Source organism: Zootoca vivipara, chromosome 2, assembly GCF_965207765.1.
Source record: "Zootoca vivipara chromosome 2, rZooViv2.hap1.1, whole genome shotgun sequence".
Classification (NCBI taxonomy): Eukaryota; Metazoa; Chordata; class Lepidosauria; order Squamata; family Lacertidae; genus Zootoca; species Zootoca vivipara.
The window spans coordinates 601,668-745,277 of NC_142584.1; the positions used below are offsets into that span (position 1 = coordinate 601,668).

General features: G+C 46.7%; 2 protein-coding genes across 3 annotated transcripts; both read left to right on the forward strand.

Moving 5' to 3' along the window:
- The first annotated feature begins 4,104 nt into the window (after window positions 1-4,104).
- Window positions 4,105-42,523, forward strand: COLGALT1 (collagen beta(1-O)galactosyltransferase 1). 2 transcript variants are annotated; one of them, XR_009557235.2, is made up of 12 exons: window positions 4,105-4,400; window positions 10,810-10,920; window positions 11,956-12,073; window positions 17,650-17,784; window positions 18,906-19,110; window positions 20,817-20,936; window positions 30,005-30,081; window positions 30,791-30,897; window positions 31,648-31,780; window positions 36,549-36,676; window positions 37,234-38,410; window positions 39,321-42,523. XR_009557235.2 is itself a non-coding variant. In XM_060272187.2 (12 exons), exons 1-12 carry the CDS (start codon window positions 4,174-4,176, stop codon window positions 39,586-39,588), a joined length of 1,836 nt encoding a protein of 611 aa, XP_060128170.1. In that variant the 5' UTR covers window positions 4,105-4,173; the 3' UTR covers window positions 39,589-42,523. The 2 variants fall into 2 exon arrangements, 1 of the variants encoding a protein (XP_060128170.1); XM_060272187.2 differs by having other exon boundaries at window positions 37,234-37,440.
- A 12,634-nt stretch (window positions 42,524-55,157) lies between these two features.
- On the forward strand, window positions 55,158-73,318 carry LOC118081444 (gametocyte-specific factor 1-like). Its single transcript, XM_088662780.1, has 9 exons — window positions 55,158-55,369; window positions 56,517-56,587; window positions 59,048-59,144; window positions 60,150-60,250; window positions 62,865-62,991; window positions 63,740-63,823; window positions 64,097-64,160; window positions 67,580-67,674; window positions 71,786-73,318. The coding sequence occupies exons 2-9, from the start codon at window positions 56,576-56,578 to the stop codon at window positions 71,797-71,799; spliced, it is 594 nt and encodes a 197-aa protein (XP_088518906.1). The 5' UTR covers window positions 55,158-55,369; window positions 56,517-56,575; the 3' UTR covers window positions 71,800-73,318.
- The last annotated feature ends 70,292 nt before the right edge of the window (window positions 73,319-143,610 follow it).

The window sequence follows — 143,610 nt, forward strand, 5'->3', positions numbered from 1 at the left end:
GAGATTGTAAGTGGCAATTGTAAGTGATGCGAGCGGTTGTGTGCTGCGTTCTGGCGGGTGAGCGATTTTCAGCATCCCCCCCCCCAAAAAAAACAATCAAGCGGCCAATCACCGCTTACAATCTCGGGCTCACGCCGAAAAACCATTTGCGCCCCGCCCCCCAGCACTACCTGTGTATAAGATGAGCCTAAATTTTGAGCCTCATTTTTGGGTCAAAAAAGCTCATTTTATACACGGAAAAATACGGTAGTTGCTTAGATGTGATTTTTGACTTGCACATTGCCTTGCCTAATTCATTTTAAATGCAAACCAGGCCCTCTCTTCATTTCTGAAGCTGTTGTCTAACCTTCCTAGATCATCTGCAGGTGCGTATGTGCAGGTGTGTGCATGTGGGGGGTGGGAGGGAGTTGTGTTTCCACCAGGTACTGTTTGGCGCATCTTCAGAGGTTAACAGAAAAGCACAACCAGGTGACTGCTGCTTCCAGGGCCCTTCCCTGCGAGAGGAGGCTGAGCAACCCAGTGGCCTGCACAGGAGGGGGGAGGTCAATTCTGAAGCGCAGGAGCTCATCATGTTAGCCTCCCAGTGACACCCCCAAGGAAACGGGGGGGGGGGGAAGGCAGGCAGCTTTTTTGCTCCATTATGTACATCTCCCAGGGAGCAGCAGTCTTTGTAGTTACAGGTAGGTAGCCATGTTGGTCTGAGTCGAAGCAAAATAAAAACATTCCTTCAGTAGCACCTTAAAGACCAACTAAGTTTTTATTTTGGTATGAGCTTTTGTGTGCATGCACACTTCTTCAGATACACTAGAAACAGAAGAGCCAGACCCTTATGTATATACAGAGGGTGGTGGGGGTGGGTGGGAATGGGTGATGGGCTGATAGGAGTGGTAAACCTGTTGATGGCTGTTAACGACTGCTGATGACTGCAATTGGTCCTGGGGGGGGGGCCTCTTTCCTTTGGCCGTTGCTCCACCCCCGAAAGGCTGACCATTGTCCTAGCTGGGAGGGGGTGGGACGATGGCCATCCTACCCAGGTGGGAGGCACCGGAGCAGGTGAGCCCACCCAGTGTAGCAAACCCCGCCCACTGCTGGGAAGGGAGGGCAGAAAATATCAATAGAAACCAATAATAACAACAAAAATAAGCAGTTTATTATACCCAACTTAAAATAACTGTCAACCCCAACCCCATTTAACCAACCCCAACCAGTAAAAAAACAAAACAGAAGAACCAAAATTAGAACCATTTAAAACATTGTAAAAGATACATCCAAGATGGTGTCGAGAAGGGCAGCCATGGTTTTTGCTCTGTAACGTACCTGGCTTTTTTACATGCTTATGAATGTTTTTAAGGTGCTGTTTCACTGTTTTATTGGGGTTGACAGGGTATAGGGAATTGGGGGATTCACATAGATAACTCCAGGGGTGAATAGGTCATGGATCAAGACACCCTGGGGACACTCACAGGGATTAACCACTCAGAATCCCACCCCACCACAAACCCCCTACACAACCCCCTACCACCAAGACCCTCCCCAACCAATACCAATACCAAGACCCCCAAGGAACCTCCCCTCTCCTCAACCCTCCCCTCCACCCCCAATACCAGGACCACCCAAGGAAACACACCTCCCCTGTGTGGGGGAATTGGGGGATTCACGGGGATAAACCGGGGGGGGGGGGACAATACCTCATAGAGCGTGTCAAATTGGAGACACTCGCAGGGATTAGCCACTGCAACGCGTGGCAGGGTCAGTTAGTTATATGTAAAAATAGCCCATGGTTTTTTCCTGGTGGAATACACCAGAACACAGTTCTGGGGTGATTTTTTTGGTCAATCTACTCAGTTTCTCTGGTGGCACATCTATCTCTCCAAGCTGCCACACTGCAGGAGTTGGAGTCCAGCAGATCTGAAGGGCCATAGGTTCTGCATCCCTGATCTACACCAGCAGCCCTTCCACCTGGCTGCAGCCGTGGCACCAAGGGAGTCACCTGTTGGACTGGGGAGAGAACTCAGAACAAGCACTTTGCTGCCAGTGCTGTTGAGAAAGAGCAGAACCAAGAGCCAAGGAGGTTGGAGACTAGCCCAGGTTTATTAGCCCTGAATGCTGTGCACTTATCTGGGAGCAAGTCTTACTGAACTCTGTGGGACTGCTGCATGGGCATGCGCATAGGATTGGGCTGCACAGCAGCACTCCTATGCAGACTTACTTGGGAGTAAGCCCCACTGAATTCTTATTCTTAATGGGTTATTAAATCCAGTGATCGCCTTTCAAGGCTATGTACAAACATCAACTGAAATCAAACCACACAAACTATACCATCAAACCAATAATGGCAATAATGATTGAACTATCACTAGTGATAGAACAGTGACATCACACTCAAAAGCTACTTAAAACTGAGTAGCACTTACTTCTAAGTAAACACACAAAGGAGTCGGCTGCAAGGTGGCAAGCCGCCCCCCTTCCACACTTTAGTTTAGAGGGACAAACAGCACTCACTATTTGCTGGGACAAACAGTAGCAAACGTCCAGCTGTTGTGTGTGTTTAAACACACCTGGATCACCACTATGGGGCTTGAATTAAGCAGGCTTTTAGTTGGGTCTAGCAAAGAGACTGTTGTGTTCAAACATCCCTCCCTGGGAGAATATTGATGTGTGCTTGGATCAGTCTTGTTCTGATGCAACTCCAGATGTTCTAATGCAGCTGGCTGTGACTATTTCCTACAGAACTTACTATGTGCAGATGCATTTGCAGCATCCCTGGCTGCAAGGAGGGTGTGTGTGTGCTGGTGGGGAGGTTATCTTGAGTCACAAAGTTACAGCTGCACTTCCTGCCAGTCCACTAAATAATTCCAAGAAACAAACGTAGATCTTGTGAGTGTCCAGCTGGCAAACCTGGACAGGCCAGATGCCGGAGGACACCCAAAATGGCTGATAGGAGGCCGCTGTGTCAACATTTTTTCATAGTGTTGGTGGGAGCCTTGCAGGTCATTCCATCAATCCAGAGCTAGAGAGAGACACCTGCCACCTCTCTAGGTTGATTGTCCAGTTGCTCCTTTCTCCCAATGCTCAACTGAAATACTGCATCTACCGCTACTCCTGTCACCTCAGCCCATTAGATCCCGTCCTGCCCTCTGGGATAGCAGAGAACAAGTCTTTGCCTTGAACTGTGCAGTGGACGTGGTGGAGTGTGGGAGGGACCACAGGGCGGCTGCCCCAGGCACAAAATTATTGGGGGTGCAAAGTTTCAATGCTTGGTGCTGTCTCAATACAGCTGTGCACTTCTGTCACAGGGATCCATTGAAAATGGTGTCTCCATGCAAACCAGGAAGTGAACTCTCCTGACAATGGAACAACTCTTCTTATCTCTGCAGCTGCAATCTCCTGGATGATGCCCTTAGTTGAATGAGCATATGCACTCCATCCGTTTCCCTCCCTCCACATGGCCCTGGGCACTGGCAACCCACGCTAATGTCACTGCTTCTGTGTGGCCACCCTGCAGAGTTGAAGAGCAGCGTTGCATCCCCAGTGCCAGTCCCGTGACCCTGTTCTCCTGGGACTTTCTCACCTGACTATCTTTGCTGCTCTCAGCTTCCTTGCATGCTATACTTCTTAATATGCAGCACCCAGAAGTGCCTTACTGATTTCATCTGCGTTTTAATTAATTTTAAGTGTATTCATTCCTTTGTGGGGTTTTTTTTTGGGGTGGCGTTGTTTAAGCTGTTTTTATTTGCATTTTAATTTTATGGACTGTTTTAGAGAGTTGCTTAAGTGGTTTATAAATCTGTCTCTATAAATATACAGGCCCCGCCTCTGCTATGTAATCCGCATTTACCCTTGCAGAGGAAGATCCAGTATTCAAAAAACCCCAAACCCGTTGCCCCCAACCGCCTCTGCCCGCCTAAGCAAAGCAGCCCCCTTCTGCGAAGCTTTGGCTGGCCCTGGAAGCGCCTCTGCGGCCGGAGGATGCCTTCGCAGCTCGCCCGCCCGCCCGCCCGCCCGCCCGCCCGCCCGCCTCAAAGGAGCGGGGCACGCAGCCAGCGCGCCTCCCCGCCGGCCTGGCGTTTGTGCAGTGGGGGGGACGGGGACGGGGACGGGGACGGGCCTGCTTCCTGCCGGGAAGGCGGCGCTTGGTGCTCCGCGTGGGCGGGCGGGCGAGCGAGCGAGGCAATGGCGGCGCGGCGGCGGGGTGTGTGGCTGGCGCTGGCGGCGCTGCTGGCGTGGAGCGGCGGGCGGGCGGGCGGCTACTTCCCGGAGGAGCGCTGGGTGCCCGAGTCTCCGGCGCGGCCGCCGCGCGTCCTGCTGGCCCTGCTGGCGCGCAACGCGGCGCACTCGCTGCCCGCCGCGCTCGGCTGCCTGGAGAGGCTGCGCCACCCGAAGGACCGCCTGGCGCTTTGGTGAGTGAGTGTGAGAGTGAGAGTGAGTGTGAGTGGCCCGCCGGCCGGCCGGCCGGGGATCGCAGCAGCAAAAAGGAGCCGGGGCGGCCCATTCCCAGGATCCGCTTCCTCTCGCCCAAGCGGCCGCCGCCCTCGCCGCGCAACTTGCTCGCAAGGAGGCAGCTCCGAGCAGCGGCACCCGGATGGCTGTGCGGCTGCCACGCACATGTTTCGCCCGGAATCCTAGAAGTCTAGAGGGCGGAGGGACACCGAGGGTCATCTAGTCCAGCCCCCTTCCATGCAGGAAACTCAGCTCAAGCATCCACGCTCCCTCCACTCCCCACTTTCAACAGAGTGAGACCCCCCCCCTTTTCTTTAAAGTTCCCAGTAAATATGGGTAGAGCTGCGTTGCTGCGACGATTGAATCCTTACTCGGGGAAGAAAACAGCCACCTCCAGCCACCATCCAGTATGTCTCTGTGCATCCTGTGCATTGGGCGGGCTTTGTCTTTATTTCCTGCAACGACACTGCTGGATCTCTCCAGTGCCCCATGTAGTCCTGAATCCAGTGGAAGCAGAACTCGGTGCAAGAGCAGCTCCCCGAAAGTGGCTTGAGGCTGCAGAACTTCGCCAGAACCACCCTGTAAAGATGAGAAAGCTGCCTTGAGAATGAGCACATGGGAATTACTAGTCTTCAAAAAACAGAGCAAAAACGCTTTGAGCCCAGAGTACCCAGCTTGAGGAAGAAGGGGAGAGGAAACGTCAGTCAGTACAGGACAGTTTACAAAGGTTGCCTGTTTGCCAAGAGGTGTACATGAGCGGCTTGGGTTGAAGTTGTTTTGCAGCCAATTCCATCCGCAGGCCAAGCTATACTCAAAAGTGAATTTTCATTTTATTTTCAATATTTATCAAAATATTTCTTTGGATTTAATAAGCAGCTTTTAAAAAATGTGAATTATATCAGCTGTAGTGGCTGATAATTGATCCCTCCCTTGAACCTGAATAAAATCCCTCTTCTGAAGCTGTCAGTCACTTTGCCACCGAAATGGCCCCCACCCAAACAGATATACCACAGTAAGGAAGAGCAGGGTTAATTTCCCCCTTCCTTACCTGATTTAATACTTTTTAAAACACACCCAGCAAGATAGATACATTTAATATCATATCTTATTTTTTGTGGTTTTTTAATTAAAGGTTTTCTTGGTTTACAAAGATATGTGCAATGTCTCTAACAGGCACAGACAGACACCGACACCACGCCGAAAACCACCCCACACCCCGCCGTTGCCTCCCCCCTGCGATTTACCCCGGGGCTGGTGTCGGTGTATCCCAGTCCCACTGTCCCACAGAAGGCCGAAAACCATTTTGGGATTCAGGAAGGGTCAGAAGAAGATCCCTCCCTGCACCCCCTCCTCCCCCCACCCCTCGGCTCATCCCTGTGAGTCCCCCGCACCTCCCTGCCCGCCCCCTGGCTGATCCCGACGATTCCCCCAGTGCCGGTGTCATGTATCCTGGCCTATATGTCAGATATTTGGCATTTGGGGGGGAGGCAACGGCAGGGTGTGGGGTGGTTTTTGGCGCAGTGTCGGCGTGGGGCGGCCTCTGTGTGCCTGTTGGACACGGGGGGTAGGTGCATCGGGGTTTGTGGAGGAATGGGCTTTGTGGAAGTTATAGTATGTTAGTTGGTGACGTCAGCTTCTATTTCCCAGCATTCGCTTTCGTCTGGGTTTTTAGTTCTGGAACACGGGGTTCATTACCTGGCCCTGGTGTGACACCTGCCTACGCAAAGTGCATCCAAACACTCGCATATTGGTATGTAACATTGTCTCCAAATTTGAACGCAATCGGTCCAGGAGTTTCGGAGAAAAGTCCGGACACACAAACATGCCCTTTTTACATTTATATATATACCTTGTTTCCCCCTTTTTAAGACACCGTCTTATAACTTTTTTCCCTCAAAAAAACACAGGGTGGCTTACTTTCGGTGGGATGTTCGGTGGGAATTTTTTTATTACCGGTACGGTTTTTACGGCTCAGGGCGCTGCTGGGCTCTCTGGAGTGCTCGGCGCTGCAGCAGCCACCGGTTCCGGGTGGCGGGGCAGCAGGCGTCCTTGGCCGGGCCAGGCAAGGAAGAAGCAGTGAGCCCAGCGGTGGCGGCAAGCACGGAAGCGGCAGGGACAGCGGTGGACGAGAAGGCGGAGCGTGGGGATGCAGCCAGGAAGGCGGGAGCGCAATCAGCTGTTAAGCGGAGCTCTTGGAGTGCCGCTCCATAGCTGATCGCGCTCCTGGAGTGCCGGCCGCATGGAGTGACTCTGTGAGTGGAGGTGTCTGTGGGGGTTGGTTTCTGCGGCGCGGAAGTATGGCTTATTTTCGGGGTATGTCTTATATTTCTCAACTGCTTAAAAACCCTGCCATGGCTTACTTTATGACCGTATTAAAAAAGGGGAAACAGGGTATATAGATAGTTAGTATTTTTTTTCTGCCCCCCCCCCCCCCGGTTCCATATGAATCTCGCCATATCTCTTTTCCATTCCTGAAAACACTTCATCCCTCCCAGTATTGGAATTGTTTGAAATAAAAATATCATTTTGGGAAGTATATTCATCTTAACTACCAAGATTCTGCCCCATAGAGAGACTTGTAATCTTGTCCAGTTTTCCATATTTTCCTTAATCTCTTTCCATACTTTGGTGTAGTTATCTTCATAAAGTTTAATACCCTTTGTTGATATCCAGATCCCTAGATATTTTATCTTGCTTTTACTTTCTAATCCTGTCAGCTGTTGTATTTCTCCCCCCCTCCGTATTTAGAATTTTAGTTAATATCTTAGTTTTTTGGTAGGCCCGCCCCTTTCCCATATGCTTTTATTACTTCTGGCGCTGCTGGGATACTTTCTTTTGGGTCTTGTGTTGTTATTGTCAAGTCATCTGCGAATGCTCTAACTTTATATGATTCTCCCCCCCCCCAATTGTGATTCCTTTTATCTTTTCCTCAAAACTTCCAAAGCTAATATAAATAACAGGGGTGAAAGGGGGCAACCTTGTCTTTTCCCCTTTGTAATTAGAAATTCTTCAGTCAGGTTTCTATTTATAATTAACCTTGCTTTTTGTTGTTGGTATATCGCTTCTGTTGCCTTTCCCATTTGCCCTTCTAGTCCCAATATTTCTAGTAGTTTTTTCACAAAATGCTAGGAGATGTTATCAAATGCTTTTTCTGCATCCAGCAGCAAAAGTCCTGCTTTTTAAATCAGTTTTAAATTCTAAATATTCCAAAATATCTACAATATTCCTGGTGTAACGATATTTGTCTCTCTAGCAGGGGCGTCGCTACAGTGGGCGGGCCGCCCCGGGCACCATCCTGGAGGGGGTGACAGACACTCACCGGGCCCCGCGACCGGCGACTCGGACGATCCCAAAACCTTGCTCGGTGTGAGGCAGCGGCTGGCTTGTGCTTGCTCTCTCGCTCTGCCGCTGCCAGCTCGCGCTTTCCTTTTTGCGGCTGGGGTGGGGCTGCGTGAGGAGGGGCATCAATACCAACCTCAAGTGTGACCTCCGCACGTGGCTCCGCCCAGGGCCCACCCCAGCTGGAAAAAAGGAAAGTGCAAGCTGGCAGCGGCAGAGTGAGAGAGCAAGCACAAGCCAGCCGCCGCCGCATGTCCAGCAAGGTTTTTGCAGGGCGGCGGGCCGGGCTCAGCTTGCTCCCTCCCTCGGCCAACACACGCTCTCCCTGGATGCTGGCCCGCCCCTCGACTCCGTCCAGGGAGAGTGCACGTCAGCCGAGGGAGCAAGCCGCTTGCTCCCTTGTCCGACGCGCTCTCTCCCTGCTGCGGCGCCACTCTCCCTGGGTGGAGTTGAGGGGCGGGCCAGCGAGGGGCGTCACAAGCGTCGCCTCGCTGGCCCGCCCCTCAACTCCACCCAGGGAGAGCTGCAGCAGGAAGGGAGAGCATGCGTCGGCCGAGGGAGCAAGCCGGTCCCGGCAGCCAACTGGCACTAACATCGCTAGGCGCTGCAGGGCTTGGCTTGCTCAGCCAACGTGTGCTCTCCCTTCCTGCTGCGCCGCGTGCCAGGGCGGAGTCGAGGGGTGGCCCAGCGAGGCAGCGTCACGCCCGCACGTCATGACGTCACGACGCTGCGGACCACCGCCCCGCTCCCGGGGGTGCCTCCGCGTTTGCCACCCTGGGTGACGGAGTGGCTAGCAACGCCCCTGCTCTCTAGCTTGATTGGGGTCTATTGTTTCTTTTAATATCTCTTTTAATCTTTTTTCAATTATTCCAGCAAAAGTTTGTAGTCTCAGTTTAGTAAAGATATTGGTCTGTAGTTTGGCATTAGTTTGAGATCCCCGTCTGCTCTGGGTATTAGTGTAACATATGCTTCAGATGTGCTGCTTTGGTTTGCCAGAAGCGGCTTTGTCATGCTGGCCACATGACCTGGAAGCTGTATGCTGGCTCCCTCGGCCAATAACATGAGATGAGCGCCACAACCCCAGAGTCGGTCACGACTGGACCTAATGGTCAGAGGTCCCTTTACCTTTATGCTTCAGTCCAGGAATCTGGTGTTTTTCTTTTTCAAAAATTTGGTTCATTATTTCCTGTAGTGGGAGAAGGCTAGCTACAGTCAACAAATTAATCTGTAGGAAAAGTTGTGATCCTAAACATACATGGCCTGAAGAACTGTGACATTGTCTCCACACTGACTAGGGCTGACAGGAGTTTCTAAAATACCAGATCCTGTGGGCTTAGGATGGCTCTTCCTGGCTCGGAATGAGGAGTGCTGTCAGATTTTTTAAAAATAAAGTGGGCACTCACTGCTGGTGGGTAGGAGCTGGAGCTGGGCAGGACATCCTTCTTTCTCTTGCTTCCCCCCCGCCCCCGGGCATGGAGCCAAGTGCAGTTATTGGGCCAAAGGATTCCCAGTTTCCATGGCGTGAGAATGGCACAGTGGGAGGCAGAGTCTTCTGGAGAAAGCGTGGGAACTCTAGAGCCATTTCTGGAAACTTGCCCTTGTGTGGGCCTTTTCTTCTCTGAAGGGAATTGCTTTCCTAAGCCAGCGCTTGCATGATGGAGGAAGGGCTCTTGATGGTGCTGCCCGTCCCTGTGTGGTGCCGCATGCTGTGACTCGAGCATCTGCTTTGGACGCTGCAGCACCAACTCTCTGAGATCCTCCTACCCACAGGTTGCAACCACAGCCAAGGGGGCATTTTTCCATCCCCGCCGCATTAAGCAGTTGGTCCCCTACCTTTCTCAGCCTGACCTGGCCACAGTGATCCATGCGATGGTCACCTCTAGGCTTGATTATTGTAATTCGCTCTATGTGGGGCTGCCCTTGAAACTGACCCAGAAACTCCAGCGGGTGCAGAATGCCACGGCAAGACTCCTTACAGGGTCCTCACCGCGGGATCACATTCATCCAGTGCTTTACCAGCTGCACTGGCTCCCGGTGGAGTACAGGGTCAGGTTTAAGGTGCTGGTTTTGACCTTTAAAGCCTTATGCGGCTTAAGACCCTCGTACCTGCGGGACCGCCTCTCCCGGTATGACCCACAGAGGACATTAAGGTCCACTGGAGATCCCGAGTTACAAGGGGGTTAGACTGGCCTCGACCAGGACCAGGGCCTTCTCAGGACTAGCCCCGACCTGGTGGAATGCTCTCTCTCTCAGGAGACTAGGGCCCAGCGGGAGTTGTCATCTTTTCGTAGGGCCTGCAAGACGGAGCTGTTCCGCTTGGCCTTTGGACTGACTCAGTCTGACCCCGGTGTTACCCTCCCCTAAGGTTTTATCCTACAGATATTTAAATGAGGTTCCACTTGTAGATTCCCATTTTAAAATTGAATTTTAACATTGTATTTAATCTGTATTTTAATTGAATTGTTTCTTTTATGCTTGTTTTGATATTTTTGTTGTTAGCCGCCCTGAGCCCGGTCTTGACTGGGAAGGGCGGGGTATAAATAAAATTATTATTATTATTATTATTATTATTATTATTATTATTATTATTATTACCCTGAGTGAAGCAGACCCCAACTTGTGTGTTTTGAGTTTTGACATTTGTCAAAAGTATTTCTCCTAACCTTCCAAAATTAGTCAGCTCTGTTCCTGAAGCGTGAGTTTTTCTTTCACTGTTTTATGTTCTGTTTCTGTACTTCACTTTCTATAGCTTGTTTTTTCTTTAGCTGAACTATAATTTTGTAAATTTTTTATCATCAAGTGGGGTTGGTTTTTCTTGGAGACTGTAAGCTGTGCTCTGGAAGAAATTACTCAAAGTGTGTGGTATACATTTTCAAATGAAGTTTGTGCCCAGTTAGAAACCTGTGCAGATGCTAAAATCCTGGTGTCCTACATTTTGGGTAACCTTGGCAAGTGGCTGTTTGCAAGCCTGGAAGTGGGAGGTGGGGAAGGAAGGAAGCTTCCAAATTCATTGCCTTGCGTGTCTTCTAGGGTGGCAACTGATCATAATGTGGACAACACAACAGCTGTGCTTCGGGAATGGCTGATGAATGTACAGAACATGTATCACTCGGTGGAGTGGCGGCCCATGGAGGAGGCCAGGTGAGCAAGCCAGAATTGTGGGGAAGGGGCTTCAGTATTTGGGGGGAGAGGTGAAGAGAAAGGAAAAGAAAACAGAAGCTTGATTTGAAGAGGGATCCAATTCCCAAGGAGAGAGTGAGAACACAAAGACTGCTCTGTGGCTGAGTTCCACAAACTTGGTTGTTGTTTTTTGCCTTATGTTTTCCAGACATAGCCTTGTTGATGGGCAGCTTGTAGAAAAGAGTGGGTGGGTTGCATAAGCGAGTCAACTAGGGTAGCCCCACCCCCACCCCATTCCCATGGAAGTCTCTGTGCACCTTGGACACTGCACACTCTGGCCACGGATGAATGGCCCAAAGAAGGCTTCTGGTGAAGGATACCCTGGGGCCAGGCTGTGTTTACTCTGCATTTAAAAATAAAATGAATTCAAATTCTATGCAAGGAAAAGGCAGCTTCTGCTTCCAGTATAAATTATGCAATTGAACAGAGTTGTGTAGTTTCCTCTTGTTTTACACAATTTGAACTAAATTTATTTAACTAGTTGGGAGGAAAGGCAAGATTCTTTGCAGTGCCAAGGCACTGGAAATCTTTACAGTGTAATCCAGTCTATGTCTACTCAGAAGTAAGTCCTACCAGATTCCATGGCACTTGCTCCCAGGTAAGTGTGTAAAGGACCTTAGCAGCCTCTCCTGCTTCTGAGATTTCAGCACTTACTCTCCCTGGTTTCCAAGCTTATCTGTGTCATAAGGATAAGAGCCAACTGATGAAAGTCACAAAATCCCTTGGGGCAGCAAAGTGCTTCCACTAGTGCAATGGCACTCCCCCATCTGTTCTGGGGGACTCTCCCAACCCTCCAGAGCAGATTTGGAGAGGGCATGGGGATGCATAAGAATGGGAGAGGGAGAAGTTCTGTAGAAAACCTTGTGCTGGCTGAAATACTTTGTTGGGTAGCCCCCATCCCTTGGCATTTAGCCCTGGTAGCATCTAGATTCCTCTGTTGGGGAAGAAGGTGATTTCTTCCTGTGACATCATCCTGAGCCTCGCTGTCCCTGGCAGGTCCTATCTGGACGAGGAAGGTCCCAAGCACTGGTCCAATTCCCGTTATGAACATGTCATGAAGCTTCGTCAGGCAGCGCTGCAGTCTGCCCGGGACATGTGGGCTGACTACATCCTGGTAAGGAGAGGCTTGGGGGGAAGCCGGGCTGCATTTCTAAGATCTGATGACTGACTTCCAGGGACCTTGATTCAGGGCATCACTGTAGCTGTGTGGCAGCCCAACAGTCTGCACATCCAGGAGGGGTTTCAGGGCATGGTGGAGAGATAATTGGGAGACAAGTGTGGGCTGTGCAGTTTTAATTCCCATGGCTGGGAAACAAGCCTGACTTTTCGAGGGATACTTCAACCGTGTAAACAACTGTACCATTTAATGGTTACAGTGTGACTTCAGGTCATAAAACACCTTTGCTGTGATAATCCCTCTTCACCCCACCCCAGGCAAAGCGGAAATCTAAGGATGATAATTCTGATTTGTTACATCCCCTACCTCCTGAGGAAATTTGGTAGAAGTGAGCAGACTTGTTTCCAAGCTTTCAATACATTCTGAACCAGGGCCTCCCCATTTGACCTGTGAAGTAGTTTTGGCCAAGCCACAACTGTCATTGCCCAGAGAAGGGAAGAGGCCCCTAGGGCAGAGGTTGCTACCATGGTGCCTGTGGGTGCCAAGGTGCCCTCGCGGCATTTCCCCTGTTCCTACCATGCCTCTGAGCCTCCCAGCCGTTGTCTGCCCCCTGCGTCATGAAGTGATGAGGGGTCAGGGCTGCTGTTCCGCTTCCCACAACCAAGGACCACCAAGGCTCAATGGTGGTTTTTCAAGCTTTATTGCTATATACATATGTACAGTTCAGAGTTCAGAAAGACATGACTGCCTATTCCGAGTCAGAATCCGGAACTGGCGCGCGTCTCAACCGTCGCCAGCAAAGAAACCTCGGCCCCCCTCGCTTCCGCCTTTGCTCCTGGCGCTTTCCCCTTCTGCAGACCCTTCCCCTGAACTACTGAGTAGCCTCCTCGCTCCCCCACCTTCCGATACCTCCCCAGCTGCAGGACCTTTGGGCGCCACTTTGTCCTCGCTCGTGCTGGTAGCATCCCTGAGCCCCTCCACCTCATTGAGAGCCCTTGCACCACCTTCCTGTTCACCCTCCTGCTCGACTGGTCCGCTTAGTTCCTGTCCCTGGGCAAAGTCGCTCCCCTCCCAGGGTCCCCTGACATGAGGTTACCCATCTCTCCTCAGAAAAGTACATAGAACTGAAAGCGGAAGTTGGTGGAGCAACACTTTCCCCCATTTCCCCTGAGGGCCTCCCAAACCTCTGGGTAATTAATTCTGTTGCATCTGACTTTTATCCAGATCCATTGGGAAAGTGAAGCATTGGTGTTTGCACTTCAGGGGGGGGGGGACAGTTGCTGTGACCACTGGCCGAAAAGCTTGAACTCTCCATAGGGACTCTCCATAGGGAAAGGTGGCTGCCCCCCCCCCCCGCCCTGCGGTGGGGAAAGACCTCTTCTCAAAACCAAATGTGGTATTTGGTCGGATCAGAACCCTCAATTTCTTGCAATTAGATTTTGGTTGAGGACAAAAGTAACAGAAGAAGAGAGCTCACAGCAGGCCCTTCATTTCTGGGGTGAGACTGGCTTTGCCACAGCAGTGCCTTGTCCATTGATCTTATCCAGCTCTTTTCTGCCACTTTGCTGTTTCTTCAAATACTGCCAGATCTGGCATGCCCTGTCTTGCCTCACCTGGTTCTTCTAGTACAAAGTGATGCCCGCTGCGTCCCCCCTGACCTCCTCAGCCCGGCATTCCTGTGTGGGCTGCTCTTTCCCTTGGTGCTTTTCACTCCCAGGCAAGCACAGCTGGGGTGGGATTTGGGGATGGAGTGGTTGAAGTCCAGCTGTTCTGTGTCTCTGTGCTTCTCGCTAGGGCTGGAGGGAGCTGCGCTGCTCATGAAAAGCAGAGGCACCTGTTTGTTTGTGGAGACGTCATCAGGTTCCTTTTAATCCTAGCAGTACCTTGGCTCTTAGGAGATAAGCCCACAATGGAATGGAGCTCAGTTCCTGGAAGCAGCCCCCAGCTCTGGTTCAGTGCACAGTTCCTCAAAGGGTTTCTATGGAAGGAGTGTCCTTGCATGCTTAAGCTGGCTTTTCTTGTAGCTGTCCTACAAGCCAAGCATACCTCCTTTTGTTTCACAGATGAAAAAAGGGACACACTCTGCCATTTGTTTTTACAGCAATCTGAGTGGTGTCCTCCTTGTGTTACATGTGCAGAAAAGGGCCTCCTCCACTTTCTGTCTTTTAATGGCCTCACAATATGCTGTCCTGTGCTGTTTTAGAAGCTAAGGTGCTGCTGGTGCTTTTAGTTAAAAGGAAAAGCAAACAGGTGTCTTGCACTGCAGACCAAAATAAATATTGCCAGCTGGAAAATGTCAGGCTGTGCATTCCACGGAGCCTTAGTGTCTGTGTGCTTGCATGTTCCCATCTCTGCCTCCTGCTTAGAGACCGGAATGACTAGTAGCTTGAATGGTAGTTATCCCCAAAGTTGCCCTTGCAAGACAAGAATTTACCAGGAACAGGTACCAGAATATCAAAGCCTTGGTCCCTAGTAAATAGTGACCATGAGAAGGTACATATCATGCCCCTTAGAAAAACAGCTGCCACCCATGTTTGTGGCCCTCTTCCTTCTGAGAAGGTATAGGGACTTCATGGAAAGCATGGCCTCCATGGGGCTGTCCCTGAATAAGTTTGGCCCAACTCATAGCCGCGGACATGCCTTGGACCTGGTGTTTACCTCTATGGATGTTGGTGATCTGACACTAAGTAAAAGCGAAACCAACGAAGTGCCATGGTCAGATCACTACCTGATGCAACTGGACTTCTCCGCAACCCTTCCCCTCTGCAGGGAGGTGGGACCGATTCGGATGGTCCGCCCACTTAACCCACTTAAATGGATCCAAATGGCTCATAGCTGCCAAGTTTTCCCTTTTCTCGCGAGGAAGCCTATTCAACATAAGGGAAAATCCCTTTAAAAAAGGGATAACTTGGCAGCTATGAAATGGCTTCCAGAGAGTGGTAGGGGATGTTTTATCCCATGTTGATGGCCTTTCAGCTGATTCCCTGGTGGCCCGCTGGAATGGAGTTAACCAGGGCTATTGACTGTCTGGCTCCGAAGCGCCCTCTCCGATTGCATGGAGCCCAGACAGCCCCATTGTTTCCCTGGAGCTGAGGGTGATGAAACAATCGCTGAGAGGGCTAGAGCGCCGGAAAACTCACGGCAGAAAACTCATTCTGAATCAGACCGGACACGGGTTAGAGCTCAACATCGAGCCTACCAAGTGGCAATGGCGACGGCGAAGAGGACCTTCTTCACTGTTTCTATTGCATCTGCAGAAAACAGCAGCAGGAGACTTTTTCAGGTGGTTTGCAGTCTATCAGAACCACCTTCATCATTGGGGCCTCCTGCAATGCTTTTGCAAAGTTTTTTTGCAGATGAGGTCGCTCAGATTCGGGAAGAGGTAGACTCCACCGTGGGAGCAGGGCCAGGGTGGGAGAGTGCTAGAGCCCTGTCTAGTTATGTTATATGGGATCAATTCTAATCTGTTACCTCCAAGGATGTGGACAGGCTGCTTGGACGAGTGAAACCGACCACCTGTCTCCTTGATCCTTGCCCATCCTGGCTAATAAAAGCGAGCCGGGAAGGGCTGGGCTCCGTGGGGTGGTGAATGCTTCCCTCTACGAGGGAGCCTTCCCAGACCTGCTGAAAGAGGCAGTCATTAAACCGCTTCTTAAAAAAACATCTTTAGACCTTGCCAATATGGCCAACTACCGCCCAGTCTCAAATTTACCATTCTTGGGCAAGGTGATTGAGCAGGAGGTTGCTGAACAACTCCAAGCACGCCTGGATCCATTTGGATCCCTTCCAGTCGGGATTCAGGCCTCATCATGGGACTGAAACTGCCTTGGTCGCGCTGGTCGATGATCTCCGGCAAGCTAGGAACAAAGGTGAGAGCTGTTTCCTAGTTCTGCTGGATCTCTCAGCGGCCTTTGATACAATTGACCATAACATCCTTCTGGACCGTCTAGAGGGGCTGGGAGCTGGGGCCACTGTTATACAGTGGTTCCGCTCCTTTCTCCAGGGTTGTGTCCAGAATGTGGTGTTGGGGGATGAGTGTTCAGACCCCTGGGCTCTCACTTGTGGGGTGCCTCGGGGTTCTGTTCGCTCCCCCATGCTTTTTAATATCTATATGAAGCCGCTGGGAGAGATCATCAGGGGGTTTGGGCTGGGTGTTCATCAGTATGCAGATAACACCCAGCTCTACCTCTCTTTTAAATCAGAACCAGTGAAGGCGGTGAAGGTCCTGTATGAGTGCCTGGAGGCGGTTGGAGGATGGAGGACGGCTAACATTGAGGCACAGGTTAATTCTGTGTCCAGGGCGGCTGTCTACCAGCTCCATCTGGTACGCAGGCTGAGTCCCTACCGGCCCGCGGACTGTCTTGCCAGAGTGGTGCATGCTCTGGTTATCTCCCGCTTGGACTACTGCAATGCACTCTACGTAGGGCTACCTTTGAAGGTGACCCGGAAACTGCAATTAATCCAGAATGCAGCAGCTAGACTAGTGACTGGGAGTGGCCACCGGGACCACATAACACTGGTCCTGAGAGATCTACACTGGCTCCCAGTACGTTTCTGAGCACAATTCAAAGTGTTGGTACTGACCTTTAAAGCCCTAAACGGCCTCGGTCCCGTATACCTGAAGGAGCATCTCCACCCCATCATTCAGCCCGGACACTGAGATCCGGCCCCGAGGGCCTTCTGGCAGTTCCCTCATTGCGAGAAGTGAGGTTACAGGGAACCAGACAGAGGGCCTTCTCGGTAGTGGCACCCGCCCTGTGGAACGCCCTCCCAGCAGATGTCAAGGCAATAAGCAACTATTTTACTTTTAGAAGACAACTGAAGGCGGCCCTGTTTAGGGAAGTTTTTAATGTTTGATGCTGTACTGTGTTTAATATTCGGTTGGAAACCGCCCAGAATGGCTGGGGAAGCCCAGCCAGATGGGTGGGGTATAAATAATAAATTATTATTAGTAGTATTAGTATTATCGTTAAACAATTGGCAGAGCCCTTAAAGGTGGGATTTCCCTGAGGAGCGTCTGCCTGTGTGACTTTAGGCTTTAGGGATTATGGATGGCATTAGGATTCCCACGATGCAAGGCATAACACACTTGGTCTACAGTTTGGTTGGAAGCCGCCCAGAGTGGCTGGGGCAACTCAGCCAGATGGGCGGGGTATAAATAATAAATTGTTGTTGTTGTTGTTGTTGGAAATAAGAAAGGGGGGGGCAACATGTCTATCTTTTGCCAAGAAGATGGCTGACTCCTGACCATCCTTATTTTTCCCTTTCACTGACATCACAGCTGTTGCCTCTCATTTTTAGACCTGTCCTGGCTTTCTAGCAATTGGATCTCGAGGCTGCATCTGCTGGACCAAAATCTCCCTGGTCCAGATTTGGCCCAGCAGCTGCCAGTTTAAAAATGTTGGCCTATCATAAGCATAGGTTAGAAGTTGAGGTCCTAAGACAGGGGCACAGTAATTTGTTAGCTAAGGTTTCATGCTCACCAGCAACCTTGGACCTTGGGGGTTCACAACATTTAAACTGGAATGTAGAACTGACTTTTCTCCTCTTTTTCTTGCTGCATAATTCTGCAGTTTGTGGATGCAGACAATCTCCTGACGAATCCTGACACGCTGGGCCTTTTGATAGCTGAGAACAAGACTGTGGTGGCTCCAATGCTGGACTCACGGGCAGCCTATTCAAACTTTTGGTGTGGGATGACCTCTCAGGTAGGTGGATCCCAGCCTCTGGTTTAACTCTGTTCTTGCCATGTGTGCTTGAGACCACAGCCAAAGACTCTGGGGCATGAAGGACTTGGTACAGTATATCCATGGCTACGCATGTTGTCAGCTGACATGACCTTCTGTCCTTCAACAAATTCAACACAGAGAAATATCTACCAGGCATATTCTCTGCAACTTCCTCGCCTCCTAGTCAATACAGTTCTCACTTTTTCATCATCAGAGTGAATCTCCCTTTGTGTGTGGATCAAGGATGGTGAGCATCTGCACTCATTCATTTAAAAAATGTTTATTTTAGAAAAGGATATGTTCTGTAAATTAAGAATCAAGCACCTAGAGCCATAAAAAGATAAAGAGGTATTTAAACACAAGTTAAAATTAAATCCATGCTTGCACATTTCCTTGAAATATTCTGTGCTATAGATATGCAAGATAATGAGGTTATGCATTTTGTTGCAACAGCTGTGACATGAACCAAGAAAGCAAGTTCTGACTTTACCCTATTGGAAAAGTGTAAACATCAATTGATTTCAAAACAATGCACGTCTGGTGTGTTTTTGGAAACAGTGGCTTCTTTTTACAGTTACAGGTAGGTAGCCGTGTTGGTCTGAGTCGAAGCAAAATAGAAAAAAATTCCTTCAGTAGCACCTTAAAGACCAACTAAGTTTTTATTTTGGTATGAGCTTTCGGTATCTGAAGAAGTGTGCATGCACACGGAAGCTCATACCAAAATAAAAACTTAGTTGGTCTTTAAGGTGCTACTGAAGGAATTTTTTTCTATTTTGCTTCTTTTTACAGTACATGGTAAAAGAGGACCAATATTTTCTGAATTAATTTGGCTATCTTTTTTCTTTAGATCTAATACAATGTGTTTTATCTAACATAATGAGTTTGTTTAGCTATTGAGGCAAGTCTTTTAAAAACCGTGCAGCTAGAGCTTTTAAGAGTTGCCATCTTGTATGAGACCGGTTTTTTATGCTTCGTATAATTCAGCACAAAGACTCATTTTGCACATGATGCTGAAGTGTTGCAAGTTTCCTTGGCTGGGCTCTATTCCTGCTTCTCTTTGCAGGAAATATCATGTGGAATTCCCCTTCTGCTTCTCCTAGGGCTATTACAAGCGCACCCCTGCTTACATCCCCATCAGGAAGCGAGACCGCCAGGGCTGCTTTGCTGTTCCCATGGTGCACTCCACCTTTCTCATCAACCTGCAGAAAGAGGCCACTCGGAGCCTTGTCTTCTACCCACCCCATCCGGATTACACCTGGGCCTTCGATGACATCATCGTCTTTGCCTTTGCCTGCAGGCAGGCAGGTGAGTCAAAGCCCTGTCCGCTCACAGAGAAGGGTGCCGCCTTGGTTTGTGTGTGTTGGCCTCACAGAGGCATCTGTTTGTGAGGATCAACAAAATTAATTGAGATTTTTTTTGTTTGTTGAGCTGCCTTGCAGACAATTCTTCAGCATAGCTGCATGCTTTCCCCTCTTTATCTTGAAAAATAGGAATGCAGGAAGCTGCCTTATGGCAAGTCATACTGTGATTTCAGCATTGCAGGAGGTTGGAGCCGATGGTCCTTGTGGTCCCTCCCAACATTGTGCCTCTATGATTCTATGAAATCATATTGGCCTGTCTAATTCAGCATTATCAACAGTGACTAGCTACAGCTCTCTGAGGTTTCAGGCAAAAGTCCTTCGTAGCCCTGCCTGGAAACACCCAGGATTGGACCTCAGGGTTTTTGCTTGCAAGACACGTCCTCCACCATTGAGCCACAGTATTTCTTCAGCCCCCAACTTGTTGCCTGCTAGAAACTTTCCGTTCTCATCACATACAACTGCTGCTCTTTGAAGCTAGGAGAAGGAGATTGGAAAGCCCCATGCTGCTCCCTGCCATTAGGAAATAGCACCCCTGTGGAAATTATTACTCCAGAGGTGGGGAACATCTGGCCAGGGGGTCAGTCTTACCTTCCCTGGGGATGCAGTTTGGCCCATGAGGCCATTTCCCCCCAACCAAGCAAGGGACAAGGGTGTGGAGTTCAAGGGATGTCTCTCCCAGGCACCTGATGTTTCCAAAAGGCACATTTCCCCCTCCGCTTCCCATTGCCTGCACATGGGACTCAAAACAGGGGGGGGGGGGTTGTGCTGGACTCCAGTTCCCTTCATCCTGGACTGTTGGCTGTCATGATGGAATGGATGGGAATTGTACTCCCATGACATCCGAAGGGCCACAGCTTCCCCATCTCTGCTTTAAATATTGCTGCACCTGGGAAGAGAAGCAGATCTACTTTGCCGCCTACCTGCTTTCTTGGGGCCAGTTCAGTTCAGCTGAGGCAAGTGCCTTCTAAACAGAAACGCAAATCCATGAATTCAAGGAGGCATTCTTGGGATTTTGCAGGCACAACCAGTTGTACCCTGATCTTTGCTCCTCAATGTAACTAGGGCTATATGTTTTCCATGCTAGCAACAACAAAAAGCAAAAAATAAATGTGGATTTCTGCAATCTTGAGGAAAAATCATAAATTGATCTTATTTTGAATACTTTGTTCTTCTGTGTTTTAATATTTTGAATTTTTTGTTCTGGGTTTGTTGGTCATGGGAGAGGCATGGGTGCTGAAGCTCTGCCCCAACCACAGAAAATTTCGTCCAGGCACCTCTTTTGCTATTGAGAATTAACATAAGGGCTAGAAGCTTTGAAAAAGAAGAAAAGCTTCCTGAGAGTCCTGGGCAGCTGACTTTAGCACCCCTTCCCACATTTTGAGCTCCTGTAGAATTGCAAGCAGCCCAAATAGTGCAGATTTCTTGGGCTGGTTCTCCACCTAGTTTTAAATCTTTGAATGGTACTGGAGCATTTTGTGGGCTGCCAAGTGCACCATCAGAATTTATTTTAATCACTTCATGCATATGGAGGTGAAACAATGGCCATGACTCCTTGACTTGGAAAGGACATGGAGAGGGGTCTGTTGCTGCTGCCCAATGACATCTTGATTTTGTGTCTTCCCTTTGGTGGTTCCTCCCCACTTTGTTTAGAAGTTCAGATGTACGTGTGCAACAAAGAGGTGTATGGCTTCCTTCCCGTGCCTCTGCGATCCCACAGCACCCTACGTGACGAGGTGGAGAGTTTCATGCACGTGCAGTTGGAGGTGATGGGTGAGTTCTGTGTGACTCTTGGCCAAAAGTTAGCCAGGCCTCTGCAAGTTGCTGTTTTAAACCAAAGAGGAAATTTGTATAAACAGACACCAGATTTTACCTTGTGTAAGGGTTAGAAGGAGGGTTAGAAAACTACCCTGGGGGTGGGGGTTTTGCATATTGTTGAATACATCATGATAAGAGGGTTGCTTTTAAAAAGCAAAGACCAGGACACCCCAAAAGTTGTTGAGCTTTTTCTTTTTAGGAAACCACTGGAATTGTTGAGCTTAAGAATTCTTTCAGCTTCACTGGAGTCTTTCCAGTGATTCAGTGGCAAAGTATACAAAGAACATAAATAAAGCACTGGAAAGCTCTTCTTTCTTCCTCACACTCACCCCCCCCCACCTGTGGGGGAAAAAGAGGGGGAAGAGTTTTCGTTTTCTGGTGGTGTTTATGTTGTTGGTTCCCCCAAATAGCTTTCCTCCATATTAAAAAGGAAGGGTTTTTTTGTTTTTAAGGAGACTATCTTTTTGCTTGCTTGCCCTCCCTCCCTGCCTTTGATAAAAAGAGAGAGATTGGTGGGGTGAGGGCTTTGGGGGGCCCCTCTGTGAGGGGTGTGTGTGTGGAGGGGAGAAGATTTAGCTGGCTGCCTTTTGCTGAAATGGGAGGTTGGGTACTATGTGAGCATGATGGGACGGGTGTTTGTTGGTAAGCAGTGCAAGCAAATGTGTGTCTACTCACAAACAAGTCCTACTGAATTCAATGAGGGTTACTCCCAGGAAAGGAAAAGTAAGTTTAGTTGAATTCAGTGGGGCTTATGCCCACAAAGATTCCACTTAGACCTCTGAGTGGGGAAGCAGATGCAACTTGACCAGTAAATCACAAACTACTCTTAAATTGGTTGAAAATATATTAAATATATGATATGAAATTTTATTTCATATTTTTTATTAAATCTACTTCTTCCTTGCATTTTAAGGCCCTCTACCAACCTCAACAATGCCCTCGGCTGCTGCGGGGGAAGTGAGGTGCACCCTCCACTGTTCTGGGGGCCCCCAGCAAGGCCCTCTGCCGTCACAGATGTATTTTGTAATCTATTGAGATATTGTGATGTTGAAAACCAGATATCGCCCTTCTTGGGGGAGAGTGAGGATGGCTTACTTTTGGCAGAGCTTTTGACATCTTCACTGGTGGTTTGCTATAGGAAGGGCTCTGCATGCTTCTGCGCTATTAAGTAATCAGTTAATCAATTAATTTTGGCACCTGGGCAATCCCTGGTTGTGGGCTGATAAAGGCAAAGTTATATGACCCAGATACATGTATGCACTTTGAGCAAAGTGGCATGCTTTTTCCTGTTTTGCAATTCTACCCTGGACAATCATGGAGAGACTGAAGGGCTGGACAGGACCCTCAGCTCCTAAGCCATGTGGCTATTTGGTTTGGTCATCCACTCTGTTGTGCCCATTTCTAAGAGTAGAGGGATGTTTATGTAGATGCATAATGGAACCTGGGAGCAATATCATCCAGATGTGAGGAGTACAAGACCAGTTTGCAGTTGAAGAGCCTGGCATCCTCTTCTTCCTTACATCTGGTAACTAAGCAGACCCTCCGGGTTCAGAGACAGGGGCTGCTGGGGGAAGTGGGGCACTGGCAGTGGCTTTCTAGAGGTGTCTGTCTGGCAATTGCTGGGTGCAGGTCGCTGGGAATCCTGGACTTGATGGGCCTCAGTGCCATACACAAGAGATCTTCTGAAGCTCTCTTCTGATGCAGAATCACCTCAAAAAGGATGTTGCAGAGGTGGAAAAGGTTCAGAAAATTGCTGCCAACATGATCCAGGGGATGGAGTGACTCCCTGAGGAAGAAAGGTTGCACTGTTGGGGATGTTTTACAGCAGGGGTCCTCAAACTATGGTCCAAGGGCCAGATCCAGCCCGCCAGAATGCAGCAAAGCATTCTGACTTAACACAACAAAAGCATTCAGCTACAACTCCATGGCCAGCCTAATCATACTCTCTGTGGCTGCATTGCATGCTGTGATTTGTAGTTTCTAAGGCAGAGGGGTGTCTCTCTCTCCTCCTGCATTTCAAGCGTTCTGTGGAGCTTTGCTCCTGACCCCTCCGCCTTCCTGTAGTTGCCCGCTCCCCCTCTAAGGCAGAGGCGCCAGCCGGGCTATGGTACCGTGGACCCTCTGGCTCTGGACTCTCCGTTCCACCCACCTTGTTGTAGGCGCAGCCACGCCGCTTAGTCCTCGGAGCCCCCTTGGCCCACAGGCACCTCCTGCGGAGAGGCGGGGGCCATGTTGTGCCTGAGTCGCCATGGCAGCCCATGGGCTGGAGGTGGAAGCCCCAGGCGAAGCCGGAGAGAATGGGCAGCCTCTCCCGACAAGCAGCCAGTTCTTGCGACAGACTGGTGAGCAGCAGGGAGGAGGAGGAGGAGGAGGAGGAGAAAGAGGCACAGAGACCTGCCTTATACCCAGCCAGACCATTGCTCAGCACTCCAGGGTTTCATGCAGGAGGCTCTCCCAGCGCCACCTGGGAATGCCAGGGGTTGAATTTGGGACTGCCACTGAGTAGTAGTTGTTGTTGTTGCTGTTGTTGTTGGTTTTATTAAATTTATATACCGCCCTATACTCGGAGGTCTTAGGGCAGTTCACATAACAAAATCTAAATCTAAAACCACAAAGACCTCAAGGCCCTCTGCCTTGCAAAATAAAAACAACAGCCCAATAACACCCCCCCCAAAAGAACCACATTTAAAAAGGGCATAGGATGTCAATCAAATAAATCAAAAGCCTGGCTAAAATGAAACGTTTTTGCCTGGCGCCTAAAGGTGTATAATGAAGGCGCCCTTTTTTTCAAACTATAGTCCAGCCCCCAACAGTGTCTGAGGGACAGTGAACTGGCCACCTGTTTAAAAAGTTTGAGGACGCCTGTTTTAGAGAAAAGGTGAGTAACATGGAATTTAATAAACTTATGCACTGTGTGGGGAAAGTAAAGAGAGAATGTTAGAAGATTTAGGGCAACTAAAAGAAAGTCCTTTCCACAACACACTGTCAACTTGCTACTCCCAGAGGCAGCCATATCACTGACTTGCATGGCTTTGAAAGAGCATTAGGCCCATTCATGGAGATGGAGATGGAGTAGGAGGAGAGGGCTGTCGATGGCTCCTAGCCAGGATGGCCATTCTGGAGGCAGCAAGGCTGGAGGGGAGAGATCTTGAGCTCCTGTTCTGCTTCCTGGTTTCCCTCAATGGGCATCTGGCTGGCTGCTGTGAGACGGGCCATTGGCTTGATCCAGCTGGCTCTCTGGACTTCCTTCTGCTGCCTTGGGCAAAGCTTGACTTCTCAGCCTCTGTTCCCTGGCTGTCAAAGGGGAAATGTATTTGGCCTACCTCCCAGGGGTGTCTGTGAAGACAGCACATAAAGGTACAAAAGCAAGTTAAGGTTGAGGTTCTATAGCTGGGAGTAAACCTCACTAAATAATAATATATTATTATTATTTATTTCTTAATTAATTAATTAATTAATTAAATTTATATTCTGCCCTTCATCTGAGCATCACAGGGCAGTTTACAGTATAAAAACAGAAAAATAACAGTATAACAAACTAAACAACCCCACCCCAGGCATAAAGTTTGAAAGGCCATAAATTGTTTAATCTGCCTAAAACCTGGTTATAGATGAACAGTTCACCTGTTGCCTAAAGATATGCAATGAATGAGCCAGGCAAACCTCCCAGGGGGGGGGCAGCCTTCCTCAAATGGGGAGTGTCAGAGGGTCGTTGTGGCTACTCTAGAGTAACTCCGCTTGAGTCCAGTTTGTGCATAGTATTTACAGTGCAGAGATAGCTTAAAACATGACCTCTCAGTCCGAACCAGAATCCGGCAATGGCGTACGTCTGTTCCTACGCCAGCAAAGTAGTCGGGGCACCCCAAAACGCCTCCCTCTTGACCTGCGTCGCGGTGCTCTCCTTAACTCTTGTGCCAGAAGGAGCGATGCCCTCTCAGCCTCCTCCTGGTCAGGGCGGTGGAAGGGCTCTCCAGCATCCTGGAGCCCTTGCCTACATCTCTCCTCCCCTGAGCTTTCCCATCGTTCTGCCCACTGGCTGCTCTCTCCCTCCAAGGCTCTCCCTTCCCCCCTGGCTGCTTCAGAGCCACTGCTGCTCCCTATGCTTGGCGAGGTGGACGTTAGGATGATGGGGGTTGGCTCCCTGTAGGGACTCACCCTTACAGGGAGCCACTGCAGAAAAGACCCTGTTCTTATGTGGCCACCATCCTCTCACAGAGGAGCACACGAAGAAGGGCCTCCAATGATAATCAGCAGGGCTTCCTTTTGCATAGGCATGCATAGGACCATGCTGCAAAAAGTGCCACTGAAATTGCAGGACTGCCCTGGCTCATGCTTTCTGCTTCTCCAGTTCAAGCCAGCCTGACCAGCCCCGCGTGGCCTGTGTGAAGCCTCTCAGAGCAGCCTCTGCCATCAATGGCGCTTGTGTGTAGCAGTTGCCCCTCCTTTGGGTTCTGGAGGTGTTTGCTGGACGCCGTCCCATGTGGATGATGCACAGTCACTCTTTGTACAGGGCTGCAGCTACATAAAGATCCTTTCACTAAATTCGACTGCCCTTAAAGGCAGAATGGTCACCTCTTTGAGAAGGTGACTGAGGTGGAAGGTAGGAGAGCTCCGTGTGCAACCCCCTTTTCATTAATAACTGCTTGTTTTTGCAAACCGAAAGGGCCATTCTGTGTGCTGACCTTCCCTTGGGAGATTTCTTCAAAGGCAAATTGCCTGTAAGTAGCAGATTGCTTGTGGGCTCAAAGAGCCCATTCAAGGGTGCTGCTTTTGAGGTGGACTGTGCCGCCTCAGAATGTACATGACTTGGCTGCCATGCCAAAAACCTTTCTGCATGTGGAAGGGTAGTGTGTTGGGGAGAATCATAGAATCATAGAGTTGGAAGAGACCACAAGGGCCATCCAGTCCAACCCCCTGCCAAGCAGGAAACACCATCAAAGCATTCCTGACATATGGCTGTCAAGCCTCCACTTAAAGCCCTCCAAAGAAGGAGACTCCACCATACTCCCTGGCAGCAAGTTCCACTGTCGAACAGCTCTTACTGTCAGGAAGTTCTTCCTAATGTTTAGGTGGAATCTTCTTTCTTGTAGTTTGAATCCATTGCTCCGTGTCCGCTTCTCTGGAGCAGCAGAAAACAACCTTTCTCCCTCCTCTATATCAGTGTTTCTCAACCAGTGTGCCTCCAGATGTTTTGGGACTACAACTCCCATCATTCCTGACCACTGGTCTTGCTAGCTAGGGATGATGGGAGTTGTAGTCCCAAAACATCTGGAGGCACACTGGTTGAGAAACACTGCTCTATATGACATCCTTTTATATATTTGAACATGGCTATCATAACCTTCTCTTCTCCAGGCTAAACATACCCAGCTCCCTAAGCCGTTCCTCATAAGGCATAGTTTCCAGGCCTTTGACCATTTTGGTTGCCCTCTTCTGGACACCTTCCAGCTTGTCAGTATCCTTGAACTGTGGTGCCCAGAACTGGACACAGTACTCCAGGTGAGGTCTGACCAGAGCAGAATACAGTGGTACTATTACTTCCCTTGATCTAGATGCTATACTCCTATTGATGCAGCCCAGAATTGCATTGGCTTTTTTAGCTGCTGCATCACACTGCTGACTCATGTCAAGTTTGTGGTCTACCAAGACTCCTAGATCCTTTTCACATGTACTACTCTCAAGCCAGGTGTCACCCATCCTGTATTTGTGCCTTTCATTTTTTTTTGCCCAGGTGTAGTACTTTACATTTCTCCTTCTTAAAATTCATCTGGTTTGCTTTGGCCCAGTTGTCTAAACTGTTACAGTCATTTTGAAGTGTGATCCTAAATTGATAGCAGCAGTGAGAAGTCAATCAAAACAAAAACTAAGAAGCAAATGGAAATGTTATGATGAATATATGAAAAAAAAATTACTCAAAGGATGATATGCTTTCATGCTTAGAATGAAAGATATGAAGTGACACAAGAGGATAAAATTGGAGATAAAGAGATATATATTTATAGGAATATATAGATAACAGAATTTACAGAATTAAATTCTGTTAGAAACAGAAGTCGAGTAGGTAGTGGAGGGAAGTCAGAGGGGGGGAATGGTGGAGGTTGGTATATTGCATTATGGTTGTTGTTGTTTTTTTGCTTGTATTATATTTTTTGTTGGTATGTTTATTTCATTTGAAATTAATGTATGAGATGGATTGTATTGATCATTACAATTAATAAAATTTATTTTAATTTTTTTAAAAAAGAAGAAGTGTGATCCTGTCCTCTGGGGTATTAGCCACTCCTTCCAATTTGGTGTCATCTGAAAATTTGCTCAGTATGCCCTCAAGCCCATCATCCAAGTCATTGATAAAGATGTTGAACAAGACTGGGCCCAAGACAGAACCCTGTGGCACCCCACTAGTCACTACTCTCCAGGATGAGGAGCCATTGATGAGCACCCTTTGGGTTCGGTCAGTAAGCCAGTTACAAATCCACTGAATGGTAGCATTGTCTAGCCTGCATTTTACCAGCTTCTTTACAAGAATATCATGGGGCACCTTGTCAAAGGCCTTGCTGAAATCAAGATAGGCTACATCCACAGCGTTCCTTTCTAGGTGCTCACAGACCGTTTGCTTAGAATCTTTCCTGGTATTGATGTCAGACTGACTTTAGCTTCTCAACATTTGCCCCTACCAGTGGAGTGGTGTTTGTTTCAGGCATGTTTCTGCTGCTATGGACAACTGGTTTTGGTTCTTTAAAGTTGCATCCTCTTTATGTTGAAACGTGGGGGTGGATTTTTGTTTTTTGTTTGGCAGAACAGAGCACTGGTCATTTCATGGGCAAAATAGCATTGCCAGGTGTCTAGGAGAAGCCCTCTAAAAACAAGACTTTGGAGAGTAAAGAGACATTCCTGCCCCCCCTACTCCCACCCAGCTTCTCCTTCAGATCTTTTCCTTCATCTCTTCTTCTTCTGTGCTTCCATGGAATGCAAATGTGCAAAAGCACATTCACGTAAGAAGCAGCCCTTGCCTTTGCTGCCAGGCACACTTTCGCCCTTGCAGATTAGAATAGAGAGACCCCTTGTGGAATGTATCTGTGAGGAGTGGGACAGTCAAGTCTGTTGAAAATAGTGGTTGAAAATGCTTGGGGGGGGGAAAGATTTTTCCTTTTTTTAAGGGAGAACTTGGAGTTATGCCATTGAAGGTTCTAGCCCACACTGAGAGCTAGCCTTGTGCCCAGACCCACTCGCCCGCCCTCCAGCAGATGGCCAAGGGCACATTTCAACTTAGCCATGAATCTGACTGGAAGATATTTGGGGCAATCTTGAACCCAAGCTACAGTGATAAAATATTGGCCAGGGGATGAGAAAAGAAAACCATGAAAAATCCTGCTACTGGAAGGATTTTTATTTATTTATTTTTTGACTACGTCAGACCAACACGGCTACCTACCTGTAACCATCCCCATATGTTTGTCATTTGCAGCCAGAGGCCAAGGAGCAGGGACTTTCTGAAATGTCCTTGCCTGGTTCCTGGAGATCTATTTACAAAGTTAGTGTAAACTCAGAGGTAGTGAGCTTTCTTCCTAGGGCTCCTGAGAAGTCAAAATTGCATTTTGCTAAGGCTAGACTGGCCCTCCAGATGTTGCTGAACTACAATTCCTCTCAGCCCCCTACCAGCACCGCCAGGGGTCAGGGATGAAGGGGATTTTAGCCCAGCCACATCTGGAGGGCCACAAGATCTCCACCCCTGGGCTAAGAAGACAATCCATTTTAAAAATCCACCTAGAAACCTCTTAGTGGTTCTCAGGGTGTGGCAAAGAGGAAGGCAAGTGTGGCAAGAAGATTCAAGGACAAACAAAGAAACAGTTAAACATTTCAGTATAGTATAGTATCAAAATATTTTTTGTAGCTATCTGTGCCTCTCTGTTTTTCTACAGTTCTCCGCAGCATATTGTTGTGAAGAGGGATTGTCAGCTCTGCCAAATATGAAAGATCAGAAAGGCTTCTTTGTGTTGATGAGGAGATGAGAGTTTGTTTGTATCAAATAAGATGTTGGGATATTTGTACTCCGTGCTGCAAAGCAGGAGAGAATACGAAGACGGTAATTGTCACATGAGAGTTCTGCCTTCAGTGTGAGAAAGGAACTCTGTGTTTATCTTCTTCTTCACGTGATGTTATTGTACTCACTTTACTTTCGCTTCTGTCTCTTGATGTGACTGGAAGCAAAGATGCCGAGCTCCAGATTTTACTTTGTACATAGCCCTTAAATAAAGTAGTAATAAGTTCTACTTTATGGCTCTCTTTATCTTTATCTACTTCACAGAGGGCAGTCGCATATCACATTGGCGTGCCTGGGGGCAGACTCACCGCTAGCCCTCGGCCAAAATGCCGACAGAGATGAGAGTTTGTTTGTATCAAATGAGATCTACTGTAAATAGGTTTACCAGGCAAAAGCAAGTTCACACCTCTCTTTGAGTTTGTATACATATATTTTGGGAATGATTTGTGTTCTTATGTGGCTGCATTTCTAGATGCCGCCTGATCATATTATAAAGTAGTTGTGTTCTATGTTGTAAATCATGCACTTTTTGTTTTCCAATGTATTTCTTACCAATAAAAAATGAGTGTGGTGTGAGTAATTTTTTCTCCTGAAAGTTTGGGAGACCCAGTACTCCAGGACTACGTGGTGCACTGGGGATTAATGGGGAACAATTCATGTATGTGCCTCCACATCGAAATTTAGAGTGCAGGTTTATTAATCTGGCTTGGAACTATCTTCACAGACCAGAGCAGTTCTTGGGGTATTCAGACTGGGAGTCTTTTCCAATCCTACTTGGAGATGGCAGGGACTGATCCTGGGGGTCTTCCGTGTGTCAGAAGCTCTGCCGCTGAACAATGGCCCTTCCCAGCATCTGACACAAGGCCAATAATCTGGGGGGAGCTTGTCATAAAATCCATCTCTGCTCTTGTTTTCCTTAAATAAAAACCTAGTGGCAGGTCACGTGACTCACCGCATGACCCAGTGTTTTCCTTCCCTACAGTTAAAAACCCTCCAGTGGAACCTTCTCAATACCTATCTGTGCCTCCCAAAATCCCAGACAAGATGGGATTTGATGAGGTGAGTAAAAACAAGCAGACCTGTGTGAATGTGCTTGAATGGCATAATCTGTCACAAGATTCAAGTAGAGCACAGAATTTCACTGACCCTTGATTGTCACCATCTTCACCATCATGTACATCTGCTTCCATGGGGTCTGGGCGATTTCCTTTGGGTTTGGGCTAGTTTGGGGGACTTTTTCATTGGCGGGCTGTGATGGTGCTGCCTTCTGAAAGCCAAGCTGCAGACTTCCCTAGTTCTCTGACTTCTGGAGCCTTCTTTGTTCAGCTCTGCAGACAGATCTTAGAGTGTAGTGCCATGGGGAAATATCTAGACATGGGACTCTACCTCTGCTCTGCCCTCCGAGAGAGCTGGTGCCAGAATCCCAAGGGGATGAGAGTAGACTGTACCACTTCAGACTACAGGTGTGTGGGGAGAAAGATCACCTTTTATAATGCCCCCTGCATAAAAGAACACTTCCTGCAAGCAAAATAACCCCAGCTTATTTCCTGCTTTGCTACTTGGCCATTTGCAGGGAGCTCAGCATCTTCTGCCTACAGTCTAAAGTGATGCAGAGTCCATTCTGACTCTCCTCACAGGTCCACTACCTCCTTTGGTTACCTGCACAGCTATGGCAAAGCCTGGGGTGCTGCTTTGTTCCCTCCTCTGCCTTTCTGCCATGATGGGCCATCGCTCTGCATTCTTGACGCTGCAATGCTTCCTTTCCCAGGTCTTCATGATTAACCTGAAGCGCCGGACCGACCGCCGGGAGCGGATGCTGCGGGCACTTTATGAGCAGGAGATAGACTGCAAAGTGGTTGAAGCTGTGGATGGCAAGTGAGTGCCCGCCTGGGACAAAGGCAAAAAGCCGCAGGGGGAGAAGGGTAGAATAGGGTGCTTGGCCTTAGCCATGTCAGTAGGCAGTATCCTGTGTACTTAGGGGCCCAATGGTGTTGTAGCGGAATGGGCTTATGCTCGCCATATCTAAAAGGAGGGGCTGTAGCTTAGGGTTGGGGCCCCTGCTTTGCATCCTGCAGAAGGTCTTAGATCTGCAGTCAAAAAGGCTCTCTGGCCGCAGGTATAATGTGAAGGGTCTTCTGCCTTGAGATCCCCAGCCAGTCGTGGCCAGAAAGGAAACTAATCTGCCCAAAGTCAGCACCCTGCGCCCTTTATCTTCCTTGTTTAATCTTCGCTTGCACAGAGCAAAAGATGAACAGTTGCCCTCAGACAGTTGTTGCCAAATTGCTCACAGAAAGTAAGAAATAATAGGGGAAGTGAAATCTTGCATTGGAGAAACTCCAGTGGCTGTTGAAAGAAGTAGGCAAGCTTTTGAGTTGCACACAACCCTGCTCCTTGGGCTTGACTGCTTTTCTGTTCTGTTCAGTGAAGAACTCTGTGATGGCTGGAAGCTTCTGCACCAACAGACGTTGATCCAGAGAAAGAGAATTGTTTTCTTCTTTCTGTTTTATTTTTCACCCTAGATCACATAGCCATATATCTTTGGCATGTATCTCTGCCGCTCTCTTCATGAATAGCTTGTGTTCTACTGACTGTCCTCCTTTATTCTTTCATTCCATCTGTCCTCAGAGCAATGAACACCAGCCAGGTGGAAGCGTTGGGCATTAAGATGTTGCCAGGTTACAAGGACCCATACCACGGGCGTCCACTCACCAAGGGGGAATTGGGTTGCTTCCTCAGCCACTATAAGATTTGGCAAGAGGTAAGTGACGCTCATCAAGGCATAGTCTGTCTTTTCAGGAGATTAGGTCATCTGTTCCCAGCCATGAAACTCTTTCAAAACAGCTGTATATGTGTGGTTCTGCACAAGCAGTTAAGGACTGCAGGACACAGTACTTGGCACAGAATCCAGTTTCCACAGAATCCCCTTTCATCGGGGGAGTAGGCAAGCTTTCAGTCCTCCTAGCTAGGCTTGAAAGTTTGTGGCTCATGGGGTTGAGAGATCTCTTCTGTAGGACAGGGATGAGGAACACGATGGGCTACAAGTCCCACAATCCATTTCCTCATGTTGACTGGGACTGCTGGGAATCTGGAGGGCCACAGGTTTCCCATTCCCACTATAAGATTTCCAGAAAGTTGGTGGGGCTTTTATACCACTCCATGCCTAATTTACATAATTTACACAGGTTGCAGAATTCTGCATTTTGTGTTGCAGAATGTGGGTTAATGTGACACAGGACTTCAGTGAGTGGATGTTTTAAAATGGTAGTTGGTAAACACAGTGCCTTCTCTGGCCTTCTTGCATACTGAAGAGCTCACATAAGTGGCATTCCATGGGGAGCCTATTGAATTCTGCAGATTAGCTTTCTAGAAATGAATAAGATCTGGAAACAGAAATGCTTTTCTATAGGTGCAGACATTGGTCTCCTCATCCCACGTGAGTAGACCAGTCACATCAAAGTGTCTGTGTAATTCAGGGCTCACTTTATTTTTGAAATGGTTGAAAATGGTTCAGTTTAGGCAACAATTGTATAATTGTATTATTGGCTCAAGATACAGAAAAATTAAATATAAAAGGAGATGAAGCAATGCGCATTGGACTAATTTCCATCAGTGGAGAAACATGGGGGCTTTAGTGTTACACAGAATTCCAGAGCTGGCCCTGTTGTGCTGGCACAAGTGGAGTGTTGACCTTATTTTGGCACAAGAGCCAGACTGTGTGGTCTTGCTTGCTTGCAGTCTTCCAAAGCAGCAAGAAGCCATCCCTTAGAACCGGATTTCACTGCATTTTTAGTATGTGCTGGGCCATGTTGGATTATTCCATCAGCCAGAATATGGAAAACATTCACGGTGTGATGATCTATATAATAATAATAATAATAATTTATACCCCACCCATCTGGCTGGGCTTCCCCAGCCACTCTGGGCGGCTTCCAACCGAATATTAAAACAGTACAGCATCAAACATTAAAAACTTCCCTAAACAGGGCCGCCTTCAGTTGTCTTCTAAAAGTAAAATAGTTGCTTATTGCCTTGACCTCTGCTGGGAGGGCGTTCCACAGGGCGGGTGCCACTACCGAGAAGGCCCTCTGCCTGGTTCCCTGTAACCTCACTTCTCGCAATGAGGGAACTGCCAGAAGGCCCTCGGGGCCGGATCTCAGTGTCCGGGCTGAATGGTGGGGGTGGAGACGCTCCTTCAGGTATACAGGAAAGGGACCTTTAGGGGATATTTGCCACTCAAAATCTGAATGCCAGTTTTGTTTCTCTGCCCTTACAGGGTGCTGTGGTGCTGAAAGACTGCAGAAAAGGAGTGCAGAAGGTGGCATTGAGAATACCATCCACCTTCTGAGAATACAAGCTTTGATTTTTTTAAAATAAAAAAGCAAGTTTCTAGACCAGCCTTCCCAGTCCTGGTGTCTTCTAGGTGTAGTGCTGATGGGACTGATCAGAGTTGAAGTATTGTGGAAATTTCTCAAGAAAAATATAGAATTAATGGAAATGGGAGAGAAGTTTATTAGAGGGATACAAGCAATATATGACTGTCAAAAGGCAAATTTGATAATTAATGGTGAATTGTCGGAAGCGTTTAAAATCGAAAAGGGAACCAGGCAAGGGTGTCCCCTTTCCCTGTTACTATTTATTCTAACTTTAGAAATCCTTAATCAAGAAATATGGGAGAATAAATAAATAAAAGGAATATCTGTGGGACATAAATCCTTTAAGATGAGAGCATTTGCCGATGATGTAGTCTTAATGGTGGAAGATCCAGAAACAAGTGTGAAAAAAATTCTAGAAAAAAATTGAATGTTATGGAAAAGTATCTGGTTTTAAACTTAACATGCATAAGACAAAATTAATGGTGAAAAATATGAATGAACAACAAAAAAATTTTTACAAGAAGAATCAGAATCTTTGCCTAAAATCAATGCCAAAAATGAAGAATATGGAGTAGATGATTCAGCAGGGGAAACACAGCCCAGAACAAGTAAGGAGGTAGTACAAGAATACTTGGCTAGTTTAGATGTATTCAAGTCTCCAGGGCCAGATAAACTACATCCAAGAGTATTAAAAGGACTGGCAGAGGTGATTTCCGAACCACTGGCAGTAATCTTTGAGAACTCCTAGAGAACAGGCGAAGTCCCAGCAGACTGGAGGAGGGCAAATGTTGTCCCTATTTTCAAAAAGGGGGGAAGAGAGGACCCAAACAATGACCGCCCAGTCAGCCTGACATCAATACCAGGAAAGATTCTAGAGCAGATCATTAAGCAAACGGTCTGTGAGCACCTAGAAAGGAACGCTGTGATCACTAAAAGTCAGCATGGGTTTCTGAAAAGTAGGTCATGTCAGACTAATCTGATCTCATTTTTTGACAGAATTACAAGCCTGGTAGATGAAGGGAACACTGTGGATATAGCCTATCTTGATTTCAGCAAGGCCTTTGACAAGGTGTCCCATGATATTCTTGTAAAGAAGCTGGTAAAATGCGGGCTAGACAATGCTACCATTCAGTGGATTTGTAACTGGCTTACTGACCGAACCCAAAGGGTGCTCATCAATGGCTCCTCTTCATCCTGGAGAGAAGTGACTAGTGGGGTGCCACAGGGTTCTGTCTTGGGCCCAGTCTTATTCAACATCTTTATCAATGACTTGGATGATGGGCTTGAGGGCATCCTGAGCAAGTTTGCAGATGACACCAAATTGGGAGGGGTGGCTAATACCCCAGAGGACAGGATCACACTTCAAAATGACCTTAACAGATTAGACAACTGGGCCAAAGCAAACAAGATGAATTTTAACAGGGAGAAATGTAAAGTACTACACTTGGGCAAAAAAAATGATAGGCACAAATACAGGATGGGTGACACCTGGCTTGAGAGCGTCCCCACCCCCATCGTTCTACCCGGACACTGAGGTCCAGCGCCGAGGGTTGTCTGGCGGTTCCCTCGCTACAAGAAGCCAAGTTACAGGGAACCAGGCAGAGGGCCTTCTCGGTAGTGGCACCCACCCTGTGGAATGCCCTCCCACTAGAGGTCAAAGAGAAACAACAATTACCAGACCTTTAGAAGGCATCTCAAGGCAGCCCTGTTTAGGGAAGCTTTTAATGTTTGATTTCTGTATTTTAATGTTTTGTTGGAAGCCGCCCAGAGTGGCTGGGGGAACCCGGCCAGATGGGCGGGGTATAAATAGTAAATTATTATTGTTGTTGTTGTTGTTGTTTTTATTATTACATGTGAAAAGGATCTAGGAGTCTTGGTAGACCACAAACTTGACATGAGTCAACAGTGTGATGCAGCAGCTAAAAAAGCCAATGCAATTCTGGGCTGCATCAATAGGAGTATAGCATCTAGAGCAAGGGAAGTAATAGTACCACTGGTCAGACCTCACCTGGAAGTACTGTGTGTGTCCAGTTCTGGCCACCACAGTTCAAGAAGGATACTGACAAGCTGGAAGGTGTCCAGAGGAGGGCAACCCAAATGGTCAAAGGCATGGAAACAATGCCTTTATGAGGAATGGCTTAGGGAGCTGGGTATGTTTAGCCTGGAGAAGAGAAGGTTAAGGGGTGATATGATAGCCATGTTCAAATATATAAAAGGATGTCATATAGAGGAGGGAGAAATGTTGTTTTCTGCTGCTCCCGAGAAGCTGACACGGAGCAATGGATTCAAACTACAAGAAAGAAGATTCCACCTAAACATTAGGAAGAACTTCCTGACAGTAAGAGCTGTTCAACAGTTGAATTTGCTGCCAAGGAGTGTGGTGGAGTCTCCTTCTTTGGAGGTCTTTAAGCAGAGGCCTGACAGCCATCTGTCAGGAATGCTTTGATGGTGTTTCCTGCTTGGCAGGGTGTTGGACTGGATGGCCCTTGTGGTCTCTTCCAACTCTATGATTCTATGATTCAGGTTTAGAAATGGTTAGCAAAACAAGGAATACATGAAGAGATTTTTTTTATATGCAACAGCCGCTGCAAGGTTACTGATTGCAAAAAATTGGAAATCAGAAGAAGTACCAACATTGAAAGATTGGCAACATAATTTTTTTGAAATAATTGAATTAGCAAAAATGACGGCAACAATTAGAATGCAATCTAATGAAAATTTCTAACAGGAATGGAATGTGTAGAAGAATACATGACCAAAAGATGCTCCAACAAGAATTTATTGATATGTATAGACTGATTTCACAAAGTTAAGTTAAGCAGATATATAAGAATGATTGTTTAATTATTAAGATACAGAAATACAATCTCAATAGGTATATGAATCATTATGTAAAGATTTCATATATGTATTGCAGCATTAAAAAGAAAGAAAGAAAGAGTTGAAGTCTCTGAAAGACAAAAGGCTGGGAAAGGCTGGTCCAGACCCAACAGAGCTACCAATTGCTGGGGTGTGTGTGTGTGTGTCATCTGTCGCCTGCATGACTTCTTGTCCCTCTATGTGGCCATCAAACTCAAGCCAAGCATTATGGCTTGAAATATTTCCATTAAATAAATGAATCAAGAAACAGTGAATTGTGCTGACTTTTGCCAGGTTGCTGAGAGAGGCCTGGAGAAGTCGGTGGTGTTTGAGGATGACCTGCGCTTCGAGATCTTTTTTAAGCGACGCATGATGAACCTCATCTATGACTTAGAAGAGGAGGGCCTGGACTGGGATTTGATGTAAGTACGGAAGTCTTGGCAAAAGCATCCTTCAGGGGGGAATCTTGTATGGCAGAGTTGAGCAACATTTTTGCTTCTGAGGAACTGCATGCCAGCAGGGAGTTAAGGGACCAGCAGCCTCCCTGCTCCCTTGGGTGGCCGTCTGTCATGGGTGCTTTAGTTGAGGTTCCTGCATTGCAGGAGGTTGGTCCCTCGAGGTCCCCTCCAACTCTTAAGATTCTATGAAAGCTGCTTTGCCGTTCACACTCATAGGCACCTCGTTCCCCCCATGACTTTCACTCCTGTTCACTTGCCTCACACACTCACACTTTCATCTCTGCAGCACTGTCTGCCAGGAACTCCAGTGAAGGTGAAATCACTCTCCCTGTTCTACAATTAGCAGCACAGGGACAGCAACCTTTTCCCTGCTGATGGCTGGTGGCTGAGCAGCCGGGGGGGGGGGGAGCGCCCTGGGGCTTGGTGGGCTGCATGGAGAACAATGGAGGTCTGCCTGCAGGCTGCCCCCATGTGATTCAAAGGGAAGAAGTGTCATGATCTCAATCTCTGCCTGCCTTTAGATACATTGGCCGGAAACGCATGCAAGTGGAGCATCGTGAGAAGGCTGTGCCCCGCGTCCGTAATCTGGTGGAAGCAGACTACTCCTACTGGACCCTGGCCTACGTTCTCTCCCTCCAGGGGGCCCAGAAGCTCCTGGACGCCCAGCCCCTCTCCAAGATGCTGCCTGTGGACGAGTTCCTACCTGTCATGTTTAACAAACACCCTGTGTAAGGTTGGGGCTTCAGGCTGCTGGGAGGGGAAGAGGGGCCTGTGGCCTTGGGATTATTAACACACCCTTGGCACATGAGATGTAGCTTCTTAAAAGAGGAAGATAGAGAGGAGTCCCTTGCTGTTTTCTCTTGGATAGAAGCTGTTGCCTTTCATCTGTCTCAAGACAATGGAAGTCAAATGGCCAGAGAATCACAGCGCCTGCAGAGTCTAGCTGCAGAGTCTGGTGACTTGTAACTGCTGCCTCCTGCATTGCTTTTGCTGCATTAGCAGCACCAAAGTGACCTCCCTGGGATGCAAACCTGGGCAGTGTGTATGGAGGTCCTGGGTTGCCCAGGCGACAAGACCTCCCCTCTTGGCCTTGCTGATGTGGTCCAAAGGAAAGCAGATCAAGATCTTTGGCACCAGCTGGGCTGCATTCGTTGCTGGAAGGAGGCGTACAAGGAGCCTCCAGTACACTCCACTCCAGATTTGCGTAGGGTTTACTCCTGAGCCTTTTCTTCTCCCAAATATGTATCACAACGCAGCAGGTAATAGTTGTAGGCCCTCCTGATTTACAGAAGGATTGTCAGTGGCAGGCTGTTGGGCCAGAAGGATGGCCCTCTCTGAGCTTCCTTCTACAGTCCTGTTGCACACCACCTCTTAAGTTTGGCACAGACCCCTTTGCTTTTGTCTCATCTGTACATTCTGTCCTGGCATGTATTTCTTGCTTGGAAAATGGTTTTTGCTCTCATGCTCCCTTGCCTTGTTCCAAGTTAGTTTCTATCTTCTCTGGCCATGCCACCTATCTGAAGCCAAGAACACTGGGCAGCTGAAGTGGATCTCCCTCAGTGTGGTTAGATCAGGGGTAGCCAACTCAAGAGGTTGCTGGACTGCAACTTCCCTTGGCCAGTCTGGCTGGGGGTGATGGGAGCCAGAGTCCAAGCATCTGAAGAGCAACTGGGCTAGGTGGCTGTACTCTTTGAGAAGGTAGGAATCAATTCTCTGTGGAATCCTACGTAGCTTTTGTCTCGGTAGCCTTCACTCTAAGTAGGGTTCACTGTCACTTCTAAACAATGTTCGAAACTCCCATTGTTCTGGGCACATTTTGAGATACAGAATTTCATCAGCGCAAGCAGTTTCTGAGCTCTGGGCACAGTACTGTGCCTAAGATTTCAGATTAAAACTGCAGAGTGGAAGGAAAGAAGGACCTTTTTCTGCCTCCCTCTTTCCAGCTACTCTCTGAACACTGGAGAAGAGACCCTCTTAAGACCCCCTCTTAAGGGGGGTGGACAGGGGAAGGGACTAGACCATGTGAAAAATGAACATAATATTTTAGCTGCGGTTCATTCATTTTCAGCTATGTATTCTTGTTATAAAAAAGCGCACCTAGACATTCTGTTGTTATGCCCATTGCCGAGGTTTGAGGTGTGATTTAGCTCCTAGCTTTCATATCACAGCTTCTAATAAGTTTGTGCTGGAAGAATCTAGAGTGAGTGTTGTATAATATAACAGCTGCCCGAGGAGCTGATTCTCTCACAGGAAGACAAGAATGTGACAAAATATCTAACACTGAGGAAACCAGGTCCATGTAAGCAAGATGAGTGAGGAAAGTTATATTGGCAGAAAATATTTCTACAGAACATATTTGTATTCATCGAGAAGTGAAATGATGAAGTTTCATCTTTCTAGCTCCTCAGAAACCTAAGACAAACTTGGGTAGTGAGGAGAAGGATACCATAAAGGCATCCCTTCCCCTCAAAGGGGGTTCATGGTTTGCCTCATGTAACCTCAGGAGTCGTATTTTTGTGCAGTTAGTTGTTTGACTGATTTACACATGTGGCAGAGATGTATCTCCAGAAGCAGCTCTTTTCATGTGGTGTTTGTTCTCCTCCTGCAGTTCTGAGTATATGGAGCACTTTGAGAACCGGAACTTGCTGGCCTTCTCTGTAGAACCGCTGCTGGTCTTCCCCACACACTACACAGGAGACGATGGTTACATCAGCGACACGGAAACTTCTGTGGTGTGGAACAATGAGAACGTCAAAACTGACTGGGACCGGGCCAAGTCCCAGAAGATGAAGGAACAGCAGGAGCTGAGCAATGAAGCAAAGAACTCTGATGTGCTCCAGTCCCCTCTGGACAGCACAGCCCGCGATGAACTATGACCCTGCCGGGCCACAGATGAAGGGGGCTGAGCAGGAGGGCATGGCATGGCATGGCATGGCATGGCATGGCTTTCCCCTTTCACAGGGTTTATGGGTCGCTTCCCTCACTTTTCACTGTGGGGTCCACATCTTTCATCACACCTTGTGGCAAAGCAATAATGGCAAGCTCCACTCCCTCTGCCATGGGGAGCCTGTGACAGAAATAATTTGGTTTGCTTAGCTGTGCCATCCCCCGCCTCTCCCACCCTCTGTTTTGGAAGTGGTGTGGGTGAGATCTTTCCATACTCAGTTGTGTAAGAGAAGTTTTATTCTTTGAAGAATTGGTACTGGCTTCTACAGGGAGCCCTATATCTTCTGGAAGGAGCGAGAGTGGTTAATCCTTGAAAAAGATGCAGGCCAGACTTGCAGACTACAGCACAATGATGCTCTGTGTCAGACAAACCACTTAGCTTCGTGTACATTTCAGACCTGTCCAGTTATTTTTATATATATATTTTTACTGGTGACAGTTTCTGATCTCATTTTTGTGGAATCCTGATTCCCCACCCCTCCCCTTTCTTTGTGCCTTGTCCGTGCTGAGATTGCAACAGCGGGTTTCGATGTGGAAAGTCAAAAATGTCCTTGTTTCCCTTGGGGTAATGAATGTTTTTCCTAGCATGTCTCTGCAGAGACACAAAGTGCCTTGGTAGGTTGTCGCTTTCACTCCCCAGTGGTCAGAGATGCATGATGGGAAGTGCCATCTGTTGTGACGTGGGGCTTGTGATTTCAGCTCGCTTGACATAATATGCTGGAGACAGTTCTCTAGTAACACTTCTTTATTAAAGCAAACAAGACTGAGCTCTGAGGAGAGGAAAGCTACTTTTATAGGGACGGGGGACTAGCTAGAAAGGGAGACATTTTGGAGGCAATCACAGTGCTGCCTTTTGGAGGAAACCAATAAGACAGAGGATCCAAATATAGCAGCTTAAATGAACCAATAGTAGCTGTACCTTCTGGAACCAAAAGGCAGTTACTTTATCCTAATGCAAATACAGACAATAATAATACAGATATAAAATCCTTTGACTCAATACACAACACCATCCATCGTGGGAGGCATGGCTCGAACCACATTTAACTTCATACAAGTATAAAGCATTGCCCTTCAACTTGTGGGACAGCATTTCAAGGTGGGTTGCGCCTGCAACACCCCACCATTATTATTTTTGTTTGTTTTTCAAGCCCAAATAAAAAATATGGGGCTGGGGAAGAGAGGGTAAGATATACCATAGTTAATTAAAATGAGACTCATGTTGCAGATTAGGGTTAGAAAGGTGGGCCCCAGATCTGAAGGCTGAAGACAGTCCAAGGGCTCCTGAAGTTTGGAGAATGTGCTGAGAAATTGGAACAGGTCCATGGGGTGAAGGAGAGGAGGGAGAGGCCTGCAAGGTAGTGTTAGCGATCCTGTAAGGAACATTGGAAGGTTCTAGAAGCCACAGCTCAAAGTCAGCCTTGTTGCAGTTTCACCCATCCTGGAGGGACATACAGTACCACCATGATACCCCTTTTGGTGATAGCAGAGGTGCCTCAGAAAGCATGGTTGTGGTTACCTTTGCTAGCAAGCACCACCCAACTCTGAAGCAGGTGGCGTGTGGTGCGTCATGTCAGCAGGTGGAGAGGGTTGCAGCTGGATGGGATGGGAGATCCCCAGCAGAGCTCTTCCATCACATCAGGATGGCGAGACTGGAGGTTCTGCCCCCAGACCTCTGTGTATTCACTTACTCACAAGATGCACAAAATCAAGACGATTCACAAAATCAAGTGCCTTGCAACTTCTTGCTACATGAGAATTTCCTTCACAGCCCTATAGTTAGCTGCATTCTCTCACTGCACCCTCCACTTCTCAGCAGAAGTTTTGCATCTGATACTCTCATCTTTCAGAGGTGTATATTCTTCAGCACATGGTATTTGAAACAACCTTGGACAACACATTTCTTCTGTTGATTGGAGTTGGATTAGCAGAACTACACCTGTGTTGCAATTTGAGCAGCTTTATTTAATATCTATATGCAGACTTGTGGTTGGTGTGATGTTGTATATAGGACACACATAATTTATGATGTGTGTCTGCACAGATGTTTCATTTGCAAAATGCAACAGATGTTGCTTGGAGAGGAAGGCAGTGATGGGATGGAGAAGAACCTCATACTGGTCTTTCCTCTTGAGTAATTTTGGATGGGGCAGTCTGTGCTGACCTCACCCTTGTGGCCAAAAAATGGAACCAGCCCAGAGGTAGAATGTGGTTTGTTGGGATCAAATGCAGTGACTTGATGCACAATTGGGTTGCAATCCACCAGCAAGTGGGCCATAAGCTTGTGTGCAGCTCCCATTAATTTCAGTAGGGGTTGAACAGAAGAATAGCAATAGATGGTACCCTTAAATAGTAATAATAAACCCTCAAATATGCAAGTGACTATTATGCCTGTTAAGCAAAAGCAGAAATGAAGCTGGCTAAGCAGAGATTCAAACCCAGTTCCTACAGGTCCAAGGGCAGCACCAGCCCAGTGTGATCAATCTTGTTGGTACCTGTTTACACCTTATTAGAATCGCCTTTCCTGGGTGAATCTCTAGTCCCCATGATGGTTGAATTGGGTTTGCAAATTGGATGTACCAGCACAGTAGGAGGCTAGAAAAATGGGCATAAGTAAATCTTTGCTTCCATTTTGCTGTTCATCTTAATGACATCTGATGTAGACCAAAGCTTTTTTTCAAGTTCTCATGTTTGAGGTGCAGAATCTTGAAGCAAGAGAACTAACACATCAGGGTTTTATTTTTGTGACCATGAAATTGATGCACAAGTTGTATTAATACAACTAAAGTAGAACTGTATGTTATTTGTTTCATCTCCTTTGAGCAATCACTACACTAAAATGATTTGGCTATTGTGTAGTCCCTATCTCTGCCTTTTCTTCATTATATGTCTGTGATGGTGATGAGATTTTTGGGGGGGTCATTATATATTGGTTACCTGGGAAAACCCCATAGAATTTCATGTTGCTTGTCCTCAGCATTCCAGAGTGATTTTTTAAAATTTTACAGCTTGTTGTATGTACCCACAAGTAGGCAATCTCAATCTAGCTGGTTGTTAGACTCATTTGTCTGTTCTACCACATTCCCATTAGATGCATGATTTTCAAACTTGTGTTTTGGGGTTCTTTTCAGCTTATCGGAGGTTCTTCCATCAGATGATCAGTCGTGGTGGACATATTTATTTGAAAGTCAGTTTGTCCAGCATCATTGGTCTTCTCTTGCAGTCTCTTGCCACAGGAGAGTGTTGGGTATGTTTTAGGCTACATGCTTAGTTCATGGCACTCGTGAGGTGCATCAGCATTGCTCAGCATGAATGAAGTGCAGGGATGAGGAATGTTGCTGGACTACAGTGCCCACCAGGCTGACTGTGGCGTTTGGAGAGCCATAGGTTCCCCATCATTAGCGTAGTCATTTGCGAGATGCTTCGGTTCACAAACAATGGAATTTGGAAAGAGTTAATTGAAGGTAAAAGGTTTGAAAATGCTGTATTAGATGCAGACGTGCCATGACCTGTTTTTCATTTTTGCTTTCAATGTTACATTATTAGCTCCATTAGAAAGAAGCAGCATCACACAGGGCCATACGGTGATCAGTGACTTGAGCAGAGACTCTCTTAGGTTTCAGGCTGCGCTCTTTGCCAGCCCTGCTTCCTGAGATCCTTTTTAACAGAGATGCTGGAGATTGAACCTGGGGGATCTCTGCAGGCAAAAGCCCCACTTTCCCATATGTGGAGGCAAGGATTCAATATTGTCACCTCTGCCTCCACCATCTGTTGAAGCCTACCCCAATCTGGTGCCATCCAGATGTGGCTGGTATTCAGCTCCTATCATCCCTGATCACAGGCCATGCTACCTGGGGCTTATGGAGAGTTTTAGTCCAAAATATCTGGAGAACACTAGATTATTGAAAGCTGGTCTGTTGCATGAGCTAAGCGTATATCATAGAACAGCTTTCCATCACGTTGCATCACGTTAGCGTGTCGGTTGTAGTGTGCAGGTGTGTTGCACAAACACTCCCTGCACTCCTCCCGGGGCTGGAAAGGGCTAGCAAAACTGAATTAATGTGTTGCAAAATGTTGCATGTCTAAAAAGTGTGTCATCAGCATGGAAAGTTTGGAAAGTTCTTTCATAGAATCATAGAATTGTACCCCCAAGGGTCATCCAGTCCAACCCCCTGCAATGCAGGAGTCTCAACTAAAGCATCCATGAGAGATGGCCACCCAACCTCTGCTTAAAAACCTCCAAGGAAGGGGAGTCCACCACTTTCTGAGGGAGTCCATTTCAATGTCATGCTGAGAATAAAATAAAAAAGTCCACATTTCAGAGACATCTGCATAGCCATTTTATGAGTCACTCCCCCTACAGATGGGGTATAAATTTATTACACAAATAGAAATCCCTGCTGGTCTAGAGCAGAAAGGTGTGTCACGAACTTTTCAAAATGTGTCAGTGCAGAGCAGTTTATACACCCCTTTCCTGTTTTGCACTCTCCACCCGCCTGAGGCTGCTTCCTTTTGGGTGCTGAGTTAGGATTAGGGTTAGGGGGTTAATGTGAGGGTTAGGGTTAGAGGGTGGGGGTTGGGGTTAGGTGGTTAGGGTTAGGGGTGGGTTAGGGTTGGGTTGGGGTTAGGGCAGCGGGGGCTTAGGGTTTAGAGTTTTTAGGGGTTGCGTTAGGGTTAGGGCCACACACAACCCTCACCACAACCGTCGAAGGTAGGGGAGTCCAAGGGCTCACAAAAATTGGGGGGTCAGGCTTCCATTACAGCTCCACAATGTATTTAAATGGGAACTCCATACGTTACAATGGGAGTCCAATGCAAATTATTATTCAAAAGCCTTCTCTTTTACTGGAGGTCGTTCTACATGGGTGAGGTCGGTGTGGTGAGTATAGAAGTGAGTCTGCCACTTCCCAGGGCACACCCTGTAGGGTTCCAGCCTCGTACGTATAACTAGTATGTTTGAATCTAATTAGTGTACGAAGGGGGTTAAACTATGGTTTAGAGTAGAGATGTCAAGAAAATAAACAACTACCTGACTTTTAGAAGACATCCCTGTTTAAGGAAGTTTTTAATGTTTGATCTATTGATCGTGTTTTTAATATTTTATTGGGAGCTGCCCAGAGTGGCTGGGGAAACCCAGCTAGATGAGTGGAGTAAGAATAATAACTCTCTGCCAAAATAGAGGGAAGCTGCTATTGAAAAAGATGAGGTTAAACTCATCACAAGAGGTTAAATTTGGATCAAATTTTAAACGTCCCATCTTTGCTTTAGCAAAAGGATTTACTACACTTTACCTGCACATACTAATACAACCTTCTCTCAGACAACACTGATCTTTTTGACTTTTTCTATTTTCAAGACACCAAAGTGCTTTTAAATATTTGTTGTTGTTGTTTAGTCGTTTAGTCGTGTCCGACTCTTCGTGACCCCATGGACCATAGCACGCCAGGCACTCCTGTCTTGCACTGCCTCCCGCAGTTTGGTCAAACTCATGTTCGTAGCTTCGAGAACACTGTCCAACCATCTCGTCCTCTGTCGTCCCCTTCTCCTAGTGCCCTCAATCTTTCCCAACATCAGGGTCTTTTCCAAGGATTCTTCTCTTCTCATGAGGTGGCCAAAGTATTGGAGCCTCAGCTTCACGATCTGTCCTTCCAGGGAGCACTCAGGGCTGATTTCCTTAAGAATGGATAGGTTTGATCTTCTTGCAGTCCACGGGACTCTCAAGAGTCTCCTCCAGCACCATAATTCAAAAGCATCAATTCTTCGGCGATCAGCCTTCTTTATGGTCCAGCTCTCACTTCCATACATCACTACTGGGAAAACCATAGCTTTAACTATACGGACCTTTGTCGGCAAGGTGATGTCTCTGCTTTTTAAGATGCTGTCTAGGTTTGTCATTGCTTTTCTCCCAAGAAGCAGGCGTCTTTTAATTTCGTGACTGCTGTCACCATCTGCAGTGATCAAGGAGCCCAAGAAGGTGAAATCTCTCACTGCCTCCATTTCTTCCCCTTCTATTTGCCAGGAGGTGATGGGACCAGTGGCCATGATCTTGGTTTTTTTGATGTTGAGCTTCAGACCATATTTTGCGCTCTCCTCTTTCACCCTCATTAAAAGGTTCTTTAATTCCTCCTCGCTTTCTGCCATCAAGGTTGTGTCATCTGCATATCTGAGGTTGTTGATATTTCTTCCGGCTTTTAAATATAAATGACATTAACTTCAAAACAAATCTTTTTTTTAAGTTGTGAAAAGAAACTGCCTAAATCAGAGACTAATTGTCAAAATTTTATATCCATCTATAAGCTGTCCTCTTTCAAAAGAATTTGTGATAAGCAACGGGATATCATGATTTATTTATTTATTTATGCTTTTCTTTGATAATAAAACCATTGATACTGTTCTGCTTGCCATTTCATAGGAAATTCATATTGTGTGAACAGGCAAGCCATCCACAAAGTTATTTAGAAACATGCAGTGACAGAGATTTTTACAATGAAATAAAATTCAGTTCCAGCAATTCCAGTCATTTGTTTTTGGTCAGGGTGGACCTTGTAGAACTAAAACAGAATTGCTAATTTGCATGATTCTCTTTTGCTTGTAGCTTCATTTGGAATTAAATATTTTCCTAAAAAATCCTAGATGTTCTGGAATTCAGTTAGATACCCTCATTTACTTTGTACTACCTTCATAAAGATGGCCTGTGTAGAAGATAATTAATGAAAGTAGCAGCAATGTATTACATGAAAAACAATCTTAAACCTTTTTCCTGGAGCACTGACAATAATGGTTTTAAACTGTGGTTAATGAATTAACCAATTAAACCATTCAGGACTCAACATAATCTGTGTTTTTTTATCTTATACATATTCTTACTTTAAAAGATCTTTCTGTAGAAATCTCTAGAATAAGACTGAAACAAGTTTCCATGACAGTGATGCTGCTTTTCATAAATATATCAAGGCTGCCACCTTGTGACAATATTGCTGGTCTGGGCAGGTTTTCTTTCTAGATGGTCAAGTATGCAAGGCTGCTGCCATCCAGTGGCTATATGGAGAAACACATCAAGATTTTAAATTTCATATTAACAGAGTCTGAGAAGAGGGTTTCAATGTCAGTTTCCAATAAGTTGGAATATTTAATTTACAAATTTAAACAGGACAAAGTGAGGGCTGATTTACACGGCACTCATCTCTCTGACCATGCCAGATCAAAGCAAATCTACCTAACCAGCTTCCTGCTTCTAACAGTGATCAGCAAATATCCTCAGCTTTATTTTTACAAATGTCACCTTTCTTCCTGATTTCACTAGCATTGTGTGTACAAACTAGACTACTGTAGCAGTAGGGGAAATAATTTTTCCCCCTCCAACCACCTGTAGTTCTGACTGTGTCCACCTTTGGCATGTGGCCCATAAAAAGTTGTCTGGAAGATAATGCAACCTTCGGCCTGATACCCCAAGATACACCTTTGATGTAATGCAGTTACTGTCGCCCCCAGCTTCTTCTGAGGAGGAAAAAACTTAAGCATGTAGCAGAGTTCCCAAAAATAGACCAGAGGCAATTGAACTTCATTCAGCAGAGCCTTACTTGCTACTGTTAGGGGAAATTCTGGGTGCGAATTTGAATTGCTCAGCCACCCAGCTCATCAGGCAAGAGCTTTATTCCACTGCGGAATAAAGGAAGGAGTCCAGCCACCAACTGGAGCAAAATAGCAAGGTTTTTTTTGCGCAATAGGTTCAAGCCAAGACTGAACACTGAGAACAGGGTTACAAGAACTTTTAAAACTGCCCACTTCAATCCCATAATACATTTCAAAAGTGCCATTCCTACATCATAGTTACATAGCTAAACATCAGAAAAGGGGAGGTTCATACAATATTAACATACTGGTAAACAAGATTAACATAAGGTTAATGGTTCAGGGCAAAAGTAAATGTACAGGAAAAGAACAATAAGGTTCTGGTTTTGCATCATCTGCCACCTGGGTGGGTCTGGTGATGGGATTAGGCATGGCCAACAAAGTGCCTCTGGGAACTTCCTGGAGTCCCTTTTCAATGCCAAAATGGAATGGAGGAAACTAGTTGATTTTATATGATTTTTAAAACTAGGTAACTGTTGTGTTGTGAGTTCCTTAACAGCAGTCATTCAGTGACAACATCTTCATGATAACAGCTCTTTATTTAAGGCAACAAGACAAGACTGACTCTGAGGACAGGAAAGCTACATTTATAGGGACGGGGAACTACCTTAGCTAGAAAGGGATACATTTTGGAGGGAACAATATCAGGCAATCACAGTGCTGCCTTTTGGAGGAAACCAATAAGACAGAGGATCCAAATACAGCAGCTTAAATGAACCAATAGTAGCTGTACCTTCTGGAACCAAAAGGCGGTTACTTTACCCAAAAGCAAATACAGACAATAGTAATACAGATATAAAATCCTTTGATTCAATACACAACAGAAACTTCCCTGAGCTGTCAAGTTGAAAGGATATGTTTATGCATAATATTTATAACATTTAACAACTTTAAAGATGTGCCCTCCCCTCCCCCCAGTGATTTCGGAGTGAACTTGCAGTTCTACTCAAGAGTATGCCAGTAAGTGATATAAACTCATAGGACGCTTATTTGTCTTGAATCTATGCCACGGGTGTCAAACTCAAGGCCCGGGGGCCAAATCCGGCCCGCCAGACCTCGTCATGTGGCCCGCCGAGTGCCCCAGCCAGCGGGACCTTGCTGCTGAAGCGCCGTGTCGACAAAGCGCCGACAAACAGCTGGGGCCTGGGGGGGGTAGAAAGGCGGCCGGAGCGGCCTCTGGGTCCCTTCGCGCTCTTTTCTGGCGCTGAATCAAGGCGGCGACCCCCGCTTCCCTTTCTTTCTTCCTCTCTCTCGTTCTTATTCTTTCTTTCCCTCTCCTTCCTCCCTTCTTTATCTCTGTTTACTCTCCGTTTCTTTTTCTTTCCTTCTTTATTCCCTTCCTTCTTTCCTATTCTTCTTTCTCTCCCCTCTTTCCTTCCTTCCTTCCTCTCTCCCTCCCACTCCCTCTTTTCTTCCTTTCTTCCTTCCTTCCTCCCTCCCTCTCTCTCTCTCCTCAGAAACATAGGATGCTGCTTTATACTTCTGGCCTTTAAACCCTGGAACCAGGAGAGCAGCTCCAGTGAGTCAACCTCAGCCAGTCCCTTTGGTGAAGGGTGGTGGCTCACTGGCAGAACATCTGTCCTGCATGCAGAAGGACCCCAGGTACCAGTAGCTCTGCAAAGGTCCTGCATGAAACCTTAGCGAGCCTCCACCACCCAGTGCAGTTACCAAAAATCATTTTTCAATAAATTGTACAATAATTGTACATTTGAATATCTACTTGCCATTATTCTGACTATGTTTCTGCTTTCAGAGCTAGTTATTACTTACATTATTACAAAAAAAGTAATAATTGAATGCAGTGACAATAATTTATGATAATAAAGAGTGGACACATAGTCCTACAGATACAACCGGCCCTTTGAGGGTGACCAAACTGCTGATGCGGCCCCCGATGAATTTGAGTTTGACACCCCTGATCTATGCATTCTGACACTCCAACAATGTGCTTCACGTCATGTTGGCTCATTACACAATGGTAGTGAACTTTTTGGAGTGAACTCAAGAGTAAGCAAGTGAGTGAAATAAACTCATAGAACGCTTATTTGTCTTGTATCTATGCATTCTGACACTCCAACAATGTGTTTCACTTCATGTTGGCTCATTTTGTAAAGGTCCTCATTTTTGGAGTGAACATGCAGTTCTACACAAGAGTAAGCAAGTAAGTGAAATAAACTCATAGAAGGCTTATTTATCTTGTATCTATGCATTCTGACACCCCAACAATGTGTTCCACTTCATGTTGGCTCATTTTGGAAAGGTGCTTGTTTTTGGAGTGAACATGCACTTCTACTCAAGAGTAAGCAAGTGAGTGAAATAAACTCATAGAACGCTTATTTGTCTTGAATCTATGCATTCTGAAACTCCAACAATGTGTTTTGCTTCAATTTGGCTCATTTTACAAAGGTGCTTATTTCTGGAGTGAACATGCAGTTCTACTCAAGAGTAAGCAACTAAGCGAAATAAACGTATAGAACGCTTATTTGTCTTCTATCTATGCATTCTGACACTCCAACAATGTGTTCTGCTTCAATTTGACTCGTTTTACAAAGGTGCTTATTTCTAGAGTTCATATGCATATCTACTCAAGAGTAAATAAATAAGCGAAATAAACCCATAGATCGCTTACTTCTCATATCTATGCATTCTGACACTCCAACAATGTGCACATGCATATCTACTCAAGAGTAAGCAAATAAGTGAAATAAAACGTCAGAAAACTTACTTGTCTTCTATCTATGCATTCTGTCACTCCAAAAATGTGTTTCACTTCAGGTTGGCTCATTTTACAAAGGTGCTCATTTTTTGAGTGAGCATTCAGTTCTACTCAAGAGTAAGCAAGTAAGTGTGATAAACTCATAGATCGCTTCAAAATAAAAAAAATCCTTCAGTAGCACCTTAAAGACCAACTAAGTTTATATTTTGGTATGAGCTTTCGTGTGCATGCACACTTCTTCAGATACCTGAAGAATACAATCTGTATTCTTCAGATACAATCTTTGAACAATCTTCCTAACAATACTATACTAGCCACTATGGATGTGGAATCTCTATACACCAACATCCCACACAATGATGGTTTACAAGCCATAAGGAACACCATTTCAGATAAAACAACAGCAGACTTTGCTACCAAACTCTGCCACTTTGTCCTTACCCACAACCACTTCAAATTTGGTGATGACCTGTTCCTCCAGAACAGCGGCACAGCCATGGGCACCCGCATGGCCCCACAGTATGCCAACATCTTCATGGCAGACTTAGAACATCGTTTCCTAGACTCCTACCCACTCAAACCTCTCTTGTACCTACGATACATTGACGATATCTTTATTATCTGGACACATGGACAACAGACCCTGGAAACCTTCCACCAGACATTCAATGACTTTCACCCCACCATCAACCTAACAATGAACCAATCTATGCAAGAAATACATTTTTTGGACACTACTATAAAAATACAGGATGGACGTATAGACACCACCTTATACAGAAAACCAACTGACCGACAAACATATCTACATGCTTCTAGCTACCATCCCAAACAATCCATCGTATACAGCCAGGCCCTACGTTACAACCGTATCTGTTCCAACTCTACAGACAGAGAATCTCACCTAAGAGATCTACAGCAAACCTTTTTAGAACTAAAATATCCACCTGATGAAGTTAAACAACAGATCAACAGAGCCAGACTGATACCTAGGGAGAACCTGCTGCAAGACAGACCCAAAAAAGAAAATAACAGAACACCACTAGTCATCACATACAGCTCCCAAGTTAAAACAGTACAACGCATCATCAGAGATCTACAGCCTCTCCTGGACAATGACAGCTCCCTTTCTCAAGCTCTGGGAGGAAGACCTTTCATTGCCTACAGACAGCCACCCAATCTTAAACAACTCCTCACCCACAATAATACAACCACCAGACTTAACATGGACACTGGTACCAGAGCCTGCAATAAACCCAGATGCCAACTTTGCTGCCACATACACCCGGACAACATCATTACTGGCCCCAACAACATCCAACATACCATCTCAGGACTATTTAATTGCTCATCTTCTAACATTGTGTATGCCATCAAATGCCAACGGTGCCCTTCAGCTCTCTATATTGGACAAACAGGCCAAACCCTACGCCAAAGGATAAATGGACATAAATCTGACATCAGGAACCAGAAGACAGAAAAACCAGTAGGAGAACACTTCAATCTCCCAGGACATTCTATACAAGATCTCAAAGCAGCTGTTTTATTACAGAGAAATTTCAGGAACAGACTGGAAAGGGAAGTTGCTGAATTGGAAATCATTACCAAGCTTAAAACCATGGAAGCACCTGGGATGAATAGAGATATCGGATTCTTATCTCATTATGCATGATCAAGCTTTCTTTAGCACCTCAGCCCAGGACTAATTGCAGCCATCAGCAGCCATTAACACCCATCTACAGGTTTACCACTCCCATCAGCCCATCTCCCATTCCCACCCACCCCCACCACCCGCTGTATATATATAGGGTCTGACACTTCTGTTTCTAGTGTATCTGAAGAAGTGTGCATGCACACGAAAGCTCATACCAAAATATAAACTTAGTTGGTCTTTAAGGTGCTACTGAAGGAATTCAGCCTTAACTTAATCCTTATTTTACATACAGTGAAACTTGGCCAGGGCCAATGCTCTTTTCCTTAGGAAACCCGGGACTAAATGTTTTCACCTATTTTTGTTTTTTTTACATTCTTTAGACTTTGCTATATCCATTATTTAAGGAGATGGTGACAAATCCCAAGGCGAGAAAACATGGATATAATTAGGTAAGCATAATCCGGGCTTCAATTATTAGGCATATCTCCTCATGACCCGTTTCTTTTGCAAAGACTCAGGGCCAGCAGGCACAGCCCTCAGCCTACAGCCTAGGGACTACAAAGCAGCTCCTCTCCAGGACCATTAGAGCACAGAGCACGCATAGCATTTGAAAGCCTCGAACCACAAAAGCAGATGATTTCTTACAGCAAAAGCCATCAAATGAGGATTGTGGCACCTTGAAAGACTTGCAAGTGTATTATGGCTTAATTAGCAAGCTGGCCTAATGTACAGACATTATGAAGTGATAAGGCTGATTTCAGAAAATAAAGCAGAGCAAGCTATCAATTTCATTCCTGCCACTTCTGGTCAGTTAGCATACTTAACAGATGAGATGTTCCACAGCACAGAAAAGATTGCTCCTTGTCCTTATGTAAGGTACAAAGTTCTCGGTGCAAAGTGCAAAGACAGGCCAAGGAATGATGCATGACATTTTATTTGTTTTTTTCCGAACTAGGGGCTGCCACCCCTGTTCCCTCAGCTTGCCTACTTGGCAACCACTTCGCCAACCCCTGCTTATTTACATCTCACTTAGGGTTGCCATACATCCAGATTTTCCACAGTTGGCAGCAGTGCCTGGGTGGAAATCAGGAAAATGTGTGGAAAAATCCAAACTTATAGCAGTCCACGTAGGCAGTGCTGTTTATGCCATCTTCCCATAGAAATAGCTCAAAAACCGTATTTTTAAAAAGCAATTTTGCCTCAAAACACTGTGATGCAGCAGCAAAAAAACTAATGCTATTCTAGGCTGCATCAACAGAAGTACAGTATAGTGTCCAGATCAAGGGAAGTAATAGTACCACTCTATTCTCATAGCTGCCAAGTTATCCCTTATTTTAAGGGATTTTCCCTTATGCTGAATAGGCTTCCTCGCGAGAAAAGGGAAAACTTGGCAGCTATGTATTCTGCCTTGGTCAGACCACACTTGGAATACTGTGTCCAATTCTGGGCACCACAATTTATGATGGATGTTGACAAGCTGGAAGATGTGCAGAGGGCAAAGAAAATGATCAAGGGTCTGGAAACTAATCTTTTTGAGGAACGGTTGAAGGAGCTGGGTATCTAGCATGGAAAAGAGGAGACTGAGAGGAGATATGACAGCCATCTTCAAATATCTTAAGGGCTGTCACATGGAGGAGGGAGCAATGCTTGTTTTCTCCTGCTTTGGAGGGCAGGACCCGAATCCATGGATTCAAGTTACAGGAGAGTCTGACTAAACATCACGAATAACTTTCCGAAGGCGAGAGCTGTGAAATGACAGTAAAACGGACTCCCTCGGAAGCTGGTGGACTCTCCTTCCTTGGGGGTTTTCAATCAGAGTTGGATGGCCATCTGTCACAGGTGCTTTAGCTGAGATTCCTGCATTGCAGGGGTTGGACTAGATGACCCTTGGGGGTACCTTTCCAACTCTAAGGTTCCGTTATTCTAACTTTGGGCAAAACTAATAAAAGCTCAACAACTTTGGCCTTAAAAAAAAAGGCCCGACAACTTTTCTGTCCAGATTTTCACTGTTTGAAGCTTGACAACCCTATCTTACTCAATCTCTCACCTATGCCTTCACTGCTCACCCAAACCCCACCCCCACCTGTGTAAAGCCCACCACAAAATGAATATTTTACCAAGTCATCTAATGTTGGCACTATGGTTACTACTTTTTCCTCTAGAATGGTTGTTCAAAAGCAGCAAAGCAGGCAAAAATTCAAGAGAAGCTGTTTTGCCAATACTGGGACCTTTAAAACATTCACCCATTGAATGTCTTTTGTGCAATGCAGCTGTCAAACGCACAATACTCCACTACAATAATAATAATCGTGGGACCTGACAGCTAGAATTCTGAATAGAATGTATGGTTACATCATTGTAGCTAGTTTCTACTGATGGAGACTAGCCTAAAAAGGAGCAGGAAATAAGCCACATATTCTAACCGGGGGCAAAGACTTGTGAACTGTGTCTGAGCTAGTTTCACCTTCAACTGACAGGTTTTCAAAGGACCGAACAGAACAGTTTACACGCCAACAGCCCCTCCTCACAATAAATGAAAGTAATGAATGAAGGCTGAGTTAGAGCTGTTCTCTTGAAAAGCTCCATCAAGTCTTTGATTGAAAATTCTCTCTCTTTGAGATGTGAGTTAATGACATTTACGGGCCATTGACTAACAGTGCAAGCAATCTTACTGTGATTATTACAGCTTTAAAATGGATCGGGCATTTTGACGTGTCTGAAACAAATATGGGAGGCAGGGATACTCTTATACAAAGCAATCAGAGAATGGGCATGCAGTACAGGGGTCAGCAAACTTTTTCAGCAGGGGGCCAGTCCACTATCCCTCAGACCTTGTGGGGGGCCGGACTATATTTTGAAAAAAAAATATGAATGAATTCCTATGCCCCACAAATAACCCAGAGATGCATTTTAAATAAAAGGACACTTTCTACTCATGTAAAAACATGCTGATTCCTGGACCGTTTGCGGGCTGGATTTAGAAGGCGATTGGGCCGCATCTGGCCCCCTGGGGACCCCTGCAGTAAACTAAAAAGACAGCTTCACACACAAAGAAGTTTAAAGAAAAAAAAGGTGCAGGTGAGAAGACAGATGGACCTGCTTTCCCTTCTGTTCTAAGAAGAGTACAAAATAACTCTTCTATATACGTGTGGCAGTACTTTACAGTATTTTACAGTACTTATGTCCAAGGCTTTTGTCCACTTACAGAACAATTCTATGCACGTTTCCTCAGAATTCTAAGTCTTCAATGCAATTTATTCCTGATAAACATGTGTAAGACTGTTCCAACAAACCCTTGGCACCCTTGTCCATATCCTCAGAAAAAACGTCTTTATCCCTCACATGACACATCCAGATCGCCCCACTTGGACTCCTAAGAGTGACCTTACCTCATCCGCAGGGCTCGGGGCGCTTCGGGGCGACAGGGAAACCCCCCTTCGCCGGTTCCCAAGCGCTTCGCGGGGCGGACAAGTCACGAGGCGCGCCGAGAGCCTCGCGCGGGAAGCCGGGGGGCGGGGCTTGGCGGGTTCCACTGGAGGGCAAGGGCCCGGCGGGGGGCGGAGCCCAACTGGCGCCGCGCACCTGCCACCAGCCGCGCGTTCGAAAGCAGCGGCAGAAGGCAGAGAAGCGAGTGCGCACGCGCGGTGAGGGCGGGAGAGAACGCGCACGCCTTGGGAGGAGAGCGCCGTTTCCCTGGCGAGGCCAGCGGGTAAGCCGCCTTTTCCAAGGGCCTGCAGGCGGCGGCGGCGGCGGCGGGGGGGGGGGGGTATTTTCCTTAATGTTGTCATAATACTGTAGTGTAGTTGTTTTGTAAGCCACCTTGGGAGGGAGACCCTGTAAAGAGGTGCAAGGGCGCTAAAAGGGCCGGGTAGAATTTCTGTATATGAACAAAAAGGTGGTTTTGTCAGAGAGGGAAAATCATGAAAAGGGGGGGGGGGTGGAACTAAGATGGAGAATTATTATTAAAAGCACAGAGCTATAACCATCTTCCCAGAGCCCATGTTTATTTTCTCCAGGCCTCCCCTGCTCTCTCCATCTCACAACAACCCTGTGAAGTAGGCTAGGCGGAGATGCAGTGACTGGCCCAGGACCCCCCAGTGAATCCTGCAGTTGCTATTCTTGCAAAAGGGAAAACGGGTTTCCTCTTAATTCTTTATATATATATATATATAATTGCATTGTTATATCTAAAACTCACGAGCTGCCTTTTGTGTTCCCTATTGCACTGAGAAAAATAGATTACAGTAGTTGATAACTCTAGAATAGGCTATCCTGATACCTCAAACGTTTCAAAAGAAATGGAAATGAACTGCTGTCCTGTAATGTGCAAGCCTTTTCCAGGCAGGGGCCAATCAGCAAGTAACTTGTGTTTTAAGTTGCTGCCCCTGTGCCATACAGATCACACAGGATTGTTGTCAGGACATAAGGTAAAAAAAAAATGGACTGGGTAACCTTGGGTCCTCCAAACAGGGATGCCTACTTGAATAAAATATTGGGACTCTGCATAATCGATCACATGACATGGCGCACACACCCCATTTGAATGGGAATTTTCTTCAACTTCGTGGGTCCCAGCCCCCTCAAATATTTTATTGGTACAGTACAAAGGGACCTCAGCCCCTACCCTAGGAATTGGCTCTTAGGCCTTCCTATTACCCTGACCATTGCCCATACTTGCTCAGGCTGGTAGTTCAGCAACACACCTGCTGTAATAATTAGTCTTGAATAGAAAAAGAAATTGTGTGCCTCAGACTGGGCTCTCCCTCTGTGCATTGTCAGCTTTTAAAAAGTTAATAGATGAACATACATGTTTGTTTTTTTGTCTGTGCTTTTCTTTTTGTTCCCGATTGTCCCAGCCGTGCTAGGAATAGAATAATACTCCAAATTCAGACTGAGCAGAAAACAGAGACCAACAATGAGTCACAAGGTACTGTATACAGTATTTTAAACAGTTTTAAAGAATATTGGTGATTATGCTGCCAGGGCAGAGCAGGACTTTGGCAGCTTAGTGCCTCTTTGATCAAATTTTCCAGCTTTCTCTAAGGTGTATGTTGAGTTTACATAACTGAGGTAACTTTAAAATATTTGGTACTAGTAGCATAACATTTTCCATTATCAGTAATGCAACTTGAGTGTTGTCCCATCTTGATTTTGATGAACATTAGAAATGTGTACATTCCGATGCCACTGATATTTAGATGTCCAGACTTTCTACAGTGCTAGTGGTATTGGGCTTAAATAAGTTGAGGAACTCGAGCACAATGTGTGATGACTCACACATTCTCCAGTAGAATGTTACCTTCTTTGCTAGAATACCTATACTTTATTTATTTTTTTCAAAAAATTTTATTCTTTTTAACATTAATAAAGTAACAATACAATAACAAAAACAAGTAGAAGAATACATATACACACAAATACAAAACAGAAAAAAGAAAAAAGAAAAGAAAAATATCACAATTCTAAATCTTTATTCTAATCTTCTTACTACGACTTCCTCTGCTCCCTACTCGCTGCGATTCACTATTAATCACATATAGCAATTCTAGCTCATTATCCATTTCTAAGGTTACTATATCTCACTCCTCTTTTCTAATATTCTGTAAATATATTCGTCCTCTATCTTTCTTCACTTTACTTTCATACTACGCTGCAATTCCTAGTAACATTCAAAAATCCCTATCTTCTTAATCAATTACAATACTATATTTCTTCAAATAACTCTTAAAACTTGACCATTCTTCTTCTGTCGCTTTCTCCCCCTGGTCACGGAGTCTTCCGGTCAGATCAGCCAGTTCCATATAGTCCAACATTTTCATTTGCCATTCTTCCACTGAAGGTATCTCCTGTGTCTTCCACTTCTGTGCTATCAGCATTCTCGCTGCTGTTGTGGCATACAAAAAAACCGTAACCTCTTTCTTTGGTATCTCCCCCCCCCCCCAAATCCCCAACAAAAAGGCCTCTGGTTTCTTAATGAACGTATTTTTAAACATTTTCTTTAATTCGTTATAAATCTTATCCCAGAAGTCTTTTACCTTGGGGCAAGTCCACCACATATAATAAAACGTCCCTTCTCTTTCTTTACATTTCCAACACTTATTATCATGTGTGTGGTACATCTTTGCTAACTTAACTGGGGTAGAATACCTATACTTTAAGTAAGCATCCCACTTGCTGTCCCCACCCCGAAAAATTGCAGAACACAGAAGAGTTGCAATTTTCTGTACGCCTTGTTCATATAGCTTAATTGTTAAACCATGTGGGTGAGAATTGTCTGTTCATGAAAATGATTTGAAAGTGAGGTTTTCCACACTAACAATTTGCAACCCAATCTTGGTAAGTGTACTGCAGACATTGGCTGTGCATTCAGTGTAAACACCCACCCCATTTAAACTGTCTTTCATAATAGTAGATCATATTATTGCATGGCAAGTAAGACTTGCTACCAGGCAGGGAAGCTTTACAAAAGCTGCAGCTGTGGGGTTTTTTTAAAACACGTTTAGCTCCTAGGAAGTGGGGCTTCTGTGTCTTCCATTGCTACAGCCCTACACCATCATATCCCCATTGCAAACCCCACTGAGTTGAAAAACAGATCGTGGTGTGATGGGGGGAAACAAGGTGAAATCTGGTGTGTGCACAAGCCCTCGTATACACAAATTAACACAGCCTTCTCAGTAGTTGCACCTGCCCTCCCATCAGATGTTAAGGAAATAAACCTCTATCTGACTTTTAGAAGACATCTGAAGGCAGCCCTGAATAGGGAGATTTAAATGTTTTAATTAATTTTTAATACCTTGCTGTGTTGTAATTTGTTTGAATCCACCCAGAGTGCCTGGAGTAGCCCAGCCAGGTGGGCAGCATTTAAATGATTATGATGGTGATTAGACAGGAAATTGAGAAATCCCAATGTTTTAGGGAAGACTGGTGGCCTGTAATGCCAGCTTTGGCAAAAGTATATCTAAAATAATTGCCTCAAAAATACTGTCTTTTTGTGCAAAGTGAAGAAAAACAAGTAAGCCCATTAGGAAGGAAATACTAATTATTTTTGTTATTTGTAGGGAAGATGGGTTTCTGTATTACCATTATGAAAACTCAATAAAGCAATAAGGTGTATGTATTTTTTTTAAATTTCCCCTGTTTTTTCGTAGCATTAGCCAGGTGCTTTTCTGTCTCTTGTGGGAATGTGCTATAAAAGTGTGTATGCAGAAAGGAGATTACACGTTTGCTTTTTGGTACAGTCATTCATGAGCTTTTAGAATCGAGAGAAAATTGAAGGGAAATAACTGCTCCATATATATGAGACTAGTTTATGTACATCTAATCTCTATGACCGAGTTTGCTTCTTAACCAAAATGATTTTTGTTAACTTCTGGTTTCTGGTCTTTAGGGCAGATATTATGTCTCAGAGACTCAGCAGCATAGTTACCATAGCTTTGCACAAAATTCCATCAGTTTCTCTAATCTGGAAATGGAAGACAACTATGGCAAGTACCATTTTTTTCCTTTCTTATTGTTGTGCTCATAACCATTCCACAGAATTTTGACTCTGTGTAGGAGACTGTTTCAAATATTCAGCTGTGAAGCTCCCTAAAGGACAAAATGCAGCAATAAAACATTGTGATCCATACAAAACTCTGCTGTTGGATAAATGATTTATACTTAAGCACAGCATACATTTACTTAGCAATATACAATATGTTATGAGCATGTTTTATTTTTTATCTTCCTACTAGATTTGGTAGTTATTTCTCAGTGCAGTTGGGGAGATTCAGCACTGGGTGGCACTTTGGCCACCGGTGAGATTTAGTTCATAGAGCATATTGATGGTAATAGTGATATACTGTAGAAGGAAAGGAAAGCAGTTTACACCTGATGAATAAAAGACCATCTCCAGACCTACTAAGAGGCTTCTCCAACCCCTTCTGGTTTTGACAAATGTAAAACTATTGCCAAACTCCGTGTGGGCTTCTTTCATAACTGTAAAGACCAGAAATAGGTTTTTCATGTTTTTTGAAATGAAACGCAGAGGAACCCGCGAAATCTGCAATATGATGCTCTGTAGCAAAGTCTTAATACAAAGGCACTCAAACCAAGACCCACTTGTCTTATGAGACCATTGGGGGAAATGTAGCCATACCTCTTCAATTTCCTTGAAGAACTCTTTTAATTGGACTGCCTAATTGAGTAGCTTCAGGGATTCAGTTCCTTGGAACTTGCGCTTTCTTTCATAAATGTGCTCATTAACGTCTACAGCAGTCTTGCACCACTGACTACATTTTCTTTGTTTAGTATCCTAATCATCTAAATCTTTCAAGTGGGTGTAATTAGACACTAAACCTGAAGTAATTCTGCGGTTATGGAATACTGAGAACCAATAGCTTTTCTCAGTTATCTGATTAATTTCAATATGTTAATATGTTCCCACTTTTTAACTGTGATACATCCTTTAGACCACAAAGAATGCTTCCATCTTTGTTGTTTTTTTCTAGTTGATGCTTCAGATCCTGATAAACTAATACAGTGTCCATATGACAAGAATCATAAAATCAGGGCATGTAGGTTCCCCTACCACCTTGTCAAGTGTCGTAAGGTAGGAAATGTAGATTCTGTTATTGAGTGTGTGGAGCCTGTATCTTGTTGCTTTATAGTTGACTTAAGGTAAAGGTAAAGGGACCCCTGACCATTAGGTCCAGTCGTGACCGACTCTGGGGTTGCGCGCTCATCTCGCATTATTGGCCGAGGGAGCCGGCGTATAGCGTCCAGGTCATGTGGCCAGCATGACAAAGCCGCTTCTGGCCAACCAGAGCAGCACATGGAAACGCCGTTTACCTTCCCGCTGTAGCGGTTCCTATTTATCTACTTGCATTTTGACGTGCTTTCGAACTGCTAGGTTGGCAGGAGCTGGGACCAAGCAACGGGAGCTCACCGCATCACAGGGATTCGAACCGCCGACCTTCTGATCAGCAAGCCCTAGGCTCAGTGGTTTAACCCACAGCGCCACCTGGGCCCCAATAGTTGACTTAACCTAAGAATAAAAGAAGAGCTTGTTGAATCAGGCCAATATCCAATCTAGCTGGAGGGTGCCCGGGAGGGACACAGCTGCTCCGGCAGCAAACCCCACACTGCTTTTTCAGGCACTACTGGGCATGCGCGCGTTCCTCTCGGGCGCCCTCAGGACACAGTTGCTTCGGCGTGCACCTAGCCCCACAGCGTGCCCTGCACCCTAGCAAGCAAGCACACACACACACACGCACACACGGCGCCAGCAGGGCTTGTTACGGCCCTGGAAAGAGGCAGCCCACCCCACTTGCTCGGATGAAGGGAAACGTGGGGGCAAGCAGAAGACAGAGCACCTTCTCAGGCTCCCTCTGCCAGGGCCAGGGCTGGGCTGCGGAGGGAGTGGGCAGCCACCTTCCTTTCTTCCTGGTCCCTCCCTCCCTCCACAGCTCAGCCACTTTTTCAACCTTTTTCAGGGTTATTTCAGACATCATGATACATCACTGTATTGCAATGGTTAGCTGGTGATACACCATATTTACTTGAATCTAATGCTCACCTTTTTTGGCCAAATTATGTTGCAAAAATTAAGGTGCGCATTAGATTCAATGGCCCATTAAACTTGAGTAAATGTGGTTTTACAATGTTGGAAACCAGATATCATCCAGCCCCACCTGGGGCACTCCTACTTTCCACATTCCTGTTATCTAACCAGTTTCTGATTGAGCTAAGCGGACTCATGAGTCTTTGAAAGCTTTGTTGAAAAGCTTTTTGGAAGTCCAAGTATACTGTGTCAGCTGGATCACCTCTGTCTGTATGCTTGTTGACACTTGGGATGTGTCAGTTCTATTACTCTTTGCACTGAATCACCCAAGTGTATAGTTGGAACAGACCCTGAAGGTCATCTAGCCCAAACCATTTATGACAGATGGCCATACAATCTCTGCTTAAAACCCTCCAAGCAAGGAGAGTCCACCTTGCAATGGAAAGGTATATATATCCTAGTACCAAGTATTGTGGACGCGGGTGGCGCTGTGGGTTAAACCACAGAGCCTAGGGCTTGCCAATCAGAAGGTCAGCGGTTCGAATCCCCGCAATGGGGTGAGCTCCCATTGCTCGGTCCCTGCTTCTGCCAACCTAGCAGTTCGAAAGCACATCAAAGTGCAAGTAGATAAATAGGCACCGCTCTGGCCGGAAGGTAAACGGTGTTTCCGTGTGCTGCTCTGGTTCACCAGAAGTGGCTCTGACATGCTGGCCAGATGACCCGGAAGCTGTATGCCGGCTCCCTCGGCCAATAACGCAAGATGAGCGCCGCAACCCCAGAGTCAGCCACGACTGGAGCTAATGGTCAGGGGTCCCTTTACAATACCAAGTATTGTAGGGGCAACATTTCTCTACGCATTATGTAGTTCTGGAGTTAACTGGAAAAAATGAGCATCAGGTCAGATGGCTGGTGTGCACTTAATGGGAGGGAGGTTTCAGTCTATCTCCACACTTAGTCTTTTTTTTAAATGTCCTTTATTTGATAAAATTCATCTTACACAAACTAAGGACGTTTTGGTCAGGCCCAGTGGAAAGGTGGATATTTCTCAGCTGTAAAGGCCTGGTTTGTGCATAATGCGAAGCAGTGTTTTGTTTCCATGTCCAAACCCAGCCCAGCAGACTAACCATGAGAGTGCTTGCATGTCTAAGCAACTCTTGCTGACACTTTTTCTGAAAAAGCCCTTGTTTCTAACTTTGCTTGAAAGCAGGCTTTTCTCCTACCCCATTTCTCCAGGGGAAGCCCTTGCTCACAAGCTTAGACAAAGCCACCTGCTTTGTGAAGAGAAAAACTGCAGTGGACCATGCTGCTGTCTTTAAGTAACATATATGCTGTTAGTTAAGGCATTGGTTAACTGATACCCAGCTAGCCTGATTATTTAACCTCTTTACAATAAAATAATTAACTCTTTGTGGAAAGAAAAACACCACTGACCTTTCACAGCATGCATACACAAATCAAGACTTCAAGCTGCTAGGGCAGAACTCCTGATTTCCTAGTTGATTTGCATGTTTGTTTTCAGTGAGCCTATTGTGTACTTGTTCTACAGCTAATACCTTTTGCCATGCACATAATCAGGGTTGTCTGAAATATACGTACTGTATATAGTTTGATAGTTCTGTATTGCATAGCTTTAAAATAAGAGAGCCATGTCTTTGTTTTCTAGAACCATCCTGATTTAGTGCAGCAACTGGTCACATGCCCATTTAATGCCCGTCATCAGGTCCCCAGAGGAGAGATCAGTCAACACATATCAAGCTGTGATGACAAAAGGTGCATTGAGCAAGACATTGGTAAGAAATTTTTCAGTATGAATTAATGGCTGGCAGCTGCCTCTTACCTTGACTTTTAACATTTCAAAGGGATTGCTCTCAGTCTTCTATAATTCCTTTTTGAATCTATAACGCATGTTTGTGGTGCCTGTTTGATTGTGATTTGGGTAGAATATTTTTTTTTCTTGCTGAGCATGCAAGCTTTTTCAGCACCTGGCTTCATCAGGCTAGTGACTTTTATTGTTGAATATTGTATCAAAAATTACTCACATTAAGATGAAACCTACTTGGCATTTGAGTTAATACGAGACAAGAAGGGCCAGGGTCATAAAAATTGTGGGTAACTCACGGCTCCTGTTCACTAGATGTTTGAAGTCTCTTCTCCAGCAGGCAAGTTTGGCTATGCAAAGATGGACAAGATATAAAAGAACCAATACAGCTTGGACAGCTTTGAACCCAAAGCTGGGTTCAAACCCCTAATCGAAGAAGACTTGGCCTTACAGGGCCAGCACGGGCATAATTCTGGCCGACATCTTGTTAGACTCCTGCCACCCACCACAGCTTTGCTGCTTAAAAATGTTATCTGTGCTTGGTCATTAAAGAATTGGGCAGATTAAGATCAGGGTGTTTGGAAATTAGGTCCGTATTTCTGTCACGCACGTAGCCAAGGAAGGGCTGTGGTGTTCTAGAAAAGGCAGGCTTGGTGCCCAGCACTGCGTTAGGAACTTCATAAAATGTTTTTTCTCACAAAGAAACTTCTTTCATTTAGCAAGCCATGGGGATAGCCGCAGAAGAGAGGTTAATGTGGTCAGCTCCTGGCAATCTCCTCCATGCGAAGAAGACTGGGACAGAGGTGAGACTCTTGTGTTTCTGATACTTCGCTAGAATATCTGCAAGACCAAGGGCCTGTCCCCTCCTGAAACTGTAATGATCTTAGTAAGAAGGAATGCTTTTTTCAAACACCTGTTCTGCCCCAGCTATTATTTTCCATCACCTGTGATGGGAAGAAAACATGTTGTACAACTTGAGGTAAATGACTAAATTAAATAGCTGTGTTTGCTCAGGCAGCACTGCATTCCGTGCTTCTCATGTGTGGCTTCAGTAATATTTTTGTTTTCCTTGACAGACGTAGCAAGCCAATCGAACTCTGTCTTCATTTGGGGCACAAGCCACCATGGTGAGGCAAGCAGGTAAAGTTGGGTTATCTGGCACTGCCAAGATGAAGGTCATATTCATCTTTTCCTTCCTTTGCGATTGTTTGTTGTGGACAGAGAAATAATTCTTTTTTAAAAAAAGAATGTTTGGGAAGTTACCATGAACAATGTCAGCTAGCTTACACTTGTGGGGGGGATATACCTCCTTCAGATCTTTGCATAGGTTTAACACATGAGGGAGAGTTTTGATGAGTTGGCAGGATGACAGCTCTCGTGATGCTGAGGCTTGTTTCATGTAAGCTTTTCTTGCTGTCTGCCCTGCCCCCCCCAAACACTCGCACACACAGCTCAATCTTCCCCAGTCTGTGTCAGATGGGAGTTGTAGTCCAAAGCTTCTGGGGGATGCCAGGTTGGGGAATACTGGATTATAGCTAACTGGATTACTGTGGAAGCTTCTGGACATCCTGCCCACTAACAAGCAGCACAATTGCATGTTTGTTGTTGTTGTTTAGTCGTTTAGTTGTGTCCGACTCTTCGTGACCCCATGGACCAGAGCACGCCAGGCACTCCTGTCTTGCACTGCCTCCCGCAGTTTGGTCAAACTCATGTTCGTAGCTTCGAGAACACTGTCCAACCATCTTGTCCTCTGACGTCCCCTTCTCCTAGTGCCCTCCATCTTTCCCAACATCAGGGTCTCCAACCAGGAACTTGCAGTGAACCATGACTTAGCCTCAAGGTGCTTCCTAGTGGGTGAGTTATAAACTCCCAGGCACAAGAGGAACCCTCACCCTCCAATCCAATTAGGGTTACAATAGCTGCCTTCCGGTCACACAGATGGCACTCAGAGGGCAATGCAGTAGTCCAAGTGGGAGGGCATTGGAACATGGACTGCTGAGGCCATGCTATATTGACCCAGGAACAGCCACAACTGGCAAACTAATCTAAGCTTGGACATAAGCACTCCTAGCCAAAGCAGCTACTTGAGACATGTTCGAATCCAGGGTGGGATTCAGCTAACAAGCCCCACTAGGGATGATCTGCCCCCCTCTACAGCTTTGAGCTGGGTTTTTTGTGCTGCACTCCAAGCACCACAGGAGCACAGCACAATTGCTGGAACAACCCCCCAACTTGGACTTGTGGGGGTATAGTCTCTGAGACAAGAATGCACCTTTTGAGAGAGCAGTCCTAACAACAACCAGAAGTCTTGATTGATAACCACTGCCAGGCAATTTTTTGATCCCTGGGAAAACTTTCTACTGTTTCCTAGCAATGAGCCTTGGGGGATGCTCCTCCTTGGCGTGAGAACTGCATTATGTTGTAGATCCAGTACCTTATAGTGGCATTACTCTCCATCTTCTGAGTCTGACGGTCCCTAGTCATAATGGGCTGTGGTAGGTAGGCGGTTCCCTGCATCTCCTTCTCCCTAGCATTGTTTCAGTTGCAGTGCTAAAAGACCTACTGCTAGGCAGCTGTATTAAAAAACAAACAAACCCTGGCAGCATGTTTAGTTTGTCATGACCCCTCACAAATAATCATTTTAGCAACTGGGAATCTGTAGACTATTAGTGCTCAGAGTTGGAAATAATATTGTCACCTGCAAAGTATAATCACAATTTAAAGGTGGAAAACCAGGAGTAATGTCTGGTCTGTCTCAGCCTTATAAACTGACTCCTTCCATTGTATTAACTGTGGATAAGCAGCAAGTGGTTTTTATCTTTGTCCCTTTTAAACACATAACAAACACTCAGCATGAATGTGTTTCAAGACTAATTAACAAGTTGCTTTTCACTGTTTTAAACCTTGTTATTTCAGTGACTAGAGCTTTTACTTTGTTTACTGCACTTTATCTTAGCCTGAAGAGTGAAAAGAGCATTTATAATCTGCCCTTCACCACCCAAAGGCCCCGGGGCAAAAAATGCATACACTTTCAATTAACAACATGAAGCTAAAACAAAATACAGCAACAATATATTTAACACAAAAAATCACAGAACAATAAAACTACAAAGCAGCAGTTAAATCAAAGCACTCTCAGCGCACCTCATCCCTGTCTAGAAGCCTGTCCAAAGTGGTCTGTGCTTCTTCACTGCAAAACGTGTTGAGGTGAGATGGACCTCAGAGGGGAGGTCGTTCCAGAGAAATGGAGCTGCCACAGAGAAAGCCCTCCCATGGGCCCCCACACCACGAACCTCGTTGGGCAGGGAGACACCAAAAATGCCCCCCCCCCATAAAACTCGTAAAGCACAGGCAGGTCGATGTGAAAGGACATTCTTTCAGATGTCTGGAATGAAATCTTTCAGGGCCTTCTCATCATAGGCACCTTACATCAGGCCCAGAAGACAGTCGGCACCCAAAGAAGTTGCCTCAAATAGGTAACATATGCAGACCATCAGCCGCACCCATTAACGCTCTGTCTGCTGCATTTTGCACCACTTGCAACCTCCAGACTGTTTTCAAGGGTAGTGCCATGTAGAGTGAATTGTGGTAGTCCAGGCTGGAATTTCTCAGGGCATGGATAACTAAGCTATAGCTGTTCAAGGAAGGCCTTAGCTGGCAAACCAAGCAAAGCTCAAGCCGCCTAAGCTTCCAGTGACATAGGTGGGTGGCTTCAGGACAAGTCCCAAGCTACAAATCTGTTGTTTCAAGGGAAGTGCGATGCTGTCTAGAGCAGGACATCTCCCCCAAATCATGGACCCAGGAACCTTCCACAGTGCCTTCCATTTTTTTAGTTTGAGTTTCTTAGCCTGCACCCAGGCTAATTATTTATCATAATTATTTTTAACTTCTTCCTTTCCCTTCACCAGGACAGCTTAAATGAATAAAAAAATGTTAAAAAACAGATTACAAATACAGTATAAATTTCAAGTGCCAAAGACCAGGGTTTTATTTGTTACCCTTTTGCTTAACACTATTGCGATATCAGAGTGAAATTGCAGTGAAATTGTTTAGTCGTGTCCGACTCTTCGTGACCCCATGGGCCATAGCACGCCAGGCACTCCTGTCTTCCACTGCCTCCCGCAGTTTGGTCAGACTCATGTTGGTGGCTTCGAGAACACAGTCCAACCATCTCGTCCTCTGTCGTCCCCTTCTCCTTGTGAAATTATTAGGTGTGATCTATTATCTGGAAGCTTCCAATGGACTTCTCCGCTATGTATTCACTGAGTGACCTTCAACAAGCCACTCTCTCAGCCTTAATTCTCCCTCTCTGATATGGGAATGATACTGCCCAAAGGATTACTGTAAGTGCGTAGTAGATGGCACCGGCAAGTCTGTTTTTTCAAATACATATTTTAGAGCAGGTGCTGCAGGAGTGGCCTGTATGCTAGAATTCATGATGGTGCTTGTGTGGTTTGGTTTGCTTCTTAATGGATTGCGTATGTTTCTAAGTTACTTCACGCGTGTGAAATAAAAAGGAACACATTAATTTTTCATTCCTTCTCCCCCCTGCCCCACAGTTCTGGATCAAGCCCAGCTGTGGGACATAAGAACCACCTAGCTTCAGGACTACGGGCTCCCAGGTCCCTGCCACATGTCCTACCATGGAAGAACAGTAAGTGACGCTGGAACTGTATCCATAGTCTACATTGGACCATGAGCTCCTATGCCACTTTAGTTTGGCCCCTTGGCTCTTGCTAGGAGGGTGGAGCCAGAGCAACGAATGTAAATTTGACCTTAGTACAGTAAGCTACTTTCTATATCCCCTTGCATACCCCTCTCTATATTCCATGCAGACAAGCAAGAGGCATCATCACAGCTCAGTATCACATTCCAGCCTGGCAAAAACACTCCAGGTGCAAAGCAGGGCCAAGGAAGGGAAGAATTCTGAGGGCCAGAGAGGTCTGGGGGGTTGCATTTTAGTCTGAGGTTCCCCACCCTGGCTTAGTGTTAAATCTAAAATCAGGCTTATCTCTCCCAGGCAAGCAGCAAGTGGTAAGTCATAGGAGAAACAGAACACAGTCTTGTGAATTTGGTGTAAGACAAACCATGAAGCCAGGTTCACACATAACTAAGACAGCCATGGCTGGGCCCCTGTTAGTTCAGCTGCATTTTGCCCATTGATCACATATATGAATGGGAATGTTGAATGAAGAGTTTTAGTTTTGCTCTAGTCTAACTGGACAAGAGATGGCACTGTTTGCCTCTGCCTCCTGACAAGCAGCTGCCTTGAAATACAAGTTTAGTAGTGCTTTGGAAGAAGCCCGTCTGGGAACATAAATAGTATCTGGTATTTAAGTGAGCCCAAAACAGTTGTGGGGGTTTTCAGTATCCCCTCCTGCTAAATTCAATGGCAGCTTTGTGGTGAACAGCTGCATTAGGTTTACAAAGTCTCCTCTCCTTCAGTTCTCATGTGCAGTAACAACCAGGAATGTATTTGCATGGAATTATTTTTGTCCCCTTCCCGGGTGAAGTGGCTGAGCAACTCAGCATTCCTCTCCCCCACCCGTTGTTCTATCCCTGTGGTGACAAAATGCCCCTTCCCTCTTAAGGGTTGTGGATACAAGGAGAAGTGTGAAGGTCTTTCCATTCTTCTGTTTCTGGACTTCTTTCCATGGAAAATGTGTGAATGTGCTCTTTTTCATGCAAGACTAATAAATATGGTGGCAGCTGCAGTAACTAAATTGGTGGCTACATGCTGTAGCTTTCTGCAGCGGCTAGCAAGTTTTTCCCGGCTGTGCCCTCTCTGTGCTGGGAGTAGAGGCGAGGGTAGAGGCAGTGCTACATAAACAACAGAAAAAACAGAGAAATTCTCATGTGTGTGTACACATATCTATAATAATTCCTTATGCAAGACTTCCTGCTTTGTCTGAAAAAATGACTATCACTTAATATGGATACATTATCCTTCACACCCTTTAATTATCATGTGCGTAATCTAGCCTTCCCCAACATGGTTCCCTTCAGCTGAAAAAAAAATGCTTAGTTCCCCCTCCCTTCCCTAGCCCCATTTTGCCTGATGAAGACAGGGGTGGGGAAGTGTGGCCCTCCAGGTTTTGGCAGCTCCTCTGGTGCTAATTATCATTATGGTCCAGAGTGTTGAACTATCCAAGAGAATCTGCAGTAATGCATATTTTCCTGCTGTTTGCTCATGAGTGGCTGATAGAGGATGGACAGAGCACTCCATCTATCCAACTTAAAGGTAAAGGGGACCCCTGACCATTAGGTCCAGTCGTGACCAACTCTGAGGTTGCGGCGCTCATCTCGCTTTATTGGCCGAGGGAGCTGGCGTACAGCTTCCAGGTCATATGGCCTGCATGACTAAGCTGCTTCTGGCGAACCAGAGCAGCACACAGAAACGATGTTTACCTTCCCACTGTATTTATCTACTTGCACTTTGACGTGCTTTCGAACTGCTAGGTTGGCAGGAGTAGGGACCGAGCAATGGGAGCTCACCCTGTTGTGGGGATTCGAACTGCCAACCTACTGATCAGCAAGCCCTAGGCTCTGGTTTAACCCACAGCGCCACCCACGTCCCTCCTATCCAACTTACATAAGTAATAAAAACAGGCTGATTAAAATAAACAAATTGCAGGCTGGAAATGCAGCCAGCTGGCAAATATGAATATGTTCCTACTTTTTAAGTTGCTCAGCAACATTCATGTTAAAAATACCTCTGGGGGTACATTCACTTTTTATAATAAAAATTGTGGGAGTTAAGTAGTCCTGCTCTACTTAATCTAAGCTTTTCCTTAAGGCTAGGGGGATAGGAAGGATCTGCAGAAGCCAGCCACCACTCTTGGTGTGGCAAGCAAAGTGCTGCCCAAAGGTTTTAATTTGAAATAGGGGTGTGCCCTCTCTAAATTTGTCACTCTTTAGGTTATTGTGAGATGGAGCTCCATGTTGCAGCCTCTGTTGTAGTGCCCTGCCTTTTCCCTTCTACTCTGTTGGAGCAGCTAACAAAAATGGAGCCTGGAAATATTTTTTATTTGCCCCAGGCCAATGACTAATTCTGAACATGCTTCATGTCAAGGGACGCATTCCTTTCCTTGTCCACCTGGAGGAGATCATGGCAATGAAGAGGTGGAAGAACATGAGTTCTGCTTTCTAATATGAAATTATCCCATCTTTCTTGACAATAGCTTTATAGGAAGAACTGGGAAATGCTATGAGCAAATATTTGAGGTACCGTATATGCAGGCCTGGTCAAAGAAAGGAAGCAGGAGCCTGGTATAAATAGGAAACAGTATAAACAGGAAACATAAATAGGACCACCTTCCTGACGGTGAGAAGTGGCTTTTAAAACAGAGAAAGACTAGAGGGAGAAACCTCTGATCTGAAGCTGGGTAAAGGTGAAATCAGAGCCAGCCTGACCTACTTGTTGATTCATAAGACCTCTTAAAACCTCTCCAAATTTTTATAACCAGTTTCAAATTCTGCAAAGTGCCCTTTAGCTTGCCTTCTGATGTGTGTGCACAAATCACCTTCTGCTCTGGTTCAGTGAAAGGAAGTGAAATGCATTAATGTATTAATCAAGGTGATAAGCAGCTGGGTGGAGTCATGGTGCAGTTGAAAGTACCTTAGAGTAGTTCTGCATTTTAAAATGCCCCATTAGGCACGCTGTTTTTAGAACAGCAATTCAAACATCCCTTCTTTTTCTCCTTTTTCCCTTTTTCAGATTATAAAATTTAATCATCTAGAAAAGAATTACCTAGCAGGACTCGTGTTTGTGTCACATTTTGTCCACATTCTTTAGGAAAGCATAACTCAGTACTGTAGAGTACAGTATATAAAATGTTAAACCTCTAAGCTATTGTCAACTTTGGGCTGTCACTAATTTTCTTGAAGGATGGAAAGAATAAAGCTTTCCATGTGTTCAGAGGATTGTCATCTTGGTCCCAGATTCAGAGGATGGAAAATACCAATAACCTCTACTCTGCACTGATAAATCCCATTGGCCTGCTGATAATCTAGGCTTGATGAGTATTTGGCAGAGTTAAATCTCTTGAAATGGATGGCTTTGAAAGGACGATACCTCAAACACAGTGGAAAATTCAGTAGTTCAATCTCAAATTTTCAGAATCCCAACTTTGTAAATATGGTAATTTTGGTAGTCTGAATACCTTGTTCAGGATAAATCATTGGTGCTCAGAAATAAAGCAGTTAATATATTGTGATGTGCTTGTTTTTAATCCAAGAAGATGAATTTGCCTCTGGATTTTACTCCTCACATGTTGTTTAGTACCTACCGTATCTCAGTTTGATAGCCTTGCTACCATCATGGCTCTCTTCTTGAATTACTCTAGAACTGCTACTACAATTTCAGTTTAGCAAGAACTCCTCAGAGAATGCATTCTTTGCCTGAAGTTAAATCCAGGAATAGTGTGACAGAGTTCATTTTGTTCAAGTAAACTGCAAAACCCTTCCCCAGCTCCTCATGTGGCTGTAAGAAGGTATAAACTCTGTTTTCTTGTAATGCATATCAACAAAGAGTGGTACAGATTCTGTTTGCTTGCAGTTTGAGTGTTTAACCTGTTGGGCTATTTTTGCCCTTCCTGCATATCTCTGTGAGCAAGTAAACTGTGAGAAGGATCGGTGGTGCTGTTTTGAGATAATGGCCTTTATGCTAGTGGGATCACAAAGCCATTTTGCCTGACACATTGTGCGTGGATTATCATGGCTTCTATTTTAGGGCCTAAAATTGCTTGCTTTTTATTTAATTGCAGATGCTGCAAATTGAGGACTCTGGCAGAAGCTGTCCCTTCCAATGGCTATCAAGTGCTCATTCTCTACTACTCTCTTAGAACGGCTGGACTGCCAATGAAGAAACTCAGATTAAACAGTTCCTGTTTGGGTGGGCTAAACTAAACAAGCCCTGAATATTAAAAGTCTTAATCTTAAATGTGGCAGTTAACAATCTAGTTGTGTATGGTATGTTAATGGGCATTATGAACCAGGAACAACTCTTGTTCCTGGTTCATAATGCCTATTAATTAACATATAATTAACATAACAACATATATAAGCCTAGAGAAATAAAATGGCTTTTTGCAAAAGTTAAGTGACAGGCGGGAGAAGTTCATTCCTAATCACTGGAAATAGTTTTTTTAAAACCCTCCAGATGAGGATTTAGGAGGGTGGGTGGGGGGTCCACTTAGCACACAATCAAAACTGGTGATGTTGTTCTGAGCTAACCTAATTATTTTTACTGTGTTGAGTTTGCATGTTTTTCAAAACAAATCATCAGTTCAGCCGACTGGTCTACTTGCACCCCTTCATGCCCATGTGGGTGTTGATCACCTCTGCCACCAGTGTCTACCTTTTGCCACCTTGCCTGGAGAGGATTGAAGAATGCCCCCATAGTAAAAGGCTTCCTGCCCGTTGGAAATGGCACTGATTTTAAAGGGCAGGTTGAAATTATAAAGTGGCACAATCCATGCCTGTGATGTTGCTGCCAGATCTATCTTCTTTGCCATCCACCTTTTAGATGCTCGCATCCCTGAAAGAGACTCAAGAGTAGGATGAAAGAGCACAACATATACAAGTCAACCAATTGTATCCTGTCTGTGCTGTCTTGCTTTGTCAGGGCCGACGCCCGTTAACCTTTCGTGGCATGCCAAGGAATTACCTGGAAGTCGTCGGGACACAGTGACATCATTATCTGGGTGCTCCCCAGCTGCCATAGGCAGAGAGCTGACATGGGACGGGCGGAGTTATTTCCCATTAATCTGTGTGACAGAGTAAGCCTGGCCATTCCAGTCCATTCCCTGGCATGCATAAAGAGTTACTTTAGTTGTCCCTTTTCACATCAGTGGTGAAGCCTTGCTATCAATGTATGATCATAAAGCTGATGCCATGAAAAGGTGCTTTCTTGGAGAAATGCCGGGCTTTAATTTTCATTTTGCAACATTTCTGAAAGAATTTTGGCAAATACACAATTTGGCCACTGATAGTTCCTTTTCTCTATCAGGGTTACTTCAATAGAAGGGGCATGTTTAGTTGCTGAAAATTAGATGTTTATTGAATTTAAACATTCACCCCAAACAGCTGCATTGTCAAGTTTAAGCCCCAAAATACTTCCCAGCTACCTTTGTAGATTTTTTTTTCTGTTGGCATGGTAATTCTAGATCCTGAGGAAATGGCTACTTTGATTTCTGTTGAATAGTTAAATTTATCCCTGTTTTCTGACAGTGTTTCTGCAAAAAGAAATTGGCTGTAAATAATTTAAAAGCAGCAATTATTAAAAGAATTCTAGGTAATATGTTGTTGCCTCCTTGATCTCTAATTCAAGAAAGACCACTTACTCTGAAAACTGGTAAAGGCTACTGGGATCGGTGTTAGGACATTTTAGAGTTTGGACTGCCCCCACTTTTATTTTAAAGTGTTAACATGTATTGCTTTGTTTAATTTCAAAATGTGGCAAGCAGGCCCTGCTGCATTTGGAAGACCCTCTTGTTCATTCTTCTGAGTTGGGCCCTGGACAGACCTTTGCCCCAAAGTCCTGCTCTGACTGACCCGCAGGGTGGTATCCTGTAGCCCTCTTTCAAATGTTTCCAGGACTGGTACTTTGGGGATTGGTGTTGTGGAGCCTTAGCAGAGAGAGGAGGGCTGCCACAGAAGCAAGCAGCGATAACGGCCAGAGAAAATGGGCCAACCAGTGAGCAACAGAGGTGAGAAGGTGGTAAGCCCACCGAGGGCATCTTGCCCAAGCACCCTCCAGAGCCTGGATCTGGCACTCTGTTTGCTTGGTACTTAAATGGGTTGTCATTCAAGCTTCTACCCAGGGGTCAGCAGGGGGCCGGTCCACTGTACCTCATACCTTGTGGGGGGCCGGACTATATTTTGGGGGGGAAATTGAACGAATTCCTATGCCCCACAAATAACCCAGAGGTGCATTTTAAATAAAAGGACACATTCTACTCATGTAAAAACAGGTTGATTCCTGGACCGGGCTGGATTTAGAAGGCGATTGGGCCGCATCCGGCCCCCGGGCCTTAGTTTGCCTACCCATGTTCTACCCCATGGTATCTTGAGCAGGGGCGTCGCAAGGGGGGTGATGGGGGCGGTGCGCTACCACGACGGCGGCCCCAATGTTTCTGGCTGCCATCTGCCTCTCTATTGAGTGGCATGTGAAGCAGCCAACGAATCTCGCCTCGCCCCTCCCAGGGAGCGGCTTTGAACAGGAGGAAGCAAAAGCGCTACGGAGCGGGTTTGCCACCGCCGCCACTCTAGCATTGGGATCCGAGGATCTGGGCGCTGGAGCAGCGGCAAACCGCTCTGTAGTGCGCACGCGCAGCAAACTGCTCCATAGCACATGCGTCATGATGTAGCAATGTGTGTGTGTGATTGCTAAAGCAGTAGAGCCAGTTAGTATTCATTGATGCTATTAATGAAGCTTTTATGAATTCTTGGTTGATCTTATCCTTGCATGTTGCACTCTGCCTCAGTCACCCCCCACTGACCCTCCTTGATCCCCCCACATTTTTTGCCACCCCTTGCAGAGCATTTCCTACCCCTTGCCTGCTCTCCAGCAGCCACTGTGAGTTGCCCAAGGGTGGTGGCAGCCACAGAGAGACCAGGGAGAGGCAGCGGGGTCCTCCCTCGCAGCAGCCGTCGCTCAGGACAATCCCTGGCTCGTGTTCCTCCCTGAGCTCGGTGGCACTGGTGGGGAAAATCCAGGATCAAATCAGAAGCTGGGATGTCTTCCATAATTCTGGGTCTGTCCCTGGAAAATTGGGGCACTTGGTGGGTGTGTGGTACTGGAACATGTTATTCTGGTTTAACTAAAAGTTTGTTGCACTTAATGAGGCTTCCATGTTTGTATATTACATACAGGATGTTTGATTAACATAACGTGCTCCAACACTCATTGACGGCTTACAGAAATGAGCAGCCCATAAAAGGAGGTCATGTTTAAGATTTGCTCTCACCGTGGCCAGCTGACCTGAGCCCAGCCGCACTCTCCCAGCCACTGCCTCTGACAGCGGAGGTAGAACACAGCCCTTGTGGCTCATAGCCAGCGATGGCCTTCTCTCCCATGAATTTGTCTCACTCTTTTGGAGCCATCCTCAACTGATAGCCATCACCACTTCTTAGGTTAGCAGCCACCATAGCCTTACCTTCCAAGTCCTGGACTGCAGAATCTGGGACAGGCAGCCGTCTGACACCGGAAGTTGCGTCAACGTAACTTCCAGTGTCGCTTTGCCCTTCTATGGGCACCAAAAATGGCCGCCGCTGGCTTCAAAAGTAGCTTCTACGCATGACCGGAAGTGCATCAACGCAACTTCCGGTGTCGCTACACCCATCTATGGTCACCCAAAATGGCCGCTGCCGACACCGGAAGTCGCGTCTACGCACTTCCGGTCATGCGTGGATGCGACTTTTGAAGCCGGCGGTGGCCATTTTTTGTGCCCATAGAAGGGCAAATCAGAAAGAAAGAAAAATGGCCGCCGGCAGGAGAAAATAACGGAGAAAAACGGGAGACAAAGTGATACGGGGGACCACCGGGAAAAGGTAAGTAAAAACAGGGGTTTCCCGGGGAAAACGGGGTACTTGGCAGCTATGCACCATAGGTCAACCACATGCTGTGTGAAAAAGGGCTTCTGTCTGCCCCGAACCTTCCCACATTCAGATTTGTTGGATGTCCTTAAGTTCTAATGTTATGAGACGGGGAGAAAAACTTTCTGTCCATTTTCTCCACATTTTGCATAGTTTTATACACCTAAATCATGTCATCCTCTCATCGCCTTTTCTCTAGGTTTAAGCCCCCAAATGTTGTAGCCTTTCCTCCAAGGGGAGTTTGGTATAAAATGCAATAAACAGACCGTAGCCAGGCCTTGGCTACTGGCAGTTTGTGGAACGTCCCGGCCTCTTATTTGCAGGGCCTGCCCACCCCCCCCACCCCCACGCCTGTGAATCCACAGGCACAGATGCTTTCGCCATGACTCCACCAGATGACGCTGCTTTAATACTGGTGGCTCTGCATGTTTACAGGTCTCACCTGTGGGATGTGACTGACAGGTTCTTACACTCTCTCGCATGCCAGACAGCTTGCCATGCCAGACAGCATGAGGTAATTGCATGGGAGGAATTCACACTTCTTCCCAAGCACCTGGTGGGATCGGGTGTAGGTCTTTGGACGTTTAGTTTGTATGATACAATGAAGGCCATTCTGCTGGAAGTGGAGCGGCAACAAGAGAGCAGCCACAGCCAACCCACCGGGGGGGGGGGAGGAATTACCCTTTGAAATATTTTGCCCCTTTTCCAATTTTCCATTATTATTATTATTATATTTTTAAAAACCCTGCTTATTGGCAGTGAAGGATAATGGTGCAAGACGTATTCTGTTTCTGAGCAATGAGGAAAACTTGCTCTTATTTTCCACTTGTTATAAGAATTCTAAGGTCCCAAATATAAAACAAACGTTCGTAAATTTACAAGGCAAACACAGACATAAGTATATAAACCACGTGTCTGAAACAGTCAAGGAGAGCAATCCTGAAACCATTTTGACTCCCATATTGACCTCAAATGTTTCTCTGCAGGAAGGAAGAAAATGGGAAAGCCTCTCTACCGTGTTTCTCCGAAAATAAGACACCGTCTTATATTTATTTTCCCTCAAAAACACACTATGGCTTATTTTCAGGGGATGTCTCATTTTTTCCCTCCTCCTCCTGCCGCGGCCGGCATTGCTGCTGCGCCTATCACTATGTCTTATTTTCGGGGTATGGCTTATATTCCTTGAATGCTTAAAAATCCTGCTACGGCTTATTTTATGGCTACAACTTATTTTCAGAGAAACAGGGTATTGTCTTTTGCTTACCTGTCTTTAGGCCGTCTTTGTGTATGAATAGGGTGAGCCTGTGACCTGGATTCAGGAACTAAGTATTTAGCATCTCAAAAGGAATGGCCAGGCAGCCCAGGTGGAGCAATCAGTGACCGTTGTCAGGTATCCTGACAAAACAGGATTTCTGTTGTAGACTGCCTCCTGTGATGTATTTCGGGCCACCTTCTGTGTATATGTATAATGTTTTGGGGGCTGGTCTTGAGCTACAGGGTGGGCAATTTCAAAAGTCTATATAAGGACTTGCACACCATTGTTCGGGGTTCCTCTCCTCCCTCCCTGTGTGGGGTAAGTAGGGAACCCTGTTGCAACAGTTTAATAAAGATCAGGCTTACTAGCTGCTTTGCTTCTCAATATTCTCTCTTTTTTTTTTTAACATAATTTTTATTGATTTTACAAATTACAAAAAATGGTACATACATGAACACCTTTTCCACCTTCTTCCCACCCCCCTCCATGGGTCCTCCCCTGCCACAGAAGTATCCCACGCAGGTGAACAGTCAGAGATGGTCCATTTTATGGTTGGATTTCTGTCCTCCTCCCCCTCCCCTGCCCCAAAGCCCCCCCCCTGCCACCAGAGAGCTCCAGGAAATCAGGGCAGTACGCAGGAAGGCATCCATCCAACCATCTATTCTCATACCAAAAAAGAATAAAAAAAACAAAAAAACAAAGCAAAAATAATCTTTTTTCCACTCATAATTAATAAACCATATTTTGTGGGCTTCCCCGACCTCCCCTCTTCCCCGGTTTTCGTCCCTTTTTTATCCTCTACAACAGTTTCTTAATCTATAAAATAATTACCTTTATACCTCATACTATTTTAAAACTTGACTATTATCATTTTCACCGAATATCTAAATCACTAAAAAATCGAACTCCAATTTTTATTCCCATGCCTAATTTCCCCCCCCTCTATAAGCCTCCATATTTTCACCTTTTTCCAAAATCAATTCACTTTTAAACTATAACTATTCCCAATCTAACCTTTCATCCCCAATTTCCGGCTCCAACCCTCCAATCCAGCAAGTTCCGTAGTCAGCAGTCCAGTTTTAATCCTAATAATCCATCCTATTAATCACAACCCCACTCTCCCTTCACCCCACCCCCTTTTTGCAGTATTTTGCCATCCAGGCCTCCATACAGCACCCCTGAGTTTCTTCTCTTCTCTGATTATTTTTTTCCTCTTCCCTGTGGGCATTCTGGAGTTCCAGTAAATCCAATCGTACCCCCCTCAAAAGGGGGTCACTCCACATGACTTTTTGTAGAGTAAAATCGCCTTTTCTTTTGTGGTGAGCTTCATTTTGTAATATATTATCACAGTCATCGTCTTCATCTTTTCGTTCCAAATCACAGTCCCCGTCATTGTCAAAATCCTCCAAATCTCTGTCACTATCATTCTCACACTCGTCCTCCTCAGTTTCAGTAGCTTCATCCTCTAAGAACTCATATTCCGCCATCACCATCTGGAATTGTTGCTTTAACTCTTGCTGTTGTGTCTCATCTTGACATAGTCCTATTCTTACTTCCCACATGATGGTCAAAACAGTCCGCTGGAACTCAGGCGAATACCTTTTTGTTGACATAGTTCAATCCTGTCAAGGTCAAAACTTGTCACATGGGGTGGAAAATGGTCACAGTTTATTTTCTCGACTCCATTTTAACAAGCTGGCTGCATTCTCCGAATCTTAATACATAGAAGTAAAGTCCAAACTCATATTTCAAAAGCATATAAACCAAAAAATTCCAAAAAGTCCAAAAATAGAAATAAAAATAAAATTCCACTTATAAATCCCGATCAGCTCACTGGGTTGTCTGGGCTGCCGGCTCCCGGGGAAAAGAAAGGTCTTTCTGGATCTTTTCCTCTTTCTGCAGGGTATTCACGTCCACAGTTTTTCTCCCCTTTTACCCTGCATCTAGGGGAGATCCTCTTTGATGCCTTTGAGGGAACCTTTTAAATTAAAATCTTCTGTTTACCGCTTCGGGTTTCTATTTACTGTTTCTTAAATTGCCGGTGGGGGGTGGGTGGCTTCCATTTTTCCACCCTCTCTCCCAAATCCAAATTAATTTATAATCCAAATTTTGAGATTACTTACAGTCTTGTTTCCGAATCGTTTTTTCAAAAGAATCCAGCGCTCTCCGCCTTCGGCTTGAAGCTTCTCTCCGCTAGGGTAACGTTGTCGTTCAAAATGGCCCCCGCGACTTCTACCCTCCTCGCTCCGGAGCTCTTATTAGAGCTTACCGGAGAGTTGAGGAGTCCGGATTGGGGCTCTGCCGAACAAAATTCGCCCCCGGGATGCTCTTCCCGGGGTTCTAAGGGGCGCAGCGTCGCTCTCGCTGCCCTCCCCACTCCTAGCAGAGACGGGTCGCCTCAGAGACGAGACGAAACCCCGCCGATCGGCGCTGGCGCTGAATCGGAAGCCGCTTCTCAATATTCTCTGGTTGGCCTCTGTTATTTTCTCCTACCAATACGGAAACTACATACAGTACAGGCTCTTGGATTTTCCATAAGGGAAAAGGAGTGGTTTTTTCTTGCCAATGAGTGCAAAGACTGTGGAATCTGAAGGGACCCCCAAGGGGCATCTAGTCCAACCCCTTGGGATGCAGGAATCTCAGGTGGCCATCCAGGCTCTGCTTTAAAACCTGCAAAGAAGGAGAGTCCACCACCTTCCTAGGGAGACCGTTCCACTGTCAAACAGCTCTTACTGTCAGAAAGTTCTTCCTGATGTTTAGTCAGAATCTCCTTTCTTATACTGTAACTGGAATCCATTGGTTCCTAGCCTCCTGAGCAAGCAGCTGACTTAATTTGCAACTCCCTTTCTACTGTGGGGCAAGGGCATTCCTTTCAGCCCTCTCCTTCCTCTCCATGTACATACATAATTTTATTTGTATGCCACCTTTCCATAGTTGAAACCATACTTAAGGGGGCTTGCAACATGAAAAAGACTTAATTTCAACATAATGAAAGTAATTGTAAAAAAACCATCAAAAAGTACACAACCTGATTCTAGTAGGAATGGCAGTTATTGCTCTAGGATGGAAAGAAAAAACTAAATGGAATATGGAAAAATGGAACGACTATGTTTTTGAATACGTACAATCAGAAATATTTGCACAGATAATGGTGGAGGATAGATGGGAAAATAAACGCCAAAAAATAACAAATAAGTGGACATTTTACAGGAACTGGATAGAAAGGGGGGAAGCCAACCCGAATATACAAGCACGATTGAACAGACTGTGTACATGGCTAAAGATTTGAAAAAGGAAGGCCCGACTAGGGAAGAGGGTGGGAAGGGAGGGGGGAGGATTAGGGGGGGGGGAATGGACTTTGTTATGTAAGCTTCTGTTATGTAAACCTTTACAGGAACTATATACAAAAATGTTATACTGTATTGTTATGCATTGTAGTTTGAAAATTAAATAATTTTTTTTAAAAAGTACACAACCAAACTGAGTAAATTCCGCATAAATCATAATAAGATCTAAAAGATACAAAATATTATGGTGCCCCCACCAACAACCCCCCCAAAATAGCAACCCCCCAGCCCAAGAGTCTGTTCAGCAGCCTCAGCTGCTGCAGCTGAAGTCAGTTGGGGCCTGGCTCTCCCAGGCCAGGTGGGGAAAAGCCTGCAAGGCAGGGAGGAGGTCTTCCAAGACTCACAGCCAAGATGCTTTCTGTGCCGCTACATGGAAGCTTTGTTGGGGAGGAGGGACAAAGTTGTCCTCTAAAGTGTTCCAGGCTGCAGCAGGCGGCGCCGAAGCCAAAAGTCCGATACTCAAGGTTCAAGTACCCAAGGCTGCCCAGAGGTGGCAGTGTAACCCTGTGTGCTGGACTCTTGAGCTCTATAGCCAGAGCGCTATTGTTGGAAGGCTGTGCAGGCCTGCATATGAGAAAGTTTATGGCAAGCGCCTGCCTAGAGCTGGCCTATCCCTTGCAGCTGGCCAGGGTTTTTGAAGCTTTCTCACAGGGTCCCTCCCTAAGTCTCCAAGTTAAATAAGGCCAGTGCATAATAGCTCAAGGGAGAGCTGCCACAGCACAAGGACAGCTTTTAAAAGCAAAACACTATTTGTTGAGGGGGTGGGAGGGACGGGCTCCTATATGTCTCCCCCCCCTCTATTAACAATCTCTTATATCATATGACGAAGACAGGAGTGCCTGGTGTGCTCTGGTCCATGGAGTCACGAAGTCAAACACGACTAAACAACAACAACAATACAGTGGTACCTCTACTTACGAATTTAATGCGTTCCGAACGCACATTCGTAAGTCGAAAAAAATTGTAAGTCGAATCCCATAGGAATGCATTTGGAGAAAAAAAATCGTAAGTCGAAGCAACCCTATCTAAAAATTCGTAAGTAGAAAAAATCCTATCTAAAGAGCATCCAAGATGGCGGATGGAGCTCCGTTCGTAAGTAGAAACATTCGTAAGTTGAGTCATTCGTAAGGAGAGGTACCACTGTACCATATGACACATTTCATATAGCATTGTTGTTGTTGTTGTTTAGTCGTTTAGTCATGTCCGACTCTTCGTGACCCCATGGACCATAGCACGCCAGGCACTCCTGTCTTGCACTGCCTCCCGCAGTTTGGTCAAACTCATGTTCGTAGCTTCGAGAACACTGTCCAACCATCTCGTCCTCTGTCGTCCCCTTCTCCTAGTGCCCTCAATCTTTCCCAACATCAGGGTCTTTTCCAGGGAGTCTTCTCTTCTCATGAGGTGGCCAAAGTATTGGAGCCTCAGCTTCACAATCTGTCCTTCCAGTGAGCACTCAGGGCTGATTTCCTTCAGAATGGATAGGTTTGATCTTCTTGCAGTCCATAGGACTCTCAAGAGTCTCCTCCAGCACCATAATTCAAAAGCATCAATTCTTCGGTGATCAGCCTTCCTTATGGTCCAGCTCTCACTTCCATACATCACTACTGGGAAAACCATAGCTTTAACTAAACGGACCTTTGTCGGCAAGGTGATGTCTCTGCTTTTTAAGATGCTGTCTAGGTTTGTCGTTGCTTTTCTCCCAAGAAGCAGGCGTCTTTTAATTTCGTGACTGCTGTCACCATCTGCAGTAATTAAGGAGCATATCTCGTATAACATTTCTGTCACCATCTGCAGTGATATCTGTCACCATCTGCAGTGATCATATAGCATATCTCGTATAACATCTCGTATAACATATACATCTTCTTGAGTAAACATATATATAATCCATCTAAGCACTCATGTAATCCATGTAAGCACTCCCACTCATTCAGCATCTCTGTCTGGGCTCGGGATGATGGGATTGGAGTCCCACCAGCACCCAAAAGACCCCAGGTTTCCCCACTCATTCTACAGCAAATGCAAGGTGAAAGGGGTAGGGTGGCATTGGTGGAGGTCTGAGCAGCCTGGTTGTTAAGGGTCCCATGGCAAAGGATGCAAAGACTGGCAATGTCTAGAGAGGAAAAAGAGAGACGGAAAGTGTGCACAAACTTTGCCTCTTAGCAGTGGCAGGAGGTTTGCTCCCCTCCCCTCCCCACCCTTAGCCCCACCACTGCCTTTAATCTAGCTGCCTATTACAGCTCTGATGACTTAAGGCCAGGATTGTGGCTCCATGCAAAGGGCAAGGATGTTTGCCTTCTGACTCAGGGATACAAACTTTGCCAGCGCATATATTTGGAGGGGGGGGGTGTCACGCAGCCAGTGGTAGATCTATGACACAGCATTTTTCTGCCTGTCCACAGAGAATTCCCACAGTGACCTCACTAACTTGGACAGCTCATTGTGTAGGTGGTTCTAGCTACCCACAGAAAAGCGTCTGGCTCGGACCTGTGGGAAGATCCCAAGCTCTTCCTTTTTCAGAGCCAAGCAGCTCATCGGCAGGGGAATTGACTAACTCCAAGACTGAGGGCTGGGCTGTTTCTTTGCCCTCTGGTTAAGAAGGCATCTATGATTTCAAAACATCCTGGCTGTTCAGAATCAAATGGGTTTCACTGCACTGCTTCTGCTCTGCTGGCGCTGAGAGAGCAATCCAAAATCAGGACAGGAACCCTGAACAGGGGCTGGGGGAATCGTGTATACATATAGCAAACTCGTTTTCTGAATTTGGATTCTTAATACGTAGCAAAAACAGCACCAAAAACAGCACCGTCCATGAAGACAGGGAGAGGTCAGGCTCAGGAAAAACCCAGCTTTGGCCCCAGTTCCGTGCCCTGGCTGTCTCTCTCTCTCTCTCTCTCTTTTTAAATATGTTTTATTAATTTTATAACAAATACAAAACAAGATACAAAAAGTACAAAAATACAAAAAACTTAAAAGAAAAAAGACGAAATTAAAAAGCAGAAAAAAAGAAAAACAAGAAAAACAATTATTTAACGTTTAGTTCAATATATATCTTACCTTGCCGACTTCCTTCTTCCCCCCTTCCACGTTTCTATTCCTGTCCATTACAACACTCTCTACTTCTTAATCCATTTCGTCTTCTAATATACTTATAATAGATGTTTTCAATAATTATTTTACATTTAAAACTTATTTCCTTCTTACAAAATCTTTATGCTTCTTCAGCATCTTTGTATAACCACTTCCCTTATTGTCCGTTTTTAATCTTATATTTCTCTAAATAAATCTTAAATTTCTTCCAGTCTTCTTCCACCGTCTCTTCTCCCCGATCTCGGACTCTCGCAGTCAGTTCAGACAGTTCCATAAATTCTATCAGCTTCATCTGCCAGTCGGCCACCGTAGGTAGATCTTCAGATTTCCAATTCCTTGCTAATACAATTCTAGCTGCTGCTGTGGCATACAGAAAAAAGGTAACATCCTTCTTTGGCAATTCTTTCCTTGTAATTCCGAGTAAAAAGGCCTCTGGGTTCTTAACAAACGTGTTTTTAAACACTTTCTTCAACTCATCGTGGCCTGGCTGTCTCACTTGGCTGGGGATGTAAAATATGTAATTATGTTGTGGTCCAGAAAACACAGAACGAGGGCTGGCATGAAATGTAACTTTAAATCCCCAGAGATAGTCCACAGTTTGCACAGGTGTCCCAGGCCTGACTCTGCTCCAGCAGTTTCCGTGTGACTAGAGCATATCTGCAAGTTACCATCCTAGCAATTATGTGATATCAGGTGCTACCAGAAAGTGCAGGCATTTCCACTACGGTAATTCACATCAAGTCCCCGAGGACACATCAGCAAGATTCCATTATATACCTGGGCAACCTGTGAACTACTTGGTGTCGGCTCTCAGATCCCAGAATGTGTCCTCTGGTGCGCAGTGACCCACATGCGTCACATTTCCATGTCCAGACCATCGTAGGCCTCTGTCCTCAGCCCTGACCCTCTTCAACCTTTATCTCATTGACTTACATGGGTAGATAGATTCCTTACAAATGTTCCTTCTGTTTCAGTGTATCTGAAGAAGTGTGCATGCACAGGAAAGCTCAGGCATCCCCAAACTGCGGCCCTCCAGATGTTTTGGCCTACAACTCCCATGATCCCCAGCTAACAGGACCAGTGGTCAGGGAAGATGGGAATTGTAGTCCAAAACATCTGGAGGGCCGAAGTTTGGGGATGCCTGGGAAAGCTCATACCAAAATAAAAACTTAGTTGGTCTTTAAGGTGCTACTGAAGGAATTTTATTTTGTCCTTACAAATGGGTGAAGGATACCTAACCCTTCAGAAGACAAAACTAACATGATGCTGAAACTTGGCAAAATGAAATGTGACAGGAAACAAATGCAACTTTACACATTTTGGAGCAGGGTGGAAAATTAAATATTAGTAGTATAACTGAAATATACTCGGAGTCAAGAGTGAATTTCATGCTCTTTATTCAGCTCATAGTCATCAAGGAGGAGAAGAGAAGACGAATGGCTCTTTTCCCAAAACCATCTGCTTATATACATTATTTACACAATGGGCCTTGCGTGATTGGCTACTTCAGGGCTACACCTGTGGGCCAATTATATTGTGGATTGACTTTTGCCTGCAGCCTGATTGGCTGCTCCTACAGGCCAATCAGGTAGCAGATTCACTTCTGCCAGCCGCCTGATTGGCTGCTCCAGCAGGCCAATCAGGTTGCGGATTCACTTCCACCTGGAGTTGGATTGGGTAGCTCCCGCTGATTCTGAATCCTATTGTTCTAGGATTCAGCTCAGTACATAACACCCCTCCCCTCTAAGTTCCAGTCCTGCCCGGGAAGTTGCATTCGTAGTCCCCAAGGTCTGCTGGCCGCCTCCGTGTGCGTTGTGGCCTGGGGTGTTCCTTGGTCAGGGGTTCTGGTTCTGGCTCGTGTTCCGAGGCTGCTGGCTGTGCCGGGGCTGTCTGGTCTGGCGCCACTGAACCACTAGGTTGTAGCTCTGGTTCCGGTGTCCTTCCAGCCTCGGGGCGCCCCTCTGTGCCTACTGCTTCTGCTTCCTCTGCCCACCCCTCTCGCTCTACAGGCCTCACTGCCCTGCTGTCCCCTTGGGACCCCTCTGTCCCGCTCTCCTCCCGGGTTCCTCCTGGGAATCGTCGCCGTATCTGGTCGCAGTGGCGGCGCCAACATTGCCCCCCTTCCGTTAGTACCTCGTACGACACGGGACCGGTCACCTTGGTGACTGTGGCGGGTACCCATGCTGGGCCTGCCCCAAAATTCTTTGCATACACTGGGTCCTGGGCCACAAATGTCCGGGGGTTCCTGCCCTTCCCCACCACTACCTCATCCTGAGCTCTGTCGGGGTGAAGTCGGTCCAGTCTAGTTGCAAGGCGCCGGCCCATTAGTAATTCAGCTGGGCTCCGGCCCGTCGTTGTGCTTGGGGTGCTGTGCTGTGCTAGAAGAAATGCAGCCAGGCGGTATTCCCAGTCCCCTTGTGTCATGCGGCGGAGGCTGTCCTTGGTGGTCCGCACCATGCGCTCCGCTTGGCCATTGGTGGCAGGGTGGAATGGTGCTGAGCGGATGTGGCGGATGGCGTTCTGCGCTGTGAAGGTCTGGAACTCCTCTGACGTGAATGCGGTTCCATTGTCCGAAACGAGGGTGTCAGGGAGCCCGTGGGTCGCAAACAGCTTACGTAGTACCCGGATGGCTGCCGCCGTAGAAGTGGATGGTACCAGTGCGACCTCCAGCCATTTGGTGTAGGAATCCACCACTATGAAGAATGTTTTTCCCTGGAAGGGGCCAGCGAAGTCCACGTGCAAGCGTGACCATGGATGTCGGGCGGACTCCCAGGGCTGGACTGGGGCCCTTGGGGGATCCGGGCGGGATTCTTGGCAGGTCTGGCAGTGTTGGACCCAGGCCTCTATCTCTCTGTCAATCCCCGGCCACCACACATAACTCCTGGCAAGGGCCTTCATCCTCACTACCCCTGGGTGTGTCTCGTGTAGGGCTGTGAGGACCCTTTTGCGGAGGGGCTGGGGAACAACAACCCTGCTTCCCCATAACAGGCACCCCTTGTGGGCCGACAGTTCATGTTTGCGGTTTGTGTAGCCAGCGAATTCTGGCCCGGGGCTGCTGCTGGGCCATCCTCGCCACACCCAGTCCAGGACCCGGGAGATGACCCTATCTTTTGTGGAATGGTGCGCAACTTCTTGTGCCTGAATGGGTCGGTCGGGAAGCAGCTCCAGGGTCATAACCTCTTGCGCAGGCGCTGGGTCGGGGCCTGTTTCTGGTAGTGGTAGCCTGCTGAGGGCGTCTGCGTGGCCCATCGCCTTCCCAGGGCGGTGGATTAGTGCATACTGGTAGCCGGCAAGGAAAATTGACCACCTGAGGACACGTGGAGACAACACTTGGGGGGTCTGCTTCTCAGGGGCAAACAGGCCAAGCAACGGCTTGTGGTCAGTCACTATGGTAAAGGGCCGCCCGTACAAGAAATCATGGAATTTTTTTACGCCCTTCACGATTGCCAGACCCTCCTTGTCAATCTGTGAGTAGTTTCGTTCGGCTGCAGCAAGCGTCTGGGAGAAGTATGCCACCGGCACCTCTCTTCCATCCGGGAGTTGGTGTCCCAGGACAGCGCCGATGCCATAGGGAGAGGCGTCGCATGCCAGCACCACTGGCAGCCTCTCGTCGAAGTGTGCCAAGACCGAGTTTGAGACGAGCAAGTCCTTGACTGCCTGGAATGCGGCCCTTTGTCGCTGGCCCCACACCCAAGGGGCCCTTTTATCTAGGAGTCTGTGTAGGGGCTCCGCTACCGCTGCCTTATGGGGAAGGAAGGCATGGTAAAAGTTCAATAGTCCCAAGAATGACTGAAGTTCGGGCTTGCTCTTGGGCGCTGGGGCCTCACAAATGGCCCGTACCTTGTCACCGGTTGGATGGACCCCTTCTGCGTCCACCTTAAATCCCAGAAAGTCCACCTGCGGCACTCCCAGTAAACACTTTTCCCGCTTCACCTTGAGGCCCGCCGTCTGGAAACGGTGCAGGACGGAGCGGAGGCGGTCCTCAAATTCCTCTGGTGTGGGCCCGGCGATCAGTACATCATCGAAGAAGGGGGTGACACCAGGAATCCCTTTAAGGAGAGAGTCCATTAGATTCTGGAATATGCCTGGTGCCACGCTAACGCCAAATTGCAGCCGCTTTACTCTGAATGCCCCTCTGTGCGTCACAATCGTCTGAGCCTCTGCTGTGGCTTCGTCCACAGGCAACTGTTGATACGCTTGGGCCAAGTCCAGTTTGCCAAAGATTTTTGACCCAGCCAGGGTGGCGAGGACATGGCTGACCACTGGCACTGGGTATGCATGGGCCGTGAGAGCCTTGTTTATGGTGCATTTGTAGTCTGCACAGATGCGGACCGAACCGTTAGGCTTGACGGGTGTGACAATTGGAGTTTCCCAGGGGGCGTTGGGCACCGGCTCCAGCACTCCTTGCTCCACGAGCCGGTCCAATTCCTCGTCTATGCGGGGTTTCAGGGCAAACGGGACCCGGCGGGCCTTGTGCCTGATGGGTCGTACAGCGGGGTCTAGCTGTAGGGCAATTGGGGGTCCTGTATATCGTCCCAATGCCCCATCTAAAACCCCTGGAAACTCTTTGCATATGGCGTCCACGTCCACTTGTAAGCTAGTGCGGTTCACCCCGGTAACGGCTAGCCCCAGAGGTCCAAACCATGCCAGTCCCAGTAAGCTAACGTAGGGGCCCTTAACTACCAGCAAGTCCAATTGTTGCTTTCGCCCTCGATATTGCACCCTGAAGGTCCCCACCCCCATAGTAGGGACCTTACGTTTCTGGAAGTCCCGGAGGGTGAATGGGGCCGGCCTTAGTTTGGGACCCCCATTAGGGCACAGTTCCCTTAATGTTTGGGCCGAGATTATGGATAGAGTTGAACCCGTGTCCAGCTCCATGCGGCATGGGGCTCCCTCTATCTGTACCTCTATATAAATTTTCTCTGTGCTGGGATGGGGCAACTGGAATACCTGGTAGTCCGTGATCTCCGTCGAGTTGCCTTGGTGCATGGTGCCGTGTGACCTGGGGCTCCTGGGTCGGTCATCTGATGCTTGTCGACGGGTGAGTCGAGCCCGACACACCCGGGCGATGTGTCCCAATTTTCTGCACTGCCTGCACTCTGCGTTGCGGAAACGACAGGTCCTCCTCTCGTGGTTCTCCCCGCAGCTTGCACAGTTCCCTCCTTCTCGTTGAGGCTGCTGTGGTGTGTGTGCTGCTTGAGTGCGCCGCTGTACTCGGTGTACTTCCTCCCTGTCAGATTCGGATTCGTCGGTGAGGTCTTCGTGGTAGACCCTCGGTTGGGATGGCGGGGCCGGTCGTGCCTCTTGCGTTGACCTCTCGGCGGCTTCGGTTGCCAGGGCTTCCTCCAGAGCAATCTGGAACGTGAGGTCTTTTTTGGCGTAGAGGCGTCGTTGCAACATCTCGTCCCTCAGGCCACCGACGAGGCGGTCACGAAGCATGTTCTCCAATTCTGAGAAGTTGCATAACCGGGCGGCTTGGCGGAGGGAGGTCACAAACCCAGTTATGGTTTCCCCCGGGGCTTGCCGTTTTGCGTAGAAGGCATTTCGGCAAGCTACCACCGAGGGCTGTGGTGAGAAGTGCTCCTTCAGCCGTTCCATTATTGTTTTGTAAGAGACGGTAGCGACATCTCTAGGTGCAAGGAGAGCCCGGGCGATTTCAAACGTCTCCTCTCCACAGACGCTGAAGAATGTCGCCCTCTTCATGGCATCGTTGGTGACTTCTTTCGCTTGCAGGAGGAAGTTGAAACGGGCGGCGTACCCTTCCCAGTCTCCTGATGCTGGTTTGAATGGCGAGAAGCTGCTGTCGGTTGCCATTCTGGGTTCCTTGGGTCCTGGAGCTGAAGCCTGGATGCACGGTGCGATGCAGCGGTGCAGCAGGTGGCGGTGCTGCGGTGCAGTGCGTGGTGGCGGTCAGCTCAGCAGGATCCCACCTTCGTCGCCAGTGAAATATACTCGGAGTCAAGAGTGAATTTCATGCTCTTTATTCAGCTCATAGTCATCAAGGAGGAGAAGAGAAGACGAATGGCTCTTTTCCCAAAACCATCTGCTTATATACATTATTTACACAATGGGCCTTGCGTGATTGGCTACTTCAGGGCTACACCTGTGGGCCAATTATATTGTGGATTGACTTTTGCCTGCAGCCTGATTGGCTGCTCCTACAGGCCAATCAGGTAGCAGATTCACTTCTGCCAGCCGCCTGATTGGCTGCTCCAGCAGGCCAATCAGGTTGCGGATTCACTTCCACCTGGAGTTGGATTGGGTAGCTCCCGCTGATTCTGAATCCTATTGTTCTAGGATTCAGCTCAGTACATAACACTAACATTGAAGCAATACATGTGAAAATGATCTTAGGATTGTTAATCCACAAGCTGAGCATGAGTCAGCAGTGTGAAGAGGCAACAGAAAAGGTTAATGCAAATTTTAGGATGAATTGATAGAATTTAGTTTCTAAGTCACTGCTCCCGTTGGACTTCACTATACATTTAAACCACTTTAAATAAATAGCCATGGCTTCTCCCAAAGAATCCTGGGAAGTGTAGTTTGTTAAGGGTGCTGGGAGAGCCCCATTCCCCTCTCAGAGCTACAACTCCCCAAATGGATTAAGACTCAATCCCCCTCTCCAAGGAACTCAGAGAACTGTAGCTCTGTGAGGAGAATAGGGGTCTCCTTAACAAAGTAGTTTCCAGGATTTGGGTGAAGGGAACATGACTGTTTCAATTGGTGTGAGTACTTGACAGTAATGTTTGCAATTTGGTCTCTGGTTCCTTTGCCCCTTTGAAATCCAGCTTGCACTTCTGGGAGTTCTCGGTCCACATACTGCTTAAGCCTGCCTTGTATAATTTTAAGCATAACCTTGCTAGCGTGTGAAATGAGCGCAATTGGTCCATGGGGTCACGAAGAGTCGGACACGAATAAACGACTAAACAACAACAACTTGACAGTAAGAACAGATTAGTGGGTAAGAACCCACAGTGGGTGGCGCTGTGGGTTAAACCACTGAGCCTAGGGCTGGCGGATCAGAAGGTCGGCGGTTCAAATCCCTGCGATGCGGTGAGCTCCCATTGCTTGGTCCCTGCTCCTGCCAACCTAGCAGTTAAAAAGCACATCAAAGTAGATAAATAGGTACCACTACAGCGGGAAGGTAAACGGCATTTTCGTGTGCTGCTCTGGTTCGCCAGAAGCGGCTTTGTCATGCTGGCCACATGACCTGGAAGCTATACGCCGGCTCCCTCGGCCAATAAAGCGAGATGAGCGCCGCAAACCCAGAGTCGGTCACAACTAGACCTAATGGTCAGGGGTCCCTTTATCTTTACCTAAGAATAGATCAGCAATGGAGCCAATTAATAGGGAGGAGACAGGAGACAGGAGCTTTTGGAAGTGGCTGAGACAGGCAATGTGGGCCTAGGTAGCCTCTCTGCAGGGAGATAGCGGCCACTGTGGTTTGTTCAAACCGGAGTCAAGCAGTGACTCCACTAACCACTTCCAGCCCCAAACCTGATTTGCTGAGGGAGGAAATACTGATGTGTTTAGGTGGGAATGTCTGACTAGGACTGAGTGGTCATGAAGTCAGCAGGCCTGGGTTTTTTTTTGTTTTCACCAGAGTTGGGAGATTTTTGCAGTCGGCCATAAGCCGGGGCTGCATAAACATGAATTTAGTTATGACATTTTATATCCTAGTTTAACTCAATAAGTGAAAGGTGGCTTATTTTTCTTAAACAGCAACACATTAATCTGGATCTCACAGGTTTAGCATTATGTGTGACCTCAGCAGCTTAACTAAGCCTTATTTACTGCCATCAAATAATTTACTGCACCATTGTTTGTTGTTTGCTTACAAAACTGGGTTTGTTTTACCTATGGTTTCTCATGGTGGGTGAACCCAGCACTTTTCCTTAACCATGGTTTGTTTGGCCAGCCCAGATTCTCACCTAAAACTAAGGGGGGCCCAAAAGTAGGTACACTGCTTTAGAATCTACTTTCTTTGTTCTTGACTCAATTTCACTATCATCATTCACAATATCGGTAAAGAAAAATAATCCTTTCACCTGACTTTGCTATTCTTTCCAACTGCCACTTTGTCCTGTGCCAGTTATGTGTACCCATATAATTTGTCATGGTGAATTTAATTGATTTAACTGTGTACCTACTTCTGTAAACCTACTTTTGGGCCACCCTGTATGAAGCACAGGGCAAGAGCAGCTGGAAACCCAACCAACCTCCTCCACTCCCTAATACTCAGTTGCTTCTCTGAAGTGAAAGAGATGCACTCTGTACTTGCTCAGAGGTCCTTTCCTCTATTCTTGCATGCAATATTATTCTGAGATTTTGAACCCTGGCAGTGAAATCAAAGACTGAGCCCCAGAATGCTCAAGTCCCCCAATAAATGCTCCTGATTATTAACATTGAAGACTGGCCATTAAGGCAAATTTGAAGTTGCCCATACTTACTGAGCATAACATCATAGAAGGCCTGCCAGATCAGGCCAGTGGTCCATCTGGTCCTGCATCCTGTTCTCCAAGTGGGAAGCCTGCAAGCAGGACCTGAGTGCAGCAGCATTCTGGTATTCAGAGGCACATTGCCTCCAACGTGGGTAGAACATAGGTAAAGAGACCCCTGACCATTAAGTCCAGTCGTGACCGACTCTGGGGTTGCGGTGCTCTTCTCGTGTTATTGGCCGAGGAAGCCGGCGTACAGCTTCTGGGTCATGTGGCCAGCATGACAAAGCTGCTTCTGGCGAACCAGAGCAGCGCACGGAAACGCGGTTTACCTTCCTGCTGGAGTGGTACCTATTTATCTACTTGCACTTTGACATGCTTTTGAACTGCTAGGTTGGCAGGAGCTGGGACCGAGCAACGGGAGCTCACCCCGTCACAGGGATTCGAACCGCTGACCTTCTGATCAGCAAGCCCTAGGCTCTGTGGTTTCACCCACAGCGCCACCCGCGTCCCTACATAGCCTTCCTGAATTGGCCCAGTCCTCTTTTAAAGCCATCCAAGTGGGTGGCCATCAGTGCCACGTGGGGGAGCGAGTTCCATAGATTAATTATATGTGATCTGTGAAGAAGTACTTTATGTTATCTATCCTGAATCTTCCAGCATTCAGCTTCATTGGGATGTCCACAAGTTTGAGCGTTAGGAGAAAACACATTTCTCTACCTGCCAAGCAAAATTTTATAAACTTCCGTACGGTCACCTCTTCATTGCCTTTTCTCAGAACTGAAAAATCCTAAATGCTGCAACTTTTCCTCATAAGGGAATCGTTCCATCCCTTTGATCATTCTGCTTGCCCTGTTCTGAACCTTTTCCAACTCTGCAGTATTCTTTTTGAGGTGAGGCAACCAGAACTGTATAAAGTATTCCCCATGACTGCCTGCCTTCCTACTTACACCTGCTGCCAGTTTCCTCCTCCTCCTCCTTGGTCTCTGTGCTGCCCTCCTAGAACTGAGCAGGGAAGAAGAGGGGACAAAACAGGCTTCAGTTAACTCTGTGTGTCATAGGCTCTACCTCTGCCTGTCCTTGGCTCTGGCTCCACCCAGCCTGGGCCTCCCAGCTTTCTGCCCTAAGGGCACCAACCAGCATGACTTATTAAGCAAGAGAAAGGAGACGAACACCCAGGGCCAGCCCTACGGCCAGGCTGGGTGGCGCAGGGCGCCAGGGCACTAAGCCCGCCCGCCAGCCCGCCACGCAGCAGCGCCCAGCAGCCACACTGTGCCCGCCTGCCGCGCAGCAGTGGCCCAGCAGCCACGCTGCGCATTGAGCCCGCCCGCCCCGCTGGGAAACGGGGCAGGGGGGCGCCAGAGGGATCCACCACACCACGGCGCCAGGGATGCTTAAGACGGCCCTGCGAACACCACCCACTCCCCATACTTCTTGCTTCCCTTGCCACTTTCTGCACATTCCTATGTGGTGTTGCAGGGCACTCAGCACCTCTTTTTAAAATGGGAACATTGTCTGAAGAGATGTTTCCTAGTCTGCTGGGTGGGCACCCGCTTGCTCTCCAAGCACGCGTGCTACATCTGCTGGCTCTTTGTGAGGCCAAGGAAAGCCACTGTTTCCAGCCAGGGCCATGAAAGGCTGGATTTGTGCTCCTTGTTGTGCCTGGGGAAGTGCAAACCAGATGATGAGCTGGCAGCCTGTTTGCCTTTTGCCTCATCCAGTTCTCTGCGCCCCTTTAGCAGAAGGCTGTCCTTCCTGTGTGTTTTTGCAGAAATGGCTGTGAGGGGATGGAGAAGCAGGAACCTCAGGCACCTTCCCCCCCCCCCCCACGGGGTTCTTTATTTACACAAAAAATCTCAGAAACCAGGGGGGGGGGAGGAATGCATCTCTTTGGAGCACATCCTCACCACCTCCCGCTGAACAACCATAGCAAAACCAGGTGCAGGAGGAAGCAGCTTGGGCCAATAGGGAAGCAGCAAATAAATCTTCTCCTGTGGGGGATGGAAAATTGCACTCTCTTTTCCAAAAAAAATGCAGTCCTCTCTCTCCAACACAAACTGCTCTTTCCTTACTCCACTTTCATGGCTGCCAATTCTACCCATGGATTGGCAGGCCATTAACAGTGATGAGACATTGAATACAGGACTTGTACAGCATGGATGCTGTCTGCTACCAGACAAAAAACAACAATAACCCAATGTCCTAAGCAAAACTGTCCCCTCGAGCCTTACATTGGACTACTAAACTGTGTATTTGGCTGGCTTCTATGAAGCCGGAGGACAAGAGAAATCCTTCCATGTGTTAGGCAGAGCCCCAATCTGGAGCGTCGCTGGGAGCAACAGGAAGATGGCTGCAGCAGACAACTGGGTGCAGTGCCTATGGCGAAAACTTGGTAAACAAATGTTCTTGGGTAATTCATGGAGTAATGTAGGCTATCAAAAGCTGGACTCACCTGGATTCTGGAGATGGATTCTTAAACTGAGGACCAGATGAATTTATCAGAACTCCTGGAGGAAGGAAAAATCCAGAATGTATTTGGAAAGACATTGTCCTCTCTAGGGACTCCTCTAGATGACCTTCTTATTGCACATTCATCCTGTTTTGCTTACACAAAGCTTACGCGGAGGTTAGATTATATCTGGTCTTTATTGAGCATCTATCCTGATTTGCTTGTGATCCCACAATATATATTCACACTTTGTTTATATTCACACTTTGCAAGCCACAGGACACCTGGGTTTTTAAAAAGTGGATTTGTTGCACTAGGATGAATGTGCTTTAATTCGCTTCAATTGAGGAAACCTACATTTCTCAGTATGCACTTGAATCTCCTGCAAAATACTGGCAGTCTTGTGGTGCCCTTTGATTGGACTGGCCTGTATTCAACAGGTAGAGCTGGCTCCAGGTTTTGCAGGTCTCAGGAAAGAAGCTACACATTGCCTTCCTAGTTGCATTGCACCCTGTGGCAAGCGAAAACCATGCCCTTGCCAAGGCACAATTGCCAGGGCATAATAATAAGTTTCAGCCAGCCTCAAAATAGTAGCAGCAGGAGTGTTGGATTAGCTCTGCCCCGGCACAGACAACATGCTGAGCTCCCCTGCCTTGCCTCTCCCCCTACTGGCATGCAGAAGCCACCCTTGGCATTGGGAAGCCAGGATTGCAAAACTGCCCTGCCTATGCCACCCTGCCAACCTGCAGATAGCACATCTGTAGTTAGGCTAGCCTTCATCGACCAGGTGCCTTCCAGAAGTTTTGGCTACAACTCCCATAGGCCAGGACCATAGCTGCCAAGTTTTCCCTTTTCTCGCGAGGAAGCCTATTCAGCATAAGGGAAAATCCCTGTAAAAAAGGGATAACTTGGCAGCTATGGCCAGGACTGATAGGATTTGTAGCCCAAAACATCTGGAAGGCACCAAGGTGAGTGGCAGCTGGGTTAGCCCACCAGCTTCCTGAAATGCCAAGGTCTTTAGGTGGCATCAAGACACCTATGGCATCCAGAGTAGGAATGAAGTTTGTTGCTAGCCTAACAAACTTATCTGAGCTCTTTGGAAGTAAGTAGGGATAAACCTGCTAAATAATTTTCATTTTCGGTTTGCAAAATGCCTCGATAAAGAGCAAAGAAGAAGAAAACAAGATCAGCCACGCTGCCATCTTCAGATTCCCCACTACTGCAAGTTGAAGGATGAACGACATCAAAGCTCCTGCAGCCAAACTGAACAGTTAAAACCAATTAAATAGCTCTGTATTTACTTAACGCAAAATATAGAAGATTTATATGCAAACAATTACCTATCCCTTATAAACAGGATATCTTTAGACTTAAAAAAAACCATCTGAGTTTATAAATATATCTTGGAGCAGAATGATTGCAGCGCTAAAAATGTTCTCCCAAGATCACTGCTTATCTTTGAAGAACAGCCCCACTGGCAACTTTAAAACCCGGCAAAAGCTGTTAGTGAACTTTGGCTGGGACAGGAAATGTGGAAAGGCCTCACTCCCAATACTGCAAAGAACATACAAAAGGGACATTTAATTCTTCAGCCCCCCAATATTATGTTATAGTATTGTGCCTCCTGCCTGCAAGTTGTTTTCCCAAATAGTGCAGTATAAGTATGAACCAACCTTTGTCAACCTGGCACTTTTCTTGAATTTAATCTTCTTTTGGCTACACATTGTGGCATAGTGTTTCTTTTATATTTCTTTTATATTTCGTGACATACTAATTTTAAAAAGTTTGAAATAATAATAATTTATTATTTATACCCCTCCCATCTGGCTGAGTTTCCCCAGCCACGCCATTGGGAAACAAAATCCAAACCCAAATGGGGCTAATGGGCTGAAGTCATGCAGATTTTAAATCAGAAGGCCAAAGTCTTTGATTTTAATCTGGCTTTCTGGTTGTTTTTCAAAGAGATGTTATCCTGCACCACCGCTCATTTTCATTGGCTGCAATGACCATGCCAGCATGTTGACTCTATTTGCAAATATCCTAAGTATATATATATATATATATGTGTGTGTGTGTGTGTGTGTGTGTGTGTGTGTGTTCTGCATGTTCTGCTAACTATAAGGTAAAGGTAAAGGGGCCCCTGACCATCAGGTCCAGTCATGTCCGACTCTGGGGTTGCGGCACTCATCTCGCTCTATAGGCCGAGGGAGCCAGCGTTTGTCCGCAGACAGCTTCTGGGTCATGTGGCCAGCATGACAAAGCTGCTTCTGGTGAACCAGAGCAGCGCACGGAAACGCCGTTTACCTTCCCGCCGGAGCGGTCCCTATTTATCTACTTGCACTTTGATGTACTTTCAAACTGCTAGGTGGGCAGGAGCTGGGACCGAGCAACGGGAGCTCACCCCGTTGCAGGGATTCGAACCGCCGACCTTCTGATCAGCAAGCCCTAGGCTCTGGTTTAACCCACAGCGCCACCTGGGTCCCTTATACAAAAAATCACACACTGTCCCAAGAACCACAGTCAGCTTATTCCGGAACATCATACGATGTGGATGACACATATTATTATCTCTTTTGTCACACTAGCTTCTGTTGAAGGGAAAGTGTGCAAGAACTGTAGCCCTGCAGATGTTGCTGGACTCCACGTCCTTTCACCCCCCAGCTAGCAGGACCAATGGTAAGGGATAGTGGGAATTCCTGGATTCAGCCTGTCGTCATCAGGCAGAATGGGGCCTGATGGAGGGTTTGAGGAGCTAGGCATGGAGGTTTCTTTTTTTATTCTGCCTGATGAAAAGTCTTGTGTAACGTGAAACATTACATGCTCCTTCCCCAGTGCAAGCTGGGCTGATAACATGATTGCACATTCTTCAATCTACAATACAAGTCTGCAATGCAATTAAAGAGCCAGAAGGTGATTAAGAGCAGGCAGGAAACCACAATCTCCATGGATGACTTGTCGCATTAGTTGTTCCTGGGACATTTGCTCCTGAATTTTTTTTGCAAAGCTGATAAATTCTTCATACTTTCTCATTCCCACCCCTAATATCCTCTGTCCTGACAGTAACTTTTTTAAAAAAACATTTTGTTGTTAACTGCTTTGAGAGATGCCTGTATTGGAAAAGCAATGTATAAATGTTTGGAGATGTCTGTTTGCTGCACATCTTTACTCAAAGAAGGGCCAGGGCCTGGGGAATGTTCAAGTTTAAAGCATGCCATACCACATGACACACACACACACACAGCTGCATGCAACACACACCCAAGGACTCCGAGTCCCAGCCCAAAACGTCAGAGCACATGCGGGAAAAGTTAGCCTTGCCTGGAGATGCAATAGACACCAGATTCTGCTGGCAAGGCTGCAGAGGATTTAAGCCAAGTAAACAGAAACAAAGCCAGGCAGTCAAGGATTGGGGTAGGGTGGGGGAGAGAAAATCTGGCCAGGACTTTTCCAAGATTTGCACAAAGGAATCCAACCCGGAAATCTCACACAAGAACAAAACAACATCATTAGGAAAGTAACTACTCCTGGTAAAATGCCATTAGAAAACAACAGCTTAAGCCTTCCCTGGGCATCTCAAGACAATGGAGGTCCCAGAGGTGGAACCCATTTTGAAAGGCAAAACTAGGAAGTTTGATGGGTTCCAAATATTTTGGTCAGCTAGGAAGGTGAAAGGTTACACTGTGGATGTTCTCAAGATGTCCTTGGCAAATCTATTTAATCCAATGCTGCTTGCAAACTATTCCTTCTCCTGGGATAGCAGTTGGAAGCGGCCTGGCTGAAAGGCATCGATTTGGAATTCCTAAAATTAAATCCTGGCTAATCCATTTATTAGGGACCCAGGTGGCGCTGTGGGCTAAACCACTGAGCCTAGGGCTTGCTGATCTGAAGGTTGGCGGTTCGAATCCCTGTGATGGGGTGAGCTCCCGTTGCTTGGTCCCAGCTCCTGCCAACCTAGCAGTTCAAAAGCACATCAAAATGCAAGTAGATAAATAGGAACCGCTATAGCGGGAAGGTAAACGGCGTTTCCATGTGCTGCTCTGGTTTGCCAGAAGCGGCTTTGTCATGCTGGCCACATGACCTGGAAGCTGTACGCCAGCTCCCTCGGCCAATAATGTGAGATGAGCGCACAACCCCAGAGTTGGTCATTACTGGACCTAATGGTCAGGGGTCCCTTTACCTTTACCTAATCCATTTATCATGGTTTACCTGGGTAGTCTTAGAGAAGTCACTCATTTTCCACTCATTAGTTTATAAATTGGCATTAACATGCAGAGCAAAGGTCTGCATGTTTCCTTGGAAGTAAGCACTACTGTTCTCAATGGGGCTTCCTAGTACAGTATGTGTCTTCTTATCATCTTCATCATTGCATCTGTAGAGTGATTTTTATGGGCAAGCCTGAATTATTTCTTTTATTTAAAGTATTGTTATCACGCTCTTCCTCCAAGGAGTTCAGGGCTTTATGCTTAGTTTCTCTCTCCTAAGTTTATCCTCACAACAATCCTATAAGGTAGGGCTAGGCTGCTCAAGATCAATCAGTGAACTTCCTGGCAGAGTGCAGATTTGAACACAGATGTATATTCTGAACAAGGGGTAAGGACTCTTTTCCAGCCTGAGTGCCAAATTCCTTGCTGCTGTCTGTGGCGCCATTTGCATAACAAAGACTATCACAGAGATACCAAAAATTAGCTAATTGGGAATCACTGCTGTAAGTGCACTTAGTATTAGAATCATAGAATCATAGAGTTGGAAGAGACCACAAGGGCTATCCAGTCCAACCCCCTGCCAAGCAGGAAACACCATCAAAGCATTCTTGACATATGGCTGTCAAGCCTCCGCTTAAAGACCTCCAAAGAAGGAGACTCCACCACACTCCTTGGCAGCAAATTCCACTGCCGAACAGCTCTTACTGTCAGGAAGTTCTTCCTCATGTTTAGGTGGAGTCTTCTTTCTTGTAGCTTGAATCCATTGCTCCGTGTCCGCTTCTCTGGAGCAGCAGAAAACAACCTTTCACCCTCTTCTATATGACATCCTTTTATATATTTGAACATGGCTATCATATCACCCCTTAACCTTCTCCAGGCCAAACATACCCAGCTCCCTAAGCCGTTCCTAAGGCATTGTTTCCAGGCCTTTGACCATTTTGGTTGCCCTCCTCTGGACACGTTCCAGCTTGTCAGTATCCTTATTGAACTGTGGTGCCCAGAACTGGAGACAGTATTCCAGGTGAGCTCTGACCAGAGTGGTACTATTACCTCCCTTGATCTAGATGCTATACTCCTATTGATGCAGCCCAGAATTGCATTGGCTTTTTTAGCTGCTGCATCACACTGTTGACTCATGTCAAGTTTGTGGTCTACCAAGACTCCTAGATCCTTTTCATGTGTACTACTCTCAAGTCAGGTGTCACCCATCCTGTATTTGTGCCTTTCATTTTTTTTTTTGCCCAAGTGTAGTACTTTACATTTCTCCCTGTTAAAATTCATCTTGTTTACTTTGGCCCAGTTGTCTAATCTGTTAAGGTCATTTTGAAGTGTGATCCTGTCCTCTGGGGTATTAGCCACCCCTCCCAATTTGGTGTCATCTGCAAACTTGCTCAGGATGCCCTCTCAAGCCCATCATCCAAGTCATTGATGAAGATGTTGAATAAGACTGGGCCCAAGACAGAACCCTGTGGCACCCCACTAGTCACTTCTCTCCAGGATGAGGAGGAGCCATTGATGAGCACCCTTTGGGTTCGGTCAGTCAGCCAGTTACAAATCCACTGAATGTCTAGCCCACATTTTACCAGCTTCTTTACAAGAATATCATGGGGCACCTTGTCAAAGGCCTTGCTGAAATCAAGGTATTGTTTGATCCCTGGCGTCTCCAGGTAGGCCTAAGAGGAAGAGACCCCCTGGAACCCTGGAGAGCACTTCTCCTCATAGGAGCATCAATCTATTGCGGCCAGGAAAGGGCTTGTTTGGTTCTTTCCTTGAAGAGCTCTAGTGATACTCAAAGTTCCACAGCTGCAGCTTTGATGGGGAGAGGGGGACCCCTGCTTGACCACTGCTGTCCCACTGCTGGGAGTGGGGCTGGCGATAGGGGGCTGGAGGACTATGACAATGAATTCAAACACAGCCCACCACATTGTTCCAAGGGGCAAAGTTCACCCCTGAAGCAACATTCCTTACAGATGCTTCAATTATGCACACTAAAACTTCTCCAGACACAACATTATGTAAAGACATGGATCCGTCCCCAAAGTGAAAATATGTCCCCTGATGCAACCTTAAAACTCAAAACCGCAGGTCTGACATTCAGAGGATGAAATCTTGCATGAATGTAGGCAATAGCAACACCATCACCTAAAGAAACACCACCCGCCCTGTTGTACACACACAAATGCAGCGAACTGCACGCAGCTCCAGACCAATTCCTGGAGACGGAATGTTGTGCCCTTGACGGAATCGCAGGAAACACCTTGTCCCTGGAAAGCCATGGCAGCGTGCCTGGCGCAGGGGCCTCTTCCTTCTCCTGCATTGTTTACAACACACCACGCTGGATTTTCTTTTCTGCCTTGTGGTTGTGACCCGCATGATGCAAGCAGAGGGGAAAGAGCCTCAACAATGGAGGGGCTTCCAAGAACTAAGGCACAGTAAACCTATGCCTGGGAGCAGGCCCCATTGAATGTGGTGGGGCTTAGGATTGAGCTTCAGGTCCCACTGCAAGCAATGGGTCTGGTTTCATTCATTTCAAAGGGACTTGCAACAGAATCCTAAGCACGGTTACTGAGCCAAGTCCCACTGTGTTCAGTGGAGCATAGAGTGGAGTGTACCCTAAACATACAATTTGATCTTACCGTAGTTGGGCTTATTTCTAAGAAAATGTGCGCATAGGGCTGTTCTGAAAATATAGTTCAGTGCAATTCAGTTGGCCTGAGAGTTTGATCTTGGTAAATCTTTATTCTACCAAGCCTAACAAAGTTGCTGCCATCTAGCAAATGTCTCCAGCAATGGAATAAGGCATTTGCAACCAATCAGGGATCCTAGTGTTACAGTGATACAGTGTTCACTCGACTTCCTGCTGCTCCTGTGGCACCCTAGACTCACGTGGTCTCTTGCTGCCTGTTTGCCACTAATAGAGAATAATAATTTGTAAACTGGAAATGGCTGAACTTTCACATTTGTCCTCTGGACCTAAAATGACGTGTTTTTTGTTTTTTGTTTTTAAAGCACTTTGTACAGTAGTTGAAAGGGTGCACTATCCGGGGGGGGGGGAGCACTGTTTAAATCCCATTGGTTTCAATGGGAGAGATTTGTTGTTGTTGTTTAGTCATTTAGTCGTGTCCGACTCTTCATGACCCCATGGACCAGAGCACGGAGGCACTCCTGTCTTCCACTGCCTCCCGCAGTTTGGCCAAACTCATGTTCGTAGCTTCGAGAACACTGTCCAACCATCTCGTCCTCTGTCGTCCCCTTCCCCTTGTGCCCTCAATCTTTCCCAACATCAGGGTCTTTTCCAGGGAGTCTTCTCTTCTCATGAGGTGGCCAAAGTATTGGAACCTCAGCTTCAGGATCTGTCCTTCCAGTGAGCACTCAGGCATTAATCATTGCTACCATTGAAAGCAATGGGATTGAATGTTAGCTGGGTTGTGGGCTCTTAAAATGCAAATGATTCCTGGAAGTACTAAAGGAATAATGAGGCCTTTCCAGCTGATCATTTAACCAATGCAAATGATGACAATCAAACCACAAAGCAACCAGCTGGATAACCAATTGCAAAATATGTGTACAGTGGTACCTCGGTTTATGAACACAATTGGTTCCGGAAGTCTGTTCATAAACTGAAGCGTTCATAAACTGAAGCGAACTTTCCCATTGAAAGTAATGGAAAATGAATTAATCCGTTCCAGATGGGTCTGCGGTGTTCATAAACCAAAAATTCATAAACCAAGGTGTTCATAAACCGAGGTTCCACTGTATAAGCTAACTTTTCAAACATTTCCCTGACTCAGGATCAAGGGTGGAAGGGAGAATCACATACACACTTTGAGCACCAAATGTTACGGTTAATAAGAACCTTCCCTTATGAAGCTGCGGAGGCAATAAGCTTCCCTTTGAACCATTTGTCTGCACAAATGCCAAAGGAAGCTAGCTAAGCTGTGAGGTCTTCATCACCAACTTACTAACTGCCAACTGGGCCTCGGTTGTACAATTGGGACTTTGAAATGCTAATAAATTTGCCTCACAATATCACCACCAGCCCCGGTTTTCCTTCCTTGCTTTTATCATCCTGTTGTTGTCTGGGAAAGCCTGTGTTTTTAGAAGCTCTCCTCTACAGTCCCCCCCCCCAACAAACTTGTTCTTTTAAAAAATAAATAAAGTTAATCACATTTTTTTATTTTAAAAAACCACCTCGGTTTACTGGCAGGGATTCATTTCTGCAATAACAAGTGCTAGAAGCTCAAATTTGCCTGCAGGAAAATACCAACCTTCTGTGTATTTATTCACACCCCAGTTTTCCTCCAGGGAGCTGGAGAAATTATCTCCCTCATTCTACCCTCACAACAACCCTGTGATGTAGGTCAGGTGGAGAGTGACTGCCTCAAGGTCACCCAATGAGCTTAATGGCAGAGCAGGGATTCAAACCTTGGTCTCTCAGGTCCTAGTGCAGCACTCTAACCGCCTGCTTTTGCTGCTTTTGCTGGAACAGACTAACATAGCTACCCTTCTGGAAATTGTCACTAAGGTTCCTCGTTGTTCAGGAAACGGCCAAAAGGCTCAGCCTCTTTTCTCTTTGCCTCAGCCCCACCCCCGTCTGTCTGTCCATTAGGTCAAAGGCCAACCTAAGCCCGGTGGAAGGCACCTGCTCAGGTAAGCTCCGCTAGGTGCCGCAAACCCCGCCCACCTGTGGGAAAGGGAGGGAGGAAATTCTCCTCCAAAGGAACAAAAAAATTAAAAAAATTCCTTCCAGTAGCACCTTAGAGACCAACTAAGTTTGTCTTAGGTATGAGCTTTCGTGTGCATGCACACTTCTTCAGATGGAGCTTCTATTTTTTTAAAAAAATATTTTTATGAGTTTTCCAAAATACAAAAATAGGTATACACAAAAAGAGAAAACTATAGCAATAACACTATACAAAAAGGAAAATGAAAAACAGAAAAGAAAAAGAAAAAGAAAAACAGACAATTAAAAATCCTTATTCCTTTGTTTGTTCTCATTGTATATAGGGACGCCCTCGGGTTCCCTTCCCCTGTGGTTCTTTAGCAAATTTATACTTTAGCAAATTCTAAACCATTTTTATTACCTTGTATAATCTTATTTTACTCCTTTCATTTAACATATTCATAAATTCCACAGTTTATTTACAACCTAATTCTGATCTTAATATATCACTTTTGCATATATTTTTAAATATAACTTAAAATCTTTCCATTCTTCTTCTGTCGCTTCCTCCCCCCGGTTGCGGATTCTTCCAGTCATCTCAGCCAGTTCCATAAACTCCATCATCTTCATCTGCCAGTCATTGATCGTTGGTAGTAGATGTGATTTCCAGTTCTTGGCGATAGGAGTCCAGCCTCTACTCTGACATGCAACTGACACATTCCAGATCCTTGGCACAAAGCCACTCAGTCGCCCACGAGTGCCCATTGTGTCCCCAGCAACTATCATACCTAGTGCACTACTAAAGTTCCCATCAGACCTGGCATAGCTCAGCAATGTGGTGCCTCTAAAGGAAGGAAGGAAGGAAGGAAGGAAGGAAGGAAGGAAGGAAGGAAGGAAGGAAGGAAGGAAGGAAGGAAGGAAGGAAGGACAATGTGTCCCCTAGCATCGCTTAGGAGAATCCTCTTTCCTGCCTCTGCTCCTCTCAGCAATCCCTCCTCTGATCTTGATGTCCAAATCCAGCTTCCAGGTCCAGCTCTCCCGTTCCTCCCAATGGAAAGGATCAGAGTGTCTCTTGTCACAGTGCAGGCGAACTAATATCAGTGTACTGCAAGAAGCAAAAATCACCAGTGTTGAAGCAATGATTCTTCAACTTCAGCTTCGTTGGACTGGTCATGTTGTGCGGATGCCTGATGATCGTCTTCCAAAGCAACTACTCAATTCCGAACTTAAAAATGGAAAGCATAATGCTGGTGGTCAACAAAAGAGGTTTAAAGACTGTCTCAAGGCAAATCTAAAAAAATGTACAGTAGTATAAACACCGACAACTGGGAAACACTGGCCTGCGAGCACTCCACTTACCAAAGGTGTCATGGGCTTTGAAGAAACTCGAACTGAGGACGCAAGGGAGAAATGTGCTAAGAGGAAGGCACGCTTGGCAAATCCACACCATGATCAACTCCCGCCTGGAAACCAATGTCCCCACTGTGGAAGGACGTGTGGATCCAGAATTGGCCTCCACAGTCACTTAAAACCGTGTTTATGGAAGACAATCCTACTCGGCTACAAGTGATCGCCAAAGAAGGTCTCCAGGGCAGAAGGAGTGTTGATTTAGCAGCAGCAGTTTGGGGGCAAAAGCCAAGGGCACAGCCTGGGTTTGGCTGCTCTGCAAGAAGGTGGTGGACGGCTGCCCAGCAGCGGATGCTGCCAGACTGCTGAAAGAGCCAGGGTGATGGCAGAAAGAGCCAGCTGGTTTATCTAATGCCAACTTCCCTGCAGGAGCAGACACATGACAGCTGAATCTCCCCCACCCACCCACCCACCCACAGATCCTCGTTCCCTCCCCTCCCCTCCTGTTCCTTGGCAATTTGCTTAGCCTTTTCTGGAGAAACCACATGGAGCCAAAAATCTGGATATGAACCCTGGCCAACATTAATAGGATCTGCCAACATGCAAGGCTCGCTTTGCAGGCCGTATCACACACACATTGTACAGGATCATGGTGCATGACACCCAACAAGACATGCCTGCACTAAATTGCCTTGCTCACAAGAATGAGGCGTTCAAAGCAACGCCTGTCCAGACAACCAGTTTAACAATTGGTAAAACTATTCATGGATCATACTACTTCAGACTGCAAGCAGGGGGTGGGGTGGCATCCCTGATTGCTCCCCTGTACAAAGAACTCCCAATTATAAAACTGTTGACTGGCATTTGTCTGTCTTGGGAGACCATGGAAGAGGGTACATTGGGAGTGAAGGCAAATAGTTGCAGCGCTTACTGTAACTGCTGCCTCCTGCATTGTTTTTGCTGTGTTAGCAGCCCTGAAGAAGACCCCTCTCTCAGCCTTGCTGATGTAGCCCAAAGGAAAGCAGAGCAACATGTTTGCTACCAGCATTGTTGCAGGAGTTGCCAGAAGGAGGCGTGCAAGTCGCCATCCCACCATCTTAAGGACTTCATATTTTGTATGGTCTAAATTCCTTAGTCTTTCCTCTCCTGAAGATGCCCTGCAGGCCAGCAAGTATGGTGTTTCTTCAGGGTTTACTCCTGAAGCCTTTCTCACAAGAGAGTATGGCTACAAGGCAGTGGAGCTTTAGGATCAGAGTTTATCTAGGAAGTGTAGGGGGTACAGAAGTGTGTGCACTGGCCTTTCCCCACTCCACACATGCTTAGAAGCCAAATGGCAACTGGGAAGCCTGCTCAGTCCAGGGCTTATGATGTGCAGGGAAGTTTCTAAGCAGAACAACTTACTGGCCAAACACGCTCACAATCCCTCTTCACACCTTCACCTTCTAAGAAGAGCCTGCTGGATCAGGCCTATGCCCCATCTAGCCCAGCGACCTCTTCTCACAGTGGCCCACCAGATGCCTACCGTGGGAAGCCCAGCAACACAGGCATAGGCAAACTCAGCCCTCCAGATATTTTGGGACTACAGTTCCCATCATCCCTGACCACTGGTCCTGTTAGCTAGGGATTATGGGAGTTGTAGTCCCCAAACAGCTGGAGGGCCGTTTGCATATGCCTGCACCAGCAGGATCCGAGCACCAGCGCCCTCTCCCCTCCTGTGGTTTCCAGCAACCAGAATTCAGAAGCATTGCTGTTTCCAGCTGTGGAGGCAGAGCAGAACCACCCTGGCTAGGAGCCATGGAAAGCCATCTCCTCCATGAATGGTTCTAAGCCTCTTTTAAAGCCATCCAAGTTGGTAGCCATCACCATGGCCTGCTGAGGGAGGGAGTTCCACAGTTTAACTATGTGCTTTATTTTATCTCACCTGAAGCTCCATTGGATGTCCACAAGTTCTAGTGTGATAAGGGGGGGGGAGGGGAGAGGCTTTATCCGCTTTCTCCATACGGTGCATAATTTCATCAGCTTCTATCACGTCATCTCTTACTCATCTTTTCTGTAAAATAAAAATTTGCAAACACTGCGTTCTTTCTTCTTGGGAGTTGCTCCACCCCCTTGGTCATCTTGGTTGTGTTGTAAATTTAAAGGTTTAATAATAATTCTTCATAAAGATGCACATGAATGTACAGGCACATGTCTGAAGCAGCACAGGAAGACAGGCCTGACTGACACCATTTTGACTCTCTCTGACCAGAATCACACACACATTTCCACATGACTTATCAACTTGGGAGCCATAATCCTGTTAGCCGGAGGCTCTGCCAACTGGACATTTCCCCATAAAATGGTGCCAGACTACTAGCCATCTCATTCAGAATGGAGGACTCCTCCGAACAAAAGATAGTGATCAACTTTTAGGAAACTGTTAATTTCTCTTTGTGTTTAGGAATTCACACCTGGGAAGGGTAAGAGGAGGACCAGGAGAGGTGTCAAAGGTGCTCAGATTTCTACCTTGAACCCTCCCTTTTTGTGAGGTATTGATTATGTAGCTGTGATGTAGGAATGATGTATTTTGGGGGTGTTTCTTGGTGGTGGGAAAACTGATAAAAGTGGAGGTTCTCTTTTGTTCTGGGTTCCTTCCTTGTTCTCCTGCGTGAGGGGAAGGACCCTGTTACAACAGCAAAAATAAAAGGCTTTGCTTCTCAAAATTCTCTGGTTGGCCTCTGTTATATTCTCCGACCGATGGAGAACCCCATAAGGGCAGAGTTTTGCTTATTTCAGTTGCCCTGAGCAATGGTTTCCCATCATGCCCTCTTCAAAGAGGGTTTAGATGTCGGGGGAAGAAGTCAAGCCCAGCTTTTCCCTAACATGCTAATTTTCCAATTTTAGATAGTTTTATCACCTGCAGCCTGAAACGGCACAGTTCCAGAATTTTTCATTTTATTTAAACCACTTTTAACCCTCTATTCAGCCAAAAAGGGGTCCCAGAGCAGCTTGTAACTGTCAGCCATAAGACAGTCCCTGCCTTCAGGCCTGAGAGCTAATTACCAGCTGGTGATGACCAGCTGGAAGAGAAAGATTTCAATGAGAGAAGAAGCCAAAAGCTGCTAGTCTTTCAGGTCCGTCCATGCAGCCCTGTCTCCTCTCTTCTCTCCTCTGTCTACTGGAATGGCTGCTGCTGACAGGTGAGGGTGGAGGTGGTCTCCCAGCAGAGCAGACCCGGAGGCCTGTAGCCCCATCTCTCTCCCGCTCTTATAGCCTCAAGGAATAGCTGTTGCAAATGACGGTTGAGGGAGAAGTCCAATGATTAACAGTTTTCAGTGATGTCATAATATGCGATGTCATATGTGACATCATAATAATGGAGTGATTGGGCATGAGCAGAGTACCTTTCCTTCACCATTGAATAACTGGGGCTGAAGGGAAGCGGGTTTGACCTCCAGGCAAGTTTTATTTGCTTTTAAACTTGAAGGTCTCTCTCTCTCTCTCTCTCTCTCTCTCTCTCTCTCTCTCTCTCTCTCTCTCTCTCTCTCTCTCACACACACACACACACACACACACACACACACACACATTCTTTTCACAAAAGAAAACCTGTTGCCTAAAATAACCACCTCACTAGGCAGAGCTGCAGCACTCATCGGATACAAAGCCCATAAACTTTTACAGGTGGAAACAGTATTTTTTTTAAAAAATAATAATCATAAAATAATAAAACAGCAGCAGGAAACAACAATATATGGCCACATATGGAGTCAATCCTCTGTAGGTACACAGATTTGGCCTCTTGCTGTACTAACATTGTGTACTCCATGCTAAACCGAATATTACCCACATCCAGATATTGTGGGTAAAAACAGAATTGAAAGCAGGATTGTGTCTAATCTCCCCAATGTGCCCAAATCATCATAAATGCCCAATAAAAAGGACGTCTGGAGGGGCCTTTAGATGACCTCCAGAAGCAACATGTCTCCGAATACCAGCCACTGGGGAACAACAGTGGGAGAAGGCTGTTGCTCTAACTTGTTTAATCAATTAAACAAAATGTTCTGCTTTGGGGCTTTCCAAGAGGCCTGGTTGGCCATTGTGGAAAACATAGACTAGAAGGATGGACCTTTGGTCTTTGCTGGACTGGCGGCCGAATGGAGGAGGATGCTTCTTATGTTCTTATGCCGGTTAGTTTATAAATATATGTAATAAACAGATCCCAGTTCCACATACCTTTTAGCCTGAGGAGAGGAAAGCAATTTAGATCAGTCTTAGGAGTTGGGCAATTTAAAGGACAAATTGCCTGCAAAGGAGATGAAGCATCCCCGCTCCTCTCTTCTGCCAGGGCTCCATTTCCATTTGGGGCATTTAAGCAGCAAGGTTACTTGGCTGATTATCAGCCACCCAATGAAATTGCAATGAACAGACTGACAACCTCCACCCAGGTGCCTCTGATTCTGCCTCTGATTCTGGACTTCGCTCTGCCACAGACTCTCCCTGCTCACTAAGCCCTGTTACCTCCTCAGCTTCCAACACCACCTTTTCTCCCTCTTCATTGTTGTCCCACCATCACTCCCCAGGCTCTGAGACTTCTTCCCTTGGTGATTCCCCAGGGGATTCCTCCTACTGCCCAGCCAGTTTGTGGCAATTTGATACTAATGGAGTTCCTGCTGCCACAAATAAAATAGTTACAAAATATCCTTTGTATGTGTGTCCAGCTCTGCTGTGATGCCAGGCAGACTCCATGATCCCACAGCTATTTTGGGCCCATTGGCTCTATCTGTGCACTGTTTCCAAGTGAGGTATGTTGGAAGGTGCACCATAGCTGCACGGCTTGCTCTTCTGACTCAGCAGCTGAGATGTGATTAACTTTCATTCAGTCTTTCCAGGAGACTCGGAAAATCTGACTCTGGTTTCCTGTGTAACACTCCTGGACAGGCAAAAAAAACAGGACATTCTTTCTTTCTTTCTTTCTTTCTTTCTTTCTTTCTTTCTTTCTTTCTTTCTTTCTTTCTTTCTTTCTTTCTTTCTCTCTCTCTCTCTCTCTCTCTCTCTCTCTCTCTCTCTCTCTCTCACACACACACACACACACACAGAGAGAGAGAGAGAGAGAGAAGAGAGAGAGAGAGAGAGAGCTGTATAGTTCAGAGCTTTGTATAGTTGGAACACAAAAAGTTGGAATTCTACACTGGGGGAACCAAATCCTGCCATTAGATGAATAGCAAGCAAAATTTAAAATAAAACATTGCAGTGCAGATGCTCCTGTTCAGAGGTACTGTACATACATACATACATACATACTTTCCTTCTCCAAGGATACTCTCACCCCCCGTTTTCTGCACTCACCCCCCCAAACAGCATCCCTGGCCACTGAGCAAACTCTGGTCACAGTTAAAGCACTCTTACAGCACTTTACCACTCATGCAGTTTCTTAAGGGTGCTGGAAGTTGTAGGTTTTTGAGATCAGCACCCGTAGCAAACTACAGTTCCTAGAATTCACTGGGGTAAGCCATGACAGTTATAGTGGTATCACTTCAGAGTGCTTTAAATGCATAATGTGGCTGTGAGTGTGGTTGTTTTGAGAGGGGGTTCCCCCTAGGGTTTTCTTTCTTTGCACTTCTGCACACTTTGGGGTCGTCGTCCCCTGCAAGCCTGCCCACACTTGCCTCTTGAGTGTGTGGAGGGGGCCGTTTTGATGACATAAAAATTTACACTCACATCTGAACTTCAGAGATAGAAGGAATGGTGAGGGATGTTTCAAATATACTTATGCCTTTCCTAATCTGCATGATTTATTCTGCTTCTGAGATTTGTTTGGAATAATGGTAGGAGGAGGGAAGGGGGAAAGGATCCAGAAAATGGAGCCAGCAGGAACTGGGAGCAATGAGGGTGGGGATGGCTAAAGTTTGCATGACAGGAGGACAAAAAGCAGTGATCAGAACAGGCACTTTCACCCCTTGAGAAATGGAAGCCCTTGCCTCCTCTCCAGCTGCCTCCACCCTGCCACTTCTGCATCCCTGGGACGGGGGTGTTGCTTGCTGGGTCCTGCAAAGACTGGGAGTGTGGCCGTGACACAAATGTGCAGAACATGTTATCTGCTAATTTATATGTGTACACATTTAAGCCAGCTTCCAGAGGGAAAACTGCCCTGTAAGCAAAACCTTTTTTTAAAAAAAGTTTTTAAAATGGAAGGAAGCAGCAGGAGATCCCGGCCCCAGTGCAAAAGACCCTTGCCATAACAATGACCTTGCCATAGTGGGTGTCTCTGGCGTTTATTTTTTAAATGTCACAATTAAAAGGGCACTCATCACACCAGCTCCCTGAATGAAAATATTCCGATTTGCTGCTTTGCAGAAGGTTCTGGAGCACATTTGCTGTTCCACCCTACCTCAGGCAGCAAAAATCCTACCATTGGCCCTAGTGGTGCCCATAGGGGCTGGCAGGACAGAAGGCAGGCAGGCAGGCAAACCGTAGGTGGAGCCAGAGCCAAGGACAGGCAGAGCCAAATCATTCTAGTTCTGCCCCCCATCCTCCTCCCTGCTCATGTCTGCAAGGGCATTTAGTTCATATGCCTGTATCTCAGGGGGTGGACTAGATGGCCCACAGGGTCCCTCCCAACTCTACAATTCTATGATCCTATGAACGCAGAGACTGAAGAGGAAACTAAGGGGCCAGCTGTAAGAAAGAAAGCAGTTGAGGGATGGCTGAGGCTGAAGTTGGTGGAGCAGTGTCTCATTCAACCTAATGGTTGGGGCAGCCTCTACTGTATGGTCTTTCTTAGAGACCCCTGGTCCCCCACACTCACAAATCAACTGGTCAATGGAGTGCTGTTGATAGTCCTGCATGTGGCTCCCCCCCCCTGCCTTCCCACTTCTGGCTTTAGGTAGTCAGATTGCTCTTCTGTAAGTGACCTACATCTCTTTGAACTGGGTCCCCCCAAACCTTGGACATCCCATGCAATTGTCACCGACATAACCCTGAGCACACCCTTCCACAGGCTCTGAGGATGTTATCATGCTGCTTGTCCATATATAGTTGCACTCAGCTTCTCCTGGCCAGGGATTGGGAGTCCTGGCTTAAAGCCCAACCTCAGGGTTGCAATCCTAATTTGGGCATCCCCAAGCACCATTCCCTGCCTCCGGGACCGTTTCCTCACAAAGCAGAGCCTGTTCAGAGATTGTAATATTCCACCAGGTGGGCCATCCACATCAATCTTGGCTCCCACTGGCAAACTTCTTGCAAGCGGGGCCCGCCCAAGGAATGTTGCTGCCTGAGGCAAAAGTCAAGATGGTGCCCACCTCCTCCACATTGCCTGTGTGAGAGTCTAGAGGCGGTTGGAGGATGGATGGCGGCTAACGGATTGTAGCTGAAGTATTATTTCCGGGGAAAGAGGGTGGGCAGGTGTGGGGTCCTCTCTGGTCATGAATGGGGTAACTGTGCCTCTGAAGGACCAGGTGTGTAACATGGGAGTCATTTTGGACTCACAGCTGTCCATGGAGATGCAGGTTAATTCTGTGTCCAGGGCAGCTGTCCATCAGCTCCACCTGCTACACCAACTAAGACCCCACCTGCCCACAGACTGTATCACCAGAGTGGTCCATGCTCTGGTTATCTCCCACTTTGACTACAGCAATGAGCTCTATGTGGGGCTACCTTTGAAGGTGACCCTGAAACTACAACTCATGCATCTTCTTGGAGGGCAGCAGGCAGGGAGGGATGCACAAGCTCTGGATTTGGGAATCCAACAAGGGATGGAGGAGTCCCTGCTTTGAACGTGACACAAAACACAGACATAGAAAGTCTGAGTTCAGTCATTTTCCTGTCTCCCCACCAAAGACCCTCACTATTAAAGATCCCATGCAGGTGAGTGGGGAGCAATGTGTGTCTGTGCTCAGAACGTATTGTGCTTGCACACACACACACACACACACACACCCTTGTAGACCAAGAATAGGGAACTTGTAACCCTCCAGTTGCTGCTGGACTCCATCATGTCTGACTATTGACCAAGCTGGCTGGGGCTGCTGGGAGTCTGGAGGGCCACAGGTTTCACAGTGTTTCTCAAACCTGAGTCCCAGGTGTTGTTGGACTACAACTCCCATAATCCCTGACCACAGGTCCTGCTAGCTAGGGATGCTGGGAGTTGTAGGCCAACAATAGCTGGGGGCTCAGGTATGAGAAACATTACGGTAGATACCAGCCCCCCCCCCACAGACACTGCCTTTAAATGGACATCTTTCCCCTAGTTAATTGTAAAAGGCAGCGGGTCTGTGCCTCCCTTCTGGCCCCCTCTCATACTCAGTGGCTTCCAGCAACAGCTTGGACAGTTTGAGATAACCCATGGAGCCAAAACAGCTCGAGCTGCTCAGTTTCCTTCCTTGGCCAAGCAGATACTGCAGTTTCTTAAGGCTGTGTTGTAAAGCACAAATCAGTACCGGTAGCAGCAGCAGCAGAATTCTGTGAACAGGAAGCTGATGCCCAGGAAACCAACGTGCTGTGACCAGGGGAAAAGATGGAAAAACTTAGAAACACTTTGCCTAATTCATTATGCTAGTGTGATTCAGGTTTTCAAAAAACTGAAACTTTGGAGCAAGGAATGTGGTGAATGAAGATGGGGAGGGGAAATGGAGGTCTCCCCCCCCCCGTATTTTTTACCATAACTATGAGGGCTAGCAACTTGATTTATAAAGGAGGAACAATTTTAATCCCAGAAAACCAAAACCCACACAGTATTTTTAGATTCTGCCCTTTTGGCATGACAGGCAGGTACTGGAAACCACTACTAATGGTGCAGATTCATGCCTAACACTACCATCCTGCTGGCTAGTCTGCAACCCTAACAATTGCCTCACTCCATTATTATGATTCCCATTGACTAAGCTGCAGCTTTCAATTCCAAGGACCCAAGCTGCTTCTTGATGGCTGTCATCTTACAACACCCTCATGGCTCTCCCTTCAGAACATGCTGTGTTAGTCCCAAGAGGTCCATTCTGGCCCTTGAGGACCGAAGGGCTCAGCTTGGCTGCTTCTCTCCACCTCTGCTCCCATGCTGACACCAGGAGGACTTGGCCAGCCTCTCGCTTGGCTCCTGCTCACAGGGCGATTTATGCCTCTGCTAAGTTCTGACATGTAGCCCAGGCGCCTTCATTTTGTCACGGTCCCCGAGTTCAGCGAGCATGTGTAAGGAGATGAATAAGGGCTAAAGGAGGTTTTGGCCGGCGCCTGCCCTCACACCCTTTCCATGGTGATTTATGCCTTTGCAGTCAGGCTGGCTTCAGCCTAGGGCAATAGGAAATGTCCCCTTGGCTCCGAGCAATCCCACACAGTATGTGCCTAGGAATGTTATTGCACTGTGTCCCACTGTGCCCCCTTCCCCATAATTAAGAATGGATGCCCTCAAGAGGTGCTCGAGAAGGAAGAAAGGACAAAGAGGCTTCTCCACGGCGCTCCTGCCTCTTTTCTTTGGCCCTACTCCGCCCCCTCCGGCCAGGTGTCCTTTGTCCTACCTGGCCGGGTGGCAGGTCATAGGCCAAATCGCCAAGGTGGGTGTCACCAGCCAGCTAAGCCCCGCGCAGTGTCGCAAACCTCACCCACCTGAGGGGAGGGATGAGGGCGGATATTGCACTGTGTCCCACTGTGCCCCCTTCCCCATAATTAAGAATGGATGCCCTCAAGAGGGGCTATAAAAGCCCTTAACTACCTACATTGTTGAATAAGTTGAATAAGAGCTGTCTCCAAATAGGGAACCAAAAACAAACCCAGCCATCCAAAACCGAGTTGCTTGTTCAGCAGGCGAAGGGAACCTATGGCCCTCCAGATGTTGTTGGGCTCCCATCTCCATCAACCCCAGCCAGCATGTCCAATGGTCAAGGATGATGGCAGATGTAGTTCAACAATATATGGAAAGCCACAGGTTCGCCATCCCTGTTTTAGAGGTTCAGCCAGCACGGTAAGTGAAATTGGTGTCCACCAGGAAACAATCTTTTTAAAGGTCACTTATTTATAGAATTTCCTCCTAAGGGAAGCCCATTAGGCACTGGCCCTTTGGGGATAAACCTTACCTGCTCTGAGTGCCCTGGTCTCTCAGTGACGGAAATGGGAAGACTCATCAATCAATCAATCAGCAGTACCTTTTAGGGATCCAAGAGAGCTTGATAAGATCCCAGGAACAGGTTTAAAGGTTTCTCCCTGTGGTCCCCTTAACTGTGGTTTATGTTAATCAGCAGGGGCCATCCACAGCACTTCATTGGGTTGGGAATGGGCAGGGTATAATAATAATTTCATTATAAATCATAATAATGAAATAATTAGTAATTATTAATTTCATTATTATTACTATTCCTCCCATGCTGCATATATAGTTTGGCCACTGTGATAACGGTTCCTCAAAGAGCCTCCCGTCTTTTAAACCAGAGAGAAACATTGTAACTTCATAGGCATTTGGGTATGGAGCACCCCGTCTTGTCTTCTTCAGCCCAGACATGAAAAACATCTGCAGCAGGGAAATCCAGCCGTGTTTTGTAATGGGGTGTTTTTGGGGTGTGTGTGTGGGGAAGGAACGAGTGTTTTCTGCTGAAGCTGTAAGAAAAGAATGAGATCTTGAATTTGTCATATGCAGCCAGTGCCTCATCCAGATGTGTAGGAGGGAAGGAGCCCCGTGTCTCTGCACATGCTCAGTACAGAGAGCAGCCCAGCTCCTCTGCTCAGCAGGCAATATTCTTGCCCTTGTGCTGCTTGACTCCCTGGACTCCTGGAGTCTTCTATACTGCATAGCCAGAGACAAAGGGAGAGGGGCAACACAAAGCTTGGAAGCAGCAGCAGCAGCAGCAGCAGCAGCAAGCTAGGGGCTCCAGCAAGCAGCACACGGCACACTTCTGTCAGCTAGGTCAGGCAGGACACCCTGGGAGAGAGCGCAGTTCCGGTACCCCAGCCCTCGGCTTCCGTTCCCATAAGGTCCCATGGGGACAAGGGATTTATGGCTCCCAGCTGGGGAGCATGTGCTGACTTGCCTGATTGCTCACATGTTTCTTGCTTCCTTTTGAGGGATACAATCAATTAACTCTTTCTTTGTTATTTTCTTGCTTTGGGGAAGGGGCTGCCTCAGGGAGATCTTATGCACAAACAGGTGCAGAGCAGCCTTTTGATGGCTGGCTTGGGGTTTAACAGGAGGCTGGGCTGAGTGCTGGAACCTGCTTCCCGTGACAGGATTGAAGCATATGCCTCCAGCTAGGCCTGAGGAATCCTCCTTCAGCAAACAGTGAATGATGGACTGAAATGGATGACCAGGATAGAAAAGTGGAACTGCTTGGAAGTGTGGGGTTTATGGGATGTTAGGAGAGGAGTAGCACCTCTGGTGGGGGACACGCCGTGCTCCTTCTGAGTTAGTTTGTCCACTTTTGGTCCCCACCCTGCACTCAGCTCTCGCCTGTGGCTCCTAGAAGCTGTCGGCATGTGACAGCAGCAGCCACACCCCGGGAACGGCTTCGATTGGCCAGCTAAACCAGGTGAGGGGAGCCGATGGGTGTCAGACCCTTGGCGATTTAGGGACTTCCCCTGCATGTGAAAACAGGCTCTGGTGGATTTAATGGATGGGACCGATAGTGGGTCCAATGGTCAAGAAGGCGGTTTCTGCAAGTGCTGAAGAGGGAAGTGAGGGGCAGGTGGGGTTTGTCAAACCTGAGAAGGGAGCCCATCTAGGAGAAGGAAAACTCTGATCCTAAACATCTGCTGCCTTGTGAGATATCTTCAGGAGAAGCAGCAGCTATGGAGTAAACCCTACACAGATCAGGAGGGGTGTCCTTAAGATGGTTGGGTGGCCTTTTGTATGCCTCCTTCCAGCAACTCCTGCAGCCCGGCTGGTGCCAGATGACTTGCTCTGCTTTCCTTTGGACCACATCAGTGAGACTGAGAGGAGGGTCTTGTTGTCTGAGCACCCCAGGACCTCCACACACGCTGTCCAGGCTTCTGCCCCAGGGAGGTTACTTCAGGGCTAACACAGCAGTTAGAATTTGCCCCCCAGATGCACACTCCATTGTCTCTTGAGACAGATGGATGCCAACAGACAACAGCTTGGAACTGTTTGCTCCCTCTTGGCATCTTGGGGTGATAAGACTCTGATTATAAGGTTAAAGAAACATCATGGCTAATAAGATGCTTAAGAATGTGGAATCACATTCATGACATTATTGGAAATGCTAGATTACAGAAATGCCAAAATGTCTCTAAGCGACCAAGATCTTAATAAACAAATGCTGGAAAAGTAGAATTCCCAAGTTACAATTCCATCATTAGATTAAAGACACCCATAAGGATAGGAAAATTCTGTTTCAGCCCCTGATAAAATAGGGGTGGTGAACTTTGAGCTTGAGGGCTGAACGTGGCCCTCCAGTCCTTTCTATCAGGCCCAGTTGCGGACCATATTCCCGTGCTGCCCAGGGCAGGCATGCTCCCAAGGGGGGCAGGGCGCAGAGGGTGCCTTCCCACGCTCCACAGTTCAGGGTAGGAGAGGGGTGGGGAAGCTGCTGCTCCCTCTCCTCCTGCTCTCCGCAGCTGGGTCAGACATGACCCAGCAACGGAGCTGCTGCAGCCAGGTGCTACGGCCGGGTGCATCTCGACATGGCTGAGGAGGGCTGCCACTGCAGGGTGCAAGGTGCCTGCCATTTTGTCACCCCACTCAGTCATGACACCTGGGGTGAGTTGCGCCCACCACACACCCCTTCCTACGCCTCTGCCCAGGCCCCACACCTCACACTCTCTCCTCAAGTGCATTGGGCTGGAATGTGTTTCTGAACTCTGACAATGCATATACAGTAGTACCTCAGTTTTCGAACATCTCCGTTTTCGAGCAGTTTGGTTTTTGAATGCCGTAAACCCGGAAGTAAATGCTTTAGTTTTCAAACAAGCCTTGGAAGTTGAACATGCCACGTGGCTTCTGTATTGAGTTTTCCGGATTGAGGCTTCCATATTGATTTTCCATTTATCGAACATTTTGGAACACGAACGGTCTTCTGGAAAGGATTACGTTCGAAAATGGAGGTGCCACTGTAGTTGCCTGACTGGTTTTTTTGCCTCTAGCCCAATCTACCCTGGAATGTGATCCACATAAGGTTGCCCATGAGGGAATAGGTCTCTCAAGCAAAAAAAAAGAGGTATAAAAGCTATTAAAGTTGTACAGAGAATGGTTTTTGTAATTTCTTCTTTTCTTGCTGCTGGCTCTCCAACTCTTCCTCACATGCTCCCTCCCAGTTCTGGCTGGATAACCCATGAACTTTATTCAGAAATGCTAGGTATGCAAGGAAACAGAAATCAGGATAATGGAACTTCTCTTTGGTAGCCAGGTGGACTGGAGGAAACAGGCTGAGATAAGTGCCTCTCATGGGCTGTTGCCAACTCTCCCTTGCCAACTCTTCATTTTAACATGTTGGCAAGACGCAACACCAACCCAAGTGGCCAGCATTGTGTTAATGGCTCGTTTGTTTTTGTGATCCTTCACATTGTTATAACAACATCAATGCATTGCCCAGTCAACAAATGGTGTGATTCTGATAGCATCCATGTCTGCAAATTTATATGACTGGGATAATTATGCATGCAATTGTGCACCAGGATACAGTTTGCAAGTGCAATAAAAGACAAGGTATTGGAAAGCTGAACAAATTGGCTACATGGGATACCCCTTACCATTACCGCCACAGCAGCAACCAGCAGGATATGAAATTCAGGAGTATTTCCAAAACTGAGCTGAAAATTCAATTTTAAAAAATTAAAATTGATTTCAATTTTGAAGGGTGCTTTTGAAGGGTAGGTTTTTGAGTCTCCTTGGTGACAATATTATCTCTTTATACATTTTTATACTGTTTTTTAAATTGGCTTTACTTTTGTTTTAAAGGATTTTGTTTTATATTGTACATAGTGTCCACCACTTAGATATTTGTGAAATATTAAGCGGCTTAGAAATGCTTTTAAATAAATTGCAGTAACTTGCCCAAATGTTCATTTTTATACCACCAAAACACAAAACCCCAGCAGCATCCGCATTGAGAACACTGTGTGTGGGGGGGGTCAAATTAGGTGATGTTGTGGAGGTAAAAGGGAGAAGAGACACCAGTCTTGTCTCACTGGTCCAGTTCTGGAACTAGGCAATGCTCTTTCTCCCCAGGAATGGAAAGAAAGAGCAATGGTAGGGAGGATGGTAGAGCAGGGGAATACCCCAGCCCCCAAAATAACAACACCTGATAGCATCATGCCATTAGTACTACCAAATGTTAACCCTCTGCTTTGATCTAGGAACAGAGCTCTTGTAAAAGTGCAGCATACTTTGGTCTCCCCTCTCCCTGTTTTATCCTCACAACAGCCCTGTGAGGCAGGCTAGGCGGAGGTGGAAGGCCACCGTTAGCTTCATGGCCAATTTAGGGCTTAGAATCCTGGTCTGCCTGAACCTTATGCAGCCCTCTAACCACTACACCGCACTGGCTAGAAAGCAACAGTGAAAGTTCCCAAATGGAAAAATATATATATATTCTTTTACTAACGAATTTCCGGTGTTGCATGGGAGGTGGGGTGGTTGGGCAGCGAAAGTGGATAATATGGAAGCTCTCACTGAGCCAAGAGATGTGTAATGACATCCTCTGGCCTTGGGAAGCAAAGTAATTGCTGGCCAGAGTTGGAAGGACACCTGGAACATGTCAGTGTCCTGCTTCCCAGACCATCCTGAGCTCTGACCCAGAGAGAGGTCCTTTCAGAGCTTGCCAGCGGAGGCCTTTTAACTCTCCTAACCATCCTGCATGATGGTCCCTCGATGGTTCTGCACAGGATGAGCTGCAGCCAAAGCAGGCTCTGCTGGGAGGCTTCCAGTGGTGGAAACTACAGGGAAAACTCTCTTTCTTCCTTTCAGAAATAAGAAGGGGTTGTATATCAGATGAAGCCCAACAGCCAGGAGAAAACAGGAACTTTACCAAGCCCTAAAAACAGGCTGCTCCACATGCCGTGTGGGCTTTATTCAGACTGGTGGGTCAGAAGGGTGCAGACTTGCAGGGAGAGCATGTAGGGATAGCGCTGTGTGAGCTCGTGCCTGCTTGGAGGTTTCCCATAGGCATCTGGTTGGTGAGAACAGAATACTGGTCTAGATACTTTACCTTTACTGGTCTAGATGGGTCTTTTGGGCCAATCCAGCAGGGCTCTGCTTATGTGGGAAAAAACCCTTGTGGTTTGCACTTTCTATGTCCCTCTCTTAGGGATGCGGGTGGCGTTGTGGTCTAAACCACAGCGCTAAACCCGCAACGTGGTGAGCCCCCAGCTCCTGCCAACCTAGCAGTTCGAAAGCACGCCAGTGCAAGTAGATAAAGAGGTACTGCTCTGGCGGGAAGGTAAACGGTGTTTCCGTGCTCTGGTTTTGGCGATCCGTTGCGCCAGAAGCGGCTTAGTCATGCTGGCCACATGACCCAGAAAAACTGTCTGCAGACAAACACCAGCTCCCTCGGCCTCTAAAGCGAAGCAACCCCAGAATCGTCTGCGACTTAACTGTCAGGGGTTCTTTACCTTTTCCTTTTATGTCCCTCTCTTAGGCTTGCATTTCAGCAAGATTACAATGAGAATACTGCACATGACTTTGCAGGCTGACAGATGCTCAGGTGCCTCACGTCGGACAGGGTGGGGATGGCTCAGCTCTCCATTTGCCGCATTTGCCTAGCCTCCCTCTCTCTCAGTCCTGCTTTTCCCCAAGCCTCAGTCGCCAGGTCCCCACCCAGACTGAGTTAACAGCACGTGTTTGAAATGTCACATGGAAACCATGTCTGCCTCTCAAGTCCAGGAGGGCTGTTGCCTTGGATTTGGTCCTCTCTTTCTCTCCTTCTCTCTCTGCTCCTTTCTCTCTCTGTGTTTCTGTGTGCTGCTATGGCATGTGATGTGTTAGGAATGTTATAAAAGATGACACTGGGTCTCTGTGAGACTGTCACTTGAGGGGAGACCCTGCGTTGTGTCTCACCAAGGGTCCATCCAGATGGTTTTAATTTCAGTGATCCGGGGAATGATGTTTTATGGCATGGCACTGTTTTATGTTATGTCATAAAAACAGGAATCGAACAGCTGTTTTTGAAATTCTTCGTGAGATGATGGAATGCATATGATTCAATGCTGGACCTGATAGCTCTTTGACTGGGATATCTGAAAAGCTCCTTGAGGATGTAAGAGAGGTCTGTTTTTAAAAGCAAACCTCTAAAGGATATACAGTATACATTACAAACAAGTTTAAAAGGCATTCCCTGTCCCCAGAAAACCCTGGGAACTATAGTCCGGAAGTTGAGTGGTAGTGGTTAGTGGTCCCCAACAGAGCCACCAGGTTTTAAAAATGACAACTTTCTCTTTCAGTTTCATTAAAAAAATTTATAACAAACAATCCTGGTATACCCCTATCCCACAAGAAGCATTCCCTGCATATGCAATGTAATTTAAACAATCAAAAATTAAGCAGATTTGTATAATAGTTTAAAGTTGGATGCACCAGTTAAGGGTCTTCTAGCCTCCATCCTAACAGATTGTCTGAGAGTGAGCCATGAGTTGGTGGTGAGACAGCATCACCCTTTCCTGTGTATTGAGTAGGAAAATGTACTTTACCGTTTCAAAATCAGATTTTGTCTTTGTGTTTCTTAGTGCTCCAAGATGCTTTGTTGGTTTCTCCACAAGAGCTCTATTCCATAGAACTTCTGGAGCATCTGCTTTCCAATATTGTGTTAATCAGTGTCTAGCTGTACACGTAGAAAATATTAATTCTTATGGCCATCTAACAACAGATTTAGTAAAGCTAGGCACTGATCAGGTTGTATCATCTGTTCCATAATAGACAAAACGTCTTCAGATACCATTTCCCAAAATAACTGTACTCTGCATGAGCATCATCAATACAAATAGAAACTGTGTGCAGGAGAACTTCTAGGTGCAGGGCTTGCATCAGCACCCAGCATCCTTGGGCAACTGCCAAGGCCTCAGGATGTTGGCGCTTTGCCCGGGCCTCACTTTATTTACTGCACCCTGAATGATGCCAGGCCAATGAAGCTACCCACCCTATTAATTATCCACAATGCACTTGACCTGGCTTTATTCTGGGGCATTGTAGTAAATTAAAGGGGAGTGTTGCCACCACAGCCAGAAAAGCCCTGCAAGGCCCACTAGTAGAGGGGCCCACCAGAGGATGCATTGTCCAGGGCCCCCTCAAGCCTGAAGTTAGTCGTGGGTGACCCACAAGACACGAGTATTGCAAGGAGTTCTATGTGCCTGGCCTGGAATCTCTAGCAGGTGCAAAATGAAAAAAATTCCTTCAGTAGCATCTTGAAGACCAACTAAGTTTTTATTTTTATTTTATTTTGGTATGAGCTTTCGTGTGCATGCACACTTCTTCAGATACAGTACACTGAAACAGAAGAGCCAGACCCTTATGTATATTCAGAGGGTGGGTGGGGGGTGATGGGAATGGGTGATGGGCTGATAGGAGTGGTAAACCTGTAGATGGCTGTTAACGACTGCTGATGACTGCAATTGGTCCTGGGGGGGGAAAGCAAGGGCTGAGGTGCTAAAGAAAGCTTGATCATGCATAATGAGATAAGAATCCTATGTCTTTGTTCATCCCAGGTGGCTCCCTGGGTGCAAAATGGTTTGGCTGGAGGGTTGATGCGGCCAGACTACCACCAGTGCATAAAAGCTGCTGCTGACTGCTCATGTGTTACCAGGCCAAGTTCAAAGTTCTTGTATTAATTTGCAGTCCTCTTAAAGACTTAGGTCCAGGATATCTTAAGGACCACCTGGCTCCTTATATCCCACCCCAGTCACTGAGATATCTTGGTGGTACCCTGAGGCTCAGGTCCATGATTTATAACTACCAGAAGCTATGCATGTAGTGGGCCCCAGTCTTTGGCTCTGCCTCCCAGCTGAGATGAGACAGGCCTTCTCCTTGCTGAACTTCAGGCACCTGACACAGACTTTCTTGTTCTAGCTTGCATTTCAAGGCACTGAGTTGCATTCAAGGCATCCTGGAGAGAAGAACCAAGTGAGGTGAGGCCCGGCTGGAAGGCTCAGTCTCTTTTCTTTGGCCTTAGCCCCAACCCCGGCCGGCCGGCCATTGTCCTACCTGGTCGAGGGCGGGTCAAAGGCCAACCTAACCCGGCGGGAGGCACCCGCCCAGGTAAGCCCACTCGGTGCTGCAAACCCTGCCCACCTGTGGGAAAGGGAGGGTGGAAATTATGGTAATTCTTTATTTTGTTGTTTCATTCAGGCATATGTCAGGAATGCTTTGATGGTGTTTCCTGCTTGGCAGGGGGTTGGACTGGATGGCCCTTGTGGTCTCTTCCAACTCTATGATTCTATGATTCTATGATTTGTGCTATCATTTGTTTTTAAGTACACCGCTTAGAAAAGCCAATGATAAAGTGTTATGCTGGACTGAACAAATAAATTTGGTCTTAAACGAATAAATTAACCATGTATGACACCTTGTGTTTTTAAATGCATTGCTCCTAGACTGGGCAAATGAGCCATTCAAATTCAAATCAACCAGGGAACAAACAGAACAGCCCTTTTATCAGGACTGTAATGATGACTCAACAAGCAGAGCTGCTGTCCCCAGGACATCAAAATTTAAGGAAGCCCCTGCAAGGAAATTTAAGGAAGTCTCTGGACACTGGCCAGACAAAGAAGGGAAGCAGAAATACACATTTGGCAAGTACTGCATCAAATGTTTTTTACATGTGCTAGAGATAATGGTTTCAGCTGCAAAGAAAGCAACAGGAGCTTCAGGGAATGGATATCAGCCGGGGAAGATTTGAAGTGAGCTGGGAATGAAAGACATCAGGGTGTTAATAGCTGCAGTCCTGGCAACTTCCTTTGACTTGCTTATTCACTGTGTGCTTCCAGCTGGGTGCAGCATGCCTTGCCTGCCTTGCCAATCCTTGCTGCATAAAATTGCTGCATGTGCAGGCCTCCCCACGGCTGCAGGCTCTTCGTCAAGGACTGGTTGCATTTTGCACAGGGTGGAATGCAGTTCTTGCATTTTGTACATGAGAAATGAGGATAAATCACAATTTCATGGATTAATCACTTAGATCAGGGGTGGCCAACTTCCAAGAGACTGCGATCTACTCACAGAGTTAACAATTGGCAGTGATCTACCCCCTTTTTGGGGGGTTCAGGTCAAAGTTGTTGAGCTTTTTCTAGGAAGGAAAGGCCTGTTTTGGAGGGTTCACATAGAAGTTATTGAACTTCTTTAGGGAAGAGGAAAGTGGCATTGAGCTTTTTTTTTTTTTTTTAGGAAGGAAAACCCTGGTTTTGGTGGTTCAGGTCTGATATTGGCAAAAATCTGCCTTTATTCCCTTATTGGGTTCTCCATCGGTTGGAGAATATGTTGTTGTTGTTTAGTCGTTTAGTCGTGTCCGACTCTTCGTGACCCCATGGACCATAGCACACCAGGCACTCCTGTCTTCCACTGCCTCCCGTAGTTTGGTCAAACTCATGTTCGTAGCTTCGAGAACACTGTCCAACCATCTCGTCCTCTGTCGTCCCCTTCTCCTAGTGCCCTCAATCTTTCCCAACATCAGGGTCTTTTCCAAGGATTCTTCTCTTCTCATGAGGTGGCCAAAGTATTGGAGCCTCAGCTTCACGATCTGTCCTTCCAGGGAGCACTCAGGGCTGATTTCCTTAAGAATGGATAGGTTTGATCTTCTAGCAGTCCATGGGACTCTCAAGAGTCTCCTCCAGCACCATAATTCAAAATTCACTCTGTTATATTCTCCATCGGTTGGAGAATATAACAGAGGCCAACCAGAGAAGTTTGAGAAGCAAAGCCTTTATTTTCGCTGTTGCAACAGGGTCCTTCCTCTCACGCAGGAGAACAAGGGAGGAACCCCAAACAAAGGTGTCTTGCCCTTAAAAAGAAATTTGAAATTGGTTTCAGCCCACCCCCCAGAAGCATCATCCATATGTCACAGAAGGGGTGTAGCCCAAGACCGCTCTCCCTAGATTCATCATAGGTACATCATGAAAGGGGAGGTCTGGTGGCAGTAATCTGAGCAGTCTGGACCCTGCCCCCTGCCCCCAAAACCTAATCAACAAAAAAGAGAGATATTTATATTTCCCTGTTTCCCAGCCAAGTTAATCACACCCTTTTGTCTGGCACTCGGGTATCAGGATGCCAGGGATTATCACTTTAATTCCTGAGACAATGTGAAGGTTCCCCCCCCCCTTCCTTGCAGAGGAACGCCAGGTCTGAGAGAGTCCAAATGGTGTCAGTCAGTCCTTTCTTCCTGTGCTGCTTCAGACATGTTTCTGTACATTCATGTACATGTTTTATGAACAATTATATATATATATATATATATATATATATATATATATATGACCTCAAAATTCTTATAACAGGTCATTTTAGGGGTGCAGGGCAAAGATGTTGAGCTTTTTTTAGGGGAGCCAATGATTTTTAGCTTCTTTGGGCGGAGCCACTGATCTACCGGTGATCTACCACAGACATCCAGTGATCTACCGGTAGATCACGATCTACCTGTTGGACATGCCTGACTTAGATTATTTGAGTTGGAAGGTGTTGCTGATTAGTGGGCCTGCAACTGAAAAAAATATTTTCAATACAAAACTGTTATGGAAATAACCGGGGGAGGGGGGGCTCACATCTTTAAAGTTGTTAAATGTAACAAATATTATGCATAAATGTATCCTTTTGACTTGACAACTCAGTTACCTAGGTTTAAAATTCATATACAGTCATACCTTGGGTTACAGTCGCTTCAGGTTGCGTCTTTTTGGGCTGCGCTCCACGCCGAACCCGGAAGTACCAGAACGGGTTACTTCCAGGTTTCAGAAGCGCCAAATCGCAGCAGATGCGGGTTGCGAACGCTGCGGGTTGCGAACGTGCCTCCTGTAAAATCAACTCCTTGCCAGTTTCCTCCATTCCAACGCTATTTTGCCCTTGAAAAGGGGACTCCAGGAACTGCCCAGAGGTGACAATTGCTGAGCTGATTGCTGGCCAAGGAAAGCTTAATCCCATCACCGGAGTTGCCAAGGGGTCCAGACATGCAAAGGAAGGAAGTTCTAGTGTACTTTGGGTGGGGGGACTTCAGAGGTGTTTGCCTATGCTAATCTTATACCTGGGTCTTGCCCTGACATGTCTGCTTATGCTAATCTTGAACCAAGGACTTGTCTGGACATGTTTGCCAAGGTTGAACTAGTGTAACCCCTGTCTACCCCTTCCCTTTGGTGACATGTCAGTGATGTAAAGATGATGTGTCAATGATGCTGTGTGAACTGTATCTGGGGGGGTGGTATTTGGATACGCCCCTTCTGTGACGTATGTATGATGTATGGAGGGGTGGTCTTGAGCTCCAGGGCAGGAAATTTCAAAATGTCTATATAAGGGTGGGCACACCTTTGTTCTGGGTCCTCATCCTCTCTCCTGCATGTGAGGGAGCACCCTGTTGCAACAGTTCAATAAAGATCAGGCTTACCAGCTGCTTTGCTTCTCAATATTCTCTGGTTGGCCTCTGTTATTTTCTCCTACCCATGGAGAACCTACAAGGGACTCTATAAGGGCTCTTGTGTGCCCCATAAGGGAATAAGGGCAGATTTTGTTTATTGCAAAAGTTATCTCTTAGGAGGCTAGTGGAGAAATACCTTTTCTGTGATAGGACCTAGGACTCAGCTAGATTGGTAAAGAAAAAGTGTTTTATATTAAAGATTATGAGTGGGGCATAAGTTCCATTGGGCCCAGTGGTACTTTTTAATAATTGTTTGTGACAATTTTTCCATGGTCAGAGGACAGCTAATTTCTGCTTCATAGAAATCAGGCTCAGATTTGTCCTCTGAACAGAGAAACATTGTCACATGTTCCTTGGGTCATATTGGGTAGGGGTGGAGCAGTTGTGGTGCTCCGGATGTTGTTGGATTCCTGCATTGCAGGGGGTTGGATTAGATGAACCTTGGGGTCCCTTCCAACTCTACAATTGTAGGCTTCTATAACTCCCATCAGCCCCCATCCAGCAAGGCCGATAGGCAGGAAGCTCTGGAGGGTACCAGGTGCAGGAAGGGTGGGAATGCAGAAGGTACAAGTGCAGGAGATTAGGAAGGGATAAAGGGAGCTCCCTCTTCACAATGGCCTTTTAACTTCCCTTGGGCATAAAGATCTGGCCCTAGATGGGCTGTGGCTGCTCTTGTGACAGCAACATCAAGTGTTGGCCTAGGTATTTTTGTGAAGCAGCCCTTCCACAAAGCTGCTACACCACAAAGAGGTTTCTTATCACTTCTGATAAAAGAGTTTTCCATGAAAGCAGGCTTTTGGTCCAAGTAAGAGTAATCAGGTGGCGCTGTGGGTTAAACCACAGAGTCTAGGGCTTGCTGATCAGAAGGTCGGCAGTTCGAATCCCTGCAATGGGGTGAGCTCCTGTTGTTCGGTCCCAGCTCCTGCCCACCTAGTGTCACGGTCCGGTCGGCGGGCGAGTGAAGCCCTGACTGAGGACGTCAGGACCAGAGGCAAGATGGTGATGTAGAAGCAGGAACATGTGCAGGGCTGAGGGTCCAGCAGCAGGCAGTCGCAGGGTCAAGGAGCAAGGCAGAGGCAAAGGTCTGGGAGTCAAGGAGCAAGGCGTCGGCAAGGCAAAGGTCCAAGGGTCGAGGATCAAGGCGTCGGCAAGGCAAGGGTCCAAGGAGCAAGACGCCAGAGGCAACCAGGCAGGGATAGCGTTGCTGTGGCAAAGAGCTGAAGGGAAATGCTGAGCTTTTATCCCTCCCAGCTCCTGCCACCAGGTGCAGTGAGGTATCAAGTGGCCTCACCTGAGTGACCACTCCTTGCTTCTCCAGCACAAGCTGAGGCAGGCCCCAGTCCTGCAAAGCACTACAGGCCCCAGAGCCTGACTCCTGCCCATACTCCTGACACCTAGCAGTTCGAAAGCACATCAAAGTGCAAGTGGATAAATAGGGACCGCTCCGGCAGGAAGGTAAACGGCATTTCCGTGCGCTGCTCTGGTTCACCAGAAGCAGCTTTGTCATACTGGCCACATGACCCAGAAGCTGTCTGCGGACAAGCGTCGGCTCCCTCGGCCTATAGAGCGAGATGAGTGCCGCAACCCCAGAGTCGGACACGACTGGACCTGATGGTCAGGGCCCCCTTTACCTTTACCTTTTAAGAGTAATCAATAGATGTGAATCAGCCCTTCAGGGTTGCCATATTACAAAAAGTAAAAACCAGGAACCCCCGAAGTTGTTGAGCTTCATTTTGGAAATTCCCCCCAGACATCAATTCTGCCTTTGAAATGCCAGTAAAAAGGTAAAGGGGCCCCTGACCATTAGGTCCAGTTGTGGACAACTCTGGGGTTGTGGCGCTCATCTCGCTTTACTGGCCGAGGGAGCCAGCGTACAGCTTCCGGGTCATGTGGCCAGCATGACTAAGCCGCTTCTGGCGAACCAGAGCAGCACATGGAAATGCCGTTTACCTTCCCGCCTATTTATCTACTAGAACTTTGATGTGCTTTCTAACTGCTAGGTTGGCAGTATGCATATTAAGGACCAGTATGCATATTAAAGACCAATAGAGAAGGTGTGGCTAAAACAGCATGTTCCAAAGGCAAGGGCAAGGGGACACGGCTATTATATGGTGTTCCCAATGTGCAGATGTGGCTAGGAATCAGTGTTCCAACGGGGAACAGTTCAGGGCTGAGGAAGGCAATGAGAGATTCAATGGCAGGGGAGCAACTAAAAGTTAAACTATGTTCAACAAAACTGCATATCCTTCTTGGGTTCTACCAAATCAAAATGTAAGGGGAAGCTGCATTCTTCAGTGCCCCCATTGAAGAAAGATAACTCCTAAGATGTATAAAATTAGCACACCAAAAAGGTCCAAACCTAATCCTCTTCCCATAGCTGCCAAGTTTTCCCTTTTCTCACAAGGAAGCCTATTCAGCATAAGGGAATTTCCCTTAAAAAAAGGGATAACTTGGCAGCTATGCCTCTTCCTGATATGCTTATATGCAGCAAGGATTAAAAATGTTTTGCCCTCCCTTGCAAAATGGAGTGGTACAGTCAAAGATGGACTTATCATTAGATTTGTGGAACATATGTCAGCCTCTCAAAATTGTCTTTTAATGAGGTAGGTGGAGCTAAATTGCAGGTCTATGGTTAGAACACAATATTGAAATGGCACTGGCAAGATTCTGTCTGTTGCCACATGCAAGAAACGGCACCTTTATGCTTGAGACTGAAAAAGGGTTCCCCACTCTGGCAACAGCAACTTATTTTTCTGTCGAAATAAACTAAAAAATTAAAAAATTGTCCAGTAGCACCTTAGAGACCAACTAAGTTTGTTCTGGGTATAAGCTTTCGTGTGCATGCACACTTCTTCAGATACACTGAAACAGAAGTCACCAGACCCGTATATATAGTGGGAGGGTGGGGTGGGGTGGGGTTTTTATTTTTCTGTGTACTGGAAGAAGCAAAGATCACCAGTGTTGAAGCAATGATTCTTCAACATCAACTTCATTGGACTGGTCATGTTGTGCGGATGCCTGATGATAGTCTTCCAAAGCAACTACTCTATTCCCGAACTTAAAAATGGAAAGTGTAATGCACAACAAAAGAGGTTTAAAGACTGTCTCAATGTAAATCTTTAAAAATGTAGTATAAACACAAACAATTAGGAAACACTGGCCTCCGAGTGTTCCAATTGGAGAACAGCCTTTATCAAGGGTGTCATGGGCTTTGAAGACACTCGAACTCAGGACGCAAGGGGGAAACGTGCTAGGAGGAAGGCACACTTAGCAAATCCACACCGTGACCAACTCCCGCCCGGAAACCAATGTCCCTACTGTGGAAGGACGTGAATTGGCCTCCACAGTCACTTATGGACTCACTGTTAAAACTGTGTTTATGGAAGACAATCTTACTTGGCTACAAGTGATCGCCAAAGAGAAGAGATTTTTCTGTGTTGATGTCATAAGCCCAACATAAGAACACTTTGCCTTCATTGTAAGAAAAGTAAGAAAGATGTGTGTTCACCTTTCATAGGAACTTAAAAGCTGCCTTATGCAGAGTTTGCCTACTTCAATACTGCCTACACTGACTGGCAGCAGCTCTCCAGGGTTTCGGGTGCCTGGGGGTGCCAGGGATTGCATGTGGGACCTTAGGCATGTAAACCAGATGCTCTTTCCTTGAGCGACGGCTGAGTGGGAAGGAAGCGGGTGGTCGGGGGCAGCCGTGGTATCCTCCTGTCACCCCGCCCGTTTTAGGATCCTACTTTGAATGGCTATAAAAGCATCACGGCTCATTTGTATCTGTGAAAGGGAGGGGCTTGCTTTCAGGCTGCCCCCTCCTTCTGATTCCCAGAGGGTGGGGTGGGGTGGGGTGGGGGGTATGCAGATGCTCTGGTGGTCAGAGAGGTCTGGGAAAGATGCCCGGCGACACGTGCAGCGCATTAGCTGCTCTGGCAAAGACAGCAGCTGCAGAGGACGGACCCCAGACGCCTTAGGGGTGGAAGTGGCGCTTGGCCATCTGATTGGAAGAAGTGCCTGTTCTCCCTCCCTCCTCTCCCTCCGAGGTGACTCATCACAGAATCCCATCCTCAGCTCCTGTGCAGGATCCAGGAGAGGCCCTTCGTGGGGGAAGAGAGAGAGCGAAAGGTGGTGGTGGGGTGTCCTAGGAGATGACGAGGGGAAGTGTAAACAAACACACCAGTAACCACGGTGACTTCAGGCTGGGAGAGTGGGAATTGAGAAGGGGTCGACACCAGGGTGGGTGCTTCCCCCACCCGCCCTCCTCTTCTCTCTGTCCTTTGGAAAACAGGAGCAGCAACAGTGATCACAATGGTGATGGTGATCGCTGGGCTTCCAGATTTCACGATCCTGCCCCCGTTACCATTTGCCGATCGCCATGGGACTTTTGGGGGTTTGGGTTGGGTTTTTGGAAGATGCCTGTGCGTGAATTTGTTTTATGTGTGTAGATCAGGCATCCCCAAACTGCAGCCCTCCAGATGTTTTGGCCTACAACTCCCATAATCCCTAGCTAACAGGATCAGTGGTCAGGGAAAATGGGAATTGTAGTCCAAAGCAACTACTCTATTCCGAACTTAAAAATGGAAAGCGTAATGCTGGTGGTCAACAAGAGAGGTTCAAAGACTGTCTCAAGGCAAATCTTAAAAAATGTAGTATAAACACAAACAATTAGGAAACACTTGCCTGCGAGTGCTCAAGTTGGAGAACAGCCTTTACCAAAGGTGTCGTGGGCTTTGAAGGCACTCAATCTGAGGACGCAAGGGAGAAACGGGCTAAGAGGAAGGCACGCTTGGCAAATCCACACTGTGATCAACTCCTGCCTGGAAACCAATGTCCCCACTATGGAAGGACATGTGGATCCAGAATTGGCCTCCAAAGTCACTTACGGACCCACTGTTAAAATCGTGTTTATGGAAGACAATCTTACTCGGCTACGAGGGATCGCCAAAGAAGAAGATTGCTGGGCAGGGAATAGAAAATGGCCTGGTGGCACCAGGGCAGATCTGGTCACCTGGCAGGAGAACTGGGCCAGGTTAGGGACCCACAAAGCAACAAGCAGCCTAGGAGACACATGGGGTGGCTCAGGCTTGGGCAGAAAGCAGGTAGGAATCTCCTAGTAGGTCTCTGAGTGATCTGTGGCAGATAAGCAAGGGAGGAGCCATAGCTCAGTGGAAGCGCATCAGCTTTTGTTAAATTCTCCAATGAAATCCCATCTGGGCAATGCATCAGAGCAAAAGATCCGGGGCGGCACTGCTGAGATGCATGGAATAACAACGAGAGAGAGTGTTTTTGAGCATGCATAAAGTGCCTTTTGGTCTGCACTGAGCTACTGTTTTGAAAACAACACAAAACGTATAATTAACATACTTTTAAGACTGGGCTCTGGTACTTCCCTGTCCAGAGAAGGGTTGAGCGTGCATCTCTTTTGTTATGTACAGTGGAACCTCGGTTTATGAACACCTCGGTTTATGAATTTTCGGTTTATGAACGCCGTGGACCCATCTGGAACGGATTAATTCATTTTCCATTACTTTCAATGGGAAAGTTCGCTTCAGTTTATGAACGCTTCAGTTTATGAACAGACTTCCGGAACCAATTGTGTTCATAAACCGAGGTACCACTGTAATGATTCCTAGCAGCAGTGGTACCGCTTCATCTCTGCAATTTTGCCAGGTCTAGGAGAAGGGGACCCTGTCCACTTGGGGCCCAAACAACATGCTTTTCTCATGAAGAATGCAAAACTAAAATGGGTGATGGGGACAGAGGTGGGCAATGCAACTGGAGACTTCAGAACTTCAGGATTTTTTTTTTTGTTCCCAGGATGGCTGCAACAAATTTCATCTGAAAGCCATATTAGGGCCAACCACAATGTTATGAAATAGTGTGCAAGTTTTCAAGTTCTCCAGAACTCTTATTCAGGATAGGTGGTAAGCAGGGCAATAGGTCAACAGGAGAGAGAGGGAGGGAAAATGTTGGAATTTTAAAAAATGCACAAGTTAACAGCATCCATCACATGGGGGATCAAACCACAGAAACTGATCTGATTGGGGGCCAGCCCTACCATTATGTAGGGAAGTAAGATAATTTCCTCAGGCAGCAGATGGTTTGGGGCAGAGAGCAGCAGCCATGTGTTAGAAGCCGGAACTGTGCGCATGCCACACAGCCTGCCCTGCTCCTCCAGTCTGGCCTGTTGTCCTCAGCTGTAGAGGAGGAGCCTGACCCAGGGTCAGTGTTGAAAAAGCATTCCACTGCACTCCAAGGGGCTTCCTTGTGGCTGCCTCTGGACCCTCTGTGTTTTGTGGGAGGGATTCAGAGCATACCGGGAAATTTAGGTTTGCGCAATGGCAATGGATTAAAGCACTCTGCCGCCTTTGAGCAGCAAATCCACTTAAAACAACAACAGGCTTTTGTGGTTAAGAAAGTAACCAGGTTGGGAAATGAATTAAAAAGTGTGGAGTGAATGAACGTTTCACGTGTTTAGCGTGTAGACATGTTAGCAACCCCACGAACAAACCAGGATGAATGCAGGAGGGATGTTCACTGTCAAATATTCTCTCTGCAAATGAATCAGAAGGAATGCTGAATAAAGATCAGATATAATCTAACCTCTGTATAAACTCTGTGCAAGCAAATGAGGATGAATGCATTTGGTTCTCATCAGGAGAAGAGCCAGATGTGGAATGGGGAGGGGGGACAGAATCTTGTCTGACCCTGCTTTCACTTTACCTTGAACCAGAATAGCACTATCTCATTACCTCTGAGAAGTTTATTTTCCTCCTCTTTATTTATAATGCAAAGTAAAGGCACATGTAAAATAAATGATATATAAAATGATGCAGATACTATAAATTAAGGCACATGGGCATACTTTTTGGGGTGGGGAAGGGACTGCAAGCATGACATAGGTGATAATTTTAGGACTGGGAACTGGGGATAAATTTGCTGCCATCCAGGGTCACCTGCTTCCACCCCCTTCCCTTTATTTCAGCTATGGCTGAGGATTAAACTGGGTTCAGAGGGAGCCATCGTCCTCTGTGGCAGAGTCTAATTACAGGGCACACATCATCAAGGGGCCTGTTCCTGCTGTGTGATCTGCTCAGGGGAGGATCCAGAAAATCATCCAGATGGATATTCAGACAGCTGGCTCAGCCCACAATCAACTAGCCGGAGGAGAAAAAGCTAAGCAGCAAGCGATGAGCGTTACAGATCCCTGGGTAGAAAAGAATGTGATAGCAGCCTATAAGGTTAAGAGTGAAATGTGGAACAATATAATTTTGCCTCCATCACAAAAATACTAGTGAGTGATGAGCAGGAAAGAAGAGGCAGGCAGGTCTCTGAATAGCAGCTGCTGGGATTTGCCAGAGTACTGCTCTTCGTGTGTCCCACCTTTGGGCTTCCCCTGGGTATCTAGCTAGTCACTGTGAGAACAGGATGCTGAACTAAATGGAGCTTTGGTCCCATCCAGAAAGTCTCTTCTTAGTTCTCCTGAGTCTTATCTCTCAGACTGCATGCTGCTTTATGAGCAGCCTTCCAAAAGATGCTGCCCAGGATCCCAAGTAACTGCTTGGGTTGCTTGGGTGGTCAGGCTGATCCTGGCCAGACTTTCTCATGCATCCAGTGACAAGATGCAGAGAGAAGATTGTTTTTTCAAGCCTGCAAATGACTGAAAGAGGCACAGTTAAAACTATTACATGGCATTTCCTGCCACTTTCTGTATTAAAATGGAGGATCAGACACATTAGTTTGAAACTCCCAACAACACAGAATCATTTGTCCAGGCTCAGACTACAGAGAGATAAGCATCTAGAAGATTCAAACGTGGAAATTGAATGGCAGCTTGGGAGCCGTTGCAAATAAAGATCAGTGAACTCCCCTCAGCTTAATTCAGAATGGAGTCGGTATTTCAAAAAATATTTTGGAAAAAGTTCACTGGTTCCCCAAGACTTCTGTCCTGATTGGTCATATTGACCATGTCGCCTGCAGGCACTTTATTCTATGGTTCTTTGGGAATCTCAGTTCTGGGTCAGGTGACTTAAATTTACAGGAAGCTGGCCCTGCCATGAGGCAAAGTGAGACAACCACTTCAGGCAGCAGATTGTGGCGGGGGCAGCAGCTCCTGAAAGCTTCTGCCCCATTCTCCTTTGTTGCTGCAAAGCCTATCCTGTGCCCCCTAAAGTGGCCTACTAAGCTCAAGTGTGTTGGAGGATGTGATCCCATCACCACTGCTGAAAGAAGACTCAACTGGTACTCCAGTCAGCTTCTGAATATGGAATGGGGAGGTGCAATGGGCAGTTACTTCGAATTCTGATGCAGCTGAATCTCCAGTCCTTTTACCAGGGGTCTCGCTTCGGGCCAGTGCCCAAAGCGCCGACCTTGCAGCGGGCTGGAGGGCAGGGGAGCACGCGGGAGCACGCGCCCATACGCGTGCGCACACACTATTTCCTGTGCACTTCCAGGTCAAAGGGGGACCGGAAATAGCTTGTGTGCATGTGCATGGGCCTCCTCCAACCCGAAAGTGCACCGGAAATGACGCCTGTGCATGTGCGCAAGCTATTTCCGGTCTCCTTTGACCCAGAAGTGGGCAGCTGAGCCACACCACGCTGGTGGGGGGTGGCAGCGGGTGGCGGGGCCAGATAAATGAGGCCTTCGGGCCACATCCGGCCCCCGGGCCGTAGTCTGGGGACCCCTGCCTTTTACAAAAGATTGTTGCATGCAGGGGTGCCAACCTGAATGAAATATTGTGGGGGCCTAGGTAAGCCCCGCATAATTGATCATGCAACATTGTGCACACAAACCATTTGAATGGCAATGCCCATCAACTGGGGGGGGGCAAGCCCACTCAATTATTTTATTGTGGGGGCCAAAGCCCCCATGGCCCCTAGGAGTTGGCTCTTATGGTTGCACCCCACCAATCTCTGAGCAGTGCAAGATTGCAGGGGTTCCAGGCGCTTACCTATGGTCTGTTACTTTTTGGAAATGAGGCCCAGTGGAGAGAGTGCTGTCTTTGTGATATATAGTTTATTTACACATATATTATACAAGCTGAGCCTTCGATGGAGGGGTTCATAGCATAGTCACCCCAAGAAGGTCTTCTTGCTCCCATAGCCGCAGCCTTGCATTCAAACATAAATCAACCATCATACTCTGAGCCCTGCTCCAGCTTGTCACATTCACCAGACTGCACCCCAGCCCCACAAAACTCTACTTAAAAACTCTCTGGCTTTGTCTTCTAATGGACTCAGAGTTGAGAGAGGGGGCCTCCCACTTGCCCTCTGGCAGAGAGCCTCCTCTCTTGGGCTTTCCAAGGGCTCATCACCTTCCTTTTGTTATCCATAATTCCATGCAATTTCCTCATCTGGAAACCAGCCTGGCTTATCTTTTAACATTTGCTGAATCCAGGGGTTCATTGTCTGGAACCCAGAAACTCATACCACGAGGGGGGGGGGAGTCTGAAATTCATAATACTGTACAGGGAAGCGTGGCACACACACACACTCATAAGAAGACCTTCCCTTGTTGAAGGGTTGTATACATCTCCCTGATCCTGACCATGGAATAATGGAATGTTTCTGTCTACAGCTCTTTTTCTACTTATAGCTATGCCCCTGCAGTGCAGTTATTTAACCGCTAGATGTCCCTGTACATTGTGATGTACTGTACTGTACTGTACTGTACAGTACTTGGAAAGGAGTGATGCATGGGAAAGGGCAGAAATTTATAGCTGAGGTGCTTAATCACATGTCCTTATAGAACAGTCTGGTAACAATATCCGAGGTGTGACCCTACCTGAATCCCCAAATGGTTTTCGGCCTTCTAGGGGGACAGTGGACATGATTTTCACCGCTCGACAGCTTCAAGAAAAATGCAGAGAGCAAAAGCAACCCCTGTATATGGCATTTATTGACCTGACTAAGGCCTTCGGCTGTAAATCGTAATGCCCTGTGGACTGTACTTCTGAAAATTGGCTGCCCAGATGAATTTGTAAACATCATTCGGCTCCTCCATGATAATATGACAGCAACAATCACAGATAACAATGGCTCTCAAAGTGAACCATTCACAGTGGGATCAAGTGTTAAACAGGGTTGTGTTATTGCCCCAACTCTATTCATTATATTCATTGCCATGATCCTACACTTTGTTGACGGGAAACTCCCCACTGGAGTAGAAATCAAATATCGAACAGATGGAAAGCTCTTCAATCTGAACAGGCTGAAAGCAAAAAGTAAGGTTACTGTAACTTCCGTAATAGAGCTTCAGTATGCTGATAACAACACAGTGTGCGCATGCTCAGAGGATGACCTTCAAACCATCCTAAATATCTTTGCAGAAGCTTACGAAAAGCTTGGCCTATCACTCAACATCCAAAAAACCAAAGTGCTGCACCAACAAGTACAAAATAACCCCTCTGCAGCGCCACAAATCCAACTCAGTGGTGTAACGTTGGAAAATGTTGATCACTTCTTCTACCTGGGCAGTTACCTTTCCACAAGGGCCAACATTGATGCCAAAATCCAGCATCGCCTGAGCTCTGCGAGTGCGGCTTTCTCCCGATTGAAGTGTTGAGTGTTTGAGGACCGGGACATTCGCAGGGAAACCAAGTGCTTGTTTACAAAGCTATTGTACTACCAACCTTACTATATGTTTGACAAGGTGCCCCATGATATTCTTGTAAAGAAGCTGGTAAAATGTGGGCTAGACAATGCTACCATTCAGTGGATTTGTAACTGGCTTACTGACCGAACCCAAAGGGTGCTCATCAATAGCTCCTCCTCATCCTGGAGAGTAGTGACTAGTGGGGTGCCACAGGGTTCTGTCTTGGGCCCAGTCTTGTTCAACATCTTTATCAATGACTTGGATGATGGGCTTGAGGGCCTCCTGAGCAAGTTTGCAGATGACACCAAATTGGGAGGGGTGGCTAACACCCCAGAGGACAGGATCACACTTCAGAATGACCTTAACAGATTAGACAACTGGGCCAAAGCAAACAAGATGAATTTTAACAAGGAGAAATGTAAAGTACTACACTTGGGCAAAAAAAATGAAAGGCACAAATACAGGATGGGTGACACCTGGCTTGAGAGCAGTACATGTGAAAAGGATCTAGGAGTCTTGGTAGACCACAAACTTGACATGAGTCAGCAGTGTGATGCAGCAGCTAAAAAAGCCAATGCAATTCTGGGCTGCATCAATAGGAGTATAGCATCTAGATCAAGGGAAGTAATAGTACCACTGTATTCTGCTCTGGTCAGACCTCACCTGGAGTACTGTGTCCAGTTCTGGGCACCACAGTTCAAGAAGGATACTGACAAGCTGGAACGTGTCCAGAAGAGGGCAACCAAAATGGTCAAAGGCCTGGAAACGATGCCTTATGAGGAACGGCTTAGGGAGCTGGGTATGTTTAGCCTGGAGAAGAGAAGGTTAAGGGGTGATATGATAACCATGTTCAAATATATAAAAGGATGTCATATAGAGGAGGGAGAAAGGTTGTTTTCTGCTGCTCCAGAGAAGCGGACACGGAGCAATGGATTCAAACTACAAGAAAGAAAATTCCACCTAAACATTAGGAAGAACTTCCTGACAGTAAGAGCTGTTCGGCAGTGGAATTTGCTGCCAAGGAGTGTGGTGGAGTCTCCTTCTTTGGAGGTCTTTAAGCAGAGGCTTGACAGCCATCTGTCAGGAATGCTTTGATGGCGTTTCCTGCTTGGCAGGGGGTTGGACTGGATGGCCCTTGTGGTCTCTTCCAACTCTATGATTCTATGATTCTATGAAACATGGACCACTTCTAAACGCCATCTCCAACTCCTCCAAAGATTCCATCAATGGTGTCTCCGAAAAATTTTACACATCACTTGGGAAAACAGGCGAACTAATATCAGTGTACTGGAAGAAGGAAAGATCACCAGTGTTGAAGCAATGATTCTTCAACCTCAACTTCGTTGGACTGGTCATGTTGTGCGGATGCCTGATGATTGTCTTCCAAAGCAACTACTCTATTCCGAACTTAAAAATGGAAAGCATAATGCTGGTGGTCAACAAAAGAGGTTTAAAGACTGTCTCAAGGCAAATCTAAAAAAATCTGGTATAAACACTGACAACCAGGAAACACTGGCCTGTGAGCGTTCCAGTTGGAGAACAGCCTTTATCAAGGGTGTCATGGGCTTTGAAGAAACTCGATCTCAGGACGCAAGGGAGAAACATTCTAAGAGGAAGGCACGCTTGGCAAATCCACACCGTGATCAACTCCTGCCTGGAAACCAATGTCCCCACTGTGGAAGGACGTGTGGATCCAGAATTGGCCTCCACAGTCACTTACGGACCCATTGTTAAAACCGTGTTTATGGAAGACAATCTTACTTGGCTACGAGTGATCGTCAAAGAAGAAGTTCTTATATAGATAATAGAATTGTAGGGTGGGAAGGGACCCTGAGGATCATCTTGTCCAACCCCCTGCAATGCAGGAATATGCAGTCCCACATGCGGATTGAACCTGCAACCTTGGTGTTTTCAGCACCACACTCTAATCAGCTGATCTCTCCAGGACATCCCATCTCCTCATCCCAAATTAATTCATCACTTTCCTAAACCAGTGGTGCTTTCTCAATATGTCCTAAAACTACCTACAGAATCAGCGTAGAGAGCAAGGCCACATAAAGTAACAACAACAGCAACAACAATAGGTTGTAGCCAGTGCTTTTTTTCTTAAAAAATGTTTAGGGGTACTCTCATTTTGACTCAAGAAAATCACCATTTCATAGTTCAAATTGGGAAAGATAAATACAGTAAATGGACAAAATAACAAAAATTCACAAAATGATTAGGGGTTTGCGTACCCCTGTGTCCCCCCAGAAAAAAAGCACAGGTTGTAGCCAATGTGAGTCCTACTTAGAGCAGACCTAACAAAGGTAATGACTATCTCAGGTTCATTTATTTCGATAGGCTTACTCTGAGTAGAATGTAGTTCACTACCCTCTGAGTTGTCTAAAGTCATCCAGAAAATTCAAGACTTTGCTGAAATTTGACATTTGGACTTCCCAGCACGCAGCTTGTTTTCTTAACCACTACCCTATTATCAGGTGCAAGTCAGCAATAAATTACACAAGAGTAAGTGAAGTCAGTGGCGTAAAGTTGGTGACCGGTGAGCAGGGAGGGTATACACACACCAGTTTTTTGGGGGGGGGCCAGCCCAGCTCTCACCACCAGCACCGCCTGAGTGATGGCACCCCCACTGGATCAAAGAGGGGCCACACAGAGCCGCCTGCCCATCGGCGCAGATGGGAGCCCAATTGGCTGACACAGCCCTTAGCCGGTGGAGACGTCTGGTTTACGCCTCCTCAAAAATTGTATGTCTGGGACCACAGCCCCCCACCCCGGGTACCCACCACACTATGTCCCTGAGTGATATGAACTCTTTAATAGAAGAAACAGGATCTGCTCAGGAGTGCCAGGCTGAATGAGCCCAGCAACTCTTCTTGGGTAGGTCTTGCTCCTATGAGGCAATGGCGGAGACTGTGCCTTCCCACAGCTGCCTACGCCTCCCCAAGCAATCTGAGACTATGCTGACATGCCTGTCTTTGCTCCTCCCTCTTCATACTTCTGGTCCTGGGAGAGCAGTGGGGAAGGGAGCTCATCGCGGCAGGAGGGGAAGACACCCTGGCCACGAGTGCAGGGATGGGGACGTGTGGCCCTCCAAGTGGGGCTGGACTCCCAACTCCTATCATCCCATTGGCTGGGCTGGCCAGGCCTGATGGGAGCTGGAGTCCAACTATGTCTGAATGCCCCCCTCTCCACTAGCACTGTGCCATCTTGAAAGAGCCCAAGGAGTCTCCCCAAACTCACACTCTCCTCCTTGTCCTGTAACTGCAGTTATTATCCAATGGCGCCAGCTCCATCCCCCATCAATACATTTTTGGCAAAGGCGCGGGGATAATTTTTGTGTGTTTCCCCATATTGAAAAACTCAGAACAATGTACAGAGGAAATGAGAGAGGGAGGCCCTGCCCAGCTGAAGCAGCGCGAACCAGGCAAACAAATGGCAGGGTGGGGAAGCAGGGTGTTATGTGCCCTCACCAGCCTGGCCTTGGCTGGCTGTGTGGGGTCAAGGAAGGGAGGTGTCCCGTTAGGGCAGATCTACCGGAGTTCAGCCCTGCTTCCTCCTAAGGGTCATGTCAGATGTTTGCTGCTCTAAGGTGAATATTACAGGGGTGTGGTTTCATTCTCATCTCCCTACCTGCCCATGATGCAAATAGAAAAATTGCTGAGTGGGGACGGAGACAGGGGGAAGCCCCATTGTGCAAGACTTTGGTCTGGACCTAACAGAGCTCTACTTAGGACTTAGGTTCTGCAGCTCAGGCTCTATAGACTTAGGGTTGGCGACTTTTCAAATGGGTGTCGTTCTTTTATCTTTAACAGCAACCTTTCGTGGGACAATTAATCAGGAAAAACATTCTCCACATTTGCTTCCTTGCTTGGTAGGAAAAGGGTCCTAAACATCTGCAGTTCAGGCTGCTGTTGACACAGAAGCACGACAAGCAGCTTTGAAAAAGGGAGGGGGAGTGATAACCCTTTTAATGTGCATTCATGGTCAGAGTTGTGAGCCAAGCAGGGGGAAATGCTGTCTGGCCAGAGTATTGACCTTTGGACCAGCTGTCAGAATGCAGTGAGCAGAGTAGAAATCAGCAGCATGTGTTCATCATTAAAAGCCAGTGTGGTGCAGTGGTTAGAGCGCTGGACTAGGACCTTGAAGACCAGCATTCAAATCTCCACTGGAGCCATGAAGCTCACTGGGTAACTTTGGGCCTGTCACTGTCTCTCAGCCTAACCTACTTCGCAGGGTTGTTTTGTGAGGATAAGTGTGTGCACCAGCTTGAGCTCCTTGGAGATAAAGGTGGGATATGAATGTAATATTAGCTGTGATAGCTCAGTTGGTAGAGCACGAGACTCTTAATCTCAGGGTCGTGGGTTCAAGCCCCATGTTGGACAAAAGTTCCTGGATTGCAGGGAGTTAGACTAGGTGACCCTTGTGGTCCCTTCCAACTCTGCAAGCCACTTGTGTGCACTAAGCAGCCAGGTTGCTAAGTTCATCTCCAACTGAAATGTGCATGGCAGTTCATAGAGAGCCAGTGCAGCCTTCATCCACGGGTTCCATCATCATCATCATCATCATCATCATCATCATCATCCTCATCCTGTATCCCTGTAGTGATTTCAGTTCTCCAAGTGCCAGTCACACCAATAGAGCATTAGTCAAGGACAAAAGATCATGGGCCAGGGAGGCAAAAACAACCCCTAAACAGCCTGATAACTCAGCCTGCTCTGTGGTCACAGGAAGCTGACGGACTGTTGGGATGTGTAGAAGGAAAAGCGGGAAGAGGCAAAAGGGAACAGAATGGGTTATCCTGAATGTGGGGAGTCCACACAGCAACATTTCATTGCAGGACCCACTTGTGTCTTCCATCGGTTTGTATCTATCAGGGATAACCTCTTTCCTGGTATCTGTCATTGGTAAATCAGTATCCCTATCTTTCTTTTGGGAGAATTTGGGAGACCCAATATATATTATGTGTGCACACAGTGCATGCCAGCTTCTTACCCGCCTCTTCCCTCCCAAATAGTTGTCGATCCATTGAGCAAATGTTGCTGAATGTGGTCAAGTAGCAGCTATTCTAGATTAAGTACAACCAGATCTGTTGTCAGATTAAACACCCTGTTAAACATTTTTATGTTTTAAAGAAGGAAATGGCTGTGGTCCGTTTACTCACACATCCTGTTTTAAAAGCCACAGCCGGAGAGGCTATTGCACATTATAGCAGATGGCAAGAAGGGACCTCCTGAACATAATAATAAGAATGTTAAATTATAGAATAAAATAAATACATTACAAAATGTTGTGTGGATGGTACTCAACTTTGGTATGAGGATAGGGATGTCATATTTATCTCTTGGCAGCATTTATCTCCTGCCTTTTAGCCAAAAGGGTTCTCAAGACTGCCTTACAGAAATCAGCACTAAGACAGTTCCTGCCCCCAGGCTCACAATTTAGACATGACATAACAGGAAAGATGGCAAGGAGGGGAAAACAAACACAAGCACGTTTGTAATATTATATTTCTTAAAGGGCTTTGGGAAGGAGGTGCAAGGCTCTGGCAGGGTCCTCTTCTCAGATGCACACCCAGTGCTTGTGCGGCCCTAAATCCAAACCAAAAAGCCATTTTTTTGTAGGGCCTCCCAGCCAGTTGAGCCCTCCAAGGCCCAGGGCAAATGTACCTAGCTGCCCACCCACCTCGGCATGGGACTGCACCTCAGTGTTAGCCCCTGATTGCTCTACTCCAACCTCTGCCATTGTTTAAATTTTCTGCTTTTTTACCTCTCAGTATTACTCCATCCCTGGTTTACTCACACCTCTACACTTGCTTGAAACTGCCATTTCCCTCTCAGTTTCTTCCATCTTTGTTTAGTAAACTTCTGTCTAGGGTTGCCAGACTCAATAGCGGACAGGACTTCTGTGCCTTTAGTTGCCCTGCTCTCTTTTGAGTCTGGAAACCTTAAAGAGAAACCAGCAGACCCTTTGCTTGGAAATTAAACAAAGGGTCTGCTGGTTTCTCTTTAAGGTTTCCAGACTCAAAAGAGAGCAGGGCAATTAAAGGCACAGAAGTCCTGTCCACTATTGAGTCTGGCAACCCTACTTCTGTCATTGTTTTAAACCACCACTTCCCCCTCTCAGTATCTTTCTTCATGGATTGCTGGAATGTGTTGTATGTAGGGCTGCTCTGAAGATTGTTCTGAAACTTCCAGCTGGTTCACAACCCAGCAGCTGCTAGGCGGTTAACTGAGATCTGTTGATCATAATGTAGCTTGCCAGTACTAAAATATCTGTCCAACAATAGACCAATTCGAATTTCCAGGAACAATTTGACCTTTCAAATCCTCAACAGCCTGAGACCTACCAAGTGTACCTAAAAGATAGCATTTCCCTACATCAGCTTGCCCAATCTGTCGGATCAACCTCAGAAGCAATTCTTCTCTAGGCACTTACACCATCAGAGATCTGGGAGCAAAGATCCAGGAAGAAGGCCTTTGCCATGGTCTTTTGTTGTCATTTAGCCTTGTGCCAGGACCCAGGTGGCGCTGTGGGCTAAACCCAGAGCCTAGGGCTTGCTGATCAGAAGGTTGGTGGTTCGAATCCCGGTTCGAATCAACGGGTGAGCTCCCGTTGCTTGGTCCCAGCTCCTGCCAACCTAGCAGTTCGAAAGCATGTCAAAAATGCAAGTAGATAAATAGGTACCGCTACAGTGGGAAGGTAAACGGCGTTTCCATGTGCTGCTCTGGTTTGCCAGAAGCGGCTTTGTCATGCTGGCCACATGACCTGGAAGCTGTACGCCGGCTCCCTCGGTCAATAATGCAAGATGAGCGCGCAACCCCAGAGTCGGTCATGACTGGACCTAATGGTCAGGGGTCCCTTTACCTTTACCTTTACCTAGCCTTGTGCCAGGTAAAGTCCTTTTTATGGACTATAGGTTTCATCTGAATTATGCTCCTGCTGTTGGTTGGAGATCTTGTGTGCATGGGAACACAAGACTGATATCAATCAAGCAAAGTCCTGGTTGAAGAGGAACTTTGTTGCCTGGCACCTAAAGGTGTACAATGAATGTACCAGGCAAGCCTCCTTGAAGAGAGCATTCCACAGGTGGGAAC

Excerpts from the sequence above, each read along its gene's own strand:
- COLGALT1 (XM_060272187.2), top strand. The coding sequence starts at position 4,174 with ATGGCGGCGCGGCGGCGGGGTGTGTGGCTGGCGCTGGCGGCGCTGCTG. Across the intron at positions 10,921-11,955 it reads CGGCCCATGGAGGAGGCCAG|GTCCTATCTGGACGAGGAAG; the intron begins GTGAGCAAGCCA and ends TGTCCCTGGCAG. Across the intron at positions 20,937-30,004 it reads CGTGCAGTTGGAGGTGATGG|TTAAAAACCCTCCAGTGGAA; the intron begins GTGAGTTCTGTG and ends CCTTCCCTACAG.
- LOC118081444 (XM_088662780.1), top strand. Across the intron at positions 60,251-62,864 it reads ACCTTGTCAAGTGTCGTAAG|AACCATCCTGATTTAGTGCA; the intron begins GTAGGAAATGTA and ends TTTGTTTTCTAG. Across the intron at positions 63,824-64,096 it reads CGAAGAAGACTGGGACAGAG|ACGTAGCAAGCCAATCGAAC; the intron begins GTGAGACTCTTG and ends TTTCCTTGACAG.